Below are 131354 nucleotides of genomic sequence, written 5' to 3'. Positions count from 1 at the left end.
CGAGCCGCCTAACTGACTGAGAAATGAAGATTTATCCGGACACCCGCAAAGTGCTTCTCCACCGCTCTGCACAAAGTATCTGAACTTTATCTACGCGTCATCGAGGGCCACGGAGCCAGCGTAAAAAGAAGAAAGAACGCTTGTGACAGGTTTATTTATTTTTTTCTGTACCTGCCGAAAATATTTTTTGATTTGTCTTTTACACAAATCTACAACAACTCCGGCTGACCTAAAAATGTCATGTGTGCGTACTCCCCCCCTCCCCCCCTCCCCCGCCCCTAGTCATGCTATTCTATTTGTTCAGCTCTTTGCACCCCACCAAAAAAAACCAAAGGGCTCCACCACCTTCGCTTCCTGCCAGGCCTCAGCCCCGATTTCTCCCCCATCTGACCTCTCACACACTCTGAATGGACAATAGTGCCCTTCTCCGGGGCCCCATGAGCAGAGCCTGCAGCTGGAGCGCACAGCCAGCCTGCCTTGGCCCAGGGGCACTCCAACAGCTGAGGCTGATCTGGGAGCTGCCAAGGGGATTTTTCGGTTGGAAAATGCAGGGCGGAGAATCACAGATGTGAGGGCTAAAAATGGGGCTGTGCCGTGTCCAAGCCCTCCAACTGGAGCCTGTTGATCAGATGGCGAGGAGAGGCTGTTGCCAACAGGTGCTCTGGTGCTGTCGGGGCCCGCCTGGGCCCAGACTGGCGGCTACGCTCCCTGAAAAGCACCCTGGCCATTTCTCATTTAACAAAGGAAGTGAGGGATTAGGGACCGTAGCATAAACTCCTCTGCGTTTTCTGTGTCGCAGAGACTTGAGTTCAGGGTTTTATTCGATTTATATCTGGTGTGAAGCGTGTTGGATGTGACCGCTCTGATCCGGATTGGGAATGACCAGTTAAAACGTGGTAATGATGTCGCTTCACGTCTTAATTCACCGAGGGAGAGTCCGTGGACGGCAACTTGTCCAGCAGACTTGTAAGCTGGTGTCCAAGCAGCGGCTTCCCTCCGGCCAAGCAGCCAGAAGCCGCAGCGGGCCGTCCAAAGCCTCGCCATCTCCCTGCGCTCCAAATGAGCTACCATTAACATAATGGTGTGTGCCCGCTGCTTGCTGATTTCTTTTAATCAACCCCAGAGTCGCCGGTAATTGGTAACAGACTACTAATGGATCCTGATGGACACTGCTGGAATTTCCTGCTCCTTCAGCTCGTTCTCGCGCCGTGAGAGAGGAGAGGGAGAACGGTTCAGCTAAGCTAATCTTCAGCTTTCAGCTTTTGACGAGTGTACTCATTTCTTTTTTTTTTTTTCAGAAAGTCTATCTTTTAAAACAGGCATGAAAGACATTTTGGTTCAGGGACGCTTATGTTTAATTTGATTAAGTCTGCTCAGCTGTATTGGTCTATTGTTTTAATGCACTGTCAAAGGACTTTAAAGTTGTCCCTGAAAATAAACCGAAATGATCAAATAAACAGTATACTTATTTACTATTCTAGCTGATGTATTACTGGTGTCGCCAGGACCTTTTTTCCACGGTGCCTGGGTAGAGCCGCTCTCCTCACACTGCATACCACTGGAGGTGCGCTGGGAATAGCTTGTTCCCATTAGCGGGCGTTTAGGCGCGGTGTAGCGGCGTGTCGGAGCGGGAGTGTAATCTGCTCCTCGCAGGAGAAACCTGTGGGGCGCTGATGAGACGACCGGGAGCAGAGGACATTGGGAACGCTCCCCGCTTGCTGTGAACGGTAATAAGAAGAGTTCATATACAGGGGGGGCGGGGGTGGGGACGATAGATTGGGAGAAACTGAAAGTGAGCGAGAGGGAACGAGAACGTGAGCGAGAGAGGAAGAGACCTTGAGAGAGGAAGAACGAAATAGAGAGAGGCAGGGTGAGAGAAAATGAAAGTGAATGAGGGAATGAGAGAGAGAGAGAGGGAGAGAGAGAGAGAGAGAGAGAGAGAGAGAGAGAGTGCGAGAGAGAGAGGGCAGAGGGACAACGCGTTTCAGGGCCGAAAAGACAAAAAAAGTTGTTAAAATTCATAGGATGAAGAATGGAATCAACGGAGGAATACATTACAAAGCCTCCACTGTTCCAAGGACAGTTAAGGTCAGGCCACTTGTCAGCCACACTGTCTAACTGTCCAGGGGGCCGGGAGGGGGGGCCGGGGGGGGGGGGGGGTGTGCACCAAGGCAGAATCAAGAGATTAGGGACCGCAAAACTGCACCCACCAGATCCCTACACACACACAGCCGCCCACACTCAGGGCGGGAGGGGCTTCTGTCCCCCTCTTACTGCATCCCCGTCTCCCCCAAACCCCACCACCCCCATCAACCCCCCCCCCCCTCCCCCCCCCACGCACGCCCGCCCGTGCAGAATGTGTGGATCTTCTATTTGCAGTAACAATCTGTCCACACCACCACCACCACCACCAGCACCACCAGAATTCTTCACCACCACCGCCGCCGCCGCCATGGTGGTGGCTGTTGACCCACTTGTGTGTGTGGAGGATTTCTCCAGCAGCATGTCTCTCTGATCCCCTCCCCGAGTCGGCCTGACCTTACAGGAGACGTGGTGATCACGCGTCCCTGGCAGGGGGGGGGGGGGGGGGGGGGGATGGATGCGGGGGTGGCTGCTCCTGAAACTAAGCTCCTATCCCGCGGGACGTGATTGATGCTGCCTGTGGCTTAGAGGGAGCTACAGCAGCAGGGTTGGCCGGCGGAGGCTAGGCCGGGCTGGGCCGGGCCCATGTGTTACGGCATGATTGCAGAATTATCCACCGGAAAAAAAGTTGTTTAATCAGGGATTGCTAACAATAGTTACCCAGGGAACCGGGATGAAGGAGATGGAGAAGGAGAAGGAGAAACAGAGCGTGTGTGTGTGTGTGTGTGTGTGGGTGGGTGGGCGGGGGGGGTTCCAGACATAAATCAAGCAGTAGTCATCGTCGTCTGTTCTTCTTGTTTGCTTACGGGGCTTTTTCTATCTGGCACACACATCGCGCGCACGCACAACAGACACACACACACACACACACACACACACGCATTATTCAATATAACGGCTGCATGTCAAAGGGACTGACTTCTCGTGATCTTCAACCAATTGGTCCAAACCGCTGAGCCGTGTGTTAAACAAAGTCTAGGCCGACAACATCTCTGTGTGCTGTGCCTGTGTGCATGAATGTATAAAGCCTGTGTGTGTGTGTGTGTGTGTGTGTGACAGAGGGCCACCCCCCCCCACCCGGGCAACGAGGACCTATCCCAGTCTCCCGCAGTGGGGTGTTGGGCTGCTATGGGCTGGAGGCTAGAGGCTGGGCCCAGGCTGCTGGTTCCAGAGGCTGCTGGGTCCAGAGGCTGCTGGGTCCAGAGGCTGCTGGGTCCAGAGGCTGCTGGGTCCAGAGGCTGCTGGGTCCAAGTGCCGCTGCTGAGAGCTGGCTGTTGGTCTCGGCGGCCGGGGCCCCGATCCGTCCGAGGGCAGCCCATTAGTGTCCCCTTCTCACCAGCGCAGCGGTCACTCCGGCCCCAGAGCCCCTGGGCGGCTTTACATCGCTCCTTCACACCAGGACACCGGTCATGGTGCTATAAGCTGGTTTATTTATAAGTGACAAGCAGCATCGGTGTGCCGTGCTGACCAGGCTCTCCCTCTAGTGTGTGGGGCTGGCGCTGGTTGATCCTCTAGGATCCTCTAGGCCCCGACTGTTGAAGGCACCGCCGGTGTGCAGCCTCGCCCCCGCCCCAGAGTCCAATCAACCTGACTCAGGCTGAGGCACCGCATGCCTTATGTGTGTGTCTATGCCTAGACATGTTTGTGTGTATATTGTGTTTATAATAATATGTGTGTACGTGTGTGTGTGTGTGTGTGTGTTGTTGTGTCTGTGTGTGTGTGTGTGTGTGTGTGTGTGTGTGTGTGTGTGTGTGTGTGTTGTTGTGTCTGTGTGTGTGTGTGTGTGTGTCTGTATGTAAATGTTTTTGTGTGAGTGTGTGAGTCGTATATGCCAACTAGGTTACCAATGCAAAGGTTGTAAAGGTATGTAAGCTTGTTGAACCTAACCTATCAATATCTCTTCCCAAAATGTTGGATTTTTCTCCTTTGTAAATTTGGATCAAAATAAATGCATTTAAATGTGTGTGTGTGTGGGTGTGTTTGAGTGTGAGTGTGTACGTCTATGTGTGTGTGTGTGTGTGTGTGTGTGTGTGTGTGTGTGTCTGCATGTGTGTGTGTGTCTGCATGTGTGTGTGTGTGTGTGTGTGTGAGTCTGTGCGCTTGCATGTGTGTGTGTGTGTGTGTGTGTGTGTGTGTCATGTGTGCTCTCCTGGAGTCCTCCATGAGTTGTCTTGGGCGGCTGTGAGAACAAACTGCCATGAGAGACATAAACACACGCTGAACCCCCCCCCCCCCCCCACACTCTCCACCCCCCCCCACCCCCACCCACCCCCCCCCCTCCCCCTCCTCCTCCTCTGCTTCCAGGCCTCAGTATTTCACCACGGGCGGCCCGGAGGCTGGGTGTGTCCGTGTGGTGCACGGCGTCCCGCCCCGCGGCCGTGCACCTGGCCCGGCTCCCATTCCGGGGCTCCAGTCAACCTGCACACGTGCGTTCGCACCTGACAAGCGCCACACCTCCGGCCCGTCAGCACCACCCCGCCCGCCCTTTGTCTCCTCCATCAGCTCCGGAGAAGGAGGGAAAAACAAAGCAGCATTCAAGGAAGGATGGCTGTGTGTGTGTGTGTGTGTGTGTGTGTGTGTGTGTGTGTGTGTATGTGTGTGTGTGTGTGTGTGTGTGTGTGTGTGTGTGTGTGTGTGTGTGTGTGTGTGTGTGTGCGTGTGTGTGCTTTCAATGTCCTGTCAAAAGGGGCATCAGAAGCCCGCTTCCCTGCAGTGTGTGTGTGTGTGTGTGTGTGTGTGTGTGTGTGTGTGTGTGTGTGTGTGTGTGTGTGTGTGTGGTAATGTGAGGTCTGCAGCGATAGAGCAGACAATGATCTTGCTAAAAGTAGTCATGAACAAGTCAACCCCTGGCCAACTTTCACACAATCAGTGAGATGAACTCTTGTGTGTGTGTGTGTGTGTGTGTGTGTGTGTGTGTGTGTGTGTGTGTGTGTGTGTGTGTTTGGGCATGCGTGTGTGTGTGTGTGTTTGTGCGTGCGTGTGTACGTGTGTGTGTGTGTGTGTGTGTGTGTGTGTGTGTGTGTGTGTGTGTGTGTGTTTATGTGTGCGTGTGTATGTGTGTGCGTGAGTGCGTGCTTGTATGTGTGCTTGCGTGTGTGTGTGTGTGTGTGTGTGTTTTCAATAGATGTACTCGTCACACCTTCTCTCACCCACTGTTATCTTACCAAGCCAGTTGAGCCAGCACCTAGCAAAACATGCTATCCAAATAATACCTGGCATGATGATTAATGCCTTTTTTATTGTTGTTAGCCAAGGAACACGTTTGCACGCTTGAACTGTCAAATATTTTGTGACGTTTCAATTTGCAATCATTGTGTCTCATTTATTTTCTGAAGTTGTTGATTTATTCATAGAAGCATGTATGGATGGGAAAGTCAAATACATTTTAGACACAGCAATTGGTGTGTATCAGTTTACAACAAGAACACTATATAGTTTATTTGCATGAACTGCTTAGTGTGTTCACCCTTAACATCACAGTTTCCAAGGATCTTAATTTCATACTTGGATACTTGGCTGTTTGAAACAAAAACCTTTCAAAAATAAGACGTAAGCCCAAAAATATACATAAATTACCTAGCTATTTGAAATATCACACAACTTTCTTCACAAAATGTAGCGGCTGAAAACGATACAATAAATCAATAATAACTAACAACTTGGTTCTTCAAAAGCAACACACAAACTAGAAAGTCATTTTTCTTTTTTGCACAGCTGTCCTCGGGTCTCATGGGAGATTCTGGCACTTTGTAGAAGAGCAACACAAACGAAGCGGCCTGCCTGGGAGGTCTGCTCCAACGGCTCCACGCCTCCCCACAGCCGCCACGGGTCTCCCCGCATTCCCCCGCTCGCTGACAGGTTCAGCCCGGGCCATCTGTTGCTCCCGTAGGCCTACCTCTAACTAGCAGCACCCCCAGGGCTTTTAACAAGGCGTGTTTGTTGATCTGTGAGGGTGACCAGCACCGCACCACAAGGCCACAACAACAACAGGCAGTTGTCACTCGGGCCGTTCTTTAAAACAGTTGTTCCGGTGCTTAGCTAGCTTACGCTAAGCCTGGTAGCCACTGAGTTTGTTATCGGGCGGTAATGTATTTTTTCCTCTCCTGGCTATAAAAAGATGTATGCCAGCTGTGTCTCAACAATGAGGAATGTTGTCGGTTTGAATGTCAGCAATGAGTCTTCGCCAGAACAAGTGCATCCATCCAGCTTGAAATAAGCCCCATTGAGAAGGTCCAAAAGGGGGCCACTCCGCGCTCTACCCAGTTCCTCTGAATAATGACCTTCTCAATTCTCTTTCTGTGTGACTTTGTGTCCAGGGCTGAGCTTTGGCAACCCTTTCCCGCACGGAGAACCCAATTAAAGGAGAAATTCTGGCTGGGCTGGCACTCAAAGACCAGTTTCCTTCCCTTGGTTTCAGAGGAGCGATGCTGTAAACATTTAAATATATCAGGACTTCTTCCTCTCTTCAACACTCAATTCTTAACGTTAATGAATGTGTTGTTCATTTGAACAATAATTAGATGCTCCTTATGGTGGGATTCATTGGGGTTGGGGTTTCATTTTGGGGGTTAGGTTTTGGGGTTTAGTTTTGGTTTGTTTGTAGGATTAGGGTTTGGTTTCAATCCATCTTATTTTTTTCTCTCACGATTTTCTTGTTCTCTCCATAAAGGTTTTCTCTCTCTTCTCGATTTTATTTTTCTATCCATCTTTTTCCTCTCCTTTCCGATTTCCTTGTTCTAAAATCTGTTTCTGCTCTACTTGATTGCTTTGGTCTCCATGTTTTTCTCTCAATATCCAGAACAAAAGAGAAAAGAGGAAATCTAAATTCAAGAAAAAAGAGCAAAAACATCGAAAAAAAAATCAAGAAAAGACATAGAAACAGGGGAGAACCTCTTTCATTTTCTTGTCCTCTCCAACTTGCTTTCTCCCTCTCTTCTCTTGATTTACTCGTCCTCTACATCGTTCTCCCGGAGATGGAGAGAAAAGAGAGTAGGTATCCTAGGTGCTCAGCCCTAATGAGACATGTGAACGAGATGGCAGAGGTTAGAATTATCATTACAATTCACATGACATCAGTACGTATCAATAACAACATGATCTCATCAGGTTTCCATGGAGAGCTGGGCCAAGGAAGGCCTTGAACCCAACAGGACTCCAGCCAGAATACAACTCTCTCTGCTGTGCCACCGAGAGCTTTGAGTTGTTCAAAGTCAGAATTGACTTTATAATTAAAATGCCGTTGTTCGATTTACAAAAATCATCACTTCATCTTTGCTTGCTTGAGTGGTAGAAATCTGCACAGCTAGCAAAAGTCCCACAACACCTCAACAGTTCCCTCGCCGTTTTGTTTAGAAAGCAATGTCGGTGCCTGACACCAAAGTTATACGTCATACTCAACGATGGCGCTGTTTTGTTAGTTTTCACACCTCAGACTTCAGAATGCCGGTGTCCTCTTAGCACGCATTGGGTGTGGCATCATGCAGGCTTGGATTTGTTCTATATAAAAAGACAATGCAGTATAATGATGGATCATCTTTATAGCAATATTGCAGAATTCTTGTATGAAAGTTCATAATTCTAATTTAAATACAAATAAAAACTTTATAACAACATTGTTTTTGTGTTTTTGTGTAGGGCTTTAGAGTGAATAAGTAAATAAGTTGCATAAAATGTAAGCAAAAGCAAAGGTCAGATTTCAGGCACACTACTTCCGTTTAAAGTACTTTTGGAGCAAAGGAAATAAATCATGCAAGATGTTGCTTTAAAATCTCCTACGTTTAGTTACTAGGATCAAGTGGTTAGGGGTCACCTACAGTTGAATTGGGGAGCTCTCGAGCTGCAGTTAAACGTTCTGCCACTGAGCTTGTACCCCTGCAGCGTTCCTCTGTAGTCGCGTTTTTATCTCAAATCTTCATGCTGTGGTCTTGAGGCAGAGAAAACCAAATGAAAATCCAAATCATTGGTTTGTCTTTTAACCTTGCTATATTGTTTTAAAATGAAGACAAGTTAGTTACATTTCTACAGCTCTGTAGGGGGCATGCACAGTTCAACTGGGGAACTGCCAATCTGGAATGACTGCTCTGGACCATGGCTCCTTTTATAGTGGCCTTGTGAGCTCATGCATTATTTTATAGTGAGTAAGTAACCTATTTTCATCCAACCCACTGAGTTAAAGAAATTGCATCTGCAAATCTGCCTTAATTTCATTTTGAAATGGCAGAGCAACCCTCCAATGAGTCAACTCTCACCTGGTTCAACCACAGATGATAATCTGTGTGTGATCCAAACATCTGAGTCATACGCTACCACCGAACTCATCGTGTTTAATACACAGAAGATATCTGGCCTACATGAACATTTAGCAGTTCTATCTGTGTTTATTACTCATCAGTGTAATAAACAGTCATGTGTTTAAAGTGTGAAAACACCATATGGCTTTTGTAAAACAAGAAGCACTCTTTCACACACACACACACACACACACACACACGCACACACGCACACACACACACACACTCACAGACACAGACACACACACACACACACACACACACACACACACACACACACACACATACTCACATACACACACACACACACGCACACACACACACACACACACACACACACACACACACACACGAGTGTGAAACAGGGAGGGTCAGAAAACAGAGCTGACCTGATGGCGTAAACAAAGAGCGTCTCGGGGCCTTTCTCTGCGCCGTGCACCCATTGAACCGCGTTTCTTCACAGCGCCTAAAAGGCCTTTCAATAAACAGCATCTCTGAAGAGACTACTGTGCAACCGCTCCTGCCAACAGCGCAGCGCAGCTCCACCAAACATGGTGGAGCTGCGCCTCTAAGCCGCTTTGTTTTGGGTGTCAGGGCGAGTGCAAGGCGGTCACTTCGTAACTGGGAACAACAACTCCGAAGGGCAACCGCACTGGTGTTCTCTCGAAGCAGAACTGAATATATTTTACCACACAGTGTTCAGATACAAGGAGAAAAGGGTGCACGGGTTGTTCTGTGCTAGGAGCACCAGGCGGCTCACACTGTATCTGCCTCCGTGGATACGCTTTCCTTTTCTTCGTTCTTTGTGATGCTTATCAGGTGTGACAATCCTTTGTCGTGATCATCTTCACGCTTCATAATGCCTTCATCATAATCTACAAACAGAGCAAGAAGTAAACAAACGTGAAAGCTAAACAAAAACGCTATATGGTGCTACGGCGTCGTACGTCCCCTCTGAGGGATGTGATTAGGATCTGGCCACAGCGCAGCGACTGCGGCCCCAGCCAGAACGTTCTGTGTTGTTATTCCTCTGCTCCACTGCCAAGGCAGAGGGTGGCTGGTTGTAAACAGCCCTCCAAGAGGAGTCACTCTCACCCTCCCTCTCTCTCTCTCCGTATCTCTTTCTCTCTCTAGCTCTCTCTCTCCCTCTCAGTCTCTCTCTCTCTCTCTCCCTCTCTCTCTATATCCCGCTCCGTATCTCTCTCTCGCTCTCTCTCTCTCTCTCTCTCTCTCTCTCTATCTCTATCTCTCTCTCTCTCCCTCTCTGTATCTCTCTCTCTCCCTCTCTCTCTATCTCCCTCTCCGTATCTCTCTCGCTCTCTCTCTCTCTCTTTCTCTCTCTCTCTAGCTCTCACCCTCCCTCATGCAGGTGAGGGAGAGCAGGTTAGGCTCCTCACCCTATAGGCACTCAGTGGGCGTGTGGGTTAGGGGGGGGTCACTGTTTTCCCACCAGGGGAGAGGATTTCAGCTCGCACAGCCCGGCTGCATCCTCTCCTCGCTCTGTGGCCCCTATCTCTCTCTCTCTCTCTCTCTCTCTCTCTCTCTCTCTCTCTCTCTCTCTCTCACTCTCTGCGCTCCTGCGGGCTTTCCGTTGATGCGTTCATTCACTGAGACACATTCACCGAGATGCAGCGAATATAGATGGCATCTCTATAAAATGGTTTTCTTTCTTTTTGTCCAGAGCTAGCCCCCTCCCCTCCCCCCCCCTCCCCCTCCTCCCCCTCCCCTCCCCCTCCTCTCCCTCCTCTCCTGCCCCTCCCCCCACCCCCATTGGAATTCAGAGCACTGAGGAATCCATAGGAGGTTTGTTTGAGATGCTGGAACAAGTGTGAGAACACTGGGCTTGGGAAAATCCTCTTCTGAATGGGGGGACATGTGAAAAAAAAGTTCTCAGGAACTCCTTCAAGACTCGGTTCTCTTGGTGAGCAGAACAAAACCGCGCTGCCGTTTTAGAAAGAAAACAAGCCATGTTATTGGCTGGTGGCCCTGGGTTCGGTTGTGGCCTGCTCGCATCGATCCTGGCCATCGCACACCCCCCACTAACCCCTCCACCCCGTCGGCCCTGGTTCATATCCCTGGTCGTTTCTCCATGAGAACACAATAATTGTAACGTAGAAAACCCTGGAAGGTTGAGCGTGAAAGTGTTTTGCGGGCCGCGATGGAATACTTGGGCCAAGGCAGGGGCTGCGCCTAGTTACTGGCTCGCAGACATGAATAGCAGGCCCACAGAGCTCCCCAGCCGCTGCATTCAGCCCTCAGCTTCATCCCATAATACATTCTGCTGACTTCAAAGAGGGCTTCCGGAAAGGACTGATCGAAAAAAAAAATGCACAAAATTGGCTCCTTTTGTGTGCGCAGCGGTTCAGCTGTCGACGGTTGTGTCACAAAGCAGAGTGGTGTTGTCATGCTCGGCCCGTTTTGTACTGGTTATTATGGGCCCACTAATCATGCGGATGAATGGAGGAATGTTTTGAATTGCGATATCGAGAGACATTTTTTCACAGGTTCTAATAACCACCGTTGCCGATGCCGTTAGACATGTTTTCTCAAATAAATTTTACTCAAATATTTTCATGTTTTTATATTTGGAAGGTATTTAGAAAAAAAGTACAGCTATTTCATATTTTGACAAATCACTGATTTTATCAGCCCAGATAACCTGGCTTCAATCGGTTAAATTGTCATTTGATTGAGTTCTAAGCATTTCTAGAGGTGATGCTGGAGGACTATCATCACTATGGGGGCTGCATTAGAACAGGGCAGAACACTGCCTGAATTCACACACATTTCATCGCCCCAGATTGTGTTCTTTTTTTACCGCCAACTACAGCACACATCCTTAATATTGAACTATTCAATCAATTCCAAAACCTTGAAACAGTAATCTTTCCAGAGATATTAACTGGTGTGTTTTTTTATGTAATAAAGATAATAATAATAAATAATAAATAATAATGTACATAATATATTAATATTTTTTATTTTTTTACATTATGAGTAGCCTGTATAAATTATAAGGCTATCACAATCTATTTGAATTGCTGTTCATTTAATTATCCTAATTTTATCCAGGCATGAAATGTGAGATTATCTGAGCTATATCAATAACTGGCATTGAAGATGTCCTTAACTGCATTATCAGCCTCGGTGGGTTAGCTCAATGAGGTAATGTTTGCTAACTGTTGATATGTTGCTATGCTGAATAATGTAGAACTAAAGGTTCCATAGCTGTTGGCAACAGCATCTGTGTGGCTTCATGTTCTCCATTTAAAATGTATGTCTGTATATCAGAATCGACCTGAAACACGCAGGCGTGATTTAAACTGTGACTAATGCTGTTCAGGAAGTGTACACTGTGTACTGTACACCGGATTGCTTGTATGTGGCTACATAACAAGAATTACTCTGTGTACTGTAAACGCTATAGCGTGTATTCGGCTACATGGCATTAAGTGAAACAGATTGGATCGTATACAATAATGCACGGTGATTTATCTCAGCTAGGTTCATGAAGAGCAAAACAAATCACCACGGGAAATTCACTGTGTGTTTTTGGCCCATCCACTTAATCAACGTTCACGGTAAGTATGACAGCTGTTATAGCAGTAGCCAATCACAGGTGTCTGGGGGAGGGTCCAGGGAATGGTGGGGGGCTTTGGGTGGATAGAGAACGAGCAGAAATAGAGTGACAGGTGGCTGGCCTGCTCCAACTTGAGGCTGCCAAGATGACGCTGCCTTGGGGAGTGCTGGGCAACATGACAGTATTCATTAAAACGGCACTTCAGCCGGCATTTTGGATGCCTGGGTGAATTATGGATAAAATACCCTAAATAATTCACTCATGTATAAAAGTAGTATAAAGTGCAATAATAAAAAATACAAATGATAACGCCTTCTCTTGCCTTATAATTTCATCATGTTCCATGTCAGACACTTAAAAATCATAGCTATACTTACCTAAACCCCTGTTCCCTTGACACAAGCCAACTTCTGCATTTAACCATCAGATTCTTTCAGGTTTTACAGGTACTTTGTATTTGTTGAGGACCTACATGATAATAACAATGCTGGAATGTGTACAGTGTATGTGTGTGTGTGTGTGTGTGTGTGTGTCTGGGTTTGTGCATGTGCACACGTGAGCGTGTGATAGTGTACGTTTGTGTGTGTGTGTTTGTGCGTGCGCGCGTGTGTGTGTGTGCGTGCGTGCGTGCGTGCGTGCGTGTGTGCGTGCGTGCATGCATGCTATGTATACGTGAACGCCTGAATCTGAACATGACTCCATGTTGTGGCTCATATTCTCATGGTAACCCAGGTTTCGATAGCTGTCACACTGTTGCTGTTGCACACACGCACACAGAGAGAGAGAGAGGAGCGAGCGTGCTGGAGCCTGCGCCTCACGCCGACTCACACAAAGGTGCTGCTCATCCAGGCTTTGTGTCGGGGCTTAAGGCAGCCGCTACGCTGCATCCCCAGTGAGAGCCACTTTCCTCTGGATGTGCTGCAGCCCTCGCTGGCCTCCCAGCTGCTGGGTCCCCTCTCAGGGTTGTGACACGCTGGAGTGTGGCGGTTGTCGCGGGCCCCGGGGCCCTCGGATCGATGCCGGATGTGCTGTGACACCGTCAGAACGAACCCCGTAGCCCGCGCTGTGGGGTTGGAACGTGCCTTGGGTTCATTTGGACGCATCGTCTTTGTAAGTTAGCGAGTTAGAAGGTTAGTGAGACGACAGGCAATCAATTAACACGTGTCGATACATTAAGAAGCCTATTTATTTTATATATTTGAATAGCTAGCTTGCGTGGGTGCTTGGGTGCAGTCGTGGGTGCAGTCGTGCGTGCGCGGTAGCTAGCTAGCTAGCTAGCCGGCTAGTTATTCTCTGAAGATAAATGTGCTTCTTTATAAAAGCCAGAGGAGTATTTATGTAGTAGGCCTGTTCACTTTTTTATTTCAGCTCTCATTCAGCCGGCGACATGTACAGTAGCCGCCTAATGGCGTGGTTGACAGGAATGAAAGCAAAGCACTGAAAGGAGCCTAACAGAATGAACATTCTTCTGAGAAGAGTCTTGGCCTTTTGTTGCCACCGCAGTGCCTGCATGGTTGTCAATTTAATGGATGATTACTTGCGTCTAAGACAAATAAACCTTTTCTCTCAGCACGTTTGCTTTTCTCTCAGTGCTGTCGATAAAAGAAGCGAGTGGATGTTAGCAGACGTTTCAGGTTGGACGGGGCTCGTCATTATTCCCGGAGCTAACCTTATTGTACACCTTCAATGCTGCCTATCTCACTCCTTGCTGTCTGCTTTTATTTGAGCTGTTTGCCTCTGCGGTTCCGATTGGATGCCTTTAAAGGGTTTTTCCCCCTCTCTCTTTCCTCCGTTGTGTAAAAAGTACACTGGCAGACAGTTCCTCTCTGCGAATCCAGAGCTGTCTCTCTCTCTCTCTCTCTCCCTCTCTCTCTCTCCCTCTCTCTCCCTCTCTCTCTCTCTCCTTTGTCCCCCTGCTACATTGTGAGGATAGATGTGCAGGTGAAAATTGGAGCTGGTAAATAAATAAATACGAGTAATGTTGGAAAGCTTTGTGTGTTGTGTCTGTGGCTTAGTTACTTGGAATGAACAATAAATGTTGAGCGATATAGACAGAGAAAGAGAGAGGCAGCAAAAAAACTAGGACTGGAAGTAATACATTATGTAGAAGGACTTATAATATCACTATCTTTGTATCAGAAAGCTATATATTTGTCGTTGGGAAATAATCAGCATAGAGTTGCATCAGGGTTGGAGGGATGGAGAATACTACACAGTTTCCTCACCATGTATTAAGTTAATCTCTATGGATAAAAGAGGAAGGAAAGAGCGATATAGGAGGATCTCGGGGAGGCAGTGCAATTCTTTTTCATCTGTAGTATGATTTAAAGACTAAAGGCAGTGTGCATAGCCTTACATGCAGGAGCATACACTCGCTCACTATCAACGTGTGCTCAGCCAATTCACAGACTCACATTCACAAACATGCATGCTCGCACACACACAGACACACACACACACACACACATACACACACACATGTAAACATGCTTGCACACACACAAATACACACAATCATGCATACACTACAAACCTGTGGGTAAAATTGCACAAGAAGGGTACATACACATACACACATGCAAGCCTGCTTGCATACACAACCCGATGCTCACAAGCATCGACGCAACCCTTACACACACTATAAACCAAGACACACACACACACACACACACACACACACACACACATCTGCAAGCATGCATGCTAACACAAAACACATACAGACACACATCTCAGCAGTATGTTCTCTCGGCCGTGTAACATCGGACAGGTAGAAACTTTTGCCAAATGGGGTAAAGTTGTTTCTTGGACGGGAGACATGGAAGGCTGGACTGCTGATACCATGGAATTTGCTGCAGAGCTACAGCTGGGATTGTTGGAGGAGATCACCTTACCGTGAAACAGCCAGTGATAGCGAAGGGAGAGCAAAGCAACATGTGTCAGCCATCTGGAGAACGCACCCCAAACATGATGCATCCTCCAAGCTCAGACAAAGTACTCATTTTACTGCAGGCCAGAGAGTGAACTCTCCCAAGCTTCACCTTTAAGTACAACATGATATCAATTCTGTTGTTGTCTTATTGTCCCTTCACTTGGCACATCCTTTTTGTAGTGAAATAGTGGCTTGGGAGCTCAGAAATTCTCGAAGGACTCCTTTTTTACCTTTTTTATACCAAAAAACTAAGACCAAAGCTTTTACCACATTGAATTTCAATTTGTATCTGCCCCCGCCTTTCTATCCTACTACCATCTGTCAACTGTGGTTAGTCGTGCAAGTTCGAACACTAACTTATTCCCATCAAAATGCCCTGTTTGTGCAGTGTATTAGGACTGAATGCTGTAATTATTGGACCGATTGACAGTATGCCCACAGAATCAACCACGCAATTAATACTCAATTTAAACTTGTTGTGTGACTTGGCAAACTTCTCACAAGGACTGTCTCGCATGGACAGCCCTATTTGTCTATCTTAGGTTGAATCTGCATACACACATTTGGAGTTAATCCCTGACGCAACAAGTATGTTCAATTCACAATAAAAGCAGACACATTGCATTGCGTACATCTTAAATGGAATTTGGACGTGTAAATTGTACATTACTGTAATGTTTTCCTTGTCCAAATCATGATGCAAGACACCGTAACATATTGTCTATACATTGCCATCAAGTCATCCATATTCACATCAGAACATCAACCAGTTTAAACCAGTTCATTAACACTGACGTACATTTAAAGAGCATTCATCATTCACAGTGCGATCAATCAAAGGTGAATACACGCATTAGTTTTAAAGAAGAGTCTCTGTCTGCGTGTCGAGACAGAGAGAGTTCTGCTAACGTGGCCTTGAGGTAACATTGACTCACCGTGTGGTTTTGGCTCAGGGAGCGGACCCGAGTCTCCTCCTGTTTCACAACCTTTTGGAAAGAGTCACTGTGTGCGTGTGTGGGTTTGTGTGTTGCCACTTGTGTCACAAAGAGCTGTCAGGGCAACATCCACGGTACGACACCTGACCAAACGATAAAGTGTGTTGGGCTACTTTCCGTCTTGAGGACCGAGCTGAAACTCGTGGGAGTCTAGAAGGCCAGCTACGCACAACGCTTCCATTTAATTACATTTAACCTGATTTAGAAATAATAGAATACATTAAATATATGACACATTGCGAAGGGGTCACATGCCGCTTGTCAAGTGCTCTTTCTCTTTGGGATTTAATTTACTTAATCAGGTTACAGCGGCGCAGCCAAGCAATGAAAAAATGGTTGTATCAGCTTACAGAGAATAATCAATAACGCCGTCATTTAGAATGGTGAAATGATCTATGGCCTCAGAGGATTGGAGATCTGTAAATCATTTGCGGGGCTTTTAATTAATCTGAAACCCGAACATTACATTTCCAGGGCTTATGAACCATCAAGGCAGACCATCTAGAGATGCACACCCAGCAGTACCCAGTAGCCCGTACACACAGCATCCTGCCCGTACACACAGCATCCTGCACGTGACGTTTTCAGGCACTAATGAAATAACAGGTGGTTTCTGACTGTACAGCAATAGTGAGAATGCATCTTAATGTGGATTTATGTTGTTGTGGCTACAACCCACTTTTCACTCTTCCAACTGTTTATATGAAGAAGATATCCAGGCTGACGAAATTTTTCAGTGTGTATATAATTCCCAAGGTATACAAGTCATTCCCAAAACGCTATGATACTACGCTATGAAACGCTATGAAAAGGCTATGATACTCATCAAAGGCAATGAACTCTAAGGCGGTATTCGACATGCAAAACTCAGACATTCAAATCAGGACTACAGTTGATAAGACGCTTTTTATGTTGCTTGAACGACAATTTGTGTGTACCATGTCTGTATCTCGTAATAGCTCGTAAAAAAAAATGCAAACACGGTCCAACTGTCAAACTGTCTGTTTGAACTAAAGTCAGACATGGACACATAAGGAACAGTCAAGAAAAGGCCTCACAGAGTTCCCAAAGTCCCAAAAGTCAAGCAAGGCCACATTCCACAAACAGCCTCCCATGGTTGTTTTTGTCTTCCAGTGATATCAGCCTGCGGATCATTTGCTTGCAGCTGCAAAAACCTGGGCCGATTTTTTTTCTCTCTCCTCCTCGTCGGACCATTGTGACAGAGCGATGGAGAAAGACGGCCTCTGCAGCTGTGCATACAGCACAACTCTGCAGGACTCTAGTTAAGTTCAACAGCCAGGCAGGAAGCTAATGCATCAGTGGACACAGAAGAATTCAGACTGGTTGCTTATTTTGCAGAGGCAAGATCCCAGACTTTGGCCACAATTGCCTTTGTGTGAACTCTCTGCCGTTCATCATTCACACGTCGAGGCTTTGATACTCGGTGTCTGTCAAAATGGTGGTCTTGTCATTGAATGCATGATGCATGATTTCAAGACAATACACTTTCAGACACATTTAAATACACTTTCAGACATTTAAATGAGAGAAAACAGGTTATACTATAATTAATAATAAATAATAGTTTTTGTCACTACCTATTATCTATCTATCTCTCTCTCTCTCTCTCTCTCTCTCTCTCTCTCTCTCTCTCCGTCTATAACTCTATCCATATATCTAGTTTTCCATGAAGTGTCATTCAGGTCAGGTCTGTTTGGCAGTGTGGATGATTATTCGTGCAGTCAAGATGTTCCCAGTCTTCGTTGTTCATGTCTAGAATTAAACAGCATACATTATACTTGCCACATCACAGACCAGGCTTTTGAGAAGAAGAAAAAGCAGACACTTTATTCTGTCTTGAATAATAAAAAGCATTCTGTAATAAGTATTTCCAAATTCAAGTCCATTCCTGTGTGTGTGTCCGTGTGTATGTGTGTGTGTGTGTGTGTGTGTGTGTATGTGTGTGTGTGTGTGTGTGTGTGTGTGTGTGTGTGTGTGTGTGTGTGTGTGTGTGTGTGTGTTAGTGTATGTGTCTGTGTGTCAGGCTCAGACAAATTGGAAGCCTTACGCATTCCCATTGTTATTGGCTATGGAAATAATTCAGCCCGCTGAACGCCAAGGCTTACGATATCACCGGTTTCTTTGTGTGTCACGCTCACACCTCATTAACAACACGCTATTGGACAAGGTAGCGGCAGCCTCTCCTTTCTGCGATGTCAAGCCTGTATAGGGGAAGGACGCATTGCCCTGTCACACGCATTTCTTTGTGTGCAGAAATAAAAGATTTGTATTGGTCATGAACATTTCTCTGTCTGACCCGGACTGTCTGTGACCAGACTCTGTTTTAATAACAATTATGTATTATTTCATCTGAATGTCTATCAGGCTCTAAAGTCCTTGTCTCTGGTTTGTTTTAAGTGACTTCAGTTAACGCGTGTCTTCTACTGTAATACTCCTACGTTGACGATGCACATGACAGCCGTATTACTGATGGTATAACAATGGTACTTCATGTATGTTTCATGTTACACATGACAAACTTGAAGCAAAATGCTTATTGCATATTGAAATAGACAATTGACATTATCCATCAGAACAGATCATGCGTATATAATAATCAGATTATTCTCTGTTCTCCATAAGACCTGAAGTGTGATCACCATTTTACATTTTGCTCTTACAATGGCAGAGCGTAATGGGTGAAAGATGACATAAGGTCATCCACAGAATTACCAAAGATTTACATCTGCTTTAATGTGAACATAAAATTATGAATATAATCAAGGTCAGAACAAATAAAGCTCTCTCTTTAAGACTGGGTCTGAGGAAAATGATTTTGAAGTCATGGTTCCGTGTTCTCGAGTTCCCTTCAGTTCAAATCGTTTCTTGTACCGTTTAGTTATGAATTCACAAATCACGGCTTCTTCTTTGGAATATATCAATGAATCATGCATTCAGCCATTCCACAACAATGAGCGAGTCGTCTCACCGTGCTGCGTTCAGGAACGCTCTGCTCTCATGCTTCCTTCATCCCGGTCCATTTCCCTTGCAAATTCTCCCCTAATGAGATTTATCGATTCAGAATTTAAGGATAAGGGGACTTTAAAAAAGCAACTCGGAAAAGAAATGGACAATTGGAGTCAGAGCAATAATAATGGCTACCTCCACCTACCACCTAACCGCCTACAGCCCCCCAAACTAGCCACACACGCATGTTAACTTAATGGAATGCTAGCCCGTTAACTTAACCATAGGCGGCTATGGTTGAAGCTAAGCCATACACACACACACACACACACACACACACACACACACACACACAAACCACACGCAAACACACACACACACACACACACAAAAACACCCCCCCCCCCCCCTCCCGCCGGCACCCACACACACACACACACAACCATACACACACATGCACACACAGATAGAGACACACAAACACACACAGAAACATGCACACCACACCCTCACACGCGCACACACACACACACACACACACACACACACACACACACACACACACCCATCCGGCACCTCAGAGGATTTTCCCACCAGGGTGCCAGGCCCCCTGGGGAATCTGTGACATCAATGCAAAGATATTCTGTAACTAAATGACCATTTGTGAACGCCTGCCAGCTGGTATTGTATTATTTTAGTTTTTTTATGTATCAAATATATTTTTCCCCTTCTCTTGCATTTGACAATTAATCGAACAGCGCTGCAGATAAGCTATCAACATGCCAGCGTCTCTAATGGTAGTTGATGAGCCCATGAGGCAGAATGTCTTGGTTTTGATTGAAATTGTGGATCAACAGTTTGAATGGTCTATAAATTGGCTGTGTGTTTTCTGTTGTTCCCAGCGTTATTTAGGCTATATGGGCAGATCTCGTGGGTGAGGGGGGATTTTACTGCAGCTGATACTAACAGGTGCAGCATCTCGGAGGGCTGCTGGGTCGTGTGTACCCCTCCCTCTTAATAAAATAGGTTATCCGATAATCCTTCTGATCAGAAATGTGATTGATCGCTCTTTTTTTTATAACAACCAATTCAGGGGACTAGGTTAAGTGCACATAAACAACGCCTTTCAGCTAGGATGGAAATACCATCACATTAACCAAGGCAAAAAAAACTTTAAACGACTCCCAATTTGCCTATTATTTATTTTTCTTTTTTTTCAGGAGTGGTAGACCAAACATGAAGATAGCTTGCAGTCATATTCGACGCGCGGTTTTTTCTGACATTTAAATCTTCGTCCTGCAGGAAGATGTGTGATTCCGACGGCGTCATGCGGAGCCAATCATTGTCTCTTTCACACTCTCTCTAACCATTTCACAACAGCCAGACGAGGAACAGGGCCAGTGTGATCGTCGGCTGTTCCGCTCCGTGCCCTGAGGGATATATTCCTCGTCCTCGATCATCCCCAGGATTCGCACAGGAATAGAAATGCGTGGATAACCCCGATGTAAGGAAATACCACTGTTTGGTTCTGTTTGCGTCTCGGATTGTCTGTAGAGTCCAACTTATTTTGGGTAGTTTAATGGCTGCAAGGACTCCCCCCGTGCAGAAGTGTAGCCTACATGTGAACGCACATCAGCGGAGTGCGCGGTAGACGCCTGCAGTGGGGTTCACCGTATACTCATTTATTTATTTTGCGTTACGGGAAAAGAATGACAGTGGTTTACTGTGGCTTGCTGTGATCCGCGAGTGTTTGGGAAGACAGTTCTGGTCCGAGGAGCCCATGCAGCCGCAAAGGTTCGTCCCTTCACTCCTATTTATCCAATAGACAATGCTTTGGTGGTTTTTAAAACCACACACATGCTTTCTTTGCGACAATTACATTTTACAAATTGCACATTTTGAATTGGCCTACAGGTCATGTATGTCATCAGAATTAAATGATTGATAACCTAAATCTTCTTGGATCGATCCTTGCCCCTTTTGTGATCTGGTATATGTGGTTCTCCTTGAGAGGAGCTATGGCTGTGCTTCAAAGTGAAACATTAAAAGGCTGTTAGGTAACCAAGTCATGTATGTAGGCCTATAAGTTATTTAAGTTGGTATTTGGAATACATATGGGGGAAAGACGTGTGTGCGTAAACGTATGGCCTGTTTTAGTTTGAAATGAGAGTTTGTGCAGTGAGAGACTGAACCCCAGCGGGTCTGTCAGGCTGATCCACCTTGGAGACTGCTCGCATACCAGCCTCCATTAGGTTTACACACACTTGTCCCCATATAGTGCACACATGACAGCTTTAGACTCATATCAAATCTCAATCCCGGGTGTTCGGGCTGCTTGATGCCATGTGCTGTGCGCTCACGGCTGAGATTGTAGGAGGTTTATATCAGGCGCCATCTGTTGGAAATGAGGATAATATGCTAGGGTCCCATAATAAATCCGAGTTTGTCATGTTTGGATACATGATAGAAGCTATGGCCCTGGAAAGTCACATGCCCTCTTGCATGTATTTTCAAGACGTATAAGCTATATCAGGCCAAGTAAAAATACATCTGCATACAAAATATGTACAAGATGTGTTGCATCATTATTATCCTCGTTGCCAGCATCGATAACTGTACTCTATGAATTGTCGATTGTCGAAGAATTCAACAAACGCACCACTTTCCCATATTGGGCCATAACTTAAAGCTGGGTATTGTTTTCAAATTTACATAACACATTTTTATTCGATTTTATAAAAAACAAATATTTTGGAGGGCTGTTTTAAATAGTGTGTGTGTGAGTTTATTACAATATAATGTCCCTTTACGCAGAATTGAAGCATGTGAATGTTCATTTGAATGCATGTGGCCGACATGACACATGACGGGGGCAACAGGTGACACCAGGCCGGCCACTTGGCCTGTTTCCATAAGCAGTCACTCCTATAGACCAGGCCTGTAGGTCTGCCAACACTCATTCTACCACATGCACGCTAAGGGCATCGGTCCCCATGCATTTGGTGGGATCATCTTGTGAGGAAATGTTTGATTTGTCCTCATTCATACATTATTTAGGTTATAGATCTTAAATAACGTTGGTTTCCCCGCATCGTTCCGGTCGCTCTTGAGAATGTTTAAACTTCCAAGATGAAAGGAACATAACTTTACTCATGCCTATAAAGTGTATTCATATTTTAATATAAATGGGTGCATTGCAAGCTTACTGTGGACCTAACCAACCAACCTACAAATAGCAAGTGTTGACTGAAATGGTGTTGGGAATGTCTGCGTAGGCATTGATGTGGAAAACATAAAGAATTCAATCTGAAACAATAATCAATAATTCTACATTGGCTGGTGTGTGATGAACTGATTGCACTATGTGGATGGATCGATGAGCTCGGCTTTGGCAGTATAATCCAGATAGGCTATCTGAACATAAGGGCGCTCCGTTGTGATTTACTTTTATTATTATTATTATTATTATTATTATTATTATTATTATCATCATCATGATTATGATGATAGTTATACACAGCCCTATTTTTGTAAAGCGTGTATGCTGCTGCGGTTTAATGACGCGTGAGGAGAAAGTGTCTATTATCAGGGATTTGCACCGCAAATTGCACGGTTATTACAGCGTGACATGTGATGTTGCTTACATCTGGCACTGAGGGTAAACACCTTGTTGTGTGGCTCCCGACTAGTCCTCGCTGGGTTGAAGAAAGCCTGCTCGTCGAGATGTAATTTGAAACTGAGAAGGGGGTTTTAAGTCTGGAACGGCGCTCTGTGATTGGTTCCCTGCCGCGGAGGGGCACAGGGCTACACACACATCACCTTCTGAAGGACCATCGATTCCCGGTTTGTCGTCGTCTTTCAAAGGACTCGAATTCGATTGCAAAGACACAGAACGACTTTCAAAGTGGGCAAACATCGCGATATTTAATTAAAGGTAGCGAGGACATGCCATGCGTAAAGCGGCGCGCTGCTGCAGAACCAACCACTGGACTGCTGCGTTTTTTCGCCAAAAGAAGCTAAGTTAACAACCTCGCTTTAACTTTGTGTGTTCTTCCTTCGTCTTGGTGTGACCAGGGAGAGGAGTGAAGTCCGACCCCGAGCTGGATGGATGGTTATGGGGAAGAGAGCAAGGCTGTCGGCGCTTGAAGTGTGCAACATCCTCATCGCGATCCTCTCCCTGTTCCCCGTGGGTGAGTCTCAGAGTGGAGGTCGAGGTTCGAGTCCTTTAGATTGAAACGGAGTGTGTGTGTGAGAGTGTGTGTTGCGAGTTATGAGTTTGTGCCCACAGAAGTCAGCGTTTAACCAGTTGTATATCAGACCCAATTCTCTTGTTGTAACATTATCATTTAGAAATACATTACTGTAACTATTCTACTAATAAGCATCAGAAGGCTCTATTTAGTCTACGGTTTTTTTAAATAACGATGTTCTATGGATTCATAAATCAACGGATGTTCTTGAGCAGCCACCTAAATGTTTTGTGGCTGGAGGGATTGAATACACGATGCCCTCACACAATCGTTCTGTTAACAGGGGAATTATGGTGACCTTTTCCTAAATTTCACCATCATAACATTATTATTCACGTGGAAGAAAAGCTTGCAATCTGGCATGCCTTGGAAAATCGCAACGTCTTTAGGCTATGCAGTTTCAGCAAGGTATTTCAGGAGATAAGGACTACCTGTTAAAATGTCATTAGGTAGACCTAATCTTTTGATAATGGTTACTGTCTACAGTCCTGTCCAACTGAATTCCTTTCACCTATCTCAGTAGTGTGAGAACACTAGGTTTGGGTTGTGTTGTGTTTGGTAGTGTATTTATGACCATATCTGGGCCCTAGGGCCTAAGGTATTGGACCAATTGCCATTATTGGGGAGGTGCTGTTTAAATGACTGGCTCTCTGTTTTTAAGTGTTAAATTATATGTTGCACCTCATAAATGTATGTGTTCATTAGTCCTAATCACTGGTCAAATGGGTGTCTTCTGAACGGGTCACCATTGTCTTTGTGCTGTGCTCTATAAAATGTTTGCCTCGGTATGGTAGTCTGCCTACCACTGGGATCCGGTTCATTCCAGTCCTATGTATCATTGAATCCTGCATAGAAAGATCAAATAAGGTATAGGGATTATTATTTTTATTTCATGATGTTACCAGTTTACCCGGAATACTCATACATCTCTGTCACATTTATTTCATATTTAAATTGTTAATACATTTACATATACATGTACAGGATAAATGTATAATATATATATATATATATAATATTTAACATTTCCAAATCAATCTAAAAGTGAATAGACCTTTATTATTTATTTTTCTTGAGTTTGTATTACATAATCCCAAATGGAGGTGTGTTTCATTTGGTAGTCTGCCGATGGTGTAATATCCGCCTTACCCCCTAACTTCCGTGCAAACTCTTCTGGACATGCAATCCAGTAGAGACCTGATGTATTGATATTATATTTCAAAAAATTATATATCAATCTAGCTTACTACAATGTGCCATTATGGCAAGTGGCTCTTGCCAGTACTAAGCCTATGCGTACAGTAACGTCATGACATTACAACAAAGTTCAACACACTCATCAAGTCATTTTTTTGTATAATTGTGGTGCGCCAATGGTGGTGTAGACCAAGACTCAGATGATCAGTTACTACACAACGTCATCAAGCTATCTCTTTTGTTATTGTTTTGATGGAGAGTCCCCTAGCAGCATACATTACGTAGTGTAGCTTTAATCACTACAGCGGCAACACCATTCAACATGGTTCTCCATTTAGGTCTTTCTTTAATCTTGTGTTCGCTACTATCACACGTCACACACACACACACACACACACACACACACACACACACACACACACACACACACACACACACACGATGCTATGCATCGTATAAACACATTTTGTTTAAGTGGTTTAACTGGTGATAAAAAAGGAAAAAAAACTCTCTGGCTCTATACCTGTGTATACACATTTGGTTTTGATCTAGTTTGGGATATTATGCAATTATTTCATGAAACCAAATAACACTCTAGAGTGAAAATTGTATTGAAATGGATTGAAAGTTGGAATTGGACGGCAATAACAGTGTTTCAGACAACTCGTATTAACGGTTCTGTAACGGAACGGTAAACATGTTTCCGTTCTCGTACCCTCTCATATCAATGTTGATCTTTGGTTCTCGTTCCTTCACCCAGTGACCCTTCACCTTGGTTCTAGTCTCTAACGTTTCCTGTCGTCTCCCCCCCCCCCCCCCACCACACACACACACAGCCAGCCTGCAGTGCAAGATCCTCAAGTGCAACTCCGACTTCTGGGCCTCCACCTCCAACTCGGCCCGGGAGGAGGAGTTCTGCACGGCGCTGCGGGCGTACAACGGCTGCGTGCGGCGGACCGCCCGCACCTGCCGCGGCGACCTGGCCTACCACTCGGCGCAGCACGGCATCGAGGACCTCATGAGCCAGCACAACTGCTCCAAGGAGGGCCCCACCGCGTCGCCGCCCCGCCCCCGCACGCCCGCCGCGCCCCAGCCTCCCCAGCCGCCCCAGCCGCTGGCGCCGGACAGCCAGGAGCGCTCCGACGGGCCCGAGGTGTGCCACTACGAGCGCAGCGTCCCGCGCCACGCCTCCCAGCACAACTACACCCACTGCGGCTTCTTCGGGGACCCCCACCTGCGCACCTTCGGCGATGAGTTCCAGACCTGCCGGGTGGAGGGTGCCTGGCCGCTCATCCACAACAAGTTCCTGTCGGTGCAGGTTACCAACTCGCCCGTGGTGCCCGGGGGCCTGGCCACAGCCACCAGCAAGGTAGAGGAGGGGGGCCCCCGCACTCTGCTCTGTCAGACCCTCGCTGCTGATCTCCACCGCGCATAGAGCCGAGGCTGTTTCAATGTTGACTAAGAAGGAATTGGTGCTGCAGAACTGTGTCACAGCTAAATGTGCTGCCCCCAACATTGTACTTTTTTTCAGATGTTGTGCGGATCAGTTTGTGTGGATGGTTAGACAGGGAGGAATTAGCCCTGGCGAAGTTGAAAGGGTTTGTGTTTGGATTGGTTCCATACTAGAAACAGGCGCTGTACCAGAAAACAGCATTGATCTTAAGAAGGCTTTGTAAATGATATGGTTGTGCTGTTACAGCAGATATGCATTAGTTGTGTGAGAGTGCTTTTGTTTTGGTCAAATTCCATATTGTTCATGGCATTCCTAACCATGCAAGGACGTATATCATTTGATATGTATTTATTAAGTATAACAAGTATATCTGTTTTATGGTCCATTATAATCGACTTAAAACTTAATACTGTGGGAAATAGCCTTTCAGTAAAACCTCTGAACATGAAGACTTGTAGGAATGTGGAGTAAACAATGAACGTACTGGTCCACAGTTGTCCACAGTAATGTGGTGGACAAATTGGAATAAGATGGTTTTGGAAGCTTTGCTAATGTTTAGTTGTTTTGACCATATTGTAACATTGGAAGTTCAGGTTTATATGAAAGTACTTTGTCCGTAATCACATGTTGGAGAAAGTAAGCTATAATTAACTATAATCAAGGTCTTAATGAAGCCCTATTTGGCATTCACAATATTTTGCCTGATCCAAGTAATGATATTTAGGGTTTGTTATTCTTGGAACTAAATGAGACCACTTTGCACGGTCTTTGTTTAGGAAAAAGGCAGCATATAATGGCACCTGTGCAAACAAGCCTTTCTTCTGTAATGTGTGTACTATCAGAGTCGTTACCACTCCTTACACAGTAAATCTAAAACTTTGACGTTTACCCCAACCATCACTTAGATTGTGGCTTTCCCAAACCACATTGGTTTCTATGAAATGGATCTAGATTAGTATATATATATCATACAACATCCCACTGACAGCGTTGTCTGTCAGGTGAATAAAGACCTGGTGCAGGGGGCACTGCTGTGTGGCTGAATAGAAAAGGCATTCTGTTGCTCTGCTGGCCCTCCTCAGCAGGCCGCCATCCTGTATCGCCACTCTGACAGCCGCACAAGTGGATGGGTGTGCAGGTAGAAAGCCAGGCACATAGAGGCAGTGACCAGTCCATTTTAATTAGCCAGAGAGTACTTTCCCCCTGTCCTGGCCCGGCGCCACTCCCTGGAGCCGCGTTCTGGGGTTCACAAGCAGGTTTTTCAGCGCTATGAATGGATCGTCTTTGTGTCTGCGAACTGAGGCCTGATTTAACATGGCTGAGATTCATGTTTTTTGCGGGCGTTTACCTTGGCCTCCCCCATGTTGAGCCGGGGGTGAAACGTGACACTTGAGTGGGGTGGTGGGGTAGTTAGCGCAAACATGTTCTCAATGCAACAGTACAAAGAGCTCCCTAACTCATGTGTAAGAGAAGCCACTATAGCCTCCAGGCGTCTTATCTGAATGACTCGATGAGAGAGGTTTACATTCTTTCCTGAATATGTCTATTCTTTGCTAGTCATTGATTAGCAATGCTATTCCAAATGTGTGTTCTTTGGCGTTTGGCCCCGAAACGATACCCGTTGACATTTCTAGGAATATTGAAAGGCCCTTATGAGGAGGAAGTTTTTCCTGGAAGACAGACTTTACTGCGTTCTGTCCAAGAGTTTGACTCTGTTGGTGCGTGGGGATCTATTGCTGCTATGTATCATCGGTTTTTCCACTCTGCATGACATAATTCATATCTTGTGCTGGGGACGAGTCAAAACTCAGCTGCAATCGTAAATAGCTAACTCAACTTCAGACCTTTTGACAGGGCCCTTTTCATTCTGCCTCCTTGCACTCATGCACTGTGCTTCCTCCTCCCTCGTCTCCTCCCCTCTGTAGCTGACCATCATCTTCAAGAACTTCCAGGAGTGTGTGGACCAGAAGATGTACAAGGCCGAGACGGACGAGCTGCCCGCCGCCTTCGCCGACGGCTCCAAGAACGGCGGCGACCGCCACGGCGCCAACACGCTGCGGGTGGTGGAGAGGGTCCCGGGGCAGCACGTGGAGATCCAGGCGCGCTACATCGGCACCACCATCGTGGTGCGGCAGGTGGGCCGCTACTTGACTTTCGCCGTGCGCATGCCGGACGAGGTGGTCCACTCGGTGGAGGAGGGCGACGACCAGGACCTGTACCTCTGTCTGCACGGCTGCCCCGCCAACCAGCTCATTGACTTCAGGACGTTCAGGGCCCGCGCCACGGAGACCCAGGGCAAAGCCCGGGTCCGCGGCGGCACTGCGCCGCACGGCTTCACCTACCAGGCGGCCAAGGCCCGGTGCAAAGAGCGCCTCCCCGTGGAGGACCTCTACTTCCAGTCCTGCGTGTTCGACCTGCTCTCCTCGGGCGACATCAACTTCACCATGGCGGCCTACTACGCCTTCGAGGACGTGAAGATGCTCCACTCCAACAGCAAGAGATACCACCTGTTTGAGAAGGACCCGTTTGTGGGGAACAAGTCTCCGGCGGGGTGGCACTGGTTGCAGCTGGTCCTCGTCCACTGTCTGACTGTCTATCTGTGGATGGAGTGCTGCTCGGCCCAGCTCTAGTCCCCCTCCTCCCCCCCCCCCCCCCCCCTCCCCCTCCCACTGCCCGCGTCGGCTCTGCCAGGGGGGTTTAAAGGAGTACCATCACTGTATTGTAGCTGTAGTGTGAGCTCCGGTTGTGTGACTGGTGACTAGCCAGCCTCAGCACTCATCCCCGAGTTACATGTCGTCCTCATAAGATGTTTTCTGTCTTGGATTATTGTGGTGTCGACCTCAGCTCCGCGCTCCTCATCATCACATGCTTTTTAAGCTGGTTTACGGCACCGCTATCTGTTGAAAGGTGGTGGAGGGTGTGGGTAAAGAGAGCCCAGAGTCCTGGATCTCCAGCCCAGATTAAACCCGGCCTCTTCGCTAGGGGGGGGCGTGCTCATGGGAAGCCGGACCAGATGATCTTCTGCAGAAAGAGGAGTTTGTTGATCCTTCTCCGCTTATCCCCTGATTGGTGCCCGGCCAGCGAAGCTCTCAGGGCTCGTATTGCTCAGCTCAAAGACCTGAGAAGGCCTTTTGTTAACCTATGGCCAGGAGCAGCTCTCTGTTTGATGAGTTTCCAGCTTCCAAAAGCCAGAGCTTTTTGTAGTAAGCGCTGGGCCGACAGGATGCCAGAGCAGTGTCTCCAGTGGTCTGCTTCAGTGATTAATGGTACATAAAGTGTGCGTTTGTGTGAGAGTGTGTGTGTGTGTGTGTGTGTGTGTGTGTGTGTGTGTGTGTGTGTGGGCACGCGCGCATGTGTGTGGTGTGTGAGAGAAATCTAGAATTAATATTTGCCAATATCTGTTAACTATGTTTTGTTTAATGTGTGTATGCCATGTTGGTTATGTATTAATTTCGGACATGAACAAACCTCCTTAAGGAGATATATTTCATATATCTTTCAATTGCACGCAGAGAGAAAGATCAATCAGAGAAGACTCAATATGCCAAGTAGAAAGAGATGGACACTGCTTCCATGGCCAAGTCCTCTCCAGTCAACTTTTGAAGCCCTTTATGACGTTACGCATTTGAGGCTTTTTTCACTTCATAGGTAATAATGAATGTACTTGGGTAAATGTACAGAAAACCCCGAAAATAAATGTGCAATGGATGCAAGAAGTTACTTTATTTCACCTAATAATCTATTGGATTATCATTTACATTGCATATCTCTTTCCTAACTGCCATTTGTCTGCAGCAGAGGCCATCTAAGTTGTATTTATAAGCATTCACGCATCATTCAAGCACCATTTAGAAACTAATAATGTGCTGTTTCTCGTATTCAAACCAGCCATTTGATAGATGAAATAAATCCACTTTTCTATGATTCAAAAAGTAAGTTGGGCTACTGTCTGGCATTCAACTGCGGCTCGGATTGTTGCGTTACAGTAAGCAGTGGCCGTAACCTCTAATCACCTACTCATTTCAGACAGATTTAGTTCTGAGCATTGGTTGTCTTCTGATGAAATGGTGGTCAGAGATAGACCAACAAGCTGTTACTGACCGTGACTGTGTTGCACATCCGGCACAATAGCTTCGGCCGACTTGATGCTGGCAGATGGCGGATGGCTTTAGGCAGTGTCTAAATGTAAGGCTCTTGGTCCTCGTTTCACTAGTACAGTTGGATTTGATGGTAATGCATTCTTACACTGAAGTACACAGCAGGTGTGACTACTGCTTTCTCTATGTGGATTAGTGCGGTTTGACAAAAAAAGAACACCCACAAAAAAAAAACGGAAACACAAACCAGTTGATTGTAATGTTGAATTTTGCGTTCATAGATGTAGTTTGTATTGTGAGTTTATTGTAAATGGTTCTATGTGTGTAATGTGACAGTGTATATACGTTTTGAAAATTGTTATCAAGTTTGAGTTGTGTTTTAATGGTTGTGTTGAATTTATCACTACAGTCGTGTATTTTTAAATGAACATTTTGTATAATGTGAACATTTTGTTTCAAAAGGGATTTTGCAAAAACATGAACACTACAAAACCAATATTAAGTGGTAACATAAGTAACACGCAACTATTCACTTTAAATAGTATAACAAAATTTAACGTTTAATCGCTCGTCTGCAATTACATGCAACAAGTTGAACATAAGCTATCCTTAATGCAGGCCACTTATTTAAAAAGGGAAAGGTGGAATGTCTTTTGAGGTGTTCATGTTTTTGAGTTAAAAGCACTTTAAGTTTACCATTTCATTTAGCTCTTGTTCTGTTTGAACTTCATTGTGAATAGTCTGTCAGACTGTATATGGCAAAAGTTACACATTCAAAAGAAAATAGTCAAAAGAGGCCATAAAGATCAAAATGTTTAGATGTAAAACTAAAGTAGTGCCTCAGTGGCTATTGTTTATAATGTAAATTATTTATTGAATTAAATAAAACGTGTTGTTAAAGATTTGTCCTGGTTGCATGTGTTATTTTTCAGGATTTGCTGAAGTCAAGATCCACTGCACATACACAATGTTATACTGCCCCCTGCTGTTGTACTAAAGCAATCTTTAAAATGTAGTTATTTTATCAGCAAGTACCGTAAGTAGTATTGCCAGGGCCTGCTCTAGCCATACTGGTGCCCTGGGCGAGGTTAGGATCTGGCACCCCCCATGCCCAGGGGCCTAGGTCGTTTTATTGTTATCAGGGACTGGGCCTCAATGGGCGTCCAACATAGTGCAACAAATTTGGGGTAGAGAGTGAGGTGTAGAGAGAGAGGGGTAGATAGTGGGCGTAGAGATAGAGTGAGATGTGATACACTCTGACACATTCTAGTAATTTCACAATATGTTGCTGCTGTGGGATCAAAAGTGAGGTTTTTGTGAAAACGAATATATAAGCAGTAAGTGAACCCTACGGAAGGATGATTGAGGAGGATTAGCGCCATATGTGATTTTTTGTGTTGAGTGCTGAGTTTAAGTCAGAATTCTGAAATTTAAATCCGTTTTCTGAAAATGAAGTCAGAATTCTGACTTTAATCTCACACCCACACACTGCATATTAGCAACCCACACACATACATTAGTTAACACACACACACAAACATATACTTCTACACATATGTAGAACGCAGTATTAATAATTGAGTGAGATAAATGGTAATACATGGTTTAAGATGTATAAAGATAATGTATGAGATTAGATATAGTTTATTGTATGGCCGTTTGACTAAGTCCATACTACTGAATTTATGCAACCACAATATTGCTCCTCCAACCTTTATCTTCATTTAGTTCCATTCAAAGAGCTTTATTGGCGTGGAAAAAACTAGCTCTAATTCTAAATGTACTGTTTTTATTATCTACTTCAGTCTAAAATGCCCAATGTTGCTTCAACTGTGACAAAGCTGGCATTAAAGTTTGGGAGAGAGCAACAGAAATCACCCCTGACTGCAAACTGTTACAAACCAGCTGATTAAAAGAATAGGCTGCAGATAGGCTGTATCATTAGCTAAATAGCTATAGTGAGTCTAAGTTGTTCAGTGGTAAGACCTACTGCTTGAAGCGCTGTAGACCAGTGTTCAAGTCCTCTTATGTTGGTTGTTGTTACAACAACAACAAGTCGTTGTGTGAATAAAATGTCAAATATTAAATCAGACCATCACGAGCAAGTGTCTAGGTGGTTGTTTTTCAAACATAAATTCATTGTTGTGACTTTATAAAATCAAATAGAGAACAGAAGTACATAAAATAATTCCAGAGCGCAGAGCGCCCATGCCCTCAGCCGGCCCCCTGGGGCCCATGCCCTCAGCCGGCCCCCTGGGGCCCATGCCCTCAGCCGGCCCGGAGCATTGCGTATCATCGGTCGTTTTTTTTTTTACTGTGGAAAATAGTTTGTTAAAAAAAAAATCACTAAAAGTCTATTGCATTATGTAACAAAGTTTTATTACATGTCTATAAACATATGTACAGAACATTTACCATGGAGAGTGGTCTTGTCACAAATATAAATTATTTAGCCATGTTTAATGAACATGAAATACAGGTACTGTAGCTTGCTTTACGGTGGAGGAAGGTTGTGTTGGCGATTCGATCTAATACAGTTCACACTAAATCAATTGCTCTTGGGATTCCCGTTGATAATCTGCACAGGAACAACACAAGTGTCTCCTTCGCCAGATCCCGTTCAATACTGTGGAGCGATGTCCCTAAAAGGTTTCTTTTAATACTTCCTCCTGTCCAGCTTATACCCATAGTAGTGTCCATTTCTCCACACATACAGCACGACGACACAGAAATAAGGCACAAAGAGAGAAGGCGACGCAAACGACATGCCGAAGGAAAAACAGCAGCAAGGAAAGCGGAGGACTGGAGCAGAATCAGTCTCTTGATTTTGGCACTGCAACAAACGGACAGCCTGACTAAAGGTAGCTTCAAACGTAATCCTTCACCCCCATCCCCCATAGAGGCAGTTCATCTACCGCCTATCATCCAAAGGACGGGGAATCACCGATAACAGGAGGGCAAGACGTTGATAGCAGTTCAACTTTTGAAATACTTGAAGAGGTGGCGCAAAATAGCAAGATATAATGAATGTTTAAATATAGCATGAACCATGATTCCTACAACATGTAATGGATGTTTTCTGACTTGGCTCGTAGTATTTGAAACATTTGCGCTAGTTATGAGAAATACTGTCCATAAAGCGTTGATGCCATTATGCCTACCAGCAACAAAGTGGTTGAAGTGAGAGAAGAGGTTTGCAATGATTACGATAGCGGTGTAGAACGACAGAAACCATTATTATTGACACACAACAAATAGATTAATTTGCTAAAACCTTTTCAACTTAATGTCGAACTATATTCAGAGAATCTGCCATTGACTTCATAAATCAGAAGATAATTACACCATCCCATAGAGCAAACATTCCCTGATAGGAAATGACTCCCACTTCATTGATTTGGCATCATGGTGGAGATAAACAATGAAAGGTGCACACGGAAAAACTCCCAAAACAAACATGATCCGTACTGAAATGTCCCATATGAAATGTTGGCTAAACGCACGCCTAACAGGACGAATGAGACGTGATGATTGGTTAGGACCGGCCCCCTGCGTGTAATGTTCACCAGGCCGAAACACAGAGGCACTTTGAGGATTCAACATCAGTCTCTCTGTCTGTGGTCAGACGGGGCCCTCGGCTAAAAGTCCACGGGACCATCCTGGAGCTTCACAGTCTGCACTTGGACTGAACAAGTCAATTCAATTTAAATAGACACATTCTACTGATCACTTTGCGTACAGTTAAATGTTAATATTCACAATCGCTTCAGGGAGGAGGAAGAACGTCATAGTGTCGTAGTGCTGGTAAAAAAGTGGGTGAAGGTGGATTGTCTTCCAACTAGGAGCTTGAGCGCATGTTGGTCTTGGAAGGTGCTTCCCCAGAGTCTGGCCGGAAGGGTCCAGGAGGGGCTAGCCAAGACTCCCAGGGTTCTGGGGGTCACGGCTAAGACCCCGGGGTTGTGGTGGTCCAAGCTCGGGCCCTTGAGTTCTCCTGGTAGCCTCCCCACCCCCCCCCTCACACCCCACAGGCCTGAGTCCTACGACGGTTTCCTGTTGTTCCAGTTGGGGTCCGCCCCGGCCTTTTGCGACTCCGTGGGCCGCTCTAGCGGCGAGCGGGAGTCCTGCGGGGACTTCTGGGCCCCTGGGGAGCGGGGGTCCTGCTGGCCGGGGGGCTTGTCGGGGTGGAAGGGCCGGTAGTGCTCGGGGCCCGTGGGCCCGGGCGAGCGCCGCTCCGACGACCTCCTGAAGTCCTGGGCCGGCGGGGGCCCGGGGGGCCCATCCCGGCTCTGGTGGTAGTTGGGGGTCCGGAACTCGTCCGAGCGCCGCCTCTTGGTGTCCGGGTGCCTGCTGTGTGTGGGGGGGGGGCACCGTGAGTACAGAGCCGCTCTATGGGTCCTGGGTTAACGCGGTCACCTAACAGAGCTGTTAGCCGTTAGCGTAGCACTACGGGACCTCACTGGTGGTGAGGAGGCGTTATGGTTTTGTTTGACAGTTATATAACGGTTGTTTATTATCTCTTGTTGTGGCGTTGCAGTTTAGCACAAAAACAAAAAATTAAGAAATAAAGCTTGATTGATGGTTTTAATAGTGGCACAGTATGGAATACTAATCTTTGTTCTATTGTTTAAAAAAGGAACAACAGCTGTTGTACAGCAATCAAAAACAAAAGATGGACGCTACTCTTTAACACTGTGATTTGGGAGCACAAAAAACGTATTGGAAAGCAAGACGTATTGGAATGGAGGAGCTCAAACCAGCCCCGTCTTTCTACCTGCCTCTACTTGAGAGTAAAGAGGTGAGTTAAGTGACTCTTCGGTTAAGTTGAGTGGTCCCTGGTTCCTCTGCAGCTTACCTTTCGTAATAGGGTCGATGAGGCCTCTGGTCCCGGTCGTTGCCGTACTGGTCGTAGGATCTTTTCCGAGGCGAGCTGTTGTTGCGGTAACTTCCTGAGCTGCGGTACGAGTCTCCATGGGGACGGCGATCACCATAATGATCTTTATAGCGGTCGTACGGTTGATGCCGGTCTCCCTGCCAGGGTTGGTTACTGTTGCCTGGGTAACCGTACTTTCGGTCCCTGTGCCACTCGCCTCGATCTGGGTTGAAACAGGGTCCACTTAAGATTAGAAGACTCATCAATGCATTTATGTTTTCCTACTCAGTGAATTATTGGGGACCATTTTTAATTAATAAGGGAAGAACCAGCAGCCACATAACATCACAGCGAGTTTGTAAAACTATATAAACTATCTGCAGTAAAACTATATTTACCCAAAGATCGCTGCTTGTGCTTGTGTTGAGGTAAGTAGCAGATTGCCACCTACCTTTTCAACGACTACGGTGGCCTGTACTGGCCTATATTGGGTAAGGTGCCGGTAGGTGGAAAATTTTTTGGAAAAATCAACCTTCATTTTAAACGTAATGTTTACGCAATGTTTACTTGCACTGCTGTATGTTGCTTTTGAAGATGTGCAGTTGTATCGCCACAGTTTTTGTTTTGGATACCAACTTTCTCCAAAACAGTGATAGCCTACTTTGAGTATTGAAACTTCAAACCATGGAAGTATTAAAGAATGCACACCCACTCAACCCATCATAATCCCCCTCATCTGCAAACCGCCAGTCTTTGGATCCATTCCTTGGATTAAAACGTCTTCCCAGGCTATTTCAGGCGTGACCGAGGGCGGATTAAACTTCTCAGACACTAATAGCATAAAGCCACGGCTGAGTGCAAGTGTGGAGCGTGAGAGTGTGTGCAGCGGTTGATGTCTGTGTCCGAGAGAGGGAGAAGCTTCTAGGACACTTCTAATAGAACGCCACGGTGTGTTAGTAGAGGTGAAGCTCTGTCTGGCCAACGGTTGATTTGGATGCTCGACGTGGACTCATAGTTTAACGCCACAGTGAGGGGAACATTCCATATACAACATCCCTTAAATCATGACAACGCTCCTACACAACCATGGTACCAAATACCCCACCTTCCTACAACACTATCTCCTTTATCTCATTCTCTCTAGAGGAGTTTGTCCGTTCTGGACCTCTGTAGAAACATGGCGGTGCAACATGGTGGCCTCCGTGAAGAGGACCATCTCCCAATGTTGATGTAAAAGGCTTGTTCTAAGGTAATAAAAACACAACCAGTCTTATTTTCACTAATTAAAACATAATAATGAATACTATATTAAGTCCTGTCAGCTAGATGGCACTTAATTATACACACTGTACTTTTGAAATAAATTTAGATGCAATATAATCTTTAAAGCCTACCATAAAACATCCGACCAAACTGGTTTACCATTTCACTCTGACCCACTTTGACCCATCTCACTACAACTATTGAGTGATGGCATGCGTTCATAACCACTTGAATAAATGAGTGTATGAGTCTTTCAGGAGCCGGTGGGGGTGACGAGCTTAGCGTGTATATTGGTCAACCTACCGTCGTTCCCAAAGTGCCGCTTGGGGGCCGCGTTGTAGGGGTCCCTGTGGTGGGCGTGGGGGCCCGACTGGGCGGGGTGCGTCTTGGAGGACTGCTGCGTGCCCGCCGAGTCCCGACTGGCGCCAGATGTCTCGGCTCGGAGGGGCTTGCTCCGGCCCGAGTCCTCCCTCTTCTTGTGGTCCTTCTGAAAGGCGACGCAAGGGCGTGGTCAGCGAGGAACCCCGGGAACACAACGCCACACGCGTTTCACATTCAACGTCTAGGGGGCGAGGGCTACGGGGGTGGTCCTAAACATATGGCTTGTTTAGCCCTTTCAGACTGTCCCTGTGATGCAGGGCTGTACTAATAAAACAAAATAGTATTGAATTGTATGTCCTCACCTCCTCCTCGTGCGACCGCTTCTTCAACGCCATCTTGTAAAGCTTGTGAAGCTTCCTGGCGCCGAACTCTGTGAACTTGGATACGAATATCCAAAGATTTCTGCGCCGGAAAAACAAACAACAAAAGAAAACACGAATGATCATTAACAAGCACCACACGGCGGGTAACCGGGGACAACAACGCACATCAAGCGGGGGGGGGGGGGGGGGGGGACTCACCGGCGCCACGTCTTGGCGTGCTCCGGGTCGCTGTAAGCTTTAAGGCACTCGGTGATGCGGTCGCCGATCTTCAGCAGGCAGGTGCGCGTGTGCTGCAGCTGGTCCTGGTCCGACAGACCCTCGTCCGGCTTGTCCAGCTGCTTGAGGGCCTTCTTCACGGGCCTCATGCGCTCCTTACACTGCGCGCACACACACACACACACACACACACACACACACACACACACAACCATGATGCTGCGGTATAACATACAGGTGAAATGACTGAATTGGTATTTATGGATTGTGCTACTCCACGCGTCGTCATTATGAGCATGGGCCCGTTTCTGGATGCACTAGGCAGGGGTCCTGTCTGGTGGGCCCGGAGGGACTATGATGTTCACTCACCACGCTGAAGGTGTCCTGGTCCAGCTCGTCATCCTCATCCCCGATGGGGACGGGGTCGGAGCCCGCCGTGATGTGCACCGGCCCTTGGGTCTTCCTTCCCTTGGTGGCTTTCCCCTGAAATTAGCGGGAAGGATTAGCATAAAACTGTCTGGGTACACAGGAGTGTAACGAGCGCGTCTTGTGTGGTGTGTGGTCATGGCCTCCCAGTGCGTCTGGTGAAATACCTTCTCTTTCTTGGGCTTGGCTCCCTTCTTCTCCTTGTCGCCATCCTTCTCCTTCTTAGGGGTGCCCTGCTTCTCCTTGTTCTCCTTGTTGTCCTTCTTCTTCTGGCGCTTTTTGGCTGGGGAGTTCTCCGTTCCGTCGTCCTGTTAGGAGATAGATGTCTATACTGTCACCACGGACGGACGGATGGACGGGGGGGGGGGGGGGGGGGATCAAATAATGTGCGACACTCGCATCACGAGCGGGGGGGGGGACATGAGGCTGCGGTGGCGCTGGGCGTCCCGACGCACCTTGACCTCGCCTTCCTCAGAGGGATTGTCCGACAGGCGCGGCGATGAGCCGTCGTTCTGATCCTCCTTCACCTTCTCCTTCTTCACCCGCGGTTTCCGTTTCTTCACTTTGGCCTGCGGAGGAAGACACAGATTCACTGGGGGGGGGGAATAGATTTGACCAACCTCGGGTCGTGGTATACTTGGGTCATTAGACACACAAGACATAACGAACCAAATGCAGCGAGTGGGTTGAAAAAAGGGATTGAGGATTGAGGAGCTCACACACCTCTTCCCCTGGTTTGGACTGGTCGTTGCTGTCCAGTTCCTTCTTGAGCAGCTTCATGAGATAGTCGGCTCTGGTCTGCAGCTGCTTCCCCTGGGGCTTCTTGCTCGGGTCATCGGGAAGAATCTAGACCATGACAACAGGGAATGAATGTAAATCAGTTTGTAATGCCAACAGGCCCCATTTCACCTCCCCACCAGCAGTGCTGTCGACATGTACCTTATCAGCCAGTTTGAGGTCCGGGTCGGTCTTGATCAGATCCCAGTTCCCGAAGCCATGTTCGTAGATGCCCAGTAGGAGCTGAACATCCTCCGCAATCTCCCAGTCCACGTCAAAGTGGGCTATCTTGACCCTGCAGGTCAGCTGGAACCTGGAGATTAAAACAAGACAGGGTTTGTTTGACGAACCACAATCTCACCACCGGGTTGTACATGCTGATCTCTATCTGTTTAATCTGCGGGCTCTCTAGACGTGAGCCTTACTTGTTTCTCTCTGCCGGGTTGGAGGGGACGGCCTTGTGCAGCGGCTCGAACTCTTCCTCGTGCTGGATGATGGACTTGGCATTGACCTGAACTCCGGAGATCTTGATGTTAATCCCTCGCCGCTTTCCCGGACCTTTTGCTAGAGACACGGGAAAAACAGGTTTTTATGTTTAAATGGACTTTTAAGCCTCTAAGGCACAGAGAGTGAGGATTGAGCCGCTGAGCTGCACCGGAAATGAAAGGACCGGGAATACATAAATGATGAGCCAGGGTATTCATGCCAGCTGGGTTGGACTGCCCACCCAAGGACACCCAGCCTGAACTTGGCTTCTTTAGCTGCTTTCTTTGAAGCGCGACCCGGGGAAGGCTGCGGCGCGGTGTGGGCTCACCTTCTGAGGGGTTCTCCTTTAGGTGCTCCTCGTGCTCCTGGACCGCGGCCACGCAGCTGGAGTGGATGAGCTCCGCCAGCCTCTTCAGGTCGGCGATCGACTTGTCCACCAGCTCGGAGTCTCTGGCGATGGCCTCCAGCCTGGGGAGGGGACCACGGAGGAGGGGAACCCGTCAAACACTGACACGGTGTGAACCAAACAGGGCGGATCTCGACTGAGGATATGATCGTTAGATTGACGCACCTTTCAAGTGGACATCCAAATTTCTTATAGGCCTTAATGAACCTATAAATAAAAAAACAACAGACAAAATGATTAACTTCATCTTAGTGCAGACTTTAAATGTGAGCATTTGAAGTCCTAAAATGTATAGATTCTAAAGTGAGTAAGTCATCGGGAGATACCAAGTGGGCTGCGTGGGGGGTGTTCTTACCGGCGGATCTCTGCGTCGGTGAAGCCCTCTACGTTGTTCTTGCGGGCCCGTGGACGGCCTCGTCTCTTGGGCTTCCTGTCGTCGTCGCTGTCGTCCGTCTCGCTGTCCGAGCCCGAAGAGCGGTGCTTGAGCTTGGAGCCGGCGTCACTGTCGCTGTCGTTGGCCTTCGCCTACAATCCACCAGCACAACTTCAGTCAGCATTAGTTTGTCCCGGAATCACTCACGGTAAAATATTAACGGTACGATGACATATTCTCTCGTTGCCTGTCTCACCCCCCCTCCTTTCTTACTCTCTCGGACAAACTAAAAGGGGCTGTAGGTTACATTTAAGAGCTGTTATTTGTAAGAAATGGCATAGCCATCTGTCAGCTATAATGGAGTAAAGTACTCAGTGAGAATATCTGTTGAGTTGACTGCGCCTGCCTCAGTATGGCAACTTAGAATCTAGATGGCTCCCGGTTCATTTCTGACTAATGTCTCTCTGCCATGATTTGGATATGGGAATCCATCTTGCCTGTCAATCACAGGTGTGTGAAATGCAACACTTCTTAATGACAGAGGAACGTAGGGAGGGAGGGAGCAAGAGGGCAGGGGACAAACATCCTCTGCCCTCTTGCTCCCTCCCTCCTTATATTTCTCTGCCATTGAGAAGCGTTCCATTTCACGCAACACTTCCTCCGTTGGCAGGAGACCCTCCGCCGTGCTCCTCTGCTCACCCTCTTGTTGGAGCTCCTGCTCCGCGGGAGCATGAAGATGTCGTCCATCTCGCGCTGCCGCTCCTCCTCCTCCAGCTTGCGCCGCTGGTCCTCCGGGATGATATCGTCCCAGTCTCGGATGTTCTTGTCCTGCAGCTCCGGACCGTTCTCCTCCATGTTGGAGAAGTTGGCCACCTGACAACGTTGAAGGAGCAGAGAGGAGAGGAGAGGTGAAGGGCTGTGTGAGCGACGCAAAGGTTGAGAAGACACAAAAAGGCAAGAGATGGATGGCGAAGGCAGCATGAAATCATTCAACTTGATATGTCAGGAGGAAGGGGGTTGAAAAGTAAGTATGAGCACTTGAAGGTGGTAGCTTCTTGAATGTACCTTGAACTGAGACAGGAGCTCATCTGTGGCACTCGACCCCTGGTCACTCTCTCTGGTCTCGGCCAGCCTCAGGATCTCTTCGATGTCCATCTCCTGCAAAGAGCCAACAGGTTGTGGATCTGCACGTGGATCTGGACTTTACACGCCACTTGAAGGGAACCTTTTTGGAGGCTCACTGATGGAGTACCTGAGGTTCAGACTCTTCCCCCTCTGCCTCCTTGAAGAGCTCCTCTGCGCCGAACTTGAGGATGGCGGTCAGCTCTTCTTTATTGAATGGATTCGAGCTGTGTACAGAGCCAGCAGAAAGTAATGAGTGAGAGAGATTTGAGTTTCCTGTAATGTTCAAAAACTCTACATGACTTTGACTATTGAGGAGCTACCCCTGTTCTCACTTTGAGTTTCCAGAGTTGTTGTCCAGAACCGTCCGACCCGTGGTGTCCATCCTCTGAATGACCAGATGGTCCAACACCATCTTCTTCTTGGCTCTCTCGATGATGTCCTCCTCCACGGTTCCCTTGGTAACCAGACGGTAGATGTTCACCTGCAGAGTGGACGCGAGGGTACAAGCTTATAAGTTGTCTCTTATCCCGACTTGCAACAAGAAAACCGAAAAGACACCCGCTGAAATGCCCAGGTTACCTGCTTCTTTTGGCCAATCCTGTGAGCCCTGGCTTGAGCCTGCAGATCATTCTGGGGATTCCAGTCGGAGTCAAAGATGACCACGGTGTCTGCAGAGGCCAGGTTGATGCCCAGACCTCCAGCTCTGGTGGACAGCAGGAAGCAGAAGTCCTACGCACAGCAATGGACTGTCAGAGCTCAAACAGAAACCCACGACAGCTCCATACATAAACAGTAGCCCTGGGCTATTCAGCCTGAATGAAGTGTTTTTTCTTTTAGAATGCTTGCAATGTTTTTATTTTCCATTTTTACATGAAATACTTTTGTGCAATAGGCAAAGTGAACATTGCCTTTGGGAAGAATTCTCTTTTCTTCTGACAAATGTACTTCTGTAAGTCACTGGTTAAAAGCATCTGCTCAATGCCTTAAATGTAAACGTAAATGTAAAATACATGATTAATTCAAAACATAGATTCAACTTCCCTATCCTGATGAAACGAGTATTAGAGATGCATTTTAAATACAGAGTACTGTTCTGCAGCTCGCTCCTCAGGGACCGTACCTCTGAACCTTCAGCGTTGAAGTGGTCGAGCGCCTGCTTTCGAATCTCCCCCTTAATGGAGCCGTCCAGCCGCTGAGGACGGGAAGAATAGAAAAGATATGACTCCTTGGCTTCCATCCCTCACCTTGGCATCACAGAGCTATACTTTCCATCCACCTTACGTTTTAGAGCGACGCAGCAAGCGATAAACACTGCCACTGCCAGTCACTTGCGCATCACGTACATAGCTTGTGGATATAAATATCCCCCTCTGTCCGTCCACCCGACACCACCAGCGTCAGAACCCCAGCTCCCTGCCAGGGCCCCCCCCCCACCCCAATCTCCCTCGGACCACTCTCTGCCATGCTGCCCCCGTGTGAAACAACAACAAAAGAAACCAGGAGACGTTTAGTGTCAGAACATGGAACGCAACGTCACCTGGAAGGTGTAGCGCTTCATGGCGAGGTACTCCGCCAGAATGTCCAGCATGCGGACCATCTGGGAGAAGATCAGCACCCTGTTGCCCCTCTCCTTCAGTCGGGTCAGCAGCTTGTCCAGCAGCACCAGCTTCCCACTGCCCCTCACCACGCTCTGTGGGGGGGGAGAGACCAGACCAGTTCACAACACGACCACATGGGAATCACCACACACACACACACACACACACACACACACACACACACACACACACACACACACACACACACACACACACACACACACACACACACACACACACACACACACACACACACACACACACACACACACTTTACCAGCAGGTGCTCTTGTTGCGTGTCGCTGTCTCCCTCCTCGGGCTGCTTGATGAGGAAACCATGGTTACAGCACTTCTTCAGCTCCATGACGATGTTGAGGAAGCCTGAGGAGCTGCCACGCGTGCTCTTGGAGAGCGCTTTGTAGTTCCTCGTCAGAATCCACCTGGCGACACGTTCAGGAAGTCACCCACAGTGTTAAGTGTGTGAAGATGTGGCCGGCGGGCATTTGTTTACCCCGGGAAATCGGAGGAACTACCACAAAGGGCATGCTTTTGTTCTGCGAGTTCGAGTGTTGTACAGGAACTAGTAAACGATGTCACACTGGGGATCTGGTTGTCCCTGTGATGTACTGAATGTTCAATCTAAGCAAAGCGATAGATTGCTAGTGGACACGGTGATGCGCACGTTAAGCGTTTACTCCTTTGACTTGTCTTGAATTGCTTTCTGAACAACATTGGAAGATCGTGGCACCAGTGGCAAGGAGCTATCGGTCAACCACTAGACAGATAATGGTGGTGAGCAGGAGAACACACATATGTTGTTTTACTGGGTTGGTTGTCAGAAATAAGAAGGGAGTACATATGGAGGCAAATATGGTGGAAGAACAAAAATCCATACCACTATCCCAATAAATGTGAAGTAGCGACAACGTACTTGTAGAATTGTTTCTGCTGGGCGGACATGTCCACGCGCAGGATCTGCTCCACCTTGGCGGGCAGGGACTTCTCCACGTCCTTCTTGACGCGCCTCAGCAGGAAGGGCTCCAGGACTTTGTGGAGGGTCTGATAGCCGTTAGCCGTTCCCTGGCCGTGCTCCTCCTCAAAGGTCTCCCACAAGTCGAACCTGAGGAGAGCAGAAGTACGCCAGGGCCTTGTTTAGGCTCATCAGCAACTTCCACATTGCAAATATTCACCACACTTGTAGTTGAGCATGGAGGGGGATGTTTTGGTAGGAGATAGCGGTCCTACTTGTCTGGCATTAGGAAGTGCAGCAGCGACCACAGCTCCTTCAGGGAGTTCTGCAGGGGCGTGCCCGTGATGAGCAGCCGGTGGTTGGACCTGAAGTCGATCAGGGTTTTGTACAGCAGGGAGTCATCGTTCTTCAGCCGGTGGGCCTCATCCACCCCCAGACAGGCCCAGTTGATGTTCCCCAGCACGCCCTGAGGCCGAGGATCATACCACCAATCAGAGAAAATACACACACACACACACACACACACACACACACACACACACACACACACACACACACACACACACACACACACACACACACACACACACACACACACACACACACACACACACACACACACACACTCCACGTGCAAAACGTCAATGTTAAACACATGCAGCTTATACAGGATGTAGTGCATACCTTGTCTTTCAGAAGAATTTCATATGTGGTTAAAAGTGCATTGAAGCGAATTCTCTTGGTCTGGTGGTTGACCCACTCATAGTCCCGGATCTATTCAGAACAAAAAGGTTAAAACACTGATTAACAGACCATTCCCCAGAGAGATACTCAATAACGACGGGTCAATAGCACCGTTGCGTGTGATCCTCGCTCACCGTCTTCCTGCTCATCACGTCGCCGATGTACACCACCACGTTCATGTCCGGCGCCCAGGTCTCGAACTCCCTCTGCCAGGAGGTGAGTGTGGAAAGGGGCACCACCAGCAGGAAGGGCCCGTAGAGCTGGTGGTGGTGGTGGAGGTAGGACAGGAAGGAGATGGTCTGGATGGTCTTCCCCAGCCCCATCTCGTCAGCCAGGATGACACTGTTGCACCTGCACAGGTAGGGAGAGACGGTAGTGGGGTTAGGTATTGTACCAGACAGGTAGGGGGAGACGGTAGGGCGGTGAGGTATGGTTTGACCACTGCAGACATTTGGGTCTTGAGAAACATTTCAGATACCCTAACCACTAGCCAAAACTGACCCATATTTTCAGAGTTAATATAGATGTGTACCCCCGCCTGCTTTCTAATCGGATCGTGTCACCTAGAAACAAAAAGATAAATCAATGCAGAATACTACACAGAAGATCCTTTACGTACCTGCACCACGAGTGGGCCAGCCAATTGAGTCCATCCAGCTGGTAGTCTCTCAGCTCCAGGGTTTCACTTCCGATATAAGTCGGTTGATTCTTCAGGGCAACAAACCTTGGCCGTTGTTTCAACACCTGCAATTACAGTTTTACAAAGGGATTCATAACATTTTACCACACCTTCTAAGAGTTCCTTTAGCTCCAGGGACTCACGCTTACTTTGCAGTCTTTGGACGGAACGGTTTTGCTGCAGTTCCGGCTGTCGAAGCCGTCCACACATTTGGGGAACTTGTTTTTGACCAGGGCGCCGTCCTCCCAGCTGCTCTCCACGTAGGGCAGCCCCATCCACTTGCACAGGTACTCTGGCTCGTTGGAGGAGGGGGCTGCCTTGTGGCTGGGCGCTGTTAAAGCAAACCCACAAGAGTTTGTTTTAGTTCCGACATCAAATACTGATGAGACACTGGCTGATGGACTGTGATCGTAAAATGGAGACACACAGTGGACGGCCGCCACGGACAGTGAATGGCAGAAAGGGAACTTACAGGGGACGTCTGCGGCCCCTTGGGTCTTCCCGGTCCTTGTGGCTGTGATGAGTGAGATGAGTGAAGTGAGATTAAGATCAGATCAGTAACAAGGATAACACAAAAATACCATAATGTTAGCACATCTTACCAATGACCCGCTCTACGATTTGGAACTGCTTGTTCAGGTCACAGGAGAGCTCCTGCTGGCAGTTGTGGTACTCAATGTCCTCTGGAGAGGCCTTATTCAACCTACAGAGGACAATCTGTTTATAACATTTGACCAAAATATCCATTACATCTCTTCCAAAACATGCATCATTTTCTTCTTCTTCTCTTTTCTTCTTACCAAGAGTTCAGCTCATCGTTCTTCCTTATGAAGTTATCGAGCTTCTTGAGTCCCTTGACCTTCTGCTGGGTCAGAGAGTCCATGCTCTCCCAGGTGTTGTGTATGTAGGACCAGCCCTTCCACTTGATCAGATAGTGGGTCTCCCCTTCGTCCTTCTCCTGGTCAAACCCCTCACTCGGGTCCCCGTTCTCCTCCACAGAGTACATCGTAGTGGATGCTCCCGTAGCTGCATACACACAACCAAATTAATTAGCTTTAGGTGCACTATTGTCTTTATATGTGTATTTGTTGTTGTCTTTTGCACTATAATGTTATCTATTAGGTTATTATGTTATATGTTGTTTAGTAAATATTTTAATAGCACATTTGGAGGATGGGGAAACGTAATTTCAGTCCTCTATGTAACTTGTTGCACGGTCGGTCTGACAATAAAGTTCACTTTGACATTGACTTTGAAAAATGCACACCTCGAAAAATTGCTTCTATTGAATTCAGACAAACTTTGTTGAGATGTACCCTCGCTGGGATATAACGACAAGGATGATGATGATAAGAAACATTTTAAAAACTTGTTCCCTAGATTCCTATCTGCACATGCTTACCACTCTGGACTCAAGACAAATAACTTAATGTAATTATGAATATCAACAAAATCTAAAATCTGTACATATACTGTATATTTAAAGCGGCAGAACGTCAACAAGAAGTAGCCTGACCTCCTTTTTTGGCCGTGCGTGTGTCCATCACCCTCTCGATGGTCTCACTGTCGTCGTCCTGCTGCTCTTCCGCCACGTCGCCCGCCATCTCGATCAGGTCGTCTGAGTCCGTCTCCAGGTCATGCTGGTCCTCCTTGTAACTGCCAACACAAACCAGGCTTCGGCTTAATGGAGAAGGAACCAAGCGTACGATTGAGCCCTGCCCACTTTCAGAAGTCCAAAAAAAAAAAAAAGAATAGTGTTCTGTCCGCTCTGGCTGGCTGGCTGGCTGTGGTACCGCGTGTCGTGACCTAGCATAGCCCGGCTGGATGTGTGGCTTGAGTGGGAGGGGTATTGGGTTTGTCGTGCAATTCTTTAAACCAAAAGAGAGGTACGGGCTGGCCAGCATTTTTTATGCATAGAATTTATCAGTGTGATTTTATTGATAATATTATTTAAATCACTATTGATTACAATTGACAACAGATATGCAAGATAAGAGCTATTTGAATAGTTACACATTGTGACTTTAATGATTCCTAATGAGGCGGGCGGTTGCCTTAATATGATAAAGTTCATCCAAAACAAACAAAACAAGAATCTACACGGGAATGTGATCACTCCTGACAGTGTGTGTGTGTGTGTGTGTGTGTGTGTGTGTGTGTGTGTGTGTGTGTGTGTGTGTGTGTGTGTGTGTGTGTGTGTGTGTGTGTGTGTGTGTGTGTGTGTGTGTGTGTGTGTGTGTGTGTGTGTGTGTGTGTGTGACTCATGTATGATTCTTTTTCCTAAAAGTTCTTTCCAGCCAACAGCTTCAGAAACATGTTTCCTGGAACTCATATACTATGTTTACTTGTTGGGAAAACACCATATGTCTCCTTTAAAGAGCAATCAGGAAAAGTTTGCTGAAATCAATGTGTATCTGGATAGGGCAAACCTAAAAAAAACAGGTTTGATGTCATTTGGAGGCAAATAAGTGTACGATTGTCTAGAACGCTAAAGAAAATACCTTTTGACTTTTGTTGCGGCTCTTCCCCGGGTTTGCCTCTTTGGGGTATCGTCCTCATCGTCCTCATCATCGTCATCATCGTCGTCGTCGTCGTCGTCGTCTTCGCCTGATGACTCCTGTTTCCTCAACTTCCTTCCCTTCTGGGATTGTTTTTTGGCTGTTGATTTAGTCTGCGGTCTGTAAACGGATCAGAGGCGATAGAGGCCATACAAAATGATCAAAGAAAGCTCAACAGTCCCACCCGATCACCTCAGCTTAGCAGGAAACACAGCAATGTCCTTAAAATATGCAAGGAAATGTATCATTAAAAGTGTCATTAAAAGTTGAGTTGCGCAGTTTCTTGGACCAACATTTAGCCTATGATTGTTAACACCATTAATATTTCTCAGATGGGCTGTTAAGTGTTAGAACTGGCTGTATAACAGATGATAATAATACTATAAAAAGGTGAGTATACACATCACAATAGAAAAGAAAACAATAAGGAAATGAATAGGAATGAGATTGGGTGGACCAGTGGGTAGCTGTCTGGTGGTCAGGCTATGCTCCACTCTTACCTTCTAGCAGGAAGTCTTCTGGATCTAACTGTCTCTTCCTGATCACTGTCTGCACTGCTGGAATCCTCCTCGTCCTCATTTGAGTCATCATCCCAGGTATTTCTTTCAAAAAGAAATACAAGATCACCCTCGAAATTCACCCTTTACCAATTTAGAATTCTTGTCAAATTTGTTATATTTTCTTTTGCAATTCAGACCAATTTTATTGTTCATCGAACACGACCACTACATTTGTGCTTGAATCAAACTATTGCTAGCTAAGGCTTCAAATACGAAACCCAACCCAAGCAAACAGATACCCATTAACAAATGAAGATGGTCAAAAAGGCTTTAACATTTACACTTGACAAAAAACATGACAAATTAAAAACAAATGCATAGTAGAAACCCTTTTTATTCAGCAGACTGAAAATAGTGAAAGAGTAGCTGTCTGTACTTACTCTCTTTTCTTAGACCGGGTTTCTCTTCTCTTAGGGCTTCCATTTTCAGAGTCACTGCTCCCCTGAAATAAGATCACAATACAACACACAGTACTATTTGTCAATTTGAAGAGAAACCAGCACTTTCACACAATATCCACCAGATGGCATAAAGTAACACGTGAAAAAAAAAGAGGCGTGGACCAGACATTTAAAGGGAAATTAGCAGAGACGAAAACGTTGCTTGGAAAAGGAAAAAGAAGCCATGATAGGACAATGAAAAGAGGCTTGTCCTTCTCTGTTTAACGGCTGGCCAGCTGCCACCATGTTGGCAGACATATCACGGCACCTGTTTCAACAGCAGTACGTCAAGACACAGTTGTTCTCCGTTTGAATGAGCCCATTCTTACCCCAGCTCCAACGTTTAAACGGGCAGGTTCCTGTCTGCTACGACTGGACCTCCTGACCCCGTACACGTCTGGGTGTTCCTCCCACATCTGTAGTCACCATGTCAAAATACCACAGAGTTAGTCATTTCATATAGAATATTTCAGTGTGTAATCATTCAATTCCAATATTCAGCCCATAGCAGCCTTCATTAAAACTGCTAAATCTAAATGACTGAAGGCCTTAATCATGGCTGGCTCGATGGTGCACTGGGCACCAGAATTCATGAAAGCGGACCTGGACCAACGCACCTTTTTCACATCTGCCAGGCTCTCCTTCTTTCTAACCGGCTTGTCTTTGACTTCGGCTGCAGCCTGCTGTGACTTGGACCCCGTGGATTCGCCCTCTGACTCCGAGTGGCTCTCTGACTCAGAGGAGCTGTTGGACTCAGAGTGGTGGGCCCGCTGCTTCCTCTCGCTGCCATGATCACTCTCAGACTGGCTCCCAGACTCCGACACCGAGCGGTTGGACTCCTCTGACGCCGAATTGCTGCACAAAACACAATGGTTGTGAATGGTTTGCGCACAGCATTTGGTGGATCAAATTAACAAAGGCCTTTTTTTTTATGCAGAGGAGGTAAAATGATATTGTAGCAATAGAGCCAATTGAAATATCAAATGAATATGGCAAATATGGAGAGGTCTAGAATTTACATTTTTTAAATTTAATTTAGAACTACAGTGCCAAATAGATACTTATAATGTACAGAAATTCATTGTACATTCATTTTTGTGAACATTAAAAAGTTAGATACAGAAAAAACATGATGATGCTATTCGATTTGAAAGGATTTTCCAAATTAATTGAATTGATTTTATGATTAGGTGAGGAGAATTTAAAAAAAACGCTTGTCAAGTCAATAAAAATGAAGGCTGGTCCTCTAAATGTTCTATATAATAACCTATTTTCCAGTAGCATTATTGCAAGTAGCTATATATAGTGTTTAAGATAACACTCTCAATAATTCTTAGAGCAATTTGCAACACTTTCTATCAAGCAGCCATTCATGTTTAAGATGAATTTGTAATCATAAATCTATATATGATGGTTTTGTGTTGAGGCTCCATTCTTAAAATAGGATACGTATCTCTAAGGCACACCAATCCTCTTATACTGATGTGATAATAACCATTAATAGGTAGCCTTCAAGACAGTCTATAGACTCTGTTATTATATTTTGTGTCTTATTGCTTGTCCCCTTTGTTTGAGATAATGTGAAAAGCATTTGTTCAAACAAGTATGAATTAATTTAGGTCAGCACTATAAGATTGAATTGGCTTGTAAGTATACAAATACAAATTGGGTGCAAAAAGGCCCAGATAGCTTAAACTATTATAAATAAGTAACATAATGCGATACCATGAGTGAACTACTGGTGGCACTAAAAGCTTATAATATAATCTCCAAGCGTTACCATAAATGGCTCGTCAGAAAAATGAAAAGGCTCGATTTAAAGTATAGCCTTTGTTTCTTACTCGATTATACAAGGGTGTCTCTTTAAAATCCCATGTTAATATGTGTGTTGATATATTATGTGACAGGAATTATAATAAAAGACTAGAATCCACATGCAACCATAAAACTCGGAAGTAAAAGGCTCCAATTATAGTAAAGGTCATTCGTGGGCGGGTTCTAACAGTCGTCTCAAATTACGATACGCTGCCGAGTTACTAGGTAGGGGATTAGCCTATCGCTGCTCATCTCTCTCCGCTAGGCGTGCCTCTTAACCTCAACATACTTCCTGTACCTCCTCCATGTAGTTCTAAAGTACTTTAGACTGTCAGCCATCTATGCACAAAAGTTAGTGCCATTTTATGACCTTTTATAGCTTTTGTAATATGTTCGTTTCATTGTTTTGCTGTAATTACAAATGTACGTCTAATATGATTACTGTGTGCGACGTAAACATTCTGCTGTCAAACAAACAAAACAAATAAGAGCACATTTTTCCTCATGGACTAAAATGGCTGCCATGGTGTGGAAGAATAATCCAATACCCCTAGTACGTTCTACAGTACATTCTACATGATCATCACCTATATAACTATTCACAATCAATCACATGCATTCTACTTAGTTATAGCTACACATCACATAAGCAACACACAGCACACATGATTACACTTGTCCTAAATACCTACACAAAGCCAGCAGGTTTCATCTCAACCTTATGGAGCCTAAAAACTGTGCATAGATCTCTCATTTTAAGGCTCATGTTTGATTCACACTTTCTTTGCCTATATAGAACTACTCTCTGGGAATGACATAATGCCTTAATGAATATAGGCCTGCTCCTTTCCATGTGCATGCATTAAACCAGACCATTCCTGAACCTGGTTCTCGGGATCTTTACTCACATTTTCATCTTCATAAATCCTTGACATATGACAATAACACACAACAAACGGTGGAGGTGTGATGGACCAAAGCTAGTAGGCATTAGGTTTCTTAAAGTTCACTTAAGAATAAAGCAATCTCCTCGAAAAATGACACTACTGCAGCCCCTAAAACTTAGTGTGGCAACATCAATGGCCTCAAACACTTCTTTTTGTATAATTTATCATTTGTGCCTTTCATAGCTGATCAAGACGTGTGTAAGTTCATTATACCATACAAATGATAGGGTTTTAAAAATGTCTTTATTTATGAAGATGAAATAGCAATAGCTTATTTGGCTTTTAAGTTGTGAACAAGTATCAAAGTTAAGGTTAAAGGGCTGGTAACTGACAACATAACCTAACCTAGACATGGAAATATCGCCCCCATGGAGGGAACACAATAAAGGTTAAGAGATTTTAATTCAGTTAACTTGTCAAGCCATCCCATATATATATATATACCATTCAAAGTGAACACAAAATGTGCCTATCCCCGTATTAAAATGCAATGAAGTTGATGTCAACTTTGTTTTGTAAACAGAAACTATAAAATGGGGGATTACAGCTCGTTTCAAAAGTTATTGCAGGCTGAACATAACTTTCAACAAGAGCACTACTTACCAATACCAATATGTTAGAAAATGCAGAGCATCTTTGATCAAAATGTAAACAAATCCTTGATATAACTAATGGGCTATCAGCAGCAGGTGTGGCCTATGTAGCATTTTGAAACAACTACAGTTACAGAAACCAGACATCCAAAAACTGTGGAAGTAGGACTTGAAATACCCAATACCGATCGGTACCTATAACCAAGTCATGTTTTGTAACGCTATTCATATGAAACAAAGTATTGTCAGTATAACTAATTACTATTAGTCAAACAGAGACCAAAAATAGATAAAGAGATGTATTGCCTTTGAAAACGACTCCACGTTTATAGAAATGGTGCAATGCAGTGCCAACCGGTAAGACAAGGTCATAATAAATAATTGGATTTGGAAATCAAAAGGTCAGTGCCACGGATTTTAATTGTGCAAGTTAGCCTTGCTGTGGACTTTAACATAGATCACAAGGGCATGGGACCCCAACACAGGCCTAAAACCACAGTATTGAGTATAAGAAATGGTAGGATAATCAGGGTGTGGCTGTTTAACCATAGCAAGGTCATTTATATGACACTTATACTCAACAGGATCCTAGTCTCAAAAACATGAACAGGTGACCAACCATGCTTGACAAGGTAAACAATCAAACGAGATGTCATAATCGTAAAAAGTATAGGGATCATACCTTGATGCATTGCTTTGTGTTGAACATTCATCCTCATGTTTTTTATTTTTATTCTTCATCATCGTTGTGGCTTGGTATTATTTGTTATTGATTGGTGTCCCGATATATACTGTCAAAAAGTTAGACGAAACATCAACGACCACAGAGGATTCCTTAGATTGTCCTTTGCTCAAGTGGCAGATGTAACATAGACGTCTTAAAATGGAGTGGAATAAATCTTAAAACGATTTAGGAATCGTTTATTCCGTATTAAAACCAACAAAAAGGGGGTGGGGGGGGAATAGTCCTTAAACTGTATTTATTGTAATGAGCTACAATACTGTCCTCGAATCAAGACGCGTGCATTAATGCCAACTGCGTCATTAGATCAAAGATGAAACAAATAAGGGGACACATATTGTAAGTCATGTATATAGTACAAAATACGAACATACCAATTCCTTGTACAGGAAGATATGAAGCATTAGAGTCACGTCCGCGACAGTAAATTAATATTTATACTAAAATAGAAATACTCGGAAGAAACTGAAAAAAACATAAAAGTAAACAATTCCAATTGTTTTAAAAACAATAGCGCTAATCAAAAAGAAAACAAGGGGCTGATCATTCTTCATTCACAGAGGGTCTTCTTGGGCGATAGTCGCCAGCTCCTCTAGGAGCTTAGCACACTAAAAATGGAGGACCGCCATGGCCGCCACAGCTCAATCTGGAAAACAACGACGAGCAGGCTCTCCGCACGGACAAGGACGGCTCAAAAACAACCAGGAAATCACGCAGAAAAGCCAGAATCACAGCAAAAAGGATAAAGAATAGATCACTGGAAAAATGCGGGTCAGAAAGGACCACTCACGGGCAGAAATAGTTCCAGGAGGACTAGACTAACGAACGCCTATAGTACCCTTCCCAAGGCTGATCCGCCATCTAGAGCTCCTTCCTAGCTCTGAAAGCTATGCCCATGATTGACGTTATTTCCATTTACCCCACACTCAGGTGATGTGAAAGTCCCACCCCTTTTTATTTTGTTTAGGAAATAGATTTATGAAATATATGCTTATGAAGTACATTACTGTGACCAATAGTGCCCTATAAAAGAATACGATCGATCAGGGATCAAAGAAAATTTTAAAGTTAATTTGTGTACGTTTTTCATCATTTCCTGTTGAAACAGGAAGCAGTACACCAGGAGCCATTTTATAGAGCCGGTGGAAACCATTTCAGGTCATTTGAACCACGACTGTAACCATTACAAACTACACAATTCAGTTTTGATTCCATTTATGATGTGAAACGTTAAGCATTGATCAAATCTTGCCATAGCACTGTAAATGACAACACTCCTTGTTAGCAACTTCAGTATGACTGATGTAATTCCAGGTCTCCACTTTTACTGACAAGATGACAAACAATTGCTATTGCATCAAGTGCAGTATAATTTAATAGTTTTCATTGAAAATAAGATTGAAGTTTGGTACTTTTAAGTCAAAACTTAAAACGCTAATAAACCAGTCAAGGAAAAAATACAATTAGAATAGTTTATTCAAATTAAAACATTTAAACGATAAAATACAATATCTTCGTAAAAAAAATCGGCAACTTCAGAGTCCACTTTTCAATCGGTATTCCAAAAAATTGCAAAAGTGCAAAATTTCCGCAAAATAAAAATCCACTGGTTGAAAATAGTCCAGAGAAAGGATTCATCTCGTCATTATTTGGCTTCACTCCAAACAACTTGTCGTCTTCATATCAAACAACGCTGCCCACTTCCGCAAATCCGGATGAATAAGGTCTTGATAGGATAAAGAGGGAAAAAGTTGTAAGCCCACAATGCAAAATGATAAATAAATACTGTTGCAATGCACTTAAGCAAAAAACGAATTCAAAGCCAACGTCAAATGTTGAGCAAGGATTTTAGCCGGAATTCGTTGATTGCTAGCATTTAGCTGGTTTGTTATTCTATGAGCAACTCACAGAAATGTTTGTATAAGGGTTACGATTTGCTAATGTAGACATTGACAAACCGTTTACCAAGTAGGTAAAACGTATGTCCTTGAATATGCAGTGGTACAGAAAACCATGCAACATTGTTAATGAAAAAGACTGACAAAAACAAGCATTTGTATCAGCCAGTCAAATGGGTCGGGCAAAAAAAAAAAATTCCAAAGTGAATGACATGCTTTGGTTAAAACCAATTAATTTGAAACGTCTGATTCAAGCAAAAATATAGAACAGACTGTACACACAACTATAATCTAAACATAAATATATATCTGTCCACAAGGGGTTCAATATAGATCAGCAAACTTCTACCCCATAATTCTGCCTTGTAAGGGTAAAAGTGACCCATTCAAAAATGTTGCAAGCAAATGTGATTTAATTTTTTTCCATTCTATATCAATTATAATGTACATGTGAAAATCTGAACATTTAAAATGGGAAATAACCACATTTGTCATTATGCTCAGAAGACAACAGGTACAAAAAAAAGCATTTAATACAAATCTCTTGAATGGAAATAAGCATTATAGATTGTATGGGGGAGGGGCAAATATTTCACAATAATTAACTCCCCCTTAAGTATAATACATCTCAATAAATTTGCTTCACATGTCAGGAATCAAAAGCCAATAATCAAACACATCAATCTAAATAAATCCATCTAGAAATTACTTGTAAAGTACAGGCTACATCACACACAAAAAATAACATTATACAAACAGTGTTTTCGATGGCCTGAACAAGAATATTGCATTTGAGTTTAATAAAAGATTATCGAACACAACATGAATACTTACATAGTTGTCTTCTTCCATGGATCCATCCATCTTACAAGATTGTCCTATCGCCTAACAGCTCATCTCTAAAAGAGACAAAAGAACATAATTAAAGTTTAGTTATACAAAGTGGTTACGGACTGATGCTACAGTAAGGGTAGTCAAATTAAGTTAAGGAAACTGAATGCAGCAGCTGGATGCAGCATGAGAATTTTGTTGTACAAATCCACATTAATGCCAGTTTTGATGCCCCCATTTCAGATCACAGCATTGATGGAAATTCAAGCAATACCAAATTAGTACTAAAAGTCCTTTAAGCGATATCAAATGTCTTTCTCCTCTATTACTGGGTCGTCCTTGTTCATGAGATATCGAAAGCCCAAAATCGTAGTCTCTCAGCACATCGTCTAGATTGACGGTAATATATGACTATCTCTTTGTAATGTCAAAGCAATGTTTTACATTATATGGAAAGAATTCCTTTTTTACTGACGTGAACGTTTCTCGAATGTGAAAACCAATGCAAAATGTAGTATTTTGTTGCTACCATTTAAGATGTTTAGCGGTCTTTCCAAAAATTATATGCGTATACTTTACCTTGTTAGGTAATTGAACTAGCCTATTAAACCACTTGGCTACCCTATTTTGTATTACTCACGCACCTTTTATTTTTAAAAATTTCACATCCAAAATTGAGCCGAGCAAAATATAAAGCCATGCTACATTTGTGCAGTGTGCTTTCACAGTTGAACCAATATGATTCTAATTATTTTTTGTCGTCTAACGAAGGCAGGAAAAGGCAGACAATCATATAAGAAATATAAAGAATTATGATTACAAATTAAACTTAAACATGAATGGCCGCGACATATTGGTAAATATCGGCAAATTGGTGCAAATTGCACCAAAAAATTAAGGGTAGAGGTATATATAGCTACCAGCAAAAATGCTACTAAGAATAGGACATTATAGTACCCATTTAGGGGACCAGCTGTCATTGTTATTGACTCATGTAAAAAGAAATTCAAGATGGTCTTATGGTGATACCAAGTTAGCATTATTAAATTAAGACGCAATATATGCCCTACAAATGTTTAAAACGCCTGAATAAATAATTGCCAGGCTCCAATGTCATGTCAATCTCTTTAAAAAGTTAATTCTAAAATTGAAAACATCATGGAAATCCATTTATCGGTTTCATAATATGCTCCCATCTTGAAAGAATTCTAGTCCCTCATAAATGGTCTCTTTTCAAAAAGGGGCCCTTTCCATTTTAAAATCGCACCCATAAACATTTGTGCTGCAAAATGTGAAAATCCCAACTTGAAAGCACAAGCCTGTAAAGTTTTGGGCTTCTCTTGGTAATACAATTGAAGACCATAAAAGTATGCTCCTAGAGGCGGGAGGGCGTCTATGCACATTCATTGTTTTGCCAAAACATTGGTGTGGACACACAGTTTGCGCATTATGTTTGCATAGGGTCATAATTGCAAGGGGTACCAAAAAAACCAAAATCATGAATTAACGGTGCACATGAGTCGATAATTTGGGTCCACGGCGGCTCATACCATGACTATATATTAGGTTTAACGGTTCCATAGGATAAGATGTAAAAGATTTTCAGAGGTTGAAATTAAGAATTTTAAAGTTTTGCTAAATGCGTGGTATGAATACAAACAAAATTGTAGTTTGGAAAGTGAAAGGGAAATATTGTCGGAATTCTGTATACATTTCCCTTCATCATTAGCCAATGCCAAATTGTTTTTAATTTGTTTCCACGTTTCCAAGTATTTCATGGTTTTAGAAAGACTAAATTGTGAGACCACAACATTACAAATGCTAAAGCTTGCACATTGCAATAACTAAGTTTGTGAAATGTTGAAATTCAACACAATGCGATTTTTTTTTTTTTTTTCATTTTTTCTCATCTGGAATTTCTCAAATGAAGGGTGATAACGGAAAAATTGTTTCAAACTAAATATTTATAGTTAAATATTCGAAATAAGGTAATGTTGCTATTGTTTAGGGAAACTATTTTATGACTGAATAAATTTTCCAATTAGTTCGGCAAGGTGTTCAGTGCACAAACGCTTGTCAAGCCGAAAATCTGACTTTGGTGAGTCTGTAACTCAAACATCTTTGGGTTCTTAGTATTTATAACACATTAATGCGCTTTTCTGGATTACGGAAAAAGCTAATATACACAGTAATTCACAGCTAACATAATCAAACAAGTGCTCGATAGTATGCGTTAACGTGAAAGGACAATACTGAAAATGTGAGTATAAAAGCACATTTAAAAACCCCAAAGTTCACAATTTTGGGAATAAATGTAAACTTACCAAGTGCCATTCGACTCAAGAGTCCCCTCCACGTCATGGTCCATACGTCACAATGCGTTACACCTTTAATATGGTGAAAGAAAGGTTTAGTAAAAAAAATTAAAACAGCACTCCCTACTGGTTGTAAATGTGTGGCAGTCAAACATTTTCACATTTAAAACGGCCGAAATCTTTAAAAGTAACATGCATACCATATACCTTGGATGATCGGCATTGTTCCTCGTTTTCTTCTCAATCCTCTTTAGGGAGACTTGGGAAAATGCCTACAAAAATAAGAGGCATAATCAATTATTAGTTTAATGTGTAATTTGTAACAACAAAATTGTAATCTACATTTGCATTAAACAATGCTGAAGGAAAAGACAATTTAGTATACTGTTTACTCCAGATTTTCCTCAAGTAGGCAGATAACCCCTTTTCCCCATAAGCAAAATCTTTTAATTGTTTAATGTAGAAAATAAATGCTCATTTGTTTTTTGTTGTAAAATTCTCCATGTATCAATGGTGTAGTCTGGTAATCTCCTCCCCCCCATAATTTGTGTAGGTTTAGGCAATCTGACAATATAAAATAAATATTTTTGGTATTTTTTCTATTCACTGCCTTAAAGGGTTAAAAGCCAACACCCTATTTTAGATTTCGACAAAACTTCAGCTATCTGATATGTGTTACCTGCCATAAACATAACATTTCATTTGTATGTATATATATATATATAGACATTACAGAAGACACCAATTGATGCTTAATTATTTATATTATTTTTATGCAATTTATCTATGTATTTTATACCATTCTAATATAAATCTCATCTCTTCCAGTGTCCACTGATATCTTTTGTCTTCCACATTTGTAATTCCTCAAACTGCACGTCAAATTAAACTTTTTTTCCTTTTTCCCCCTTTTATTCTAGATATGACGTAATACACAAAATGTTAAATATATCCAAAAGAGTCCAAAAATCCCCAAAGTCCATTGTATTCAGGGTAACTCATCAACTTGTAAGCATTGAACACGACAATGATCCCTTCTGGTCCTTTTAAAACCAACAAAACGACGACGAGGCCATTTGCCCTTTCAAGGACAAAGACCATTTTAAATGCGTAGTTGAGGAAAAACACCCAACACTTTTACAGTATCTCTTCCAAATACTAACAACTGAAGTGTTACCAAACCCATAGGATAAATATGCTTCAGGAACGCGGGGGTGCTAAACACCGACAGAGTAGAGTTATATTCCTCGACTAAAACACACCATAGCCATTTTTGCACTCCTGTCTTTTAGAGTCGTCCTTTCCACCATATTGCTCTTCGCCTCGACTCTCGACCACAAGTAGTGAACACTAAACATGAGGACTGGAGAATCCTTACCCGTGAAGCAGGGCACCACTATCCCATTTCATCTGTTTGGAAGGTGGTAGATGTATCTGTTTTTGGACGTTTTAGTCGATTCTTCGGCCCCATCGTGTCGTCTCGCGTCTTGCTGGTGTGGATGCTCGGTTCCTCTGCCGTGTCTGTCTTCTTCCCCGGGACTGCCTACGCTGTTATCCTCCACTGGCTCTGCCCACTTTCCTTCAACGTAAGCACGCACAACTTCCCGACCAGCTCCCAGGACTAGTCTGTCACACTGCAATGTTGATTAGACCACAACCCGATGAAACATGCATTTTGGTTTGTTTGTTTTTTCTGTTCATTTAGATAAACGACTGTCTTGACTAACATATCTGAATAATATGAGGCCTAATAATAACAAGTATCCATTGAATTGTATCTTTAACTTGTGGGGACCAAATCTCCGATATTTTTTTTTTTACATAGAATCATAGGCTATATTTAAAACATAGAATTGTCTTTGCAGAATGTAATGCAATGAATCGAGCTAAATGCCGTGCAAGGTAACATGTGCCTATAGATGATTAAACCACAATAAGCATAAAGGCTTATCTAGAAGGTTGTGGACCAACGACAATGATCAAATGGTGGAATAAGTTAATTTATAAAACAATAATTTATAATAAATGCTAATAATAAAGTAGGCCTTCATGGATAAGATGGTAGGCCTACCATAGCACCTAATAAAAAAATATTTCAATGGTATTAGTGCCTGGTACAGGTAATTGCCATACACAGTATATGCTCCAGAATTGTAAAGCTTTGCAAAGCAGGGCTACGATTGCAGTTTACAAACTTCACATATTTTTGCCTACATTGTTCAGGAATGGGCTTTGCTCAATACTCCACCCACACCACTGGCCAATGAGCTACGAGATCGGGCAGCGTGAGTTTATGGCAGTGGAAGATTTCTTTAAAAAGATCATCGGCTTAGCAACGGGAGAGTTCCGACGTCCCGCCCCCATCCGGGCTTTGAGTCTGAAGTCTGACACAAACACATTTCGGGACATTTGATAGCCCATATATATAATAAACGTAACTTAACTTAACTTAACTTAACCAGCAGCCACATGATTCCCCTAAATGAAGATGATTCCAGACAATATTGTAGGCTTAATTGTTGAAGCCCATACACCACAATATAAAACACATTGAATGAGATTTGGATGAGTTTGGATGAGTTTGTACCTCTGTTCCTTTCCTAAAATAATACAACTGAAACAAAAATGTATTCCTGATTTTCATTTCCAGACCTATAATTATTAATAATATCTAAGCAGCACACTTACTAGCTGTCCAACAACTTTATGTTTAATGTAAAGTAATGTTAAGGATATTGTGGGCAGCTCTGGTATAATGCCACACTTCACTGAAAACGTTGAACCAGTTCCTGACACACCTCAAGCATGCAAGGAGGAGTGGAGAGGTGAAGCAACACATACACGTTCAACTAGACCAGCTGGTTAGGTTTTTAACATTCAACAACTTTTTTGTAACATATTTCATTAAGTTTACTGCAGTCACGCGGGTTGATACCTGATACACATTCCTTTCTAGTTTAAGGGCGGTTGAGGAAACAAGGTGGATTTAGGTCACAGCTATGGATTACATCATGGGCTACACACGTTTGTGTAACAAATAAAACATACTGTAGTTGTATTTTTGTTTGCTTGGAATGGTTCTCGGGTCTTGTTGATTGTGATACACCAAGCAATAAGAAGGTGGGAAAGTTATTAAGTTAAGTTATTAATTTGAACTTTCATTCAAATTAATGTGTGGCTGTCCAATCCAGACCTAACCCTTCCTTACATTTAAACCTACCATCCCCAACATAGGACCTAACCATTTTACCATCAGCAAGAACCATACAATTTCTACATCTTTATATACAAAATCAAAATGATTCTTACTATTGCTATATTGAGATGGTTGTTGTGGACCCCTTTACACTGCAGCACTGCAATGGAAAGTTAAGATCATCAAGCATCAAGTACCTTAGGCTGCACTCACACTGGGCCATCTGCACCATGCCCGAGTATGTTTTCCCCCTAAAGTCTAGATCGTTTGGCTAGTGTGAGCACGCCATCCGTACTCAAGTACAGTTAAATTACGTGGCCTCAGTACACTTCGGAGAGGTGTGCGGACCAGGAGCTGGTACCTCAAGTACCTCAGTGTACACCTCACCACCAGGACCGGACCAGGAGCTGGTACCTCTAGTACCTCAGTGTACACCTCACCACCAGGACCGGACCAGGAGCTGGTACCTCTAGTGTACACCTCACCAGGACCGGACCAGGAGCTGGTACCTCTAGTACCTCAGTGTACACCTCACCACCAGGACCGGACCAGGAGCTGGTACCTCTAGTACTTCAGTGTACACCTCACCACCAGGACTGGACCAGGAGCTGGTACCTCAGTCTGCTCCTCAACATCAGGACTGGACCAGGAGCTGGTACCTCTAGTACCTCAGTGTACACCTCACCACCAGGACCGGACCAGGAGCTGGTACCTCTAGTGTACACCTCACCAGGACCGGACCAGGAGCTGGTACCTCTAGTACCTCAGTGTACACCTCACCACCAGGACCGGACCAGGAGCTGGTACCTCTAGTGTACACCTCACCAGGACCGGACCAGGAGCTGGTACCTCTAGTACCTCAGTGTACACCTCACCACCAGGACCGGACCAGGAGCTGGTACCTCTAGTGTACACCTCACCAGGACCGGACCAGGAGCTGGTACCTCTAGTACCTCAGTGTACACCTCACCAGGAGCTGGTACCTCTAGTACCTCAGTGTACACCTCACCAGGAGCTGGTACCTCTAGTACCTCAGTGTACACCTCACCACCAGGACCGGACCAGGAGCTGGTACCTCAGTGTGCTCCTCACCAGGACTGGACCAGGAGCTGGTACCTCAGTCTGCTCCTCAACATCAGGACCGGACCAGGAGCTGGAACTTTACCTCGTCCTCAAAGAAAATGCATACCACACAGAGAGCAAGGGTTTCATATGTGATGGTTGTTTTTAGACTTTGAATAGAGATTTCATAACTTGTTATTAAAGTGTAGTTGGACTGTAAGGAAATACTTTTTGTAATAGGCCTATGCATGGTTTCAGGAAAACATCTCAGTAAACTTTGGTCACATGACGTTTTGAAAGCATTGTTACAAGGCTGTGCTGTGTATGCTTGTGTAACATTGTCTGCTGATAATGCTATTTCTCTTTTGAAAAACATCCATATCATGGCTATCAATCTCATAGCTCTATGAGCCTAATTTAGTTTAATCTAGTGTAACGCCCAGGCCTAACCCAATCAAGTCAAAAAAAAAAATGATAACAGTCTGCTCACGTGAGACCATTATTCAACTGTTGCTTCGAATTGTAGGCTATATAACTGAGGCAACACTTTATGATAAGGGTACGTTAATTAACCATTCATAATTAACTAACAGTTAATTAACAGTTAAAGGTGCATTGTGTACAATTACGTGGCATCTAGCCGAACACAATATTGATTACAATTGTAACCCACTCCCTAACTGGGAAACGGGTCCCCCTCAATGGGTGGTGGGGGGGGGGCATCATGTTGCACACGGTGTCTCTACAGTAGCCTAGAATGGACAAATGGATCTAGAGAGAATGTTTTTAATTAAATCGGCCTAAGAGTTCTAGAAAGGTGGAGGGCGTGTTATCCTCATGTCTACGACCCATTTGTGATACTAAAGTACCATCGTTGTGTGTTTGAGTGTTATACTGTGTGTGTGTGTGTGTGTGTGAGTGTTATAATGAGGGATGATGTATATGAAATTCGCCACACGTCGTGGTGTAGCCTACTAGCCTACTAGTGTCCGAGAAGCTTATCCTTTCTCTTTCGCCGACATGATGAGAATCATCCGCTAGCCAGACGAAGCGACATACATTTCACACACACACACACACACACACACACACACACACACACACACACACACACACACACACACACACACACACACACACACACACACACACACACACACACACACACACACACACACACCATGGCATTCTACCATAATTGTCCAAGATGCTCTCTTGGACGTGCCTCTTACAGCCTAGTGAAGACGAGCATGTTCTGCCCTTTGGCCAACATATCCTATAGATTTAGAGGATTCGGTTAGGAGGCTCACACCCTTTTTAATCCATGTGTGAAATAGTGTAGCAAAGGGCAGTTTACGGATGAGGGGGATTGAGGGAGAGGTTGTTTTCCTGTTAATCTGAAAGTAGGCCATCACTCTTTCGGAGGAAGTTGGTATTCAAAATGAAGTGCTAGGTTATCAGAAAATAACAGCTCGCGATAATTAAAGGTATATGAATGTAGTGTACCACTATGGATGGAGTAATACAACATGTACAGTGTCTATGATGACCATGAGATAACCGATTTCAATTGGTTAAACTGATTTATTTGAAAAAAACAACACTAGTTGCTACTAAATTGTACTTACTGGACCTTTGGTCTAGTAGCCTATTCATTTACTAGTGGTGTTCATGTTAACTTATTCGGTATTCGTTTATAGGATAACCCTATAGCATAACCCTATCTTAAATTATCACAAATCAAATAGAGAATTATCTGCTTTAATAAATAAATCATAATAATTATTTTTATGTAAATACTCCATTCCGATTCTTGAAATTCACCTCGAGCACCCATGGCTTGCATTATTTTTGATAACCGCACACTTGGTAGTAGGTTCTTCTAGTAGGTTCTTCTTATATATATTATTATATTATTATATATATATTCCGAATGCTAAGGTGTGGTTTATCAACGTTGGGACATGTGGTTTCAAAACGAAAGCAATAATTTAAACTGAACGTTCAACGTAACCTTTAAATAGATAGCATCCCGTACAAATGTATATGTTATTATGTGCTGCCCCCTGGTGTGCACTATGAATAGGCCGATCATTTGCACACACGCACACACGCACACACGCACACACGCACACACACACACACGCACACACGCACACACACACACACACACACACACACACACACACACACACACACACACACACACACACACACACACACACACACACACACACACACACACACACACACACAGGGCCAGAGGTGAGGGTGAGAGGAGAAGAGGGACAGGAGAGGGAGCTGTGTGCGCGTGTGTGTTTGTGGGTTGGGGTTCGTGGTGGGGGAAGGTTGGGGCTTCATTTGGGTGAAAAATTCAATAACGTGTTAAGTAGTTAAATACAATTAAAATGTTAAAACGCGGTCTTTATTCCATCGTCAGACTCGCCACACTTGTGTACCGAGCCATTCCGGTGCCATGCCAGATAATCCCATGTCGTATCCCCCGCGTTTCAAACGCGCTCAGGAAGGTACGAGAGGACGCACGTCACGGATAAACACGCTCCAAATCTGGCCCAATCTGGCAACACTGTCCAGGGGCAGAGACAAGGAGCGCTGGAGACGAGGATACGGCGTCTCGACCACACTGACTGGACAATATACATGGACTATTGGATTCTTTCGTTGCTTGCTGAATTATCCAAACGCAATCAAACAAGCCTCAATCATGTGACTTTGGGATTATGCCAAACTTCAACCAGCAACCTCCGAAAGGCTTCGCACTTTTGACAGCTGTCATTTATTTTGCCCATCATCATGACGAAATATAAACTAATCCTAACATTAGTGATGTTGGCGGTGGCATGGCATGGCACCACCGGTGAACCACAGACTCTCACCTCACCTGCGACGCGTTTGATCTCAACCACATCCATGACTGAGGATCAGTCGAAGATGAACTCTTCCACGACGACCACCGAGTCTCGTATATCATCCATACTGACCCACTTGCCCACTTTGAAGATCGTCGTTATCCTCATCGTCGTGGTGACAGCTGTGCTCATCACGTACCTGGTCGTTAAAGTAATCAGGTAGGCCCGATTGCAAAAACAGCTGCATCGCTCGAGTGGTCCTTTGACCACATAACCAATAATCATCTCCAAAAATATCGCATTTCGTGCATCTCAATGTGTTGTTGTTGTTGTTGTTGTTTTTGCCAAGAGTCGTAGTCGTGAATGGGAGCTAGGCTACATGGGGGGTTGAAGGGATGGAGAAGATAGTCCTTCTCACTTTATGAATAGGCTATTAACAACGATGGTTTTGTCGTTGGTTGAATGGTCTCATATACATCAACACATCTGCCAAGAGCAATACAGCCATTAAACCCGCTTATCGTGGACACAAGCAGATGCTAACATATGGTCAATAGACCTAGGCTACATAGGCCTGTTTTCTATGCAGAAGTTTGGCGTGATATTGTTTTGTTTTCAATTCCGTGTTTCCCTTTTAGATCTGGAAGGCGAATTCGGAAAACACGAAAGTATGACATCATAACGACGCCCGCCGAGCGCGTGGAGATGGCGCCACTCAATGAAGACAATGAGGACGAAGACGACTCAACCCTCTTTGATGTCAAGTACAGGTTTGGGATTAAGACATTAACACGTCATCCAAGATAAAATGTTTTTAATATATTTTAAAATGTTCTAGGCCTACCTATGTATTTACAAAGAAGTTATAGCTCTGGTATTTATCAACAACGTCAACATCTTCAATAATCATCAATACCTATAATATTGCTTTGCAGACTTGGTTGTTTTTTCACTGCTGCATCCCTCTTTGATTTAATCAGGCTTGTGACCTCTTGACATTGTTCCTGAAACTAAAATGGAAGGATGAGGCGTTGCCTGTAGGAAGCCAGGGAGCTCTGTTATTTTAATAGCTAGGCGTTTGCAAGACATCTTAGCCCTTTGCGTCAATACTTTTGTTTACTCAAGGTTTGCCCCTTCCACCATCGCAATTGTTCAGAGAACCATTTCCTCCCTGCTAACAGTTTGTAAACCTGATATTCTTGACTTCCAAGTCTTACCATAGAATGTAGGTTTACTTCCTTCATGGGTTGCATGATTCAATACTAGTTCTGTTTCATCGTTTAATGCTGTGTCATTCTCACTCCTATTTTGTTTATTTACAGGTGAATGGAAGCATGGGCGTCCACATCAATCTTTGTTAGAAGAACATCCTAAGTACTTTACATTACACACTTTGTATTGTATGTTGAAACCATGACAATTTCCCAAACTTCAGCAATGTGATTTTTATTGAAGGTTGCTGTTCTGACATTTTTTATAAAGTCTTAATATGTGGGCTGCCACCATCCCATAATAACAAAGTTCCCCATCCTGTATATTTGACTACAGCCAAGACCAATATTTGATGAATCAAATGTTAGAAAGCATTGTTAATTTACAGATGTCATTTGTGTTTTAACAGTATGCTGTTTACTGCCATACTGAAGGTGGTTCCTTGGTGTCCAATGGCACAAATAAGAACTGACTTTGCACATGATATCAGGAGTCAGTTCTTTGCTTCTACTTTGTTGCAGATCTACTGATTCATGGAAAGGAAAATATCATTTCATTAGCTAGAAGTAGGCAGACTTTCATGTCAAAGATTGCACTGGATTCATTCTATAAAGTCAACCCTCTGATATAATCACTGATCAGCTGCTGAGTGGAATGTCAGAAATGGAACTGCTTACGAATGACTCTTCGGTCACACGGTTGAAACTCTGAGCTGATAACTATTCTTTAACAATGGCTGGCCTTTGGCTTAATTTTTTTCTTGGTGTTTTTTAGATCAAGTTTCCTTTGTCAATAAAGGAATGTAGGCTTTCACTGACCTTCCTCAAGGACAATTGGACAGGATGTGTGTGTGTGTGTGTGTGTGTGTGTGTGTGTGTGTGTGTGTGTGTGTGTGTGTGTGTGTGTGTGTGTGTGTGTGTGTGTGTGTGTGTGTGTGTGTGTGCTTTTTGAGACCTGGGTCAAACTGGGTTGCTTTTACCTCCCGCCCAAAAAAATGAATACTGCTTTTTTTTTTTGTCTTAACACTATCTGAAGTCCTGTGTTACCTTTCTTGTATGTGTTACTCTGTACAAAAATACATATTACAAATCTTTATCTGTACATGTCTGTAAATTCATTGGACATATATTAAAGATTATATCAAATATTGTTATTAGGTGAATTTGTTGGACATTGAGTCAGATTTAGATCAAACATACATAGATTATTACATACTAAGTTGTCATCAGTTAAATATTACACACTTGGGGTTGGTTGACACAGTTTAGTCATACACGTAAATTGAAGTTCTGAATCCCCATCTACAATCCAAATAGACCAGTTTCATATCCCCAGGTAACAGCTGTGTTTGGTCTCACGGTCCCTCTTTAGTGCAAACATCCTTTGCTATTCATCCGTCTTATGTTTAACTGATCCTTATGTTTAACAGGTCCTAAACTCGTTCATGATTTGTTTAAAGGCTTAAAGCTATTATTGCAGACAAACAGAAAGTCTCATGGTATACAACATATGCATTTTTCCTTGAATCAGTTAAGGACTAATTTCAGAAACATCAAACTTCTATCAATGTTGAATGTATTCCGTAAATGAAGCAACGAGACACAGATATCCATTGGTTGTGTTGTCTCTGAAACAGACTACATCCATAGGGTCCATTAGGAGATGGAAGTCTGCAGGTCTATTGGATTTCATGCTGGGCTGTGAGGCTGATCATAGGAAATACAAGGCGTTGACACTTGGAATTCATAACTTCACCCTCATTTCAAGGTGGATCGTCTCATTATTGACCATGAAAAGCCAGTCCAAATAATAATTTTCCCTTTTTATTTCTAAAGCAAAGGTAACCTAGGATATTGAGTCTAGAAGTGTAATTTATTTGCCTGTGTTTATTTTACCTCCCACACACAGATACAGGGATGTTTGTATCATACAGTGTTAGGACTGTTAAGGAATCATCCACTTAGGCATTCTTGTAAAAATAACCTTTTATTTTTTCTATCTGTAGCTAGTTCTCATCACATCTTAATCAGCCATGTGTTTCTTGAAAGGCAGTATTGTTCATTTTTATTATACATAGGCATAATACATAGATAAGTAGTTTAACGCTATAGAAACCATTCATTTGACAGTAGGAACATTGCACTTCAGTGGAATAGTACCTTAAGTGCTGCTGCTGGGAGATGGCCTTATCAACGTTAGTTTGGGCAGAGGAAGTTTCCCATTTTTGTCAAACTCTACCTATACAAACAAACATTTGTGACTTCAGCCGGCTGATGTCTACCGTAACTTGTATATCTATTATAATTTAACTTCATTAGCAGCATAATCAGGGAAATGTAAAGTCTACGGAGGAATCCGGTCAAAAGGAAACCAAATGTCTTTGATTGAAGGTCGAAACACACATGATGCTCCCGTTTCAGTCAAACAGCGGTAACCTCCATCAACAGGTGTGTCCTCCAATGAACATATGCTTGCTTAAAAATGCTGGAATCAAGAACTGTTGCCCATGTACATAGATCAAGAGCACGACATTCAAGCCAATGGGAATAGACAGGACATCACCTACTTGTCTGTTATACGTTATAAAGAGGCAGCTTCACAGGCACTCTCTGAGATTTAAAGTGTTATACTAATGAAAATGTAGATATTGTTTAAATATTAGCCAATGTTAAATGGCTGGAATATACATTCTATATATGCCAAGAAGTGAACAATCAGAAAAAAGGAAATGCCAAAAAGATATTTCAGGCCTATCATGGATTTTCTCATATTAAGGTCAAATGGAGAGTAAACCAACTGGGTTTGATTTCCAATGAGCTTGAAATAAAGGTCAAATTAGTTGAGCTCTCATTTTGTAAACAGGCAAAAAAAGTCACACCACTAGAGCAGGAATCAAAGTTAATACAAATTCTCAATACAAATATTCTGGATATTTTAAGGCATGATGATTTTGTACATCCATATAATTCCTAATATAGTATAAAGGAAGACCAAAACTGCATGGAATGTGAGCTGTAGGTTTTCATAAATAGAAGTATGCCATTCCTCCCAAGAAAAACCTACAACAATGCACATTGGTGCTTGTACTCAAAAGTGTTACAATTTATATTGAAACATATTGCTCAAATAAAATCAGTTTTTCCCCAAAACATTTTGAAAGGGTTAACATTTGTGACCACATGGAGAACATAGCCATACATTCTGTAAAAATACTGTTAAGTCCCAGAAAATACAAACACAGTATCATTACTCAATTTGTTTATATAAATGTATCCATATTGAACCAAAAAGTTGAATGAAATAAATAAATGAAATAAAACAGGAATCAAATATTTGTAAACAATTACCACCAGCAAAAAGCTGATCTTATCACTTACTACAACAATTAGGGTAATTATAAAGATTACAATAGAAATCTTAACATGTATAAATTACATTCTATTCTGGCCAACAGCCCCATTGGATAGGCCTTTGTATGCTTGGTCAAACACAAGGTATTCCCCGAGCAGTTCAGCTAAAAGTTTCCATGACGACCTTACTTGCAGCCCTACTGGTCTTGGCCGCTCTCAACTGGCAATTGCCCAGTAGGACAGGTCCCAGTGTGGAGCCTTAGCGCCCCCTTCCTGTGAAGCGTGTTCAGTGTCCTGAACTCCAGCGGCATGGTGTGGGGGCTGGAGTGCGACGTGTAGTCGTACTTCAAGGTGTCGTAGTAGTGGTACTTCACGGGCTTACCGCGCGGGTCCAGCGGGAAGGGCCAGAAGCCGTATAAGTGGATCTCCTCACAGAAGCGTGTGGCCATGGTGTACATCAGCAGGCCGGTGGTGGGCCGCTTGATCTGCACATTGTTGGTCAGCCAGTATCTACAGAACACACACAGGCTGGATGGATTAAAAACACTAGAGGACAGGAATAATTCAAAATGTGTTCAGTCAAAATCATATTTTTGCCTTGACTAACACACGTTACACCACAATATGCGTTGCATTTGATATCGTATGCATACTTGTATTTAGTAGCCAATGGAAATCTAGACGCAGGAGCACACAAACACAATCTATTCTTCTAAACAATTAACTGGAAGTAAAACCCCAACACAATTACTCCTCAAAGAGATCTTCTTTTGTACATGCTCATTTGAAAGAATAGGAATCAGGGGACATATAACTGATATGAAGACCAATTCCAAATGACCATATCTGACACTCCTTTGTGCCCTCACAGACCCTTTAACAAATTACATTCTCACTTGCATTTACCCTTCAGATGTGTGCCGAGCACACATGAACTGTTTGTTCTTCTTCTAACAACCCCCTGGTTACCGGGATTCACAGAGAGCATCCCCTGTAAAACCTCCTCCACCTAATTAGAAGCTCTGCTGTCACGGAGACAGGTTAATTTGAATGAGGTCTGCTGAGATTTGGGAGTGGACTGCACTGCATTCTAGATTGGATGACATGATTGAAACCCTCTCAACAGCGGCTGGCACTGTTAATGTGTGTCATTTGTCTACACCTCCCACTAGCTGTGCACTTTACCGCTAAGGTCACATTTAAAAGCAGAAGCAGAACTTTTTACAAAGCCAAAGCAACCAAGTGATAACAATAGCACAGACGAGCAATTCTTAGAGTCTTTCAAAATGGACAAAAGGCCTGTACGGCCTCACACAGCATTTCAAATCAAATAGGTTCCCTATCTTTTGCCCAATGCCTAATATTACAGACTCCAGCTTGCAATCTTTTGCACTAACTCAATGCTGTATTGGAGTAAAATGAGCATTCACTCTAACCGTTTTCTGTCGATCAAATTATATTATATTATTTTACACAGCCTCTATGTATCGACTTCAGTATCTATATCTCCCAAGGGGCCCAGCAGAGTGGGTGTGTAAATCGAAGAATGCCTTTCTTGAGAAAAGGGGCAAGTGCCAAGAATTACACCGCTTACGATTCTCTGCCTGCCCACAGAAGCTCACTCAAGCTTTTAACCTCATTCCTGGATGAGCGCTTTGCTGTCTCCTCAAGTGGGCTGTGTGCCAATGGACTGCTGTGCCACTGGGTACACTAATATGTCCCTGAGCAGGAGGTGGGTCTGAGGTAAGAAAAAAAAACTACTAAATAAAAACGTTGCATGAAGTACATCCTTAACATTCTGTTCTGCAAAAAAACTAAAAAGAATTATATACATTTGTGGGAGAAATTGTAGTTTTTCTAATGTAATGTAGTTGGGAGTTATCAAGAACTCCAGTCGCTAAATTGTATTGCTGCATCGATTTGAACAGACTGATTCAGTTTAGCCAAACCACACACACTGTTCCGTCCCATAATACTGAGAGAGTATAGCAGTGTAGTGAAGCAGTGGTGACTAGAGGACAGAGCAGCTTGCCTGCAGTGATCAGCCTCTAAAGATCCGGTTATAAATAGCCAACAGGCCAACCGTTGGGTGGGTAGTCGCTCTAAGCCCCTTGAGACTTGAGCTTGCAGGTAAAGCAGACTAGGCGGGCACAGCGGAAGACAGCCGGCTCCCCCGCCCGTCCATTATCCACTGTGATAATGGAGGGATTTTATTAGATGTTTATTCTTATTTTTTTGTTACATTAATTGTTTTATCAGTTTCTTTGTATTTGTTATATTTGGTCTTTCAAAACAAGTTAAAAATGATTCCCCCAAAATTAGAAAAATACTAAATAATAAATTAAATGGAAGATAAAAGTGTGCGTGCGTGCGTGCGTGCGTGCGTTGACAAAAAGACACATCACACAAATGAGCGGCGGTGGATCTCCTGCTCACCCCCGCACGGCGTGGAGGAGGCGCAGCGAGGGGAAGGCGGTGCGGATGCCCACGGTGTGCAGCAGGATGAGGCGCGCGGCCCACTCCACGCGCTCCTCCCCGCCCTTGGCCATGAAGGCGGGGATCCACAGCACGCTGCCCCGGAGGCTCTGCAGCCGGGCCACGAAGCGGTCCCGCCACTCGGGGCTGGCCAGGTCCTGGAAGGCCCGCTGCACCACCGAGGGGTTCATGGTCACCAGGTTGGTGCGCCGGCCCACGTCCACAGAGTACTCCTTCACCGGGGCCAGGTTGCACCTGCACAGGAGGAATCCTCCAGGGTCACAGATCAGGGGCTTCCCTTCTCGACGTCTCGTTTTATTCGGCCATTTTGAAACCAATTTTCCCGTGCGGAGAAACGACAGACCTAGGCCCTGTCCCAATTCTCCCCCTTCCCCTAGAGTTGAGCTCTAACCATAGATTTTGCATGTTCCCACGAAGGGGTAGGGTGTTCAAATACTATATAAGGGAGCAGTGGGGGAGTTCTGTTTTTCCCCTAAAATCCTCCCTTGAATGCTAGCCAGCTCGGTAGCTGACTTGCAGCTAAGGGCACTCAAAGCAAGTGTTCTTGATAAGGGGAGAGAAATGGGACTGGGCCCTAGTCTCCCCGATCAGACTTTAGATTAATATTTAAAGAGCCAGTGAGCCAACTGTTTCAGATGGAATTCGAACACTATGCAATTTTAAAGAGGGGGGCGTGTTATCCCCATGGTTACGACCCATGTCAACTTTATGATACCTTTTCAGTATCGTCGTTGTGTCACTTGAGTGTTATAATAAGCAATGTTGTATACGAAATGCGCCACACACCATAGCATTTTACTATAGGTGTCCAGGAAGCCTTACCCTCATTTGGACACGGCCATTAAATACATCACTGCATAGGCAGAGCTTCACCATCCACACACACCGTGGCGTTAAACTATAAGCGTCCGAAATGCTAAACTTTCTCAGGGACATTGCAGTCAACCACAGCCTAGACAGACTACCTCAGAAAAGGTAGTCTGATTTCACGAAAAGAAGGCCACCTGCGTTCGCAGCAGAGTGGAACAATCATGTAGTGTTTTGGGAAGAATGCCCGAAACATCCAATTTTACTCCTTTTCTCTCTAAATAGACTTATTTGAGTAGTGAAGAAATGCCAAAGATTTCTACATTGACGATCAAATAAGACAAATGACCACGTTTAAAACAAAAGTGATTTTGGGTTTACTGGCTCTTTAAAGTCTGTTGGCAGGCGAGCTGAAATCTGGAAGAACAATGTGTTTTACTTCTTTCATTTTTGTTTCGACTAATCATGTTGCTTGAGGCAGGGATCTTGAGGCAGGGATTTGGCAAACACAAATTCAGCCAGCAGTAGTAAATTGTTAAAAAAGTGTCTATAAAGGGTTTCAAATCAACACGCCTTGTAGACTGGCCAGTGGCCAGTGTAGAAATACACATAATAAAATGCCCTTCTGAGAGCTGCATACACTCGCGCAAATTAGTATTCTTTGGTAGAATATCTCTGTAACAAAACAAGCACAAGTGGTAACTCCACCCCTTGCTGTTTTTGGTTTCCTGCCCAGACTCTGTACCGTCTCCCCCAGAAGTTCTATAACATAGCAGGACTGCTGGATCAAAGATTACCATCGGCCTAACATATTCTTCCAAAACATGCAGGAAAATGTTGCAGAGTAGGTGCAATGAAAAAGCTTATGTCATTTTTGAACCAAGAGTGCAAATCGAAAATGTATTAAGTATCTTTTCATTTACAACTTATTCATACCTGATGACAAAGTCATAAGAGTCGATTTCCTGTCCACAGCTGCTGTTGAGCAGAATCCCAGAGTTCCCAACGATGGCACACTTTCTGTGGTGCTGGTTCCTCATAGGGGAGACGGTGGGAAGAAGACGATACAGGTTCTCTGAGATGTTGGTAGTGCTGTGCCGGTCGAGAACATAGTGGATGACATCTCCTGGTTTCAATGTGCCTTTCAAAATAGATATGTCCCTCTCTGGATCCAGGAATCTCAGAATGTTTTTCCTAAATAAGAGGGGAAGAGAAAACCAGCGTGTTACGAATGCATCATTACCCTGTCTGTGTATCGTTGGTGTGGAGGGATGGGTTCTTTTACCTGATGAGGTTGGAGAGGGTCTTATTAAAGCTCCAGTGATCTGAAGACACGTTGGCAGTGTTTTTTGGGTTCCGGGCCGACTGGTGGCTCATGTATTTGTCTACACTTGACAGAGGACTTGGATCCACCTTTCCTGCAGGTTTCCTAAATGACAGTATTTGTCTTGAGAGACAATGAACTTTGTTTTACATCATTTCCATGTTAAATCTGCCCAGCAACTTTCCCAAGGATCTTGGGCTATTATTTTCACACATTTTATATGTGTTATATAACTATGCCACATAACCCATTTGCGTCAGTGTGAAATAAAAACACTGAGTCAAATACTTGAGGGCTGAAGCTGTACATGAATATGAAGGACATTGTGAACTGTAATGATCAACAATAATATCTATAAATTGTTATATGTTGCGAATCGATCATCAACATATTAGCATCCCATACACCACAATGTCAAGGGACATGTGCGGTTTTGATATGTGAGGATGCATCACTGTGTCTGCCCAGTCATATTTGGCAAAGTTTTCGATGTCACACAAAGGACATGTGGCCAACTTTAGAAGGGTTGATTTAATTCAATTGAACGTTCAATTCATTATACTCCAACATTAACAATATGGATATAGCATTGCTATATGTATAGAAAACCATTCAATCATCGGTCACAGATGCATATGAGATGAATGCATGCAATTACATCAAGTCTAGACGCAACATTGACTGTGTTATGCTGGACTGGATCCTCAATTGCGTAATATATTCTTCAAGTGTATGCAAGGATCAATATGACCCCATTGCAGAATGAGACACAGGAGCCTAATTGGGATTCATAAATAGAATCCAAGCTGCATTTCTTAACGACTACAAGTCCAGGGCCCAGACCTCCTATTGCCTTAATCCTATACGGTCTTTGTTTCTCTCCCAGGACAAGGGAAATGTACCCCTCCTTCCCTCTCTCCCAGGACAAGTGAATTATAGCCCAGATCTCTCACTCTCATCCACTAGTAACCATACCAGTGTGTGTGGTCTGCACACACAAACACACACACACACACACACACACACACACACACACACACACACATCTGCTAAAACCATGTGTCATACGTACATTGTATGAATACATTACAAGAACTTGCGACATTACTTATAGTTGATATAAGGCGGGATGGGTGAGTTTTAAATCCATGTGTTGCAAGCTGAGGACGATTGCTGTAAACCTGAATCATGCACTGCGTAGATAAAACGACATTATACTTACGTAGTACCTTCTTCTACCTCCGTAATATCGGACATTTTTAAAAATATAACCAAGAGTGTGATAATCCCAAACATCAGTGTGAGGAATCCCAACCGCATGATGAGGTGGGTGTCGGTGACTGCAGCTAGCGGTCAACTGCAGCCAAAGCCCGCTGAACAAATGCTACATTAGCCCAATATTTCATTTTACATTAACGTAAATCGACCCGGTCGTTCCTGTGACCTCAAAATACACATTGAGCTCATTTCAGTTAGAAACGGATATATTTACACCCTGGCCGATGGGGCCGCTACATGGACTAACCCCTCTATTCCCAAATCAAACTTTAAAGCGTGTAGTACCTAACCAGTGTTGCCAGATCGGGCCAGATTTCCCGCTCAATCTGGCAACACTGGCACAGCAGCCAGTAATCTGGCCCAATCTAGCCCCCAGCAGGAAATCTGGCCCAATCTGGCAACACTATACCTAACCGGTACCTTCACACGGCCATGCAGCGGACCACCGCCTTAAAGGGACAGCGCCGCTTTATGTCCCGAACCCCGTCCCTTTGTTGGCATAGCCATCTGTGATGTTCCTCACATCTGCTACCCTTCCTTGCATAACAAATTGCTTATTTAAATGAATAGGATGTTGCAGGCCCGTCGAAAAGAAAAAGAAAAACACATCTGCATACATTAAATTGATTATAAATATATAATTAACATTGAAGAGGTCATTTATATTTACATTACTTTCATCATTAGATTAAGACTTTAAACTGATTTAATTTGACCCTAAACAAACAAGCAATGTTCTCATACCAGTTTGCTGCTCGTTTCCAGGTGCTGGTTTTTCTGATGTGCACACAGTATGTGTTCGCTTAACTAAAATAAATCACTTTTGTTAATTTTCTGAAAAATGTTTTATTTTCAGAATAAAATAAATGATATGTTGCCATACAAAAAGGTGTAAGAAAAGGGACAATGCTAAAACTGTAAATGTAGAGAAACCCTCAACCAAAGTCATATGTGCCAATAAGTGCAATTAAATGATTTAAATACATGGCTAGGAATACAGTTAGTGATTTTTCTTGGAGATTTGCATTACCTCAAAATTGAAAAAAACACTTTTCACCTTTCATTCTAAGTGACAAGCCGTATTCTTTTGTTTAATGATGCAACACATACATCAAAGCTGTGAATTGTCCGCAACCACAAGTAACATACAAACATTTGGTAGAACCAAGATCATATATTTTCAATTTGAACTTTTCAAATACCTATTAAACAAATATATTTTAAACCTTTGTGTAAAGTAAAAAAAAAAAACTGTTATAGCCAATAAGAATAAAATCCTTAATTTAAAATCTATCATTAAGACATATTAAGTTGATTAAACTCTGGGAACGTTACAATCTGCTATAGTGAAAAACAAACTTCAATCTCGCAAAAAAAAAACATTGACGGTATAACATAGAAATTGCAGACATTTTGCAACCCTAACAGCCAGACTTAGCAGTCTAGTCCAAACGGTATCAAAAACAGTGTCTATTATCCAGCAGGAGAACCACAAGAGAACGCTGCACAAACACACCGTCTCGCTTAGTAACAGTTTGTCAACAGGACACTAAAACAACCCGATATTAACTTCTTCTTTCTTTTTATAAGAAACTGCACTGCGCCATTTATATAAAATGTGTATTAAATGACATTTGTTTTGTAAACACTTGGCAACTTTAAATATGGATAGAAGAAGAACTGTCCATGACTTATTTTTGTTTAAATCACAATTTAATTTGTGAGACTGTTTAGACCGACGCAGAACACAGGCTGAACGGACTCAGTCGTTTCAGACAGATGACAGACCTAAGCAGATATGGCTAGTAGTGATGCAACTAAAAGCATACAATTATGTTAACTAGCTTCAGATCAACAAGGACTTTAGAACGGAGCCGTGTTGTCTGCCACCCGTTCAAAGTAGGAATTGACTGGCACTAAACAACAGCTTGTTGACAGTTTAACTACAAAAATGGACCCTTCAAAAGTTGCCACGGACGTGCAACCAAAAATAAGTGAGAATCTTCCTATGACCTAAACGGGCCTTTAAATAGATTGGCTTTTATCAAAACATCTTAATCTTTTCAAAAAACAGAATAAAAACAAATTAAATAATAGTATCTTTCGAGCGATTTCAAATATTCTTTTAACATCTTTGACCTCCTTCCGCTGCGTAAGTCTGCGTTATAAAACCGACTCCATATTCTCACAGATCTCGTGGTCCTCCAGGCTGTAAATGAACTTTGTCCGGTCCACCAGCTTGGGGCCGTCCGTGTCTGTGAGGGACGGATAGAACTCCGTCTGTGTCATGTGGTTCTCGTTAGCCTTGATGTACTTCCGGTAGTTCCTGCGCAAGCAGTACCACGTGGTGCTGTAGAGGAGGAAGGCGATGCCCTTGAGCACGATGGCCAGGCCCACGTACAGGTGCCTGTAGGCCACGTTGTTGTACAGCAGGCAGGCGCCCCTCTTGCCGCACTCCCAGCTCCAGAAAAGGCATGTCGAGTCGATCCCAGCACCAAAGATCAGAGGGGGAGGGATGAATCCTACGGGACGGACACAGGGCAGGACGGAGGGGGGGGTTATTAAAGCCAGCTCGTCTCTTGTTCTCTTCATCCTGCAGACATTTCAACTCCAAGTTCATCAATTTGAACCGGAGAGATTTTGGTATTGTTTAGTTTCCAAATGTTCATTCTTAGTTACATTCTTCATTCATTAGTAATGTCCAAACATTTTTCAGACCTGTTTTGATAAAAAAAAAAAAAAGCAAAGCTCCTTGTCAAGGGGAGGAGGGGGGCCTTGCAGCCCGCTAGCATGAAGATGAAATAGGTTTAAGGTGATCCTGGCATGGACGTTGTCCTTTGACTCATCCACCAAGGAAAACCTGTATTTGTTAATGCTCAGAGCCAGTTAAAATCAATCAATTGGGTTCCAAACTATTTATTTTGTTGCGGCTTCCGAGCCAGTCGTAACACGGGGGCTCGTCCGAGACTTTCTGAACCTTTTTGGGAGACTGGACCAGAGTTCTTTGTTCGATTTTTTTTCTTTGTTATTTTGTTGAGTGTGGTTGTTTTGGCCTGTTTGTTAGAACTTGTTTTTGCACTCCCTGGACAGATTAGTCTGCAGAGCGGCTATCCCGGGGAGGGGGCCTGCTAGCCTGGAGCCCGGTGTGCCTCAGAAGATAGTAAGGTTAGTCTCGCTAACTTGAATAGGTCTGGGGTTTTTCTCGTCAATATGTGTACCGATTTTTGACAAACAGCCATACTCACCCCCCTTTTGTCTGGAGCAATTTGAGCCATGTATTTAACCTGTTCAATAAGTAATCAGTAGCTTTTGTACGTGTAGTGTTAGCGAGAAGTGTTACGCCACCTCTACACCCCCCTGGCCGTGGCAGTGCAATGGTCTTTGGGTGGTGCACAGGCACAATCAAGTTAATCGTGCACACCTGCCAAGGTGTGCTTAAAAGCCATGCCTTCAGCCTCAGAAGGGGGCTTTGCTTTCTCGTGACAACATGTGCTACTGTCAAGACTTTTAACATATTTCATACATAATGTCTCATTATGTATGAAAGTAAAACACTTTATTTTTGGATATAAACTCTGTGGTCTGTCTCCATATTTTGTTGCGCCTGCTGAGCCAGTCGTAACACTATGGAAAACTATTCCAGACTACCAAGTATTGGTCTTCGTCATTCTCGTTCCCATATTCCACATTTCAGGGCAGTATTTGGGAACCTTTCAGTTGGCAGAGCAGTTCATCTCAATACTTGACATTTTTCTCAGAAGATCTTAGAAGGGATTTCTATCTTAGAAGGGATTTTTAAATTATTGTTTAACCTTTTAAGGGAAGATAGGGGCAGATAATTATACTTTTTGCTTAATCCCTTTTCCGGCATATCAATGTGTTCTCTAACTGTAGATTATGATTAAAAGGTAGGTGAGGTTGAATTTGACCTTAGTTCTAGCTTTGTGACTTTGTCTGATGCAAATATTCCTTTGTATCCCAGAAAGACATTTAATCAATATCTTTAGTCAAATGTATTTACATTTGGATAATAGATTCAAAGTCATCCCAAAAACGGCCTCTTAAGAAACAATCTTAAAGCACAGATATTACATCTCTCTAATTATTTTGTAAGTGATGAATATCCTATAAACACATGAAGTGCTGCTTACCTATCAGTCGAAGCAGAAGAAACAAGACTCCGAGGGCATACGACTTCAACTCTGGGCTCACAGTCCTTCAAGAACAACAAAATGAGGGACCTTTAATACATTTATGATTCAGGTTTTCTTTGCATTGCATTGCAGGCATATGAAGACCCCCGGGCAGAGAGCCGTGTGTTGTGACGTATCTGGAGAGAGAGAGTGGCTCCGCAGTGTGCGCTCTGGGGGCCGGGCGGTACCTGATCAGGATGATGACGGAGGGCGTCTGGGCCATGGCGCCGATCATGCTGCAGGCGCAGATTACACAGAGGAAGATGAGGAAGGCCTGCTGACAGCCCGCCGTGGGACACTTCCCCGGGATCACCCAGGCCAGCGCCGGGTCGCTGGATACACACGAGCACCCGGTGAGGTTCTGGAACACAGACACACAGACACACACACACACACATACAAACACAGTGTCATGGGAAACGGAGAGACCTCCACTGATAATGTTCTTGTTTAATTCACTGAATTGAACAGCGGATGCTCAAAGGAGTTAGCACATTGGGAGTACAGTAGTACTCTCTGAAATTTAATCCTCTAGTTTAGTGTCAAGGATTTCCATTTGATAGCCCTTGCGTGTGATAACGCTGTAAGAGTGAATAATTGTTTTCGGGTTTAACTTTGAGGCTGCCAGGACTCATTGAACAAATCCAACCCAGAGCCATCCTTTCAATACTCCAACACCACCTTCTAGGTGGAGCCAGACCGCCGTTCAGCCAAGAAGCGAAGTGTTCACGCCAAGGAAAAACATGTCCCGTAAACGGGGAGGATCAGGGAAGCGACCCGCAGGGAGGAAGCACTCACTGGGGAGAGGCCGGAGGGGGAGTCTGGGTCGGCTATCCTGCTGCAGCCGGCGAAGCAGGCGGAGAGGTAGGTGACGTCATTGGAGCCGCAGACCGGGCTGATGGTGGAGGTGTAGCAGCTGCAGTGACGCATGCACTGGGCGTCTGGTCGATGCCCTGAGCGCAGGGTCCTGGGGGCAGAAGGAAGACTCCCAATTGTCAGTCACGCATCAACCACGTTAGCCTGCTGTTATTCCGCTGGTGGACGCTGAACAAGCGCAGGTGTCTCTCTTTTTGTACCAGAAGTGGATGAATATAGTTGATAGATAATGTTAGGCATGTTGACATGTTGGCAGATGTATCTCTGAAGTGTTCTCAATATTAGTTCAGGCTTGAAAATCAGCACCATACTGAAATGATTAAATATCAACATGAATCCCTTATTCCCCTGGGGGTGGATTAAGTGCTGTGAATCCTGCCTTCTCCTATGGGTGCCCGTCTACCGTCCCCCTAGTGGCTGCAGTGTGTGTGTACGTGCTCCTTACTCGTTGCCGTATTGCACGGTCACGCCCGCGACCGGGCCCGTGTCACAGCCCAGGAAGAGGAAGGAGACATAGCAGGCGGTGGAGATGAGGTTGACCAGCATGGCCATCCGGATGGCTCCCAGGGCCGACAGGTTGAGCTTCTTCACCAGCAGGCCGCCCATGAAGATCCCCAGACACGCGCACGGGATGGCAGTCATGCCTGCAGCAGGGCGGGCCAGGAACATGTATGAGAGTGTATCTATGACACCGTGTAAAGCCAAACACACACCGCTGGCGCAGTGCAGCGCCAAAAAGAACGCTCCCATTATTTCAGACGTACTAGCCCACACCAGCGGCGCCTTGACCCGCTGGTATAACGTTATGGTAGCCTAGACCAACTAGGTTTGTTCATCTGCTGCTTTCAAAACATAACCACAACGGTGCTGCAGTGCGACGCTTCCTGTTGGTGCCAGGGGCGGCGTTCGACGCGTGGAAACTGCGCACCACAGCGCTTCGGCGGCGGTGTGTGGTCGGCTTAAGTGTGATATACTGGGACCAAATGACTGACGCACGTACTGACGTACTGTGTACAGGTCTGATTGCAGTGTGCAGTGTTTTCCACAGACCAGGTAGCAATGTGTGGTGGATTTCTTGACGGGGGGGGGGGGGGGGAGGCGCGATTATAGAAAATGCGCGGTTCATTTTCTTTCTCGTCTGTCACGTTTTTCGCTTGTGCCTAAAACCGCTGCTGAGGGGGGTGGGTGGGAAGTTGGGTTGCGGGCGGACGGGGGGAATTTTGGGTTGCGGGTGGACGGACGGGATTGTTGACGTGCGATTACGGGCTGGCGGAGTTACATTTAAAAATCGCGTTCAAGTAAAAATAAATAGACAAATAAACAGCGGAATCAATTTGTGGCGCTCGTTGTTCAATCTGTGGCACAGCGCCACACATTGGCCTATGTCTGGGAAACACTGGTGTGAGTTTAGCAAGCCGACACGGTCATCTCTGCCAAATGGAACTGACACATACATGACCTCATATGGGAACACTGCATTGTGCCTCCTCCTCTTATTTGACCAACATGGGCAAACTGCCCTGTGCTGTGCACTCCTCCCTCCGTTCTGACTCCATAAAACCTGTCTGCTTGCGTTCAAGACAGGCAGTGTCTTGTACCTCTCCCCGTGGCCATGCTCTCATTAAACATGCCCTCAGTCAGTGTATGGCTAGAGTTTCAGGCTGAAATGTTTTCAGCACATGTGATCAGGAGGACGATAAGCTATAAGCTACCTCCACCCGTACAGCGGTACTTATGACTCCTGTGATGCGCTGCTTGTGAGGAGCGGGGGACAGGGCTAGGTGTCTCCGCTCAGCCCCGACGCCGCTGTGGACCGGCGGGTCCCACGCACTCATAGCCTGGCTATTGCCAGACCAAGCTCAATCGTAGATTGCACGTTGGTCTGGGGAAGCTGCTGTCATTTTCTTCAGCACACAATTGGTTGCTTGCCGTCGCTTCCCTGTCGTCATTGTGTTAAACCAGCCAATAGCGTGCCAGGGGGAAAAGCCAGCTTGGCAATTGGCTCCCGCAAAAACATATAGAATCTAGAAAGAAATGCATTGCTCTTCTCCAGACCCTTCTGCAGGGCAAACTCAAATCGCCGGCAGAATGAGCGGGGCTACCCAGTCTAACGCACTCATGCAGAGCCTTTCATTCACAGAGGGGTGATGAGGTGCCTGTGAAGGCCCTGATAACATCACTGTCCTCGCCGTTCATGCACGGCAACCATTCATGAGGTGTGAGTGGGTGCGTGATGCATGAGTGCCCGTCGCCGCACGCACCGAGCAGCTGGTTGGCGGATGTGGTGGTGAGGTTGAACTGCTGCTCCAGGTACTTCCCCAGGAAGGCAGCGAACCCGGCCACCACGCCGATCTCCATGCAGGCCGCCAGCGTGATGCAGGTGAACACCGGGTTGGACAGCAGGTGCTTGGTCACCTTGGGGATCACTGCGGAAAAGGACGGCCAGGTGAGATCGGTGTGCAGAAGGTATGGGCATCTTTAAGACTCACTTTCTGCTCTACTATTATACCAGGCTTGCAATCGGTACATGTAAAGAGACATCTTTTCTGTATTTTTCATTAGTCTCTTCTTTTTGTAACTGGAATTGAATAGTTAGTTAGTTCTCTGAGATTAAAACAAGTATAACGGAGACTCTCTATATTATTTGTGAGCTAGTTAATCAATTAAAGAAAGAGTTACATGACCTAATGTCATTAACCACAAATAACAGAATTATTCAAATTAAAATGGATCATAGATTATCCACCCCTCATTGTATTCATTTGCATGTCCATTGGTTGAACGACTCATTGATAAACACTTGTTTCGCAGTGCGCCCAGGGCCCCAGTGTCACCTCTCAGCTGCTGACAGCAGGTGGGGCTGTTGGCCGGCTCATGGTGGCCGGCCGCCCCGTTGCTGCTGGGCTTGGGCATCTGGTACTCAGTGTTCATCCCCGTGGGGGAGAGCATGGCCTGCTCACTCTCCTGCCCGCCGTCCTCGCCGTCCCGCAGGGGCAGCGACTGGGGGAAGCCGAACATCAGCAGGGCGGAGAAGAAGAGTAAGGCACCGCACAGCAGGAAGCCCGCCCACCAGGCCCCGATCCAGCGCGGGTCTTCCGGGTAGAGGCCCATTTCACCTGGGGAGGGGAAGCGGGAGGGGAAGTGGGGGGAGAGGGGGCCAACCACACTGATTAGATCAACCGCCTCACACCCAGTTTGAGATCACGTCCGCAGCAGTGGCTGAGTGGCGAGATGAGCGAAGGGGAGGGGAAGTCATCACTTACTGCTGTCGATAAAGATAGCGTCGACGTAGAACTTGGTGCAGATGGAGCCCAGGATGAAGCCACACGCCGGGCCGAACACCAGCGTGGAGAACAGGATCCCTGCACACAACACACACACAGACTGTTAGGTCATATCCTTTTAACGAAGCCTATGATTATAATTGCAGCATTCTGTCCTGGTTAGCCTGCACACACTTTCCTTTTAATTTAATAATCAACTATTTGATTCGGCAATACAAAGTCTTCTATTTTCACAAAGATACAACTATGCTATCAAGCATTCAACAACAACAAATCCCAGGACAATTGAACAGACATTGCATGTATCCATCATGCATGTCATACAGGAGTGTACAACTTGGACAATCAATTCATTTTTGGTCTTTTAAACAGACACCATAATCAGTGACAGACAATCAGAAGGCCATTTTTCAAGGACATGTGAAGGCCAAGGCATGTTGCAGGATTGGTTTTGTTGGTTGAAGAAGACCAGAGCATTATGTAGCTACAATGTAAACATATCAATTACAAGACCGCAAGGAATGTGGCCATTAAGATTTTTGTGTGTCTCTCAACCATATGGAGCCTAAGAGTCTAAGAATACCAAGTACTTGCATATTCAAACAGATAAGGAAGAACATTGAGTAAGAGAAGAACAGTATTCTTTTTTAAATTAGCCTGGCTACAACTCACAAAAAACTGTCTGGCAGAATTTTTTTTTGCTGAACGACGGCAAATCCCCATTAAAGTGGTGTAAGTGTGAGGAGTCTGGCCCGGTGCTAGATGACATCCCAACTAATAAGGTTGCAAATCACAATTTAAAAAACAGCACAGACCGACGAGCCTAGTCCCTCTCCCAGGCACTTTGCATGGCCATCTGAGCTCAACCATGGACCATCATTCAAATGAGGAGAGCCACCAGGAAGTCGGCTGTTGCCATTGTCTGAACAGGGCTAGATGCAGTCACGCTGCCATTGAGCACAAACGAGACATGGTTTGAAGGTTGAAAGCTGAAAGCCAGTGAGTGTTGGCGGCCGTTGATTTGACCCCCACTGCTCTCGGGCAAACCGCACGGCGTGGCTAACCGTATTAGCACCATTTAAAACGTCAGCAGATGTCGCAGAATCTGGGGGATCCAATGAATGATAACCGCAAAAATGTAACTGAGAGAATACATAGAGCCCAAGTCATAGGAGTTGTATCTAGTTTTGTGTACAGTGTAGTATTGACCCCCAACTGAACCTCACACATGTAGCGAGAACAAAACACACCCATATCAATTATGTTTTGTTGAAAGCAGGGATAGTATGGGGTATGTAACCTACTCCTCGTTTACAGCACAGCCATTACTACGACATACTGCCACTATTGACTAATGTCACCCCTATAGGCTGACAATCACGACCTGGGCATCTTTGTCGTACCCTGAGGCCCTACCGCCTTGATGCAGTGAATTCCACAGCCAAACAATTTAAAACATTGCAGCACCATGTCCAATCATAGACAAAACCACGGCATAGAAATTCGGACAAATGGAGCAAGGCTACATTTACATGTAGCCATTTAGCAGATGCGTTTATCCAAAGCAACTTAAAAGTTAGGATGAGAACAATCAAAGCACGCCATAAAGGCAACACCATTAAAGAGGGGACTACCCGACACCAACAGTAGACCTAAGGGCAGTTTAACAGTAAACGGCTGCAGTCTCCATCTGACTTGCTAATGCGCCTGTGGTGTTTCGAATTAGGACTGCGCTCTACTCTGCCTCCTTGGAAACTGTGAATGTTGTCTTCTCATAGCAACAACACAATTGCTTTCTGTTTCCTTTAGCTGGAAAACAACCAAAGGAAACAGTGAAATCACCTTCCAAGAAATGATATTTAGCTTTTGTCCACAGCCAATGAGGGCAAATTGTGGTTCTAGAAGCCGCCTTCCTCTTTCCCCCTCCCACTCTTTCTCTACCTCTGTGGTCTCCATTTCCTCTCTATTCTCTCCATCTCCCCTTTTGCTTATTCTCTCCATCTCCCCTCTTATTCTCTCCATCTCCCGTCTCTATTCACTCCATCTCGGCTCTCCCTCCTATTCTCTCCATCTCCTCTCTCTATGTATTCTCCCCATTTCCTCCTTCTTCTCGCTCTCTCCCCCCCTTTCTCCCTCTGCTCTCTCTCTCTCCCTCCTCACTCTCACTCTCTCTCTCTCCCTCCCTCCTCACGCTCCCTCTCTCTCTGCCCACGGCTGTCATCAAAATCTCTGTGCCCTTGCTGATAACAAAGTACATTATTGTAGGTCTTTGCATGTGGAGAAGAACTCAGATCTTTAAAATGCCATGGCTTTATTGCAAAAAGGGAAGTAATTTGATATCATCAATGGTATTAAATATTCTCACAGGGGAGCGGGCATTTCTCCCACTATTTTGTGATTGTGGACGTTGTTGACCAGAAGCCAAAACCAATACAGTAAGACAATGTGAGTGAATTATTCGTCTATAGTTTGCATTGGCTTCTAGATGACCTGAGACTGAAAGTCAAAGAACTATCAGGAGGATGTTTGGAGCTGACTTGTTTACCTCTCCTAGCATCTACAGCTCCTTCTACCCATGACTTGCAGGTCAGCTGTGTAAGTAAGCATGATTATTCCCAGGCCAAGAGAAACATTCCAACCAGACCCACACATTTTTATCTAGCAGCTATTTTGTGTAATGATGACAAGCCTCTTTTTCTGAAGAACCCCTTCATGTATGAACTGTGAAGCTGGATTGAAAGTGCCTGCGTATACATGAGAGGGTGGGATACCTTCTCATCCTTGACCTGGAGCGCACTTTGATGATGAGATAAGTATCACTATGTGCCTGCCTCATTTCAACTGTTACACGGTTATTTTCTGTGGTGTCAATATGATTAGTCAATAGTTGATTGACAGACAATCAACTATTTTTCTATTTCAATTTTGGTTTAAATTCAAATTGATTTCAAAGATGCTAATAATGTTTGACTTTTCATAATTATAAAATCAATAGTCTTCTCTACGGATACTTTTTTTGGCAGGTGCCATTATTGTGGTCATGTTGTAGACATGTTGTAGACAAAGAGTTAATCAATTCATGCAAAAAAAAGCATTGACAACGATCTAATTTCTCTCTTCCTCTTTCCCATTCATACTTGGGCTGCACCTCACAAAAAAAGAACAAAGAACCCCACTAACTCATTTGTTTGAGGTGGATTTTGACCAACCCCTTTTAGTCTCATATTATTTACGATAGTAAACAGATGAATGGCCTCCACTCACATGTTCACTTCAAATAAATACCTCCTCTAAAATGTTGTGTGCTATGGCAAGATTTGGGTCATCATGGTTAATTAAGTCTGTATTGGTATAGGAAGTGATAGAATTAAAATTTGCATCCATTTAAAAACAGCAGCTGTCCCAGAGCCTAGCGGTGGCCGAGGCAGGTCCACCGCGGGCTGCACTGTCCTACGAATGCTCCTCACCCACGAAACAAAACTGAAACGCTGCAACTAGGATGTAGCTACCGCGAGTCACCATAAAAGGTCAATTGCAAAATAAAAAGCCCCTTGCGATAAGTTGGAAGGTGAAAAGGACTTCTGCAGAGGTGCTTGTGGAGGGCATTTTTAACATTTAAAACATTTTGTACAATTTGTGTGCAAAGGATTGTGGGTGACAGAAGGCTACATCGGTTGCGTCCTTGAAATGTTGACATTTCCCAGGCCACATTTGAAGAATGATTTACATTGAGACGGCCTTCAATGCACAGCAACAACCTCTTAAGTTGGTTCCACAGTATGTTTTGTTCTGCTCTTCAATATGACGGGGCTAAGATGTAGGCAGATCTAGGGTTCACATGGTGATCCAAAATTAAATGTAACGATTAGCATAACATACAATTATCAAAGACACAGACCGGCTACACTCAATGTATCATCTCACTGTTATTACATAGTACTGCAGATAACTTCAGGAAAAATATCTTGAATGGGATTGCATTCAGCGCTGATAAAATGTACTACAACAACTATTGGCCGTGTTCTCGATAAAGGCACCATAATCGTATTTCACAGTTGGATGATGTGTGTACAGCTCATCTGTTTGTGTGTTGAACAACACAAACATAATGCAATACAAAAGACCAAGCAGTTAATTTCCAACAACCCTCTGTGTACTGTATTCCTGTGTGTGTACTCCAGTGTGTGTACTCCTGCGTGTACTCCTGTGTGTGTGTGTGTGTGTGTGTGTACTCTTGTGTGTGTGTGTGTACTCCTCTAAGTGTACTCCTGTGTGTGTGTACTCCTCTAAGTGTACCCCTGTGTATGTGTTTTCCTCTGTGTGTGCTTCCGTGTGTGTACTGTATTCCTCTGTGTGTACTCATGTCTGAACTGTGTATTCCTGTGTGTGTACTCCTGAGTGTGTACTCCTGGGTATGTATTCCTCTGTCTGTACGCCTGTGTCTGGTATCTTCGTGTGCGTGCTTGTGTGTTTGCGCGTGTACGTGTGTGTGTACTCCTGTGTTTACCCTGCTCCGAGTAGTGCCCTGTGTAATCCTCTGAGCCAAACAAGAGCATCGGGACACAAAGCATCATGGGAGGACCAACAACCGCCTCATACCGCGTCACAAACGGCTGCAGGTGGTGACAGACGAAGCAAGTGTTAGACACAAATGATAGTCAGTGTTGCATCCCTTCTTCTGAAGTCTGGGTGACGGTTTAAAACCACAAGGACAGAGCTCGCATGAGTGGAAAAAGCATAAATCACTGAATTATAAACCATGCCTGTGCAGAGCTCTGAGACCCCAATTGTAAACCGTGAGTGATGGTGGCCATTGGGAACAAACATGTGGCTGGAATGAGACACGAGGCATACTTTTACCAAATCAGTCTGGTTACATGAAACTGCAGCCGACAAATAATTTGACCTTCCGACCTAAACCCTCCCTCCCCCAGTTATATATGAATTGAAACCCTGCCTAAATGTGTATCTATCTGTACAGCGAAGACCACAGCACAAGCCATTTTCTACATGCTCATTCAGACCAACAACTAAAGAGACATATTATGTAATTAAAAGGGAAAAGAGGAACTAACCATCACAATACTCTATGTGTAATAGCAATAGAGACTAGAAACACTTAATACATATAACACTCCTTAAATCTGCACAAATTTAGTCATTTTGACAACCACACTCACCGACCTTCTGTAATTAGCAATTAACCATTATCCTCAATCTTTCCCTTTATGCAAGCCATCTTTTGGACCATGGCTATAAAATACATAAAAGAAGAAACATGATTAGGTTCCATTTATTGCAGTAGGGATGGCCAAAAACATCATCAAATAGATTGGAAAAAAATGAAAACAGAGGGGCTTTGAATGGGAGTAGTTGGAGAGTGCAGTAAAGTGAAGTCTATTTTGATGAGGTACAGCGTGTAAGAGGATTAGGGCCTGTGAAATCTTGGGTGATTGCTAACAGTCTAAGACTGGTGCCTTTAGCCCGGGAGGTAAAACCCCGAGCTAAGCAGTCCGTCTAAGTGTCAACATTAACACCAACGTATTTCCTATTAGATGCATGTTACTTCCTAGTCCTGGTTTGACAAACTTTAACTTGGTAAATATTTACATCAAGAAAATCGTGTATTCAACACGATTTCAAATAGACCTCACAATCTACTACATGGCCTTGTCTCGCTGATTGATCGTGCCATTGAAAAGGCCGGGTCAGGAGGTGCAATTCCCAAAGGCACCAACAATGCTCACAATGTATGCACTCAATGTAATTCACTGTTTTGTAATTACATTGAGGCCCTTTTGGATTTTATTTTTTTCAGGCACATTTCTTAATGGTTTCATTACAGTTGAGCTGACCAATGTGTGAAACAATATAGAAGATGTTGTTCTCCGAGGCAAGGGAATGTTGTTGTATCCTATACTATCCCTGCTGGCTCCACAAAACCATGACCTAAATAACGGGCCAAAGCTTAAAGTAGGCTCTCAACTCCCGTTCAAATGCCATTACATCAGGATCATCCGACTTTAACTTTCGCTTACGTCAAAGTCTAAAATATTGAACAAGACCGGCCCAGACCAGTACACCTCTCCACTCTGCCTGTGTCCAATGGGAATGTACATTTTTATAAATGTATGCTTTAGTTAACGTTTCAATAGATACTAGATAATAGATAGTTTAATTGACGGCTATTTTTTAAGTTCAAAGCCATTTCAATGTGGCTGCAGTGATATTGATTGCGGTATTGATTGAACATTGTGGGCAAAATGCAGGTCGTCTTGCAGACAAAAAGTAACCTAACTGATCTGAAGCCCATCTGCTGTTGCTCCTCACCTTGTCGTGTTGCGCTATGTGCTTGTGGTTGATCGTAAGCCTCCAAAGTACCAAAGAATAGGAAGTGATGGCCACACACACACACACAAGCACATACGTGCAGTTTCACTCTCCCTGCACTAGTTCCTGCCTTTTGAACACAAAAGAAGAAGTCCAGTATATTTCCGTAGGCATTTTTTGTTTTTATAAACCTTAAACCTTGTTGAGCTCTCATTTTCAACCATAAAAAAAAAATCATGTAGGAATAACTAAAGAGAAACCCCCCAAAAATGTAAATAAAACGGTCATGGATGTACCTCCAGGCAGGAAATGAACCCCTACCATCCTTCCCAGGCAAACACAGAGGAACAGAACAAGGTGAATAACACTGCATAGAAGCAGACGAGTAGCAGGAGACAGCATGAGGCCATGAGGAGGTCAGCGTTCGTCTTCTGCCCCCAGCCCAGTGATGCTGTGTTCAAGGTCATCTACTGACGGCCACGGAGTCTCAATACAATAGCCCCGCTTTCCAACTCCTAAATACTGATCGCTCAGACAGTGCTACACGCCGCTCACAGTCATTAAAACTCACACCATTATTTAGTGGTGAGGAGAACGGTACAATGGGGGAAATTGCGCAATATAATTTCACAAAAAAAAAAAAAAAAAAAAAAAGGTACTAAATATAACCGCAGTAAACTCTCTGTATCAACGCTTGCCGACCACAGGGTGTTTTAAGAGCTCAAGCCTCACACAAAACCCCATGACCAACATATGTGCCAAGACGCTCACACGCAGGCATTCTGACATGAAACGCACATACCTCGAGCACACATAATAGTACATTTGGCATACTATTCTGTGTGCTTTACTGGCTGCAAAGTACTGGCGCCATTCCTCTAACAACAAGCTGGCCCTCACCTGTGGCTGCCCCCCCCCCCCCACTTAATGGCAAAGTTTAAAATAACTTTTTGCAAGCAATAAGATCCATTTACTTGTATTACCACAGTATGACCGAGGTGTGACACCAAAGTAACAAGAAAAAGACTTGTTTTCAGGTGTATTCTTTAGAATTCAGGCAAGGTCGGTGGATAATGCTTCATTTAGACAACAAATGGATTTGTAACTTGGGGGTCGAGGGAGAGGGCAACTTGGATGAGGAGAAGCCACCCGTCTTCATGTCTCCCTGTCTCTGCAGCACAAGTACAGAAGTACAGTAACAGAGCTCCCTCAGGGCGGACACAGGGCCACATCAAGTTATTTGAGCAATGTAAACCGGTTTTAACCACAGCAGGTTAGGAAACTGCTTTTAAAACACGTTCGTTGTACTTGTACAGCACGTTTCCTTTGAAAGTTTTTTGAAAGTTCTTTGAATTTGACTGAGCGCATTTCCGCCCTTTGTTCGACAGGGATCCTAGTTTTCGTTTATTACTTAGTATATTTCCTCCTTGTAGTTCTTCACTTGTTTTCCCATACCGATCCAATCCATGTTGGACGAGTGTATAGAGATGAGGCAACAGCACTCTTTAAGGTTGAACTCATTAATGGCGTTGAATGAACAGGTGAGCTCTCCCTAGAAATTGAAACTAGAGGCCACAACTTTATACAGGAATGTGACAGCTGGGAGACAAACCGAATGCACAGCCCTACGAAACTGTCTGTCTGTCTCAGACATCCGTTTATGTTTTTGCATACTGATACTTTAAAGACTTTGTATGAGTATTTGTATGAATTTGCATATGTTTGTGTATACATTTGTATATGTTTGTCTTCAATTACCTTACCATATAGCCCACATATTGACCTAGGGTTGTAAATCATTTTAATTTGTGGTGCATGAGGTTTTGTTTTACTGAACATCTAAAGAATTTCATAAAAGCAATGATGAATGTGACTGGGCACAGGTACACTGACCCCGGACAAAACATCCCTGAAATAACAACGACCTTAAATACACATAAATGTATTCAGTCAATAAATGATTCAGGATTAAAAAATATATGATTGCATTAGATTGAGGTGTCACGTACAAAAGCATCATGTTATGACTGCTAGGAATAGCAGGCTGCGTAGCCACACAGCACATTTTAGACTTGATGTTGAGTTCTCGCGAGAGCACAATTTGAATTTGCTCAGCGAGTCACTCCTGGAACAAGCAAAATACTCACTCCCCGCTGCCCCTGGCCAAGAACATTAACCAATCACATCAGTGTATCTGATATAGCTGGGCCAAAAGCGTTGCTGTTTAATGCCAGGATATGGCAAGTCTTATCTATTGGTTAGCTCCGCTGGTCTGGATAAGTCACCCCTTGGATTCTTCTGATTGGTCGTAGTGTTATCCAATTGTGTGCAGTGATATTTTCAAATGCATGCTTGGTGCCGCCCCTCGAGTTAGGCCATTTTCATTACTCGTTACCAGACCCTACAGCTTTCTAGATGTGGGTCTGGATTTCCAGGCTATTGCTTTGCCACATTTTGTATCTTCTATTTGGGTCCAGCAGCTCACACTGGTATTAGGCTACTTAACCCAGACATATAGTAACAGGCCTAATCTTTGAGACTGATTAACCTTGGGGTCCACACACGTACTTTAACAGGAAGGAAAGAAAGTCCTCATTAACCTAAATGGCAGCAACATTACTGTAATCTTACCATGGTCCCTGCTCCTTGGGCTGGAACATCAACTCTCACTTCCAATCAATGCTGTGCAACAATACAAATGTCTACACTGCTATAAAACGATTACCTTTACTGCAATACATACATTGCTATTGTGCACTTTAATGTAGTTATTGTAAACAGGAATCAATAAAAGTAAGCAGTACACCAAACTGCAATGTACCTAATTCATCCATTCTTCCATTAGAATGACATATTGCAGTGATTAACTGCAATGGATATTTCAAAATAGAAAATCTAGTTCACGGTCATAGTTTAAGACTAAATAGAACTGTTCCCAATGGAAATCAGAAGCTGCTTTTGAGCCCAGACAGTATGGCATGGTTACCTCGGTTACAATGACAATAACATGATGATATTGTGATATTAACAATTACAATGATCATAGATGAAGAGCATTATAATAACACAATGATAGCACAAATGAAGAGCATTACAATAACACAATGATAATACAAATGAAGAGCATTACAACACTATGATAACACAAATGAAGAGCATTACCATCACACTATGATAACACAAATGAAGAGCATTACCATCACACAATGATAACACAAATGAAGAGCATTACCACAACACAATGATAACACAAATGAAGAGCATTACCACAACACTATGATAATTCAAAAACAGGAAGGCCGTGTTCTGAAACAGGCGATAGATGATCCCAGCCGTCCGGCCCGGTTCTTTCCGACTGACAGCTCTGTCCGCACCGGGTCAGCAAGTGAGTCGCAGACAAAGGCAAAGTCAGAGGAGAAGAAAGAGTGCTAAATATTGGGTGGGAGTGATCACAGCCCAGCAGAGCCTCCCATTGTGCCCCGGTACAGTGATCCGCCTGTGTTCCCAGAAGCCAGACTGAGATGCACTCATTGTTCTAGGATGGTAGGTAGAGCTTTCCATGTCCTTTCATCATTGTTGCCATATGAGACTACATATGGACTGTGATGTTACTAGGGTTGTATTGTGATATATAGCCAAGTCAAACTAACTAAAAGTTTAAAAGAAACGTAATTGTACAATAAAGCTTCTTTTGCTTGACATTCAAATCCACATTACGAACGGAAGTCTCTCTAAGGGCGCACTCACACTAGGCCATCTGTACCGTGCCTGAGTACGTTTGCCCCCTAAAGTCTAGATCGTTTGGCTAGTGTAAACACACCATCCGTACTCAAGTACAGTTTAATTCTGTGGCCTCAGTACACTTCGGAGAGGTGGGCTCAGGCCACGGTACAGATGCTAATGAGCCGACACGTGCACACTAACGGATACGCAACCTATATGTACAAGATGCAACCGTACTCAGTGTGAACACAGGCCAGCGGCACAGTGGGGGGAGGGCAATCGTACTTGAGTATGGTACAGGGAGTATGGTACGGGCCTAGTGTGAGTGCGCCCTAAGATGTATTTGTATAGGGAGGCGAGTGACCTATTGCCAACAGAAAGTGTGATGTTTTTTTGACAAGACTGCAAGCTTTATTTGATGGTAGGAGGGGAGACCGAGAGGAGGACTTAAGTAGGGCCTGACACACTGCTCACTGCTGGAGTGCCCACAGATGTCCCATTGACCACATGCAGGAGGAGGATGGAGGGAGGCAGCTGCAGACTGCTCCTCCAGCAGGTGCCTGGGCTTGAGGACCAGCCATGTCTCTCCAGGACGTCCTCCACAAAATGGAAAAGAAGGAAGCGAGGCGGTTGCCCGTAACAATTATACAGTGAAGCCATTACAAAATGAAAGCAATTACATTCTTCTGTTCCAGGACACTTGGGGAGCCTTCCACAGCCGTGACTTTCTGTTTGATGCCGTCCAGAAATAGCGGACAAGGCGGTATGCAGTACTGTTACAAGGGCTACAGATACAGAATACGGCATCCAAAACACATGTAGATTAAAGTAAACAGTTCATCCCACTGATTGTGAGCGCTGGCCAGGGGTTGACTTGTTGATGACTACATTTATCAGAAGTAGTTTATAAAAATTCAAGCAATGAAAGTAAAGTGTTTAAGGTGTATTCCCGCTCATAATACTCGGAAGAGGACCGCCGCAACGAGCCAATGGGAAAACTGCGCATCTCAATCCAAAGTAAAACAGGCATTTTATATGGAAACCTAGCTGATGTTATGTTTATGATCAACCCAAGCCTCCTTTTTATCCCTTCGCCCCTCCCCCTTGCCCACTTGAGTACAAAAAAAAAAGGCAATTTTTTTAATCAGCAGCAACAGGGCCTGACCCAGATTGCCCGCAGACGGCCGTGTTGACAGTGTTTTACTGGGGCACTGGCACGTGGGGACGGGCAAATAAACAGGCTACAGCCACAAAGCTGGTTCCCCACGCGTAACTCACCCACTCTCCATTAGGCGCACTGAGGAGATATGATGCTTCCCAAATTGCCACAATAAAAATCACTTCCCATGAAGCAGGCGGGGCCCTCTCGGACCGCCTGGTGAGCCCAGCCTGCGTGGCGGTCTGGCCTCCAGCCTGTTGAAAGGACCAATCAGCACCCGGGGAGGGAGTTTCCACTCATGGAGGAGTGCAGCACTCTCCTGGATAGAGAAACCGACGGCGCTGCCCAAGGAAAGTGAAGCAATGGAAACTGTCTGATCCGAAATAGACTGAATTAGGTTGTTAAAAGATGAACGGAAATCTGCCGGCAAGGCTGCTCTCAGAGGACAGCATGTTTTAGCTTCTCTTGCAAGCGGATTCACAAGAGTATCCCTCTGAATGGCTGGAGTGTTTTGTACAACGCAAGGCTGTAGACGTATTTGGAAATCGATAGCCGCTGGGCCATGGCCAGACGGATGCTCACTGCGAAAGGCAAACGTGAGCATCAGGACGCTCACGGGGCCAAGCTTCACAGCGGGTGATGTGTTGGTCACTGGGGGCTGGTCAGACATCGTCTGGAGAGAGGACGCGAGGCTCACAGTGACTGCTTGTTGACCTATAGCGAGGAGCTTCTCGGCCAACGCTAGGTTATCACAGTTTGCAGAAGATTCATGAGGGAAGCTTGTTGTCACGGTTCCCGTTTTTCCATTAATTGATTTAATTGACTATACTAGGTCTTTTTGATGATGAAATAAGATTGCTAGTGTGTTTACTGTATCTTGGCAGGTGATGTGATAATGTATGGTTACAGACCCTGCTCTTAAAATCCACCATGCTATTACTGTGCCCAATTTGGCTTATGCTGCATTCAAAACAACTCCAACATTAAATTTAAGCACCCGCAGGAGGTCAACTTGATGTCATGTTGGGGTTGAAGTGACGTAAATTGTCTTGCGCTCAGGGTTATGAAGTCATAGAGGAATTTCCCACCTCTTGTCACAATAACTGTATGACTCAACTATCATACTTCAAACATAGGTCTACATGTTTTTTGTAGCCCTATTTTCCTATATGAATCATTTAGCATAGATTTTGTATATGGATGCAGCCCCAAAGATTAATCAGAAATCTAAAGTGTGTACAGGTTTTTGTTGGTGCTAGTGTATTCCATCGCAGTTGGATGAAATTTCTGAGACAATGTTTAATGCTTTGAAATAATTAACCACTCCAAAACATATCAAGTGACATTTATAAAGTATGTTAGCAACAAACCACCACACTATGGCCTTATAAGGCCACCATGTGTTCAAGCGTGCGGACAGAAAACAGATTGTATTTAGATAGTGGGACAGAGCGTCCATATACAGAACGTGACTCATGCTTCCTGCTGGAGTTTGATAAAACCCTTCACAGGGCTTCCACTAATAAATGAATCATCATTAAAGCATGTGAACCACGTCCCTCTGCATTGTATTAGCTGGATTCCCATCCCTTCACGTGATTTGCCATGGAAAGTATTAAGGGTGGGCCAACACGAACAGCTGATTACTAAGGAGACGAGTGCACTTGGCTTTTGACCAATTAGAACAATGGTTCCCAGTCTTTGAAATTAGTTGTACCATTAAGTTGACATCAAGAGCCTTCGCAGACCACCACATATGTAGGGAGTAAAAAACAAAGATTAAATAGTGGCTGAGCAAAGCGTGCCAGTGTCCCCTTTGTACACAATTATTACTGCAAGAAGGGCATGGCCAGTGAGAAACAGTGGAAAGTCAGCAACGCTGAAATTCTCCCAGTGTGTTTATTTAACACAACTTCACAAAACATCAATGGAATACATTACAATAGAAAACGTATGAGGGAACGCACTAGGGACACTAATAAGCCATAATACTATTTACTGAACCAGCGGGGCTGCGTGTGCCACCGGGCAATCACATGTAGTGAGGATGGGGGAAAAGCCCATAAAAAGGAGGTTTTGGGTTCACAAAATACAGTATGAAGAAAACAGAAATACGGTAGTATCGTTTCAAAACAGGAAGGACCCGCCTCTTGCTTGATTTGATTGGCTGCCCGGGCCAAGTGTGACATTGACGAGCCGTGTGACTCAGCACATTGTCCTGAAAAGTTAATATAATTTGACTTGTATGGTTTTTATGTGAAAACCACTAGAAAAGCACAGAGCATGGCGCAAGAGAGGAGTGCATGGCAGGCGCGCCCCACCATAGGAAAACAATGGTTCTGCTGTTTGATCGCCTCCTTATAAGATCAACCTTATGTCCCCCATCTTCCAGGACCAATCAGAGCCTGAACACGGCCCGGGAACCTGGCCAAGTGCAACCGCTATGGCTGCGGCAGGCGGCTGGATGCCTGCTATATCAGCAGGCGGCTGGATGCCTGCTATATCAGCAGGCGGCTGGATGCCTGCTATATCAGCAGGTGGATGGATGCCTGCTATATCAGCAGGAGGATGGATTCATGCTATATCAGCAGCCATCCATCCTGTCATGGAAGGACGGGGGGGGGGGATATACTCCGATAGGCTGCAATTTACTTTGATGATTAGGAGAAGCTGCTGGAGTTGATTGCCTTTATTGCAACGTGGTTTAACTTCTTGTGGAGGGTGTGCCGGTGTTGCTAGGCAAACTGGGCGTGCGGCTTAAAGCAGGGATGGATAGACCTATTTAGAATCTAATCCTTCAAGATGACATTAACATGCGCTGAGTTTAAGTAGCTTATATAAACTTGCCCTAGTGCCGAGACAGGAGCCGGAGCGTTTCAGGAGGAGCACTGCCAAGTGTCTTGAGGATCACAAAGACCTTTGCCACCGCAACCATCAGGTTTTACTCATAAGGCCCAGCCTGGTGGCAGCTTCTCACCACGGCTGAATTAAGCAAAACGCTCCAGGATTTGATTCAGAATACCTGTAAAATATTAATATGTAGTGGTGTATCTCGTCAGTGAGGCACCGACCTGATAGAGAGTCATATTTTGGCCTGCCCAGAGAAACATGTTGTGGCTAACTGGCTATACACTGAGGTGTCTATAAATAATTTACTTCAATAATATTCCACAGTGTGGCAGGCCAATATTTTGCGAAAGCCAGGAATAGTAATAACTCCTATGGGACACTTCTTCTCGCAGGTGCACTCATCTAACTTCTGAAGGTATTTTTTCCCTACAGTCTGATCTGTTAAAGCGTGTCAGTGTTTTCCCATCACACACGACTAGACCGCTTTGTGTGGGCGGGCAAGGTTTTTCAGAGCAGGAAACCACCAACTAGTCTACCATGCAAAGGCGATCATTTGTCCATCTTTCACTTAGTTAATTAATTATTACATTAATTATTATTACATTAATGTCTTCATTTTGTACTTGTCTCCACAAATGGGAATCAAGTACATTTTTCTGCTAGCATTCTTGGCCATTAGTGGTTTGCAATTAATAAACCAACTACACATTTTTGGCAGATGTGTTCCTTTACCTACGGCTCTCCTGCTTGATCATCCAATTAAAATCATCAAGTTCGCCTATAGGTCCATTCTTTACAAAAAGGCATGCCCCCCTAAGCACACCTTTCAAACTTGCAGCCGCCGCCCCCCCCCCCCCCCCCCCCCGGACTAATTTACTACAAGCCTGTTGGTGTAGTTTATCTAGCTTCCCAAGCTATGACAGGCAGCTGGGTGGGGGCCCTGCTGTACCACGCAACATCCATGCCGAGTGCATGTCCTGCACAGTATCTGTGCAGCCCAGGGCCCTGTGGGACGGGCCAGATATAGCAGTGGACAGAGAAAGGTCACAGAGCAGCGGCCGACTGGGATTCGGTTGGCGCTCAGTCTGTAGCCATATTTGTTTACATGGTCCAAACAAGGCGCTCGCATCTAGACAAGGCGAAACGACAACCGTGAAAAACATGATGATCTAGCGAGGCGAAGTCTGTGTTTTACGCCCTGGGACAGCTCTTTTTATTAGGCATTTCCAGCAAAACACTTCCTGACTGCATAGGAGTGGTTTGGGCGAGGACACGAGTCTCCAAAACAAAAGTCACAACTATCACAGATCGTGAATCACCGACAAAAGCAATCCGGACATGTTTACTTAAAAGCCAATGCACAATACGACGACCCTTTTAAAAAGGCGCAGGCTCAGTTTCAATGGGTTTGTTTCTCATTGTTTTCAGGCAGAGCAGGAAGGCCGTCTGGCGTAGTGTACACAGTGGGGCGGGATGACGCGGGCAGCACCCAGCTGTACATTCCCTCTCTTGTGTGCTACTGGGGCGGAGGCGTTGTTTTTCCACCCGCCGTGTGGTGTGTGGTATGTGTGCGCGTTCACTCCCGGGCCGCGCAGCGTTCCCCGTGGCTGGCCGGCCGGTTGGCATTCCTGCTCTGCTCTGTAATTATGTCTCCACTCCAGGCTGCTCTGGAGCTCTGCAGCTCTGCAGCTCGGTTACCCACGGCCGCTCCCACCCCGTCTCTCTGCCTAGAACAGGTATTACCTGGACGATTAGCCCGGCCTCCGATTTCAACAATAACAGATTACAGGGGGGGAAATATACATTGACGTCAGTGCCGTCAAACCATAATTGGAGCAGATGGGTGTCATTAGAAGCATTGAATCATTGATATTCCTGGAGGGTGAGAATGTTTTGTATCCCCCTTTGAACTTGTTTTGTACCCGATGATGTCATTATCCTCCACATCATCAAATATTGAATAAGAGAACACTTACTCTCCAACCTACGCCCTTAGGTACTACGTTTAAGTGTGTCATCTCATGTGGCGGGTGAGTACCAGCCTGAATCTAGAAGTGACAGAGTGAGAAACACAGTGATACATTTCACAAGTTACTGCAGGGTGTGTGTGTGTGTGTGTGTGTGTGTGCGTGCGTGCGTGCCAGCTCCCATCACTGGGTCAAATTTCTCTCGTTTGTCATCAGTGGACAGCTCTTAAGTCCTTCAGTGTTACCTCACCAAATACCTCTTCATAACATCTTTGAGTATATGCTACACATGAACCTCCTAAGATGGCACAATTTGATTGGTTCGCTATCTCTGGATATTGGGCAATATCCCATGATTGAGATCTCAAACTTGGGATATTGTTTTCATTGCGCATGACTGTCGTCTCGTCACGCTAATAAAATCGAATAAATCCCGGCAAAAAGTGTTATCTTGTTTGTTTATCTTGTGTGTTCATGTGTAGTATATACTAAAACAATTATTCACTTCGCCTTCGGTAAATAATTGTTAATTATATACTGCTGAGACCTGTGTCCACAAAATAACATAATGTAATCTTTGAATCAAGCCGAACAGATTCATGCTAGCACGTGGGAACACTTTTTCTGTGCATGTGAAAAATGCCCACTGGGGGTTATAATATTATGATCCGTCCAATGCAGAATGAGGAAACAACACAAATGTTTCATCAGAGTGTGAAGTGAGAACACAAATCTCTCCCGAGACGGGGACAAGCTCCTCCATTCATAGGGTGGCGAGCACATGACGCGCCGGCCACAGCATGAGGATTAGAACCATCAGCTGAGCGCGACTCAAAACCGCATTGTTGCTTGCTGCTCCCCGCTCGCTGCTTCCCCAGCTCCCCCCACTGCTTATCAGGGAGGACAGAGCCAGTCTTCTCCCCGTGTGTGCCTGCCACACTTCAATCATGAGCTGTACACTTCCCTTCAGCACAACGCCATCCCCCACTAGCTGCAGGGCCAGCATCAAATCACAAATGGATTTTGATGCCGATTGGTTATTTCTCCAATCTGTCCAATTTTTTTTCTCTTCTCCTTGACCAACTGAAATGCTTTGTGTGTGTTTAGAGAAATATAATCAATATAATTAAATGGACGGAAAGACCAGAAATTGAGCAAATCAGCGTTGGACCTGAGATAAGAAGCACACACTGCTGCCTTTGTTCACAGGGACACATCGGCACTGGACCGACAAAACGCCCCGGCCCGTAAACGACCGCTGTGTAAATACATAAAACAGGGTGTGCATCTGCCCCGCGTCCCTGCGAATGTGCTCAGAGGGTAGCTGAGCTTGTCTGATAACGAATACGGCTTATGCATACACACCTATTCATTACAACTCGCGTAAAAAAAAAAAGAAAAAGAGAGATTATGTACAACAAATAACAAAGATCTCTAAAAGGCCACCGAGTCATTTCGTATATGCAATGGAAGCACTCTGAACGGCACATTTTAAACCATGGAAAGCCTCCTCAGCATCCACACTCAGAGAAGATATTTAACGTATCGCTACCTTGTTTGCCCTCGCCAGCAGGGTTCATTACAGCTGTAATGAGGATTAACAGAGGGTCCCAATCTGCCCACTTTGCAGTTACACATTGTTTGGGACATAAGCGGCTGGGGCACATTTTGAATGTTGTGAAGCCATTCGTGTCAGGCGACACAGCATAAAAACAGTTTCACAATGACCAACAGAGCCGTAATGTGTGCTTCTGCGGTGATTGAATTCCCTCAATCGGAGCCTAGATTTTGTCTCACTCACCGATATAGAGCGAAGAGTCCTTCTTCTTGACGTGGTCGTCGATGTAGGACACCCCAAGAGGCTGCACAGGGGTTGCTCCTATTCCCAGCAGGACCTGGGCCCCGATCAGCAGCAGATACATCATGTTGGTGTTGGCTTTGTTGTCACACATTTTATCCTCCACCAGCTGGGCCTCCAGACTGGTGGTGTTCAGGCACACATCGCGCCCGTTGTCCGTCCGCAATGTTTCAAACTCGTACTGTTTCGTCAGGAACTCGGGCAGCGCGGAGAGAAGTGCGCCGAGCGCCATCACGATGCCCCCGCAGCCTATCAGACGAGGGCGGTGGGCCTTGGCCCCGAAGTAGCTGACGAACAGGATCAGGGCCAGGTTGCCGATCTCGAAGCTGCTGGCGATCACTCCGACGTCCGCGCTCTGGAGGTTGAAGCGGCGCTCCAGGGTGGTCAGAACGCTCACCTGAGAGAGGAGGTGAAACATGAACGATGGGACATCATAGCGTTATGTAATCCAACATCATGGATGACGAGGCCTCCTTTGATATTTGGCCCTACATTAGTAGGGCCTGTTCCTATGGCCTCAATGAGAATGCTTTAAACAGGGCTATTATTTATCGGACTGCTATCCTATAGATTTCAAGTAGAAATATGTTTATTCAAAGTAAAAACTTAATTAATTAAGTAATTCTGAATCAAGATTGAAAGGGGGAAATGATGAGGGTAGGTAGGTAGTCATAATATGATCCTTTAGGGATTCAAACCTGTTAGATGGGAACAACCTGCCTTTGCAATACAAAAATTGTACAGCTTTTAACTAAAAGCAGGCTTTTGCAAGTAAAGCTTCATTAGGTCTCGATAAGGCTGGTGGTCCCAGTACCACCAAGCCTACAGGCCTACAGGCCAAGAGACCTGTTGAATCTGGAGCTCGGGCCCTAAGCAGATTCACTCTGGCTGAGGCAGTTAACAAACAGCAGAAGGACAGGGGATCTCGTCTGATCCAATCCAGTTACCACAGGTCTCAGCAAGAGGTGTGGCCAGCAGCGTCGGCTGCAAAGCTGAGCAGCCAGGGGGTAAGCCCTTCTTCTGAGGTTCAATGTGTCACCAGAATTACAACAGTACTCACGTTTATTTTCCTTTCCCTAACTCTTTAGTTATAATTTGTGACATTTCCAATATTGGTAATGAATAAATAAATAATAAATGAGAAAGGGCAGACAGGTGCCAAGATGCTTTCTAAGGAGCTCACAGGAGGGGGCATGGAGTCTATGGCCCTAGCTTATAGAGCCCCTGCTAACCAAGAAACACACTTTAAGTCCAACCATCCAATCATGGATGCTGTACAATAGATCAGCTTGGGTCACAGCTCGGTCATCATCCTGCGACAGCACCAGGGCCTGATACCAAGTCCATGCAAATGAAGCTCCATGTAAATTAGGACTGGCGTGATAAGTAAGGGCCTGTTCTGTGACCACGTGTAAGTCCATGTATGAGTATCTGTAATGCATTGTGAAAGACAGACTGCTATCCATCTTCTGGAGGGCGGACTCTCAAGATTCTTGCATCGTGGGATGCTTGAAGCTGAATAGATAAAGACTTTCCGCTCCATATATGGTTGTTTCAATCTATTACTAAGGTCTGGGATCTAAGTTTATAGTGCAAACAGTAAACTGATAGACACTGTCAAATATTTTTTTCTTTATGGATCCTTAGGTTAGGAATACATTGTTCTCTAGCATACCGTGTTTGGTTTGGTCGCTTAAATACACTTAAATAAACTACTACTTCAATACTCAAGGCAATTACAAATAAATATGCATGTAAACAAATGTATAATAATTGTTTATCAACTTCCCTATTGGAGACGTCTGCCTCCAATGAATGTTATATCGATGAGATAAAGCTAACACCACACTGATCTAAATGTATCTAAGCATTTAGCTGGTAACCTATAACCGATTACAAGCTACCTATAAATCTATAAAAATAATATAATAATAATTTTTCTACACATTTTTTTTTTCCAGTGGCCTAACTGAATATTGAACAAAAAAAGCAGATGTAGCTTCACGTCATTGTAGATCAGATCATCCGATAAGATAGCGTTAGGTAAAGCCATGAGGAAACCGAGCCGGCTGGTGTGGCCGGTCGGGTTACCTCACGTCACCATGGCTCGGTGGCGGCAAACCCACGGCGTAGTAAACAAGCTAGCTATCTGTCAACTCAACTTCTACACCGAGACTCAAAGTTACACACGATTCAGCACGGTGAGTCAATGTCCGAGTGAAAACACACCATCATATGCATGTTACTGAGCCTTGAGGAAGTGTCCAGAGGGCTCCGAGAGGAGGAGGAGGAGGAGGAGGAGGAGGAGGGGGGGGGGGTCACTCACCAGGTACGCTCCGACGGTGCCCTGGGCCAACATCAGGGCGCATTCCGCAATCAGGAATATCTTGATGTTGGAGAAGCATGAGGACTTCTTACGGGGGGCATCTCGTTGGAGAACGTCCCCGCCGCTCCTCTCCGAGTCCCTGGGTCTTTTCACCTGCATCCTTCCCGTGCAGCGACTTCACAGCATGGCAGAAAGATATAGACAGAAGACGACCGGCTGGCCCGCAGACGAACACAAGACACCGGGTGTCGTGTCTGCTCCCCGATAAAGCCCGCTACGCTCCGTGTCCTTGTCGCACTGTGGCGATCCCCTCGTTTCCACTCATCTCTGTACAACACAACCTGAACAACGTGCTGGGAAACACACTCAACTCACACGGGCGGTCCTTCCGTAGCAGCCGAGCATTGCCTTCTGAACGACGTGTGAACTACTCCCTAAAGGCACAAGTGAATGAAGAACGCCGAGTTTGGGTTCAATCTCATGTTTTTTTACCCGACCACGTCCTCAGCCGGTCTGGGCTCCCTGGATGTCAGTTAATAAATCCGGTGCGCCACGTTGCCATCGCTCCCTCGCGCCATGGTTCTGGTGGTAAACGCACAGTGCGTGTTGTATGAACGACGTGAGTGCGCTCTGTGCCTATGTGATTCAAATGGGCTTTATGGTCGCAGCCCTGGTGGCGGTGCGCGGCATGTGACCGTCTGCAGCTCAACTTGTATGTAGGCGTGATTTGAAGGATGACCAATAACGTCGATCGTAGGTCTACTGTACATTTGGGAATGTGTAAAACACGAATTAAATTACATTTTAAACGACTACAAAAAAACAGTTGTGTAATACAACTTTGGGTCTATAACTTATTAATTATTATTAATTATGTATATAGCTTTTTTTTACTTTTTACTTTTTTTACTTTAACTATTGGCCTGACCGGACAGACCCTTCTGACAGGCCTTTTATTATGCCAGTATAATAGCAGTATGCCTTCAAATCTTATCTTATCTTCAAACACACACACACACACACACACACACACACACACACACACACACACACACACACACACACACACACACACACACACACACACACACACACACACAAACGTTTGCTCTGTGATTGTTTGTGTCCAACCAGATGCTTAAAGTCACATAGAAAGCGTATACACTACTCCTGTAACCTATTGACATAAAACAAAAAACTGATGAAATATAATAAACACATCCGAAATAATAGTGTTGTGGCCTGAGTTTGGATATTTCTGGTGAAGTGTTTCTATGTGAACTTATATTACTGATCTACTTTCTGTTCTTCAGAACCTGAGTCAGGTTGTTAAAACATGCTAAGTATTGTTACCCTCTTTGAATTGGCTGCTATTTATAGCATTTTAGGAAAGGGTGGTTTATAGAACGGAGGCCCTGCCCTTCAGTGGGGAAACATTTGGAAACTTACTGTTGGCGATGGAAAGACTGAGTGAACCAAGAACACTAAAGCCCTTACAAATGTGAAATCTATCACTTCACAATGCTGACATATTTTCCAACCACTGGATTTAAATCAACCAGCTAACTAGCTTTAATGATAAGGCCCCAATAAGATACAATACAGTGTAATACAGTAGTACAAAGTCAACAATTTGGTTAACATGTGAGTGGATGCAACCAACCTTTAGATTTGATGTGAAAGCGGAACAAAGCGAAAGTAGCACATTAATGCTGTCACGATGTCCTTCTATTAAGTTATTCGTACATTGTGTTGTCAATGAGCATTAACGTTTTGAGTCATACATCTATTCCAAAATATCCTTACCACCGGTTAGTGAAAGGGATGAGGAAGATACAGTGAATGACAAAAGTTATTTACACTGAACACACCAAGGAGAGTTTTTTGAGTGTCACCCTTATGTGACCTTCACATTAAGGGTTAATGAGGCAGATGCTTCATTAGTTGTTAATCCTTTTCTAAAAATACCTTATAACTCATTTAAAATATTTGACTTTGAATTAAATAAATCAATTCAAAACTTTTTTTGTTTTGAGCGGTGTACTGTGTATATCTTGCCACCATTTAAGTGTGTCCGTAGGCCTGTGTCTGTGAAATAACACATGACCAATAACTGTTTTACCCCAAGTACAGAAAGGTTAAACTGAACCACTGTTTTAGTGAAAACAATACTTGAGTGACTGAGTTAAGGTGCATTCCCTTTACACACATACGGTGAACATGTGCAAAGGGCACTTCCCCTTTCTCTCAGTAGTTCCTGCACGTTTAGTCAATGAATCAACTCAAATCTGGCTGTCATCTTTTCGTGTCTTTTTCTTTTTAATGGCAGTTGCTTTCAGCGTATCTGGCGCTCTGCACTAGTTTGCTAAGTGTTCCTCTTCTGGGCTGGAATTTCCCGCTGAGTGGGGGCTTCTTCATGATGCGATGTCAAATGAACTCAGCACAGGCATTCCAAAGACGATAACACGAGCATAGCAGTGCCTCAGATTTATTTACCAGTTTGGATACACACATCACTTTAATCTTGGAACTCCCACTAGAGGATAACTGCATTTCTGACCGGCTTGTATCCCATGGTCACCAACTGCCTCTGCAGCACCACACACAAACAATTGACAGTGTGAATGTTTCACATGCAACCAGCCACTGAAAGAGTCTGTCGTAACATATTTGCCTAGAAGACAAATAGCTATTACATGTAATTTACATTCCCTGCTGTGTTGTGACCAATGGGGACGTGGTGCCTGGAATACATCTCACTACCAGGACAGAGGTTTGCTTCTTCAGGGAACTTTAATATTGAATTAAGCTGAGGGCAGTCAAATGGCATTTCAACTCTAAGCAAGAGTTACTTAAAATGTCAAGAAGCACTTCTTGAGAACGTGTTCTGTCTAAAGATATTGTGCTGTGGCCTCTGTTCAATGTCTAAAGCTATCACACATCTTTGCACCTGCGTCACTAGAGAAGGCTGAATAATAGCTTGGCAACATACTGTATTCAATGCTTTGAAAGTGGTTCCAAAGAATACGGAAGCAAAGGCTTTACTTCTAGATTCCCAACAGTGCAAACCTGATTCACACCACAGTCAGAACCCAGCTGGAGCCGCTCCGCCCGCTCTATTCAGTGGCCCAGTTAGACGGCATGTTGATATTGGCTGATACCTCCGAGGCCCTTCAAAAGGCTAATCCAACCAGACGACCAGGCACTGAGTAAACCAAAGACAAACATTAAGCTACCTTTACCAGAAAGACACATCGGATTGCTTTCAAAAGAGTCGCTAAAGGAATGATTGAAGCCAGCTGTGAAAATCCAACTCGTATTTCTCTGTATGTTGAGAGAGGGGGACAATGGGTCCAGGCCTCAACTTACATCTGCATACATTGGCCTAAAAACACACTTTCAACTTCAACCTATTCATGCTTAATGTGTAATGCAACCAGTTTATGTTATCATATTCATATCGTATTCATTCAGAGCGAATGCTATGATTGACATTTGTCTAGATTAAACTTCATTATAGTAGGTAATTTTTTGACTCATTAGAAGCTCTATCTAAAGGACAAACTAGGAAAGTGTGCTGAGAAATGTTCCATATTCCCACCATAATCCATGTTTGAAATATGGATTTTTGTTCAGCAGATTAGTAGTCTGCTCTGTATATTCAGTTTTGGTTAATGGAGAATATTAATCTAACATGATGGAACTTCTCTTTCGACGCAGAAAATATAAAACCCACACTTGGACTGATGTTTTTGTTTGAAAATCCCTTTAGGATAACAGTCCAAAGTGAAGCACTGAAACCTCTTTGACGGTTCTTTTGTAAATGATAGACAAAACACCATAATCTTAGTTAAGGTTCAGTTACTGTTTAAATAACTCAGCAACTCAATCAAATCAAACATGTCCTTGTTTCAAAGCAACACTTTTAAGAATATACTCCTGATTAACCCACTGTCCTTTCGAACAAAAAGTTGAATGGAGTGAATATATAGAACATATATAGTACATGGCATATATCCTACATATTCCTCAGTACAACATTCATGCATCATGTCATTAAACAATGTACTCCAACCACAAATGTGAATGCACATTCTTAGGCTTGTGTTAAGGGACAGGTGCTAAACTGTCTCTGTAAAGCTTCCATACCAAGCATTCTTTGTTGCCTAGGAAATGTCTTCCCCTCCTTAGCGCCCATTTACTGTATTCACTGTTGCTCAACACGTACGTGCATGTTCCCCATGTGCATGCTGGTTTCAACCATTTTATCCATAGGCCTGCTATGTTTTCTTTGCTTGATTTGTGTAGTTTGTTTATTGTGTTGTTTGTTTATTTGCATTCATCCATTTATTTTGTATATTCACAAGCCACTTTCTACGTGCTGAACTCCACATCGCTCGCCCCAGCAATAATACGGTAGAGCAGAGGCCAGTGGAAATGATACTGTGTGACATTCTCAGGACTCTTTGGGGAAGCATTACAGACCACTTACCATATTTAACTCATCAAATATGACTGGAGTGCTTCATCGGATATACACCCTGCCTTTCCTCGAGTCAAATGCTGACCACACTCAAAGCAACACGTTCCTTTGTAATAGCAGTAATGAAATGGGGTGTGATGTGATCATCTGTGACCTCATCCTTGGCATTTGGCCTTTGCATATACCATACTTTTGCCGAAAAACAAGTATATTATCCTTATGTTGGTAATAACTCCTTTTGACAATACAACATCAACGACGATTAGTTCAACTTCAATCCCCTCATGTATGCGGCAATGACTGCGGCGATTAAAGCGTCTGAAAGCGAAACACGAGATGATGGTTCTTTTGTATGCCCTCAATATCTGCCACATGTCCTACAGTGTGCTGCAGGATTTTCTCCTCATCTTTTAATTTTACTAGCAGTGGGAGGGCTTCCTTCCTGTCAGGGTAATGACGTGTTAACGTCTCCTCTGCTCTCTATAGTGGTCCTTCACCACAGCTGTCTAATGACTGCATCAGTGTATATGACTGGCTGACGGATGCCTTCAGTGTTCTCACCAGCTTGCCTTGAATACTAAAGTTCCCGGTTACCAGCATCCTTGTTGGAAGCCCTGATTGGCATGCAGGCATGGGTCTAGCAGCATAACTTATAACTACAGTAGTTATAGGCCTAATCTACTTTGCCCCAAGAGAACTACCCACACAATGGGTGGGAAACTTAAAACAAATCTCGGTCTGTGTTGTTATAGAAGAAACTGAATCCACTAAGGGGTCTTCATTTGATAGTTGCTTTCTATTTGCTGTTTTGCTTCCAAGCTGCATTCATCCCAATTTAAAAAAAAGAGACGTATGCATATCATATTCTTGAAAGTGCGAGGAATAAATAAATTAGACCTTTATTTATTCAGAAGGCCTCATTGTGGTGCATCACCTCATGCAAATGTATTAAGCTGTAGCTCCCTCTTGTGGCCACAGTCAATAATGCAGCAATAGAGAATTACGGGCTTACGGGCCCGAGGCTGTTTCTATGGAGGGCTTGGCTTTCAACGCCTTGGTTATTGTTCCCGTCCTCTAGCCCAGCGCTTCTCAACTGATGGGTCGGACTCGTTTTGAATGGGTCGCGGAGTGTAGGATAGGCCTTATTATTATTTTTTAAATTATTATTTATTGAACATTGAACAAAATAATGAGAAATAAAATGCAATAAATAAAATTAATACAAACTAATGGGATCCTCAGGATCCTAAGAACCAAATAAATAACTCAAATAATACAGTTCATGTTCAAAAGGGATAGGATGAAGTTGAAAACTTTTCTGGTCCTACCCCCTCTTATTTTTCATAATTATTCACAGAAAATAAATATTCAGTTTGAAATCAGTGTCTATGATGTTCAGCTCGTAGGTTAAAACAAATCAAAGCTTTTGGACAAAACAATAACAAAATGTTGGAACAGATTAACCAAAACTTTTTTTTTTGAGTTTTTTTAGTTTTAATATAGTGTTACATTTTTTCAGCTCATCATCTCAGTTGTTCCACAGACTAACTAAGTTAACAATAGAAAAGCTAAAAACAGTTCCAGTGATTAGGCCATCGATCTGATGTCAGACTTTTATTTGACAGACGTGCGTGACATACAGTAGGCTAGCCATTGCCATAGTAACTGGCTGTCTGTCTGGGCAGTAGCTCAATATGGCAAAGCGCAAATATGATGTCAAATATGGATTTACGTACATGGAGGATAAAAAAGGGCCAAAACCCCAGTGTGTGGTATGTAGTGAAGTGCTCGCACGAGAGAGCATGAAACCATCACAATTGAAAGGTCATTTTGAAACAAAACATCCCACGTGCAAAGACAAACCGGTCGAGTACTTTAGAAGACGCCCCATGAGCTGAGGGCATCACAGAAGTGCCTAACATCATGTTCCAAACAAGAACAGGCCCTCGGCGCATCTCACCACGTAGCTCATCGTATTGCAAAGGCCAAGAAACCCCACACAACAGCAGAAGAGCTTCTCTTACCTGCAGCATTGGACATGGTCAGACAGGTTATAGATCAGTCGGCGGCAGATCTGAAGACCATACCACTGTCAAATGATACAATAGGTAGGCGCATTGAAGAAATGTCTGGTGACATAAATTAGCTTGGTTTGAATAAAAATGGGTCGCAACATAATGACCGTGGAAAATGTGGGTCCTAAGGCCAGACCAGTTGAGAACCACTGCTCTAGCCTACAGCTCATCCACATTATGTGGTTTGATTCGTCAGAAATTACATCAACATTCATGTACAGGATTCATAATGTTCATCAAATAAAAAACTGGCTGATAATTGCGAGTCAGCACTCTTGAAACTAGCTTTGGGTGGTACGTTATTATCATATTCATATCATAGTCATATTTGTAACAGCGTCATTATTATTGTGGTAGACGGTTATTATTGTGGTAGAGGACAATGAGTTATATACCCGCGTGGTAAGAGCCGGTGATAGTGGTGAGTCACACTGCTGGCGTACGAGACGACAGATTCCAACAAATAGAGAGTGACAGTCTCATGCTAGGAATGCATTCACTATGATATAAAATACAACTCTGTAAAGTTTAACTTGATCTTGAATGTGAAAAGTGAAAGTGTTATATAGGCCTATATATGTTTTTTATATAGGCCTATTGTGTGTGTATGTGGTCGTATCTCGAGAGAAGCGTCAGTGCAGTAACACTGGGGTAGCAGTGCTTGTAGTTAGTGCATGCTGCATGCTGCTTCTGCTTGCTACTTTCTGCCTACAGCTACGGCCAATGGCTAGCCTCTGAAAAGAGGAGCCGAGTGCGTAAGTCTCCTCCTGCCGGTACATAGCCTCTCCACGCCAAGACTCCTGCAGTGCCTCCTCGTGGCCATGGTAACTGGGTACAGGCTAAACTTCAGGGGATCTCGGAGCAGCAGGTGGCCCCAGAGAGAAGGCGTGTGTGGACACGCCCTGGCGCCTCTCAACCGCTGTCCCAACTATGGGCAAATAGCATGGGCAGATGGGGCTCATAGCCATAGTAGGGAACCGATCTAGGAGAAGGTCACTCTAAACAAAAACCACAGGTGTTGCTCGCGCCTGGCTCTGCACCGTACACCATCGGGAGGTCGGGGAGCAAGGGCGGATGAAGGCTTAAGCGAATGCGAATGGGCAAGAGATGGACGTTCCAGGACTGAGCTACCGGTACGCTACGCCAGCTGGACTACATACTGGTAAGGAAGAAATGGAGGTCATTCGTCCTCGATGCAGAGTCGTACAGTACGTTCGACCGAGTGGTGTCTGCGAGACTGCGTCTGAAGAGCCTCAGACAACATATGGGCAATTTCTCTCTGCTAACGAGGAGGCAACCAGGAGATGGGTGCCAACAAAGGGGAGACTCAGAACCTCCCCTACATCAAAGCACCCAGCGGTCGTGAGGGCACGGGCACGGATGGAGGAGGCGCGTAGAAGCTGTGAGAAAGAGTGGTCCACAGAAAATCGGGAGGTGTTGAACGAGACACCAGCTGTTCAACACCTACGACCGGATCAAAGGGGAGAAGCTGATGGAGAAGGTGAGGAAGGTGGAGACAGTGCATGACAAATGGCAGTATAAGGAGTCATGGAAGGTCATGAAATGGGATGAGGAAGGGACAGCTCGCAGGCAGCAGCCCAGGGGAGAGAGTTCACCCACTTCCGGGACCTTCTATGGGTTCACCCAACATTGGAGGGAGCCGAGGAGGAGATACCTGCAGTCCTTATGAATCTCGACATTGACGATGGCCCCTTCACAGCCATGGAGTTTGCCACAGTGAAGTCCACCTTGAAGCAGGGAAAAAGTGCTGGGCCCGACGACATCCCCCCAGAGGATCTTGGGAACTGTGATCTCGATGACATCGTGTTGGTGATCTGCAACCGGGCTCTGGTGGAAAACACCAAGCCTGATAAATGGTCCCTCTCCAACATCATCCTGGATTCTGGAGATCTGTCTAAGCCGGATAACTATCGTGGCATTAGCCTGACCAGTGTCACAGCGAAGATGTACAACCGCATGATACTAAACCGGATACAGGATGCCATTGACCCTCCCCTGAGGTTCAACCAAAATGGCTTCAGAAAGGGAAGGTCCACCTTAGCCCAAATCCTGGCCTTAAAGAGGATCATCGAAGGGGTAAAGAACAACCTCACAGCAGTTCTCTGTTTCATTGACTTCAAGAAAGCTTTTGATTCAATAAACAGTCCAGGCAGTGGCAGCGCTGGGGTGGTGCTTGCTGGTGCTATGGCACCAGCAGAAATTACAATAGCATCGCCATAGCACCACCAAGAAATGAACTGAAATTTGACATACAAAGCGTCTGTTTTCTCTGTATAGTTTTGAATACAGCTCGTTTCTCCAGTTGATCTAGTGAAACAGCGCCCCCAATTACCATAGCACCCACGCAGCGGAAGCAATAAAGTTATAAACTCTGTGCTGGTCTAAGGTCAGATCCACTCTACACTTCTGCTTATTTGTTGTCAGTTTGTTGTCAATGTCTTGACGTTGCTGTCCTCAGATCAGTTAAGCTGATCTAAGCTCACTTAAGGTGGTGATGTCACTCACTGTCACTCACGTGAGAGATTTATAGTAGCTACATTGAACATTATGCTTTTACAAGCTAGCGTGCATTATTTTGGCCGGCGTGAAAAATGGATCGATTTTTTGTGAAAAAACGACCTGATCCAGAGGAATCAGTGGCGTCTCAGCCTGTCTTAATTGAAAGTGACATGCAGAAAGAAGTAAGTGGGGATGAGGACGACAGCAGTTCATTGAAAGAGTGTGAGGGCGAAGAAGAGGAACAAGAAATGGAGCGGGAAGAGAACGTGGAGGATGAAGCTGCTGGAATAGTCAATCACGAAAGATACTATGTTCTGCTTCGCATGCAGGCATTTCCTTGGTGGAGGACATGGGTTACATTCTGAGTCTACCTTCACTGTCACTGGTTACTGCAACTGGTGGAAAGCTACAACAGCTTTCAAAACCCACCATGTACGTAAGTGCAGCTCATAAGTTTGCTATGGAGGCATGGGCCGAATTCAGATTGAGAAAACAAGACAAGATTGGGAAATATGCTTGATAAAGGACATGCAAAGATTGTCCAAGAAAATTGTGAGTATATGAGAGCAGTGGTTGAGTCTCTATGCTATACTGCGTGCCAAGGCATTGCCCAGCGAGGACACCAGGAAGATGATGGATCTGGCAATAGGGGAAACTTTGTTGAGTTGATCAGTGTAATTGGGCAGTTTGATAAGACTGTAGCTGCAAAATGTAGATGCAAAATACACCCATCACGATATCCAAAATGAAATTATGGGTATTATGGCAGATATGGTCAGACGTCAAATAAGTGCAGAAATCAAGGAGGCTGGACATTTTTCCATCATGGTGGATGAAAGTAAAGACTTGAGTAAAAAGGAGCAAATATCAGTGGTGGTGCGGTATTTGAATAACGAAACAGTGCTTGAAGCATTCTTGCACTTCACTCCAGCAGAGGGGTTGGATGCAGAGTCGCTTCTTAAAAGCATTGAACACACACTCGCCCAGTGTGTTATTGATAAGAATGCGTGTTTAGGTCAGTGTTATGATGGGGCGGCAGTGATGTCCGGGTGCAATAACGGGGTACAAGAGAGGTTCAGGAAAGAGGTCCCGCAGGCAGTATATATACACTGCCATGCTCACAGACTTAACCTTGTTTTAGTAGATGTTGTGAGCCATGTACAACAAGCGGGTGAGTTTTTTGAAACTGTGCAGCTGCTTTACAACTTCTTTTCAAACTCTGCTGCCCACGATCTTTTCATGAAGAAACAGAGAAAACTGGAATCAACTGCACAGCCCGTGGAGTTGAATTGTCAGATACACACTGGGCATGCCAGTATACAGCTTTGTTGGCTATAAAGAAATCACTCCCTGCCATTCAAGCTATATTATGGGTCAACCAAATGCACAGAGGAAAATGGAGGCCAGAGCTGTAAATGGACTGATTGACGAGCAGTTTGCTTTACTTCTCACTCTGTTTGAGGATTTATTCTGAGTCACCAAATTCATGTCAGACCAGCTATACAATCTCCCAGTTTGGAGCTTTCATCTGCTGTGGACTTGGCTGTTATCGATGCACTCTCAGCAAAACGGGGAGAGGAATCATGGAGTGAAATTCAGGCAAGAGCTAGGGACCTGTGTGTCAGGGCCGGCATACAGAGCAGAGCAGACCACATGAAAGGAGACAGGCCCAGCCACCTCACTGCCTACATGGTTTTGTTGTTGAGGCCCAAACCGAACGCACACCTGTCACATCCTTTGATGACCTTCGCAAGCACAGTTTCTATCCGGTTATAGACCATCTTCTGACTGAAATGAAAAGACAGTTCTCAATTGAGACTGGGGGTGTTCTGACTGGAGTCTCAGCATTGAGTCCCAAACACAAGCTCTTCCTAGACAAGAATTGTCTTTGGCCAATGGCCCAATACTATGGAGTGACTGAAGTGAAGATGACTGCAGAGCTACATCAGGTTCGGCGTCTGCTGGAAACAAAACAAAAGCAAGGACAGACAGTGAATGACACAGTGGAATTTCTATCTATAATGAGACCCTACCGCGATGCATTTATAGATTTATACAAACTAATCTGCATATCACTGACTCTGCCTGTGACATCTGCCTTATGCGAATGGAGTTTCTCTTGCCTCAGACACATCAAAAACTACCTAAGGAATAGCAGCGGCGATGCTCAGAACAGCAACTTGGCCCTGTTGGCCATAAACAGCCGGAGGACCAAGGCACTTGACATCCAGAAAATCATTGAAAATCAATCACAACAACAGACGGATTGTGCTTCTCTGAAAACATCAATGGTGAGTGCAGTTGATTTTTTTCTAATTTGGGCCTAGACTAGTGCTGATTATAATTATTATTTTGTGGAGGATACCCCATAGTCCTTATGTTTCCTGCAAATCCTAAAATATTACATTTACTGCTATTAAGCCTACTGGTTTTGCTTGGACTTCCAAGCGGTGATTCTATAGATTTTTTTCAGTAGCCGAATTAATTGAGGTATTGCATGGTCAGATTACGATTTGTCCAACTTCTGGTAAAGCCTTGCATCTGTTGTTTACCTTATTTGACTTTAATAAATAACAGTGTATCTTCTGGCATTGTCTCTATGTAATGCGAATAGCAGTGGACATTGTGGGTTAGTGTTGTGTTTTTCAGTTGAAAAGCACGCATTTGACGCTGATTGCGGGATTGGTATTGAGAGTTTGTTTGTTTATGCTCTGTGTAGCCCGGGTTGTCTCCGATGCTGTTGACACTGTCACAGTTCACTTCTATATGAGATATATCAATTGCTGTTGCTTGTGAATCAACAGAGGCACTTACATAATGCTTGAAACTGACTTTTGAACACCACACTTGCAAATATATATTACCATAGAGTACATCCCTCAGCACCATCACTGAATAATTCAGACCCACTGTAGCACCAGCAAGAAAAGATCTCTGGCGCCGTGTGAAAGACGGCCCGTGAGCGGCTGGATGATGGTAGGAAAGTTGCAGACGACAGCCAGGTTTGGGATTGTGGACAAAAAGGTGAAGTTTTATTTCCTCCAAACCAAGGTCCCAAAAATAAATAAACAAAAATAAATCCATTAATTACAAAAATAAAGAAAAAAAAACAAAAAAAAAACGACTGTTGCATTCAATCAGCCTAGCAATAGCCTAACAAAAACTACTGTGTGCTCTTGTACCTTCCCCCCAGCCACAAAATGCAACTCCCCTTAAATAAGCTCACTAATTGGTTTCAGGTGGACCAATCAAGGCCAGTTAGGCCATACCATTTACCAAGGGGGACATTCCCTGGCCAAGGCTGCATGTGGCACCCCTAGTGCTCCGCAAGTCCAAATACCACATTAAAATATGATGTGAGGGGAGAGACAGTGAGAAGGGATGTTCCCCTTCTCACACGCTGCCACTGGCTCCGGGCCATAGAGGCCATACACAGGGACACAAGAGCCAAGGTGGTGACACCAGACGGTAACAGTGAGGAGTTTGTCATCCAGGCAGGGGTGCTGCAGGGGGACACTCTAGCCCCCTTTCTCTTTGTCATATCCCTGGACTACGTGCCTAGGAAAGCCGTTACTGGGCGTGAACCGGAGCTTGGCTTCACAATTACACCCCAAAAGTCAGGAAGATACCCTGCTGTAGTCCTAGCAGACCTGGACTACGCAGACATCTGCCTGATGTCTGACTGGGTGGAACAGGTGCAGGAGCTCTTGAACAGAGTGGAGGCTGAATGTGCCAGGGTGGCCCTCAGGCTGAATGCAAAGAAAACTGAGGCCCTCACTTATAACATAGCCCTGGACCATCCACCTTTCAAGGCAGCTGGGGGAAATGCTCTGATAGAGGTCAGCGGCTTCAAGCACCTTCCTGGGTCAATTCAACGAACCCGTCCGTAAAACTCCTGAAGTTTGCAGATGACACCACCATCATTGGTTTGATCCAGGATGGTGATGAGTCTGCTCACAGACAGGAGGTCGAACAGCTGGCAAAATCTCTGCATACCCCTCACATCCTGGTCACAAACTGTTCAACCTCCTTCCCTCTGGTAGGCAGGGCACTGTTTGCCAAAAGCAACCGACACAAAGACAGCTTCTTTCCCCAAGCAGTCACTCTTGAATGCTCAGAAACAGCCCCCACCTTTTCACTGAACAAAGTCTATCAACACTGTTCTGCTCATCTACCTCATGTATATTTCAATTTTACAATTCCAATATTGTTATTAATATTGTATATTGCCATTGCACTGAACTGCCTTGCACTATATTTATATTTATATTTCAATCTTATATCTCTGACCGTATATATTTATATTTAAATCTTAATCTCTGACTGTACTGATATTGCACCATTTCTTCCCTCTCTTAAATTGTTATTGTATATTCTTTTTTGTACATTTGTAAATTCTATGGTATTGTTATACTGTATACTTAACAGTATATTTATATTTCGTACTGTTCTTTCTGTTTTTTTTAATATAAACAATAAGTTAAGTGAGTGTTGTACTTTGAGAGCAAACGGTTAACCAAAGTCAAATTCCTTGTTTGTTTACGCAAACCTGGCCAATAAAGCTGATTCTGGTTCTGATTCAACAGAACAGCACAGCTTAAGGTGAGGAAGGCGCTGGCATTGAGGGCCCTGAATGGCATGACTAGTGTGTGGAAATCCAGTCTCCCTCGACACATACAAATTAGCTTCTTCCAAGCAACCATGGAGTCTGTACTCCTTTATGGCTGTGAATCCTCGACCCTGAAGCCGACCCTGCAGAAGTCTCTGGATGGATGCTACACCAGAATGCTGCAGGTAATACTGAACATTGACCAGAACGAGCATGTTACCAACAAGCATCTGTATGGGGGGCTACCAAGGACGTCCAGGAGGATGAAACTTGCAGGTCACTGCCAAAGACACCAAGAGCTTCCAGCTAGCAAGCTAGTGCTCTGGGAGCCAACGCACGGGCACCGACTAAGAGGACGTCCCATGCCAACATGCGTGGACATACGAAGGAAGGATGCAGTGGAGAGCTCTACAGAACTGGCCGGATGACTCAACGACTCAATGATATAAACAAGGTGAAGGTTTTCCTGTAAACAAGTATCTGTTGAGTCTTTATCTATGGCTGAATGAGGTAACATACTGGTGGTTGATTCTATGAGTCGATGAGCCCTTGCATTTGCTGTTATATGATGATTCTAACTGAGTGTTGCTATCGGCATTTGTATCTCTGGAGAATATTACCGCTCAACGCCAAAGATGTTCTCAAAGAGAACAAAAGGGCAATCTTCGACACTACTTTAAAGGTAGGGTTAGGGATTTTTTTCTGAAGCATTTCTTGTCATATTTGCTGACATTCTGTTTAAATCCTGACAGTCCTGGCAGGATTTAAATCCTGGCGGTCATAGACCTGAGATAATTCGTCCTTAATTATATGATTGGCTGGCTTACCTGTCTACCTCCCTACCAAGCAACCTGTGTGCACTCTGCCCATGCACTCATTGCGCATGATCGGAGTCTTCCACAAGGCTATGGAGATCTATAGAACGTAACAGTTGCCACCCCGATTTTGAACAGCTCTGACTTTTCATAAAATCGTTTCATAAAGAGTTTTAAGCCTGGAGCCAAGCCAATCGTTTGTCAAGGTAGTCACGACCATAAAACAATTAGGTTCAGGGCAAAAAACGAATTTGGAAAACGGAAGAGACTGTACAAGACTGTGTACGTTATTTTTTGAACGAGTGAAGGAACTACTCATCCCTGATCCCATTAACCATTGCAAACTTTTTCACAAAAAACACTGCTAGTGCTATATCTATATATATAGCTTTTATTTTTAACATATATTCTATATCAACATATTTTTCAACTTGTATAACTAATTTCCTCTACAGCTCTTTAAAAAATTCCATAGGATATCGTGGTCGCTCTGTGGTAAGCAATCAGTAGCAGCACTCATTGACGACTTGACTTGCAGGCACAGTAAACGTTTCCTGGTAACAGCGAGCTCCACCAATCATTACCAGTCGCGTTACACTTTAGGATTATGGGTAGTATAGTGGGTTTTAAAGACATTAAAACGTCTTTAAAACCACTAAAACGATAAAACCTGTTTCCCACTTTAACTTGTGGCTTCTGCAGGACCATATACCACAATTTGAAAATATAGCGGCGCGTGGTACGTATACTTTGAATGTTAACGACATTATGGCTTTTAATCAAAACCTCTATGGAGAAAATGAATGGGATTTTTACTTCCATAACCACACTGGTGCGCTCTATTGCTAAAGCTAACTTAAAACAAATCTCGGTCTGTGGTTTTATAGAAGAAACTGCATCCACTAAGGGGTGTTCATTTGATAGTTGCTTTATATTTGCTGTTTTGCTTTTAAGCTGCATACATCCCAATTAAACAAATAAAAAAAATGGAGACGTATGCATATCATATTCTTGAAAGTGCGAGGACGAAATAAGTTAGCCTAAGTTAGCCTAGCCTATAGGTGAGCTCATTACATGAGTGGGATTTGAATGGGCTTTTTACTTCTGTAACCACACTGTTGCTCTATTGCTAAAGCTAGCTGGTCAGGTGTTTTGGGGGAGTGGCTTTGGACGGAGGCCTGAAGGGAGGGGTGGGGTTTTTGCAAAAAAATTATAAATAAGATTAGATCTGACAAAATAGTATAAATCCCAGTGGTGAGATTTCCTTATTGCAGTAGGACAGGTGTTTGATTCCTCATATTAAACGGGTTGACAATAAACTGCTTTGAGGTAGGAGCTAATTACCCGAACAAATCGTTCAGTTTACTTCAGTGTAAGTCGTCACATATACTGAGACATGAAGCAGAACAATAAAGCGATAACACACTGGCCTATTAATAACTAATGTGATTTGAGATTGAAATAATAATTAGGACAATAATCACACAGAGCGATTGTAAAACTCCACTCTGAGTGTCTGACATGTGACACCACTTGTTGCCTTGATACTGGCATGCTCCCAGAATGTTAATTAACCTTTATCTGCCCTTACTCTCGATCCTTTCATTTATAGTACTCACACAGCCTATCTATGGGGACAGCCTCTCACGTCATAAGCCTCCTCTTGTAATGGAGGTGTAGCATACAAGTGAAATACTCAAGCTAGCCTAGCCTATGTTCACACGAGGGCTCAAAAAACAACATAACCTGTGCCATTGAAATCTCTAAAACACATACAGCCTGTGATACAATTAAGATCTGTTTTATTCAACTATCCCCTAATTTAGACAAATGTACAAGAACTAACTGTATATCTTGAGTTAGAACCCCAGAAGACACATTAGATATCATACAGAAAGTTATGAGGATCAGGATCCATGATTACCTATTTTTTTTTCCAAAGTGACCTGACGTGAATTACAAACAGGTGTGTCAGGCACTTGTAGTGGTAGGGGCTTATCTCACCCAATGATGCCTGCAGGCTAGGCTAGGATCAGGCCCAGGGTTAGGAGTCTAACACACTGACCTCTGAACAATCGTCCCCTGAATCCCATGGGACACAATGTGAGGATAAAGCTGTCAGCAGGATGCGATGCAACAAGGCTGTTTTCACTAGAAATCTGTTGCTGCTGTCTTTGCAAATGGAGATGAATTGGAGTTGTACTAATGAATGCCACGTGGAGCACTTTCATGGTTAATGGACCGCAGTCATGCGTTAACAAAGCTTCCTTGATAACAAGCCCGCTCACCACACAAGAAAACTGTCTTACTCTAGGAGACCGTTTTAGACTCGAGCAACAGGATCGGATTTAAAATGGCAGTCAGCTGACATGTATATCAACAAGTTGTTCAGCTCCTTGAGGAAAGGGGTGACCTCACTGTGCGGCTGGCTTATTACCGGCCCATATCAACACTATTTCTGCCTCTGAGCAAACCTATTTTGGTGGAATGTGAGAGGGTTCAGTGGGGACAACATGACAACCTGATCACTACATGACTCAGATAAATCTGACCATTTTGGATTAGTGATCATGGGTGAAAACTTCTTCTCCACAGGTAAATTACAGATTTCTTCTAATTTGTAATATTCTTCTATGCAGAGCTAAGGCTGCAATTCATTCATCTTTTATACTGTGGTCCACACAGTAACGATGCATTGAGAATGCTAACAGTATCTTGTAATGGGACAAATTGACACTTGGCAGGGATGGCTGGGATTATTGCATCAGGTTGGTTTGAATAAACGCTCCGTATGTCGGCTTGATCCAACACACACCCTAACTTGCATATGGTCACTGAAGCTATGTGTATATAGACAGTATATCTCTAGTCCCATGTATGGAACAGATGCTCCAGAGCCACAATCATATGGCTCTGAAACATCTGTGCCTTGAAGGCCAAGTCATTCTTTTTTCGTGATCATCTCCACAGTAGAGTACAAACAAACACCAAACCCACCAGACCCTGGTCCAAGTAACACAGGCAGGTACAACAATGAAACAATGCTGGGTAATAAATCCTCTTGAGCTGACAGAAACATGTCTTCCCTAAAACCTCCCCTGCATGTATTCTTCTAGACCCTGCTAAGATCAAATAAAAGATAATTCAATTTGCATATTAATGCATATGGAACAATCTACTCATAATGTCGTTAGTAGCATGTTCTACAGATAAAACCAATAGCATGGCATGCCATCATAACACATGGCTCTCAATGTAAATGCAACCTTATTATGCATGGAAATAAAAAGTCCTTCTTAAATCTCGCAAATGCAAATCAGAGAATTGAATAGGTAACAGGACTCATCATCAGGGTCATGCAAATGTATTCAAAGTTTCATCTTCAGTTTCATCAGAATGGACCTCAGAGAGAGAGAGAGAGAGAGAGAGAGAGAGAGAGAGAGAGAGAGAGAGAGAGAGAGAGAGAGAGAGAGAGAGAGAGAGAGAGAGAGAGAGAGAGAGAGAGAGAGAGAGAGAGAGAGAGAGAGAGAGTCCCTCTTGAGAAGAAATTCCCGTTCCCAGTTCCTCTGCAAAGGCACCAGTATGCGACGACGAATGTCAAGGTAACAAATTCCATTAGGTGCTTCTAAGAATATCCCAAAGGGGAGGATCAGAGACAGAATACTGTTTAACACGTGTGGATAAGCAAGATGTGACATGAATAAAACATAAGAATGAAGCCGCAAACACAATCAGTGAATCATTATCTTATTTGTTGAGTGCACAATTCAGGAGTATAGTCAGGCAATTAAACAATACATTAGATGTAATTATGAAAAAATATATAAATTCATTCAAATGGCGATCATTTCTGAGGGGACAGGGTGTTCTATTACCACTCCTCTATCACATTTATTAGTTAATTATTTTAGACATTGATTCCCCTTTTATTTAAAGCTGAGCAAATACAGTCCTATTTCTACTTAATACAGTGTGAAATTGCATTCCATCTCTTAGTATAAGAGGCTCACTTCTGTGAGTGTGTGTGTGTTAGTGTGTGTGTGTGTGTGTGTGTGTGTGTGTGTGTATGTGTGTGTGTGTGTGTGTGTGTGACAAAGTCATGGCCCATAGCCTTTCAAGAGGCTGCATTTCAAGAGGCTGTCAGACTGATAGCAATGCCCTGCTACCCTGTGCAGTGCCATAGCTCAACAAGTGTTCCAACCCTGGGCTGCAGGTTTCTATACACACAGACAGAGCGGAAACTTTTGAATCAATGTGTGAACATGTCAGATCCTCTATATTGCAGTATTCTTTCAATACAAAATGTATTGAGGGCATTCAAAATAAGTGCAGTGAAGACATGCTTCCAGGAGCTGTCGGAAACCCCTTTATCACTGTTGTTTTATACTTTTAGTCTTCAGTCAGAAGCAAGCTCTCTGTAGGTGGATGGGACCACTTTAAAAGTTGTGCATTTTGCTTGAAACCATAAATCATATTTCAGACTGGAAGCTTATTGTGTGTATGTCTCTGTGTGTGTGTGTGTGTGTGTGTGTGTGTGTGTGTGTGTGTGTGTGTGTGTGCGTGTGCGTGTGTCTGCGTGCGTGCGTTTGTGAGTGTGTGCGTTTTGCAACTTTGTTGCACACAACTTTGTTTTCAAGTTCTGTTCTGTGCAAATAAGTGGGGGTCCATATTTCCTGAGAAAGCCTTTGTCAGGCTATATGTGGTCAGGTCGCCGGGGTGACAGCCGGGGGGAGAAGCTGTTCCTGAACCTGCTGTTCTGGGAACAGAGTGCTGTGGCACATCCAAGAGGGTAGGAGGGCACACATTATGTGGCTGGGGTGAGCTGTCCCTGCCGCTACTTCTTGCCCTCCTCCGACCTCGCTGGTGGGAGTGAAGAACAAGTGAGGCGTCGGCCATTATTAACCACCCTCTGCAGTACTCTCTACTCTCTACCGTGACGCAGTTATTCTCAATGGTGCAGTGGTTGAAGTACCAACATCTGAGGAGACAGATGGACTTTCTCCATCTCCTCAGGGAGAGGAGACGCTGGAGAGCCTTGGTCCTGTTAGCCAGGGCGTTGTGGGAGCACAACGATAATCGCTGCCAGACCTCCTCCCTGTAGGTCCTCCTCCCTGTAGGTCCTCCTCCCTGTAGGACCTCCTCCCTGTAGGACCTCCTCTCTGTAGGTCCTCCTCCCTGTAGGACCTCCACCCTGTAGGTCCTCCTCCCTGTAGGACCTCCTCCCTGTAGGTCCTCCTCCCTATACGACCTCCTCCCTGTAGGCCACTCAGCTAGTGTTGCCAGATTAGGTTGAGTGATTTCCGCCCAATCACGTTCAAAACCCGCCCTCTTCCGCAAAAAAAATGCCCAACAATAATTTTGTCACAGAAAGAAACATTTAATCTTTGAATAAACATTGTTAGGCTGTTTAAAAACCTTGCCAGTATTGAGAAAGCAGGTCATGTAAAATGTAGAACCCCATTTTCATTTGTCACTGAAAAAAACATTTCATATTTGAATAAACATATGTAATCCATTGTTAGGCTTTTTTTAAATGAACATATCAATACGTAGCCTACAGCAAGAACAGCTGGCAAAACACGTAGCCTAGGCCTACTCATACATTGAAGAACTGCCGGGGAGGTCTGAAAATAGCAGACGTCCATTAATTGCTGTGCAGGCTGGAGTATATCTCCATAAGACTGATCATGAGTGGCAGTCCCAAACGGTTCCTCATCTCATCTTTCAAGAGTGCCACTTGGGAAAATGCTCTCTATGTGGGTGTTGAATATTGAATATTGGCAGAGACAGCAATCTAATGGCACCCAGTGCTAGTTCTTCAAAACACTTATTCCCCCCAGCGTCTTTGAAGGCTTCAATCTCCATCCAAAACATGTCAATGGCCTGGTCACTTGAGAAGCCAGCTGATGCGATATTTCTCCACTGACAGCTAAGTATCAATGGAGCATGAAAATAAATTCCATAGGCAACTCTCTGACCCTGTTTATGGTGGACATCACTGACTTAGGGGAGAGCAGCTCCAGTTTCCACAGCATGGCCAGCGATTTGGGTAATCGCATTTGATATTGCACCAACAGTTCTTTGATAAAAGCGAAGCACTGCACAGAGATCATTTCCTTTATTTCAGGTGTCAATAAGCTCGCATTGAGCCCCTCTTAAAATGTGGTGCCCAATCTGCGTCTTGGGCGGAGAGGTATATGCTGTTTGATTTTAGATCAAGTTCTCTGAGATGACGCTGTTCATTCTAAAGACACCAGGCTTTGTGACTCCTGAGAGACACCCAGTGAGTCCCCTCTCTCAGATCATGTAAAGTTCATGTAACGTATGTTTGCTTGATCACTGTACAGTTGGCTCAACAGCCTTGCGAGTAGCAGTGTTCTGCACTTGCGAGTCTGTTGCTCACTGCTGCAAAATTCTGTAAATGCAGTCAGCTACACTTAACCCACAAGTAGTGCACATTGGCAGTCATTTCAGTGGGGCCACTGCATCATTTAGAGTTTCGTAGAGAACTTTGTAGTCAGTTTGACGTTTGGCTGAGTGAGAAAAAAAATCATGTAGTCTAGATTGCTAGGGAGTTTATCCATGGCCGTGTTTGCCACTATAACCAATGAATGACAGACGCACCTTATGAGTTTTAAATCGGGCTGTTTTTCTTTGAGTAAAGTGTAGGCTACACAGTGTTTTTTTCCTGTGGCGATCCCCACCATGTTCTTACTGTTTTTAGGCCATACTCTTGCATGAAGGTGAGGATCGAGTCTGTGATGCCCCTGGCATTTGCGCATGTCACTTCAACTAAACCCAGGTAAGAGCTGATGAACTGCCATGTTTTAGTGACCGGTATTTAATGCATATGCACAGCGGTTTATTGACAGATAATTGTCAATAAACTGTCAATAAACATCCGTTACTTGGATGAGACCACCGATAAATTATATCAGTGGTCTCATCCAAGTAACGGGGGAATGCAGACGCACCGATATCGTCCTTTAACTCACATCTGAAGTGAGGCGCCAGCACTGATTTTATCATGGCCGTGCACCTGGTGCGGTGCGTTTTGAATTCTCCAAATGCCTCTTCTAGGATATCGGACAGGTCGTCCACGGCATTGATTGACGTGTGGCAAGCCATGCATGTTGCGATTCGATGTTCCCTTCTCTTCTGATTATTACTGATGTCATCCTCTCCAGAACATGTTGGCCTCGGCCTAGCAAACGACCTATTGCTGACATTCACATTCGGGAGACAGCGAGCCTTGTGTCTCTTTGTTTCAGCGTGGTTTTTGAGATCTCTTAGTTGAGCTTGTATCTCGTACAGTCTGTTCCGATATCATTTATTTTTTCAGTTTCAATTTCCCTACCCGCTTCGTATATTTCAAGTCTCATTGAGTTACGTTGAGCGCGAGGACGACGTTCAGGCAGTGTTGCCAGATTTGGCGGTGAGGACGTTCAGGCAGTGTTGCCAGATCAATATTTAACCTAGAAATACCATGTCAAGCTTAAAAGGTTACATTATTTCATGTTAGTGGTGCTAAAATGATTAATAAATTGGAAATATGATGTGTAGGTTCTTGCTACATATCCGGGTGTACTGCCGGTAGAAGCCAAATACTAAAAACAATGCTTGCCTGTAATTATGGGCGAGGGAGGGCCATCAGACCTGTCACTCAAACCTCTGGGCCAGTCGTAAGGACATGCCGTTTAGTTGAGCTGGCGTTGACTGGACATATTTTTCCGGTTTACTATCTTTAAGTTCTTGTTAGATTATTTAAAGTTAAAGTTCTACATAAATGTAAGATCATTTTATGCATGACACATTTTGAGGGTTGTTTTATTTTAGCTCATGTACCAAACATACATTTTCTGTGGCTGTGTCCCTGCACACGGAGTGTGTGTGTGTGTGTGTGTGTGTGTGTGTGTGTGTGTGTGTGTGTGTGTGTGTGTGTGTGTGTGTGTGTGTGTGTGTGTGTGTGTGTGTGTGTGTGTGTGTGTGTGTGTGTGTGTGTGTGTGTAACGTAAAAGTTATTAAGTCAATAAGGTTGCATTCAGGTGTTTATTGTGCTCACCATTGGTCTTTTACATGCCTATTTTGTGTGTTCATATTTATGTCATCTGACTCATCTCATTGAAGACCCATTTTCTGCTGCTGTCAGTGTGTTCTTTACACAGACCTTGTGAGGTTTGTGTATGAGAGATAGATGAGAGGTTCCTTGTACAGAACCTCATAGTTAATAATCAGGTTGCGTTAGGTGTGTATTCATGCATTTGCTATTGCAGAAGTATATGATTTATCGGATTTCTGGCAATATACGTTTTGGGCATTTTTTTTGGTTGATTGGCCGGTTTTTTGTGTATAGTTGGGCTGGAAATTGCCAACAGAACAGCTCAGCTATTCTATATTTTATCTTAAATGTATTCAAACTTGATCACATTAGCTAACACTAACACTTAAAAAAAAAATTCAAACCATTTTATTTTTTTTAAATGGTGTGCATGTTTACATTGTTTATTTCATTTAGACTCTTCAAATCCCTTCACTTGATTTGAGTCATTTAACATTTCTTTACATCTTTAACTATGTGGCTTTACTAAAACATATTTTCAACCTCACTTAGCACTCACCACATTTTCTGCAAGAAATGCATTTTCTAGTTTTTATCTGACGTAGGCCTATTCCACCGCTCCCTGGCCTACTCCCTGTAGGACCACCTCCCAGTAGGACCTCCCACCTGCCACTCAGTGCCGGTGAGGCCAACTCCCGTTGTGTCGTCTGCAAACTAGACACTGGCACTAGACCCATGTGCAGGAGTGCAGTCGTAGGTGAAGAGAGAGGAGAGGACTGAGTGCAGAGCCCTGGGGGACGCCGTGGTCAGGATTAGGGATGTAAATATTAATCGATTTGTATTGATTAATCGATTATACAGCTGATGATTCGATGCATCGATTCGGCAAACCTCACAAACAGGGCTCTGTTGGTTAGGAAATCCAGCATCCAATGAGAGAGGAGTTAAAACCAAGGCCACTGAGTGATCCTTTGGGCGGGGATGATGGGGTTGATGGTTACTGACTGATCCTCTGGGCGGGGATGATGGAGTTGATGGTCACTGAGTGATCCTCTGGGCGGGGATGATGGAGTTGATGGTCACTGAGTGATCCTCTGGGCGGGGATGATGGAGTTGATGGTCACTGAGTGATCCTCTGGGCGGGGATGATGGAGTTGAATGCTGAACTGAAGTCGATGAACACGGTGGGTTTCCCTCATAACATCCTTCATAAACTCATATTTATACTGGCTCATCTCACACCTTCCACAACTCTAATAATTAATGAATAAATAAATCAATGCCAGCTTGTCAATGCACATTCTAGGATAATACAAGTAAATATAATAAGCAAGTATTTTAAATATGATATCCTATGGGAATGCCCTGACCATCAAAAGCAACACAAATCCAATGCGCACAGACATGCACAATGTCTACGTGTGAGAAATTAACATTTACATTTTATATTTAGGGCATTTAGCAGAGTAAGTACATTAAGTACATTTGTCATAAGAAAGTGAAACAATATATTGCTGTCAGTGCAGTAAGGATATTCATAGAACCAAGTGCAAAGTATCAACAATCGCTAGGTTAACCCATTCCCTGTATTCAACATAGATAGCTATGATAAGAACCATCAGCACAGGTGCACCACAGGGGTGTGTCAGCTCACCAGTTCTATTCACACTGTACACAAACAAATGCACAAACATACACCCGGGAATCTTTGTTTTTACATTTTCAGATGATACAACTATCTTTAGCCTACTGCACAAAGCCTCATCTACATCAGCATAACACTCAAATAGAGCATTGTGTTCAGTGATGCGAGATCAACCATCTCATCTTAAGATCCCATGGCATGCTACTTTATGAATGTTTTTATATAGCTGTTAATAGCCCTAATTCTGTACTTGAAGACATTCAAGAAATTCAGCCTTGGTGCAGAATTACAGACACTACGAGCCAGTCCCACTATGAGCTTTCCACAAACGTGCCATTTTTTAGAGGCGGGTCAAGGTGGAGGGTGGGAGTGTGGCCCTGAGCAGCTTGCGGCCACGGTACCATGCGCTAGTGTTTACAGTGGATGTATCGCAAACGGACAGTCCCTGTTTTCCGGGGACAATCCCCGTTTTCAGTGACCTGTCCCCGGCTACTGCTGTCCCCGGAAATGTCCCCGGATTTCACTGTGACTGAAAGAAAGATCCGACCCCCCCCCCCCCCCCCGTCAACAATCCCGTCTGCCCACAAACCCCCCCCCACCCCCCCTCAACAATCCCGTCCGCCCGCAAAGTGCTCCCCCCCCGTCGACAATCCCGTCCATAAGGGCAGCGTCCCCGTTTTAGTTCTCTATGAAGTCTGGTCACCTTAGGCTAGGGGAACTCATATTAATGTTAGAAAAAAATTTCATGCCATGGGACCTTTAAATATCTCTAAAGGCCCTGACACACCAACCAGATTATCGGTCGCCGGAGAGTCTGGCGAGCTCAGTGACCCGAGTCTGTTTGGTGTGTGCTGTGCGATCGGCCGTCGTCAAAGCCGTCTGTGATCTTTTCAGCCAATTGCACATGTTGAATCGGCCATGGCCAAATCGGTCTGACTGCCTTTTCTGCAGATGATCGGCAGTCGGAATGGTGTGTCAGGGCCTTAGACCAAGGAGATGATCCTCGACCCTAGATCTGTAGGGGACCAAAGTCCTGTGGTAAAACACAACACTCACATAAGTCAGGTTTGCACATACAAGTACCTAGGGATTCACCCGGACCATACTTTCAGCTGGAAGGCCCATGTGGCTAGCCTGTGTTCTAGAATTCAGCAGAGATTTTATTTACGTGTGTTTGGTGTGGACCAGAGGATCGTGTTCTTGTTCTGTCAGGCTATACTGGAGAGCCTGGTCAGGTTTAGGATGTTAGTGTGGTTTGGCAACCTCACTGGGCAATTAAAAACAAAGATCAACCGTCGGATCCACACTGCTATGAAGGTGATGGGAAAGAAGGAGTACCAGAGCCTGCAATTTCTATATGACCAGTCTGTGCTCAGGCAAGCTCAAAGGATTCTAACCGACCCGTCATGTCCTGTATAATGAATACAGACTACCGCTGTCTGGTAGGCGATACAGAGTTCCACTCCATAACCTGAACCATTTTAAAAAGTTATTTGTGCCTTATTCTATCAAACCTTTAAATGAGACTTATATTGAATCATTCATGTGTAAAAACATCAATTTTGAGTTTTTCTTACAAAGGAAATCCTATTAACGATTACACAAATAGACAATAAATCAGCTTTTTCATTTTAAACAATTTTGCTTGTTTTTTTTCCACCATGAGGGTAATAAACAGCTTTAAAACTTAGGATGCCATAGGATTCATAGGATCCCATATGTGACATGCTGACTCTATGCATGCAACATAAACTGGGGAGACCACGCTGTTTCAACAACAATAAAGAATTTATTTTTGAAATAAATATAATAAGAAGTGTGGTGCAAGTCAGTATAAATTAAAGTAACCAAAAAGGTCATGCAAAGATCAGTCCATGTGTTACAAACAAAGGAAATCAAATGCCTGGAGGAGGGAGAAGCCAGGTCTGTTGGCTGGGCAGGCTCTATATACTGCGGTCCCGGTCCAACCCACACCTGCCGACAATCTCGTAATTAGTAGGGAGCGCAACACAGGCATACAAACAGTGGGGGCGGGGTCAAAGACCCACCTGGGCAGGCCCGGTTCCAGAACAGAATGCCTTGGGGTGCATCTGAGATTATAGGGGGTGCACCAGTACTATAGTAAAACCAGCTACCCAGCTTCAGTTCAGACTTCGTTTTTTACCAGTAGATAGACAAGCACTTCTGGGTAGTTGTACTGACATGTTGGGACAAAAACATTTACTGTGCTTAAAAGATGGTATCACATCATGTCTTGTGATGTGGAGAACATTTCAGCTGCAACGTTAGCTTATTGATATCCAAGCTTTGGATATGAGAATGAATTAATAATGGTTAAATTAAATCAAATTTGAAAAGGCTCAAGAGGTTCACATACTTTCAAGCAGCACTGTAGCCTTGTGAGACCAAATAATTTAACAACATAAACATAAAACATAAAACATGCTCTGTATTTATATAAGTGAACCACTAAATGTCACAAAATAATTTTACATTATCATTCACAAGATAATGCTTGAAATATATCACTTCATGTCTAATACATCTAGATTATATGGAACCTTTTGAATTAAATTACAAAAAAATAGCTTTTCGCTGATATTCTAATATTATGAGATGCACCTTTATGTGAACCACTTAATGTCAATAAGTGCTTATTCTGCTGCCCAAAACTTTTAATGCTGACAGATAAAACCCAATTAGGAATGTTATTTTCACAAAAAGTAATCAGTAATACATAGTGCCTTTCTTAAAGTTCACAAGATTGTAAATAAATACAATCAAAACACAATTGGCAAATATGGGTTCTTATGAACAACACAGTGGCGCCGGCAAAGGCTGCGAGTCGGGCAGGATTGAGCTAGCGTTGCTAGTGCTAGTGTTCACAACGGTTATACTGTCTGATGTATTGGATTCTTGGATCCATTGTAAATGCCTAATTGTTGCTGCCGAAGAAGTTTAATGTCACTGACGTGCGCGCCGCCGGACGGGGCGCAGTTCACGCGCACCTGTAATAATAATAATAACGTTCTTATCGGTTTAGTGAACAAAATAAATGCAGCAAACAACGGTATTTAATGGAACAATTAGTTTTGTGAGCAAGTGTTTTATTTTTTTTAATCATATTTATAAAAAAATAATAATAATTCACTCCCTCCTTTTTTCAATTGAGGGTGCAAACAATTTTTTGGGGGGTGCAATGCATGCTTATGCACCCCCGTAGAACCGGGCCTGCACCTGGGTCGTCACATCCCCCCCCCTTAAAACAGAAGCCCACCTAGATGGGATTCTGTACCAAAGAAACAATCAAAATAAATCAATCAATAACCAATCAATCTAAAACAAGTAGAAACAACCAAAAACAACAAAAACTCAACCACCACCAGCTATCTCCAACCAACACTCATACACACTACCACTCCTCTCGCCCACCAGTCTCCGGACCTCCTGTCCCACAGCAAAACCGGGCCCAAGCACTTTAAGAGGGACAGGGGAGGAGTGAAATAATAACATGCATGAAATCAACCACCTATTCCACCACCTCTGGGCGCTAACGCATGGGGAGTTGGAACCATAGGATTCAAGTCGTATTTATTTATTTTGCCAACTCAGTTTATGGAGTGAGATCAACTTTTAACCAGAAACGCGTGTGGAAGTTAGTTGAAACAGCTCAAATAAACAGTTTACAGTGCAACTTGTAGTTTTTATGTTCACTCAAATGTAAAAATCCTTTTAAGACCAGCCATTT

The 131354-nt window shown here is 44.2% G+C and overlaps 5 protein-coding genes and 1 long non-coding RNA gene across 8 annotated transcripts; 2 read left to right on the top strand and 4 right to left on the bottom strand.

Annotated features, from left to right (window-relative positions):
- The first annotated feature begins 20582 nt into the window (after positions 1 to 20582).
- Positions 20583 to 30693, top strand: rgma (repulsive guidance molecule BMP co-receptor a). 2 transcript variants are annotated; one of them, XM_084476941.1, is made up of 4 exons: positions 20583 to 20700; positions 22981 to 23096; positions 25190 to 25722; positions 27732 to 30693. In XM_084476941.1, exons 1-4 carry the CDS (start codon positions 20687 to 20689, stop codon positions 28434 to 28436), a joined length of 1368 nt encoding a protein of 455 aa, XP_084333067.1. In that variant the 5' UTR covers positions 20583 to 20686; the 3' UTR covers positions 28437 to 30693. The 2 variants fall into 2 exon arrangements, with proteins under 2 accessions (XP_084333067.1, XP_084333068.1); XM_084476942.1 differs by lacking the exon at positions 20583 to 20700 and adding an exon at positions 22773 to 22840.
- A 1573-nt stretch (positions 30694 to 32266) lies between these two features.
- chd2 (chromodomain helicase DNA binding protein 2) lies at positions 32267 to 53072 on the bottom strand. Of its 2 annotated transcripts, XM_084477577.1 has the most exons (39): positions 52986 to 53026; positions 52136 to 52244; positions 48716 to 48953; positions 48428 to 48514; positions 48039 to 48100; positions 47599 to 47700; positions 47042 to 47218; positions 46057 to 46196; positions 45341 to 45566; positions 45143 to 45243; positions 45013 to 45054; positions 44690 to 44871; positions 44481 to 44605; positions 43996 to 44212; positions 43802 to 43891; positions 43393 to 43583; positions 43079 to 43267; positions 42425 to 42587; positions 42087 to 42239; positions 41670 to 41741; positions 41129 to 41278; positions 40882 to 41030; positions 40677 to 40773; positions 40490 to 40582; positions 40124 to 40297; positions 39407 to 39576; positions 39217 to 39258; positions 38974 to 39113; positions 38585 to 38723; positions 38322 to 38472; positions 38106 to 38228; positions 37838 to 37951; positions 37550 to 37690; positions 37326 to 37439; positions 36939 to 37117; positions 36720 to 36819; positions 36340 to 36523; positions 34756 to 34996; positions 32267 to 34250 (listed from the first exon to the last, which is right to left on the bottom strand). In XM_084477577.1, exons 2-39 carry the CDS (start codon positions 52195 to 52197, stop codon positions 33941 to 33943), a joined length of 5430 nt encoding a protein of 1809 aa, XP_084333703.1. In that variant the 5' UTR covers positions 52198 to 52244; positions 52986 to 53026; the 3' UTR covers positions 32267 to 33940. The 2 variants fall into 2 exon arrangements, with proteins under 2 accessions (XP_084333703.1, XP_084333702.1); XM_084477576.1 differs by having other exon boundaries at positions 52136 to 53072.
- Positions 53073 to 53648: 576 nt separating this feature from the next.
- On the bottom strand, positions 53649 to 58822 carry LOC311357718. Its single transcript, XR_014637895.1, has 5 exons — positions 58618 to 58822; positions 57447 to 57511; positions 57249 to 57311; positions 54928 to 54992; positions 53649 to 53921 (listed from the first exon to the last, which is right to left on the bottom strand). It is a non-coding gene; the product is annotated as an uncharacterized lncRNA (long non-coding RNA).
- Positions 58823 to 63913: 5091 nt separating this feature from the next.
- fam174b (family with sequence similarity 174 member B) lies at positions 63914 to 66697 on the top strand. Its single transcript, XM_084476730.1, has 3 exons — positions 63914 to 64586; positions 65006 to 65137; positions 65690 to 66697. Exons 1-3 carry the CDS (start codon positions 64312 to 64314, stop codon positions 65691 to 65693), a joined length of 411 nt encoding a protein of 136 aa, XP_084332856.1. The 5' UTR covers positions 63914 to 64311; the 3' UTR covers positions 65694 to 66697.
- Positions 66698 to 69126: 2429 nt separating this feature from the next.
- Positions 69127 to 75056, bottom strand: st8sia2 (ST8 alpha-N-acetyl-neuraminide alpha-2,8-sialyltransferase 2; the record flags this gene model as incomplete). The annotated part of the gene is made up of 5 exons (XM_084477025.1): positions 74779 to 75056; positions 73518 to 73679; positions 73169 to 73426; positions 71366 to 71659; positions 69127 to 69439 (listed from the first exon to the last, which is right to left on the bottom strand). The coding sequence occupies exons 1-5, from the start codon at positions 74874 to 74876 to the stop codon at positions 69127 to 69129; spliced, it is 1125 nt and encodes a 374-aa protein (XP_084333151.1). The 5' UTR covers positions 74877 to 75056.
- Positions 75057 to 75655: 599 nt separating this feature from the next.
- slco3a1a (solute carrier organic anion transporter family member 3A1a) lies at positions 75656 to 104000 on the bottom strand. The gene is made up of 10 exons (XM_084477704.1): positions 103401 to 104000; positions 101018 to 101471; positions 83167 to 83265; positions 82738 to 83019; positions 82165 to 82329; positions 80349 to 80547; positions 79826 to 79994; positions 79216 to 79388; positions 78986 to 79050; positions 75656 to 77356 (listed from the first exon to the last, which is right to left on the bottom strand). Exons 1-10 carry the CDS (start codon positions 103557 to 103559, stop codon positions 76998 to 77000), a joined length of 2124 nt encoding a protein of 707 aa, XP_084333830.1. The 5' UTR covers positions 103560 to 104000; the 3' UTR covers positions 75656 to 76997.
- Between the last annotated feature and the right edge of the window lie 27354 nt (positions 104001 to 131354).

Source organism: Micromesistius poutassou (assembly GCF_964030765.1).
Source record: "Micromesistius poutassou genome assembly, chromosome: 13".
Taxonomy (NCBI): domain Eukaryota; kingdom Metazoa; phylum Chordata; class Actinopteri; order Gadiformes; family Gadidae; genus Micromesistius; species Micromesistius poutassou.
The sequence above is the reverse complement of the archived record's forward strand: the minus strand, read 5'-3'. Positions and strand labels throughout refer to the sequence as shown.

Excerpts from the sequence above, each read along its gene's own strand:
- rgma (XM_084476941.1), top strand. Across the intron at positions 23,097-25,189 it reads CCTCTCCCTGTTCCCCGTGG|CCAGCCTGCAGTGCAAGATC; the intron begins GTGAGTCTCAGA and ends ACACACACACAG. Across the intron at positions 25,723-27,731 it reads TGGCCACAGCCACCAGCAAG|CTGACCATCATCTTCAAGAA; the intron begins GTAGAGGAGGGG and ends TCCCCTCTGTAG.
- chd2 (XM_084477576.1), bottom strand. The coding sequence starts at position 52,197 with ATGATGAAGAATAAAAATAAAAAACATGAGGATGAATGTTCAACACAA. Across the intron at positions 48,515-48,715 it reads GCCTGGCAGATGTGAAAAAG|ATGTGGGAGGAACACCCAGA; the intron begins GTGCGTTGGTCC and ends TGGTGACTACAG. Across the intron at positions 43,892-43,995 it reads ACGTGATGAGCAGGAAGACG|ATCCGGGACTATGAGTGGGT; the intron begins GTGAGCGAGGAT and ends TGTTCTGAATAG.
- fam174b (XM_084476730.1), top strand. The coding sequence starts at position 64,312 with ATGACGAAATATAAACTAATCCTAACATTAGTGATGTTGGCGGTGGCA. Across the intron at positions 64,587-65,005 it reads CTGGTCGTTAAAGTAATCAG|ATCTGGAAGGCGAATTCGGA; the intron begins GTAGGCCCGATT and ends TTTCCCTTTTAG.
- slco3a1a (XM_084477704.1), bottom strand. The coding sequence starts at position 103,559 with ATGCAGGTGAAAAGACCCAGGGACTCGGAGAGGAGCGGCGGGGACGTT. Across the intron at positions 83,266-101,017 it reads GGACTCTTCGCTCTATATCG|GGATCCTGTTCTCCACGCTG; the intron begins GTGAGTGAGACA and ends TGTTGTGTGCAG. Across the intron at positions 83,020-83,166 it reads CGCTATCTTTATCGACAGCA|GTGAAATGGGCCTCTACCCG; the intron begins GTAAGTGATGAC and ends TCCCCTCCCCAG.